This window comes from Mizuhopecten yessoensis, unplaced genomic scaffold (genome assembly GCF_002113885.1).
Source record: "Mizuhopecten yessoensis strain PY_sf001 unplaced genomic scaffold, ASM211388v2 scaffold4245, whole genome shotgun sequence".
NCBI classification, from domain to species: Eukaryota; Metazoa; Mollusca; class Bivalvia; order Pectinida; family Pectinidae; genus Mizuhopecten; species Mizuhopecten yessoensis.
This window is the reverse complement of record NW_018405448.1, coordinates 1,962-122,407: the sequence shown is the minus strand read 5'-3', so window position 1 is coordinate 122,407 and position 120,446 is coordinate 1,962. Positions and strand designations below refer to the sequence as shown.

Below are 120,446 nucleotides of genomic sequence, written 5' to 3'. Positions count from 1 at the left end.
TTGGTGATTTCAACCGATGTGCATTTTGTACGATATTGCAGACCTTGGTCTTGTTTTCGTTGTAATAAAAGTGTTTTTTATTTTATTTTTTATTTTGCACATCAATTTACAATGACATTATCAAATCTCACAATGCCCAGCGATATTTCAGCAGCCGTCATGTTTATTTACATTGGATATTGTAGTTCCGGTCAGTGTTGTAATTAATACGCTAAGAATTGTGTCTCGTGCGGCATGGTAATTATGGCTCGTGCGTCATGGTAATTAAAGTCCCATCAACGACACAGCTCTCAAAAAGGCTATATAGTGACAATGCCATGCAAATGTAAATATGTATATGTAAGAGTCCAGATTCTATATTCATAAGGTTTGCTGATAAGTTGCCACCTACTCGATGATTTTAGCTTATGAGACAAGGAACAGTACTCAAAGACAAGTTTTTATGATAGAATAAAACTATTCCTGGATGCCACCAGAAACTGATTAAACTGATGTAATTTTAACTCATTCACCCCTAGTCACCCCTGAATGTTCATACAAGACTTAAAAATTCATAGATGTTGGAAAAGTCTTAAATATAACTGTAGGGGTCAGTTGGTTTATGATGAATGAATAAATATGAATAATAATATGACTATTTAGATTCGTACATGTTTCATGTATCCTTTCTTATTCTCTGATAATTAACGCACGGTGACAAGCCATCAACGAAGACAAGTTTTACGAGCTTCTACAAATAATCAACCTTTTAGGATACTTATTTCATAAGACTATACACATGTTTGTTTTTTTAAATTACACGAGTATTTAATTAGATTAGGAATAAGGTAGTGTACTAAGCTGTGTTTTCGCTACCTTTGTACTCTGAATCAACAAAGCAACGGATAGCAGACAAACATATACTGTATATAGATCTACGAAGAAGAAACATATATATCACTGTGCTATACAAGTGTTTCCGTTTTTTAAATTAAGTTACGCAGGGAACATGTAATGTTTGTTTCACTTACCTGAAAAGCACGGCTTGTGTATAAATCGACTTCCGGGTTCGACAACTGTTCGTGTTTCTACCAAGAACTGATTTAATATTTAAATACGTAGCTTACTATGCATGAATGGATATATAACAAACATGAACTGCTGTGCTTGTGTTACTCACCTACACACGCTTACAAATTTTCGTAGTATTTAATGTGTGGTGAATAAGTGGAACAAACACATTTTCGAGATTAACATCATTTGATATACATTTACCAACCATTGTTACATATACACGTACTGCATAACATATGTTTCTTTTCAGCTTTACACGTTGCAGATACTATAAAACTAAATAAAACAAGTAGGGGTAAAATACCGCCGCCACATCCCCTTTTTAAAGGGGATTAAAAGGGGATTATATTTGACCTACGGTGATGACGTAATGTGACCTTTGACCTTAATCCCCTGTAAAAAGGGGATGTGACGTCGGTATTTAGGTCAGATGATGCAATAGGGCCGGAATGTATAGCCTAGGGGGATAACCTTGGAAAGACCACCCACATGCAGGAGGATCTAACCCCGGTAAACGTCATTGGAATGTAATAGCCTAGCGGCAAATCCCCTCTTTGGAATGTAAGGCAGATCCCCTTTTTGGAATGTAAGGCAGATCCCCTCTTTGGAATGTAAAAGTTGCAAAATCGAGGTCATAGAGTCAGTCCCTCATCCCTCACTCTATATTTATAGTTAACAGTGTCTCATTTCCTATTTGGATTGATGCCATCACGTTTATTTATAGATAGAAACAAGTTATGACAGGTTCACAAACAAGATTGGACACGTCCACCAACGCTGTGTATATATTAGTTCTTAAAATAAACAAGTCGCAACAGGTAATACCTTTTTTGCAAGATCGAACATGTCCACAGCGAGGGTAACATTGTGTATATATACCAAGCAAACATTTGTAGTCACCACTAATGGCTCAAGCGATCATCAATCGGATAGTCACAGACGACCTCACACTGACAAACATATCGCACAGTAAAGTAGACTGTCGTCTAGGTATCACACAAGAAATCATCGTGAAAAAGGACAAAGGAGAGCTGAGAATAACTTTAAAAGAAGACGGAAAATGCATACAAATAACAGGAGACTATTTTAAAAAGATACTGTTTCTGTTAGAGAGTTTACAGTGTGTTTGCACCTTAATACACTAACATGTCAGATATTACAACAGATTGTATCCGTCATTATCAGATTCAACCGAAATATCTGTCTATGATGAAATGTGAGGATCGATTACAAACGTTCCAAAACTGGCCCCAACAAATGCGTCAGACTCCAAACGAACTCGCCCGTAACGTTTTTTTTTTATTCAGGACATAGCGATAAAGTCCTGCGATTCTGTCGAAATCGAGCATAAAAAGTGGTCGACCGATTGTGTGAATTTACAAATGGTCATACCCCTACACCTCTATGGCTACACAGCATCGTACTAATAGATAATGGAAATATTTGAGGAGAGACTTTATTCCTATATGAGAAATCGTATCGAGGAAAAAGCTTATAAGAGAATTGTAAAAAAACTTGTTATGCTTAGCCTACGCTATGAGTGTGAAAAACGTCATATCGAAATTGTTTGTATGTGGTGGATGTGTGGAGGGTCAAGCTAACCAGCAAGGACACGACTGCGTCATGCTTGATAGTGAAGACATAGTAGATAGATATTTCGAAGAAGCCCTGTCAACCGTCAACCATTGAGAAGTGGAGAAACAGTGGCGTCAATTTACTATTCAGTCCTGTATTCCTTCACACGTGTTACAACCTTTAATGGAAGAGGAGTGTTTCTGTTCTGAAGACTATGTGAAACAACATTTCAGTAGGAACATTCTAAAGTTTGTGAAGAAAATAGACATTGTCAGACTGAGACTCTAACATGGCAAATGAAAGAACTGTGACAAAGAAAAAAAAATGATGAAATCATTCAATCTATGTTAGAGAGTCGCTTTATAAAACCATAACGTTTATTATTTTTATTCATTTATGTGGAGACTTCTGAGACATCAACTTGAGTATGTATTAAAATCTTTACCATCATTTTGTTTTTGTTATATAATTGTAAACGCGAACATTAATATGTATATTTAAATCATTATATTATGTGTTAACGAACATACTTTTTATCATAAGTATTATATTTTAACAAAATGTTGTTCTCTTTCATATATTCTGAATGACATAGATGTTCACGTTTACAATATATTACGTTACAGAAAATGTTGACGCAGCAAGAAAAACAGAGAGTGGATGACATTTATTATCATTTTAATAACGGTGGAACATTCTTAAATCCAACAAAAGTTCATCAAATACTGAAATCACAAGGACATAACTCTCCAGGTTTACATAAAATCAGACGATACATTCAAAGTCTCGACGATTACAGTCTACAAAAACCTGTCAAACGGTCATTTAAACGCGCACGTGTAGAAGTAGGAGAACCTTTCGAACAATACGACACCGATTTATTAGACATGGCGTCACTTGCCAAACATAACTCGGGTGTGAAATATCTGTTGATGGTTATCGATGTGTTCAGCCGCTTTCTCTGGGTAGAACCTATCAAAACAAAAACAGCAAAAGAGGTATTAGAAGCATTCAAGAAAATAATCGAGAGAGGTAGAGTCCCAAAGAAAATTCATTCAGACTTGGGTAAAGAATATGTTAATCGCTGGTTTAAAAAATATTGTCTCGATAACGACATTCATCATTTCACCACACAAAACGAAATTCATGCCCTCATGGTAGAGCGTGTTAATAGAACATTTAAAACCATGATATTTCGCTACTTCACCAAATTTAGGACCTATAAGTACATCGACAAGTTACAGAAATTTGTCGATTCGTATAATGCTACACCCCAACGCTCCCTCAATGGAACAGCTCCAAAGGATGTAAATGACAACAATCAAGCAGATCTTTTTGCTTACATGTACTTGAGGAAAAAGAAACTTAAATATCAGAAAAAGACATTTAAAACGAAAAAACCCAATCCCTACAAATTCAAGATAGGAAGTTTGGTTCGTATATCACATACGAAACAGCTCTTTAAGCGTGCCTATCAGCAGCAATGGTCATCAGAAATATTCAAGATACACAAAAGAGCTCTTATTCAGGGAATACCCCTATATCGATTGATAGACTTTCTAGGAGATACCGTACAGGGAAATTTTTATCAGTCAGAATTACAACGAGTCGAAAAAGATGAACAAACATTATGGTTTATCGAAAAAAAATACGCAAACGTAAGAGGGGAGGTCAAATCGAGTGGTTTGTCCAGTTTGAGGGGTGGCCCTCTAAATATAACCAATGGATCTCCGAGAAAGATATCAAAGACGTCACAGACAGCTAACATGTCACACTACGTAATCATCAACAGTAACAAGAATCTCGACTACTTTCCTAACAACAAACCATACCATTTCCGCTGTCAACTGAAATCACCCATTACTCTGAACGATATATGGAACGTAGCACTCGTTGACATCTGTATAACAACGAGTAATACAAAAACGAGAGAAAATCTATACATACATTGCGATCTCGTTGGAGAATCCGTAATTGATGGTGAGAAGCAGAATCTACTTCGAATGGTGAAAGCTCAAAAAGTTGCAAACTGGAGCCAAACACTTGACACTCCTCAGTACATTCCTGTAAAAAAGTCAGAAATCAGAGATATAGAAATATCTATAAAAGACAGTGACGGGAACTTTGCTTCATTCTTAAAAAATCCAGCAACGATTACACTTCAGTTTAAAGCCTACCCTTTTTACAGATGAATGTTTCTAACTTATACGTACCCAATGTGGGTAAGTGGCTACAGTATTATCGAAAGGTTACCGATGGTAAGATTAATCCTTATACAGATATACAAGATGTAAATCAAAGGGGTCGAGGTATATCGGACAACACAACCGAATTCATCATTCCCATTGACAAGTTTAGCAGTGACGGAGAAAAAGCCTTACCCGCACATAATCTCGACATCAACATGATATCACCGTCACAACAAATAATAGATCAGGCCAAATCAGAGTTAAAAAGAAAGAGAAAATTGACACCGTCTCAAGCAAGCAGGAAACATCGAAGGGTACAGACCGCTCAGAGAAAACCAACAAGTAACTCGGGGAAAAAGACAAAACAGGTTAAGAAACGTAAGCCTGTACAAAAACGTAAGCTTACACAAAAACGTAAACCTATACAAAAACGTAAGCCTACACAGAAGCGTAAGAAGTCTATTAAAAACGATTTATTATCATCATGGCTACAATAAACAAGGACTTATTCAGAGAAGCTCAACCTTCACAACTTGAATTTTTTGAATTACCACCAACACAGACAGCCGTCGAAAATGTATACTATCAAGACGTACTACCGATATCACAAATGACTGGTGATTCACCCATAGAATTTATCGTTTCCGGTCAAAATGGTATGGAATACATCGACATGAAAAATTCCTTAGTGTATGCTAAAATAAAGATAAAAAAGGCGGACGGATCAAATATCAGCTCTACAGAGGACATAGGCCCCGTCGATTTTTTGCTACCTGCTCTGTTTTCACAAGTAGATGTCACACTTCAAGGAAGAACCGTAACATCTACAACTGCTAACTATGCATACAAGGCATACATTCAGACATTATTGAAGTATGGAAACGGCGCTAAAACATCACAGTTAACGACACAGTTATGGCATAAAGATACCATCGGAGAAATGGATGATACAGATGTGAGGACGGGTAATAATTTAGCTTTACTAGAAAGAGCCGAATTATTCGAAGGTGGTAAAAGTGTCGATTTGGAAGGTCCCAAATTTCACGATCTATTCAGAATGGATAGATATTTACTCAATCAAGTCAACGTAAATGTGAAGATGTCCAGATCAAAACCAGAATTTTGCTTACTTTCCGGTGAACAAACTCCCAACTACAAAATTGAGTTTGAAGATGTTAGACTACGCATCGCTAAAGTCAAAGTGAACCCTGCCGTCATCTATGCCCAAAGTCAAGCCTTGACAACAACTACTGCACAATATCCATTTACAGAAAGTGTACTGAAAAATGTCACTCTTGCTGCTGGTGGGACTAGTTTTGCGTATGACAACATATTTCAAGGAATGAGACCCAATTTTATTACGGTAGGCTTTGTGAATGCATCCGCCATCACGGGGGCATACAATCAAAACCCGTGGTTCTTCCAACCATTCAATGTTACATCCATAGGTCTCTACGGAGGTAACACCATAAAATTGGATTATGATACAACCACTGGCCAAACCACCATTCCAGTCCTCAGGAACGTGTTCAAAACAACTGGGAGATGGCTATCTGATTGTGGATTAGATATCGACAGGGAGAGCATTTCCAGCGGTTATTCGTTATACACATTTAATTTGGAGCCCATTTTTCAAGGGAATCAGTATCCCACCTTATTAAAACAAGGAAACGTCAGACTGGAAGTCGCATTTGGAAGTACACTATCCAAAGCCATCAGCTGCATCGTCTACGCCGAGTATCCAGGCTATTTCGAAATCAACGCTGCAAGAGACATTTTAAAACCATGAACACCAAACAACTTCGTTGCGCCATCGATTGTGATCCCATCATGAAAGAACTAAACATAGGTGTATATGCGAGGGATCACATACCGAAAAACATAGAACAATTTCAAACTGGATATATTGTAAATACTGACAAAAGTCATCAACCCGGTCGACATTGGGTGGCTTATTTTATGGAATCGGCAACAAAAAATGTTTTTTTTGATAGCTATGGTCATCCACCACAATACTTTTCGCTCCCAAACTGTACATCTTTTAATGTAACACGATTACAGAGTGTCAGATCTAACGTGTGTGGACGTTACTGTTTGTTTTATTTACTCAATCGATGTAGAAATGTACCACTTAGCACTATTGTTAATGTATTTAGTGATGATTATAAACATAATGATGAATTTGTGAATGATTATATCAATCATTCTTTTTCTTGTTGTTTTCAAACTGGTGGCAGGTATCAATCATGTTGTCAAGAATATCAATAAAATATACATACATCACTCACCCATGTGTAGTGTTAATCATGTCACAGACAAGTCTGGTCCCCATCGTCTGTCCCACCACGATACAGTTAGCAGGAAGCTCTGGAAGCGGTAAAACATTTCTGATGAAACAAATGTTAGAGCAGGCCGATGGTTTGTTTAGTCAACCTACAGCTAAGATCATGATCTGTTACGATACTTGGCAACCCATGTTTGACGATCTTAAACGAAATATTAATGAAATCACGTTTGTGAAGGGAATCTAAGACGAAACACAATTTGAAGAGTGGACTTCCGTTACAGACAAACATAAGATAATAGTACTAGACGCCTGTTTGATAGAAGGATCCAATTCCCTGCAGCTCATGAAAATGTTTTGCATAGGGTCACATCACCGAAATGTGACTGTCATATTTTTAGTACAGAACGCATTCCAGAAGGGGAAGGTCATGCGCACTTTAAGTTTAAACACTCATTACTTTATCCTATTTAGAAACTATAGAGACCAAACACAAATCGAAACATTAGGGAGACAGATGTTTCCTAGAAGGTTAGAATATTTCAGACAAAGTTACCTTTCTGCCGTTTCAAAAAGATATGGATATCTTTTTGTCGATGTCAGCACTCACAGCCCACAGTTGAATATCGTCGCCGGTCCGACAGAACTCCCCCCACTTCGTACTAGGATATTGCCGGGACAGGATCCAATCATCTACGAGCCGAAAAAATGAAACGTTTTCTCGACTTTTTGTTATCTGCACCACGACATCAACAGGTTGTTATCATAAACACACTAACAAGAGAACAATTGAAACTAATGATAGAAATAATCTATAATACGGTCATGGATAACGTTCCCATGTCAGACGAGGATAAAAAGATTGTATCTAAACAGAAACTTGCCATTCGTGAAGTGTTAGTCAGAAATATAACACCTAAGGAGAGGAGAAGAAGATTACAAGCTGTAATTAAAACTTTACCGATATTCATCAATAACTATCAACGATGGCAAGAGAACTCGCCCTCATGACGAAAACTAAATATGATAGATTAATCGCTGAAACAGACAAACCCAATGAAATAGATACTATAAACAAACTTGATGAAATAGACATTGAGAAACCTGATAAAACCGGTGAACAAAACAAAAATGGCATGAACCAGCCTGATGAGACTAAAAATGAAGACAAACAAACAAAGCAGAAAGGAAGACGATTAGCAGTAGAAGAGACACCGGAACGTTTTATGAATAGTTTACATAAATCAGTCAAGCGTAAGTGGTTATCTTTTAAGATCTAGTTTCCCCTTCTATTTTGTATCGCCATGTATAATCACATATCCAATATCCTCCTAGACATTCCATACATACCCTCTACACTACCACTGTGTATATAAATACAACTCACAACGATATCAGCTTATAGTGAAATCGACCACCATGGACGAACTACCTTCTATCGAACAGCCGCTGCGAGACTACTCAGATGGTGCCGTAGCGGAACAACTGCGAGAATTAAAAAGAGCGCTCGGAGAAGACAAGGAAAATCAACCCCCTACCAAATAACTAAGGTTGGCTGACTCTGAAAGTTACCAATGTCACGTCTGTGATAAACGAATCAGAAGATTGCATAACTTCAGAAGACATTTGGTAGGTCACGAACGACCGTTCTCGTGTACTCAATGTCGTGTTTCATTTACCAGGAAATAGCATTTGAATCGACACATGACGACCAAGCATCAAGATGGTGGAAACGTTTCAGCTCTACCTAGACCCACTCGCATACCCATACCTGGGCTCTCTCGTATACCCACACCAGAACCACCTCACATACAGTCTCCCACGCCTGATCCGTCTCAGTCTCCGACACCTGGATCATCTCAGTCTCCCAAACCTGAACCCTCCCACGCAAGGTCTCCCATAGTCGAACCTGTAAATACACATAAGTTTTCGGATGAAAGCAGCTTAAATGGCTCCGCTAATGTAAGATCCATCTACCCTAACGAAGCTGACAATGCTGACTTACTTACCTTCTTTAGCAACACCAAAGAAGAAGTTGTGAAACATATCACAAAGCAGTGTCATTCTTTACACGGGATCAAGTGGTACCTCTGTGTACAGGTGGAGCTAGAAAAGGAAGATAAAGAAGGCAACAAACAACAATCCTACCCTCATTTCCGGAGTAAAAATTACATGTATTTACCCGATGAAACATTTTCCCTCCATAATTTAAATGAAGCATTTCAGAAAATGTTTGTTTCATTCCAAGACTACATGAGAGAGGGATCTAATTGGAGACTGAAGAAAATAGTGAAACTGGAAATTAGTACTGCAAACTACTCGTCCTTGAGTGGTTCTTCCTACCTACCAACACCAGCCACTTTCCGATATTCAAGCATCATCAACATCGTCAACAAAGACGAAAAGTGTTTCCTGTGGTTCATCTTGGCTTCTCTCCATCCCGATCATCAGGTTCCGGAACGAGTGACAAACTACATACCATACGAAGCAGAACTGAACATGTCTAGGATACATTACCCCGTGACAATATCGCAAGTGGAAAAAGTTTGAAAGACAAAATGACATGTCCGTGAATGTGTTTGGATATGAGGATACGGATGTATTCCCCCTGTATGTTACGAAATTACGACAAGTACGTCATCATGTCAATTTGTTGTATTTCAAACAAGGTGAGAAAAGTCATTATTGTCTCATTAGGGATCTCGATAAGTTTTTATTTAGAACGAAATCGGCACAGCATAAGACTTATTTTTGCCATTATTGTCTTCAAGGGTTCATTAAAAATGACCTATTAGACAATCACATTCAGTACTGTTCTAAACATGATCCACAACACGTAGAACTTCCAAAAGAAGGTGAAGACATGTTAGAATTTAAAGATTTTGTGAAACCGTTGAAAGTTCCGTTTGTCATCTATGCAGATTTTGAAACTTTCGCTCGGAGAATGGATACATGTCTACCCAATCCAAAACAATCGAGTACGACTTTAAATACAAAATTCGAACCCTGTGGGTTTGGCTATCAAGTGGTTAGCATAGATAAAAAGTATACAAAACCTCCCGTCATTTATCGCGGTTCAAACGTGAGTAAAACTTTTCTGGAACATGTACTAGAAGAAGAAAAGGAAATCCAAGACATTTTAAAACATGTAGAACCTTTAGTCATGTCTCTAGAAAATGAGCGAGAGTTTCAAACTAGCACAAAATGTCACATATGTAGTCAATATTTTACGCAAAATGTTGTCAAAGTCAGAGACCATTGCCATTTGACGGGTGAATTTAGAGGGGCGAGTTGTCAGGGTTGCAATCTCAATTTTCAATATCCCTCTTTTATTCCCATCATATTTCACAATCTTAAAGGGTTCGACGGTCACATCATCTGTGAAAGTATGGGCTTATTTAAAGACTCTGACATTAAGTGTATTCCCAGTAATATGGAAAAATACATTTCATTTAGTTTGGGAAATCTCCGATTTATAGATTCGTTTCAATTCATGTCTCAGAGTCTAGAATCGTTAGTCAAAAACTTAGCTTCAGAGGGATTGGGATCATTTAAACATCTATCCAGTGAATTTTCTGTAGAGCATGCAAATTTGTTGTTGAGAAAAGGGGTTTACCCTTACGAATACGTGGGCAATGTAGACAGATTTGACGAAACGACATTACCTCCAAAGTCGGCTTTTTACAGTCAACTGAGCAAATCAAACATTAGTAAAGCAGATTATGAGCATGCACAGAGTGTTTGGAATACATTGAACATTCAAAATTTGGGAGAGTATCACGATCTTTATTTAAAGACGGACGTTCTACTCTTAGCAGACGTGTTTGAAAATTTTAGAACCATGTGTATGAATTATTACAAGCTAGACCCGGCTCATTTTTATACAAGTCCCGGACTTGCATGGAGTGCTGCACTCAAAATGACTGGAGTTTGTTTAGAATTGTTGACAGATCCTGACATGTATCTGTTTTTCGAGAGCGGGGTGCGGGGTGGAGTGTCCATGATATCAAATAAATACTCAAAGGCTAACAATTCCTACATACCAGAGACGTACGATTCCTCAAAACCTGACAAATACATTCTCTATACAGATTGTAACAATCTGTATGGTAAGGCCATGGCCGAGCCGTTACCCATGGGAGATTTCCAGTGGATTGACAATGTGGAACATTTCAATGTCAAAAACATACCCATAGACGGTGACATGGGATACGTCTTAGAAGTAGATTTAGAATACCCACCAGAACTACACAATCTCCATTCGGACTATCCGCTCGCTCCGGAAACCAACGTCATTTCTGACGAAATGTCATCTCCCCATAGTAAAGAATTATGGAAAATATTACACCCCAGTCTCAAACAAACCGACAACAAACTGTGGGGACGTGTTGCCACTCCTAAATTCGTACCCTCGCTAGAAAACAAGACGAAATATATCTGTCATTATAGAAACTTGCAGCTTTACTTAGAGTTGGGAATGAAACTGACCAAGATTCACCGAGTATTAGAGTTTAGACAGCATCCATGGTTGAAGAAATATAATGATTTTAACAGTCAAAAAAGAAGGGAAACTTCCTCCGAATTTGAAAAAGATTTCTTTAAATTGATGAACAATTCTGTCTTTGGTAAAACCATGGAAAACGTACGCAATAGGGTCGACATAAAACTGTCTCACACGGAGAAAAAAATGAAAAAATATGTGGCGAAACCGTCATTTCAAAGATTCAAGATATTCAACGAGGATTTAGTGGGAATAGAAAACAGCAAAATTAAACTCGTACTCAACAAACCCGTGTTCGTGGGCCAATGTATTTTGGATCTCTCTAAATGCATCATGTATGATTTCCACTACAACCACATGCTATCTAAATACGACAACATACGTCTGTTAATGACCGACACCGACAGTTTGATGTATGAAATATCGGACGTGACAGACTTATACGAAACACTACAAGAGGACAGACACTTGTTCGATTTATCAAATTACCCTACCGATCATCCAATCTATGACATCACCAACAAAAAAATACCGGGAAGTTTAAAGATGAATTAGGTGGGACGATTTTACAAGAATTTGTTGGACTCAGACCTAAAATGTATTCCTATACATATAGCGCTGATAAATCAAAGCAAATAGCTAAGGGTATTAATAGGAGTACCATCGTACACGACTTACGTCACGATATGTATCTAGAATGCCTGTTTGAATCTAAAACCCTGATGTGTGACATGAATTCTATCAGAAGTGATAGACACGACCTACATGTATACACCATTAGAAAAGCCGGTCTCTGTAGTTTTGACGACAAACGCTACGTAAAACAAAATGATGAAACGTGGGCACACGGTCACTACAGAATAAAAAACGACATGCATTGACTACAATTTATTACATAAGTAATACAAGAAAAGGCTTGTCGAAATGTCGAAATATATATTGTATATCTTATAAGTTTACTGTTTACATATTGTTGTGCTTGCCGAAATGCCCAAATACAAGCTTTTTAATTATATGTTGTACATACTTTTAATTTTATGTATATATACGTAAGCTTATAGACTATATGTAGTTTTTTCATAATTATTGGTGCTTGTCTAAACGTTGAAATACCAGCTTGTGTAGGTTTGTATCATTTACCACTTAGAAATGTTTTACAATATTGAATTCTATGCTATAACTGTTAAAAGTTTTATATACATGTTTCACATCTCAAAGATTTACCTCATACGTATCTGTATGTAACTAAATATCTTTTTTTAAGTTTTTTAAACTAATGTTTTATAATGTGTGTTATAAAGTTGTCATTTACTGTATTCCATCTCAGAGCTGTTAAAGGTTGTATGTACATCTTTAAAACATACTCAAAAACAATCTGTATAAAAAAGCACTGTTGTACATAACTCACTTTGGTTGATTATAAATATTATTATTAGATATACTGTGTTTGTTGTCTCTTTTCATGTTGTGTGATGTTTAATCAAGAAGACTTTTCTAGTCAGTATATTTTGCCTTTAGCTAGTTTTGGGTCAGTATGTTCTCTTACAGATGTAATGACCTTGGTAAAATCAGATTATATATAGCCTATAGTGCTGGTGTGACCGACATTTTTCACACTGTTGAGATCAAAAGTGTTGATGGAAATGATTGGGTATGCTATAGTCATTTGTTACCTGAACATGTGATGTCCTGAGGTTGACTGGTTACTGCTCGAATGAATGACATACGTTTGAATTTTATTTTCTGAAATCATTTACATTATGATCTCTCGAGTCAATAGTGGTGACTTCAAATGCCTGTCTGGTATATATACAATTTCTGTCTTGTAAAAAGGGTATTACCTGTTGTGGCTTGTTTATTTTAAGAACTAATATACACACAACGTTGGTAGACGTGTCCAATCTTGTTTTTATCTATAAATAAACGTGATGACATCAATCCAAATAGGAAATGAGACACTGTTAACTATAAATGTACAGTGAGGGATGAGGGACTGACTCTATGACCTCGATTTAGCAACTTTTTACATTCCAAAGAGGGGATCTGCCTTACATTCCAAAAAGGGGATATGCCTTACATTCCAAAGAGGGGATCTGCCGCTAGGCTATTACATTCCAATGACGTTTACCGGGGTCAGATCCTCGTGCATGTGGGTGGTCGTTCCAAGGTTATCCCCCGAGGCTATACATTCCGGCCCTATTGCATCATCTGACCTAAATACCGACGTCACATCCCCTTTTTAAAGGGGATTAAGGTCAAAGGTCACATTACGTCATCACCCTAGGTCAAATATAATCCCCTTTTAATCCCCTTTAAAAAGGGGATGTGGCGGCGGTATTTTACCCCTACTAATACATTACTGTAAGACTAAATGTTTGTGGTTTTGGAAAGCTCAATACTTTGAACTAAACACGTTTGCTTTTTTTTCGCGATACTCCTACATTCTAACTGTTTCTAAAGATAACTCTCCGTCAATCTGAACCTTATTAGTGTGGCTCGTTTGTTTCTCTTTTACCCGGAACTGCAGCTATAAATAGCGTTCGGTCAGTCCCATATACCGTGAGCGCTATATATTTATAGCATTGTTTCGTATTTACACTGAAATGTATCGATGAACAGTTTCAATCGTCACGATCACTTCGATTATTTAATTCACTCACATGGTGTGTTTGTATGTTCACCTTTCTCTCAAAGTATTTATGACACACGAGTTCGAATAAGATATATTTAGTAGTCATACATATATAAACCAAATGTTCTCTTAATAAGAGAGAAAGTACATCCTGGTATTAATGTAAGTTTTGCTGATAAAACGCCATTCACTCTATTGAAGTTATGATGATAAGAGGCCAGCTACTATATTGTGTTAGCTATGATGATACGAGGCCAGCTACTATACTTTGTTAGCTATGATGATAAAAGGCCAGCTGCTATATTGATATTAGCTATGAAGATACATATATGTGAGAGGCCAGCTACTCTATTAATAGTAGCTATGCCAATAAGAGGCAAGCTACAATATTGATATTAGCTATGATGATACATATATGTGAGAGGTCAGCTACTATATTAATATTAGCTATGCCAATAAGAGGTCAGCTACTATATTGATATTAGCTATGCCGATAAGAGGCCAGCTACAATATTGATATTAGCTATGATGATGCATATATGTGAGAGGTCAGCTACTATATTGATATTAGCTATGCCAATAAGAGGTCAGCTACTATAATGATATTAGCTATGCCGATAATCGGTGTGTGCTATTACACTCCGTCACAACATATAGTTGGGAACTGCTCTCAGGTCCCAAAAGATCTCGTGTCGGCGCGGTCCACGGTCCAAGGGAGATGATTCTCCCGAATTTCACCACTATGTATATATTCCTGGGACGAGGTGAATACAACTAGGCATGACTTCTAATTTATGTTGAATATTCATCGATAGTCCTTACAAACTCATTGTATTAAAAATTGAAACAATAATTAGCCCATTGCTTGTTCTAGACGTACTGCCAGGTGCTTGACGCAGAGCTGGTCGAAATAGGCACTGAATCTGAAGACGCGTTCCTTTGGTATGTTACAACACTATGCCTGGTACGTAGCAGGGAACCTGTAAAAGGAGAGAACCGATTAATATCTACAGTTTTTATATCAAAGATGCATTGACAATAGCTTCAGTTTGAGTAACCGGAGAAACCGCATGTGATCAGGTCAAAGTCGAGTTCGCTATTCTCTGTGCCAGCCAACCAACCAAGAATCATTATATGAATAACTTAAACAAACCCATATACATTTATGGTTGCAAATTATTTAGGGGCATAACCTGTTTAAATCACAATAATAGCCAGAATAAATATACAGAAGATTAAATGATGAGAATAATCGAGTGTTTGTTTAACACACTTTTGCTCAGTTGTGTGGCAAGCTTTTCAAGCAGACTGTAGGCATTCCGATGGGAACAAACTGTGCCTCTCTTTTAGCCGATTTCGTTGTTGCTGAATTGCTGATGTGCCATCGTTGAAAGCTAGTTCAAGCTTGTGGTGATGCATCATTGTTATTTCTTTCACTTGCGACTTACGTTTCCGGTTGCGCACTTATTATTTCCATAATCATAGAAGTATAGCAATGTCTATAGTAATAATGTGATTTAATTATTTTTTTTCATATAAAGCTGGGTTTATTGATGCGCGTACGCGGACCGGTAATAAAAACCCGAGTTCTTCAACTTTCATTCATTATCGACGATTTTATTTTTTTCGAATACTGATAAATGTATTGACCACATCGATCGGATATACCCACATGAGCTTGACATCAAAGACACTACAGACTCTTCCTCTTCAACCTTTTCCCTCTTAACTCACAACATAACAGGAACAGTTCGTTACTAAATGGTACAATAAACGACGAAGTTGACTTTCCTATCGTATTTTCCCTTTCTTGATGGTAGAAATGGACAGACAGAGTGATTACTATAGGGCAACCGTATCTCCGATACGGGCCCTTATTAAAAGAGTAGCTATCCTTACATATCACTATTATACAATCTGCTATAGATGAGTTATTTCCCCTATATGCATTTACAATGTAAGTGTCTTTAATATATGTAAACAATGCGCTAAACACTGGATGGAGCTGTACGGAGAGGACTTAATAGAGAAATACCTGATGTCCAATCCTGTTGACTTTTTTTTTTCAATAAAATATGTTGAACTTGAAATTGACCATTTGATATACATTCATGAATGAAACTGATTAGGGAATTTTAACAGATATAACCATTTTTATGATGCGTAATCATGTTTTTTTTACATATATGATTTACAAATTCGTGCACGAGAAATTTCATGTACTTCTCCGTCTTTACTGAACCTTTTAGTAGGTTATAAATTCACAAATTTAAATACCGTACTATCAGCTGTCACCTTTATGAGGTTAGAGATATATTTTAACAGATGAAGCGTTGTTCGACATTGTGCAGCAATATTTGAAAGTGAATTTAAGTTTAGCTTTAACACAAAGAATCCCTTCCTCAATGCTAGCACATTCATCGATGAAAACATAGGATATTGTAAATATACTTTTGAAATAATGTATTCGACAAGGGATTGCCAACGCCAACGAATAGCATAAATTGCCAGGCAAGTATGAAAAGATTGATACGTTTCATTCAAAATTAATATAGTATAGCTTTGCTTTTCTGTTTTCATTGCACCATTAATTTTCACGGCATTCAGTTAATAACACATTAGTGAACCCAAGGCAATTTTCATTCGAACAGAGATCATGCAATGAATTGAAATAGCAAGTGGTACAAAGAATATTCGCCGTAATACATGATATAAACATGATACATAAGTCTGTCAGACGATTATTACATAGCAAATATCAACACTCAAAACAGCTGAAATAAAGCTATATAAACGCTTAAAATATGAGTTTATTAAAATGAATATGTAATGTCACATGACCGTTTGAGAGAACTTCCTGAATGCACACGGACTAAACATATTGAGGATGATATATGTTCCAACGATTATTAAGAAGGATGAAAGTAAGACATACACATTTGTATATGATCATAATTTCAAGAGAAATGAAGGTTTTATTGATCTATTTATGTATTGAGGAGCTCTTTATTTCCGCGAAACAAATACCAAACAAATCCATCACCATTGCCATAGCATGTTACGCCATGGCAAATATAGATGTAAGCTGCCAACCAATGGATCTCCTGAAAATGACCATATTAGCAAATCTGCGAAACTTCAGAAAAGGTAATGTTTTAACACTTAATAAACTCCTCACATGTGCCTCATACATGTAGTAATTGTGTATACCAATTCATTATACTCGTAATGTGGATAAAGAAAGCCATATCTTAAGCAATCAGTTTTAGTATATGATTTGACTTAAATATATCGCGGCGGAGTTAATAGTGAATACATATGTAGGCGAATTAAGTGCGAATTAGTATGTTTCCATAATAACAATTTGTGGACACAAAGCGTTATATAATGATAAAGATATTTCACAGTATATCAGTTTTTAAATGTGTCAATATTTTATGCAATCTATCATTACTTGCTCCTCTTCCTTGGAAATCTTGGGAAGCAAATTACCCATTTTGGTATTGTATGCTTCTGGCATTGCACAGAATTGTAGCGCGGTGCGGTGAAAGGTGTAAGAGATATAAAACAGTATATATATGGGGGAAAAACAGAATTGTACGTAAAGAACCATTAACGAATTTTCTACTAAACTTAAATACTATTCACAGCTACAATTAAGCAGTTTTCTGGTAATGGGTCTTAGCATTATAAACATTTCTTATCTTGACTGAGTCATCGTCCTCCAATGTATGTTTCAATACTTATATTGATTTAGTTATGCAATCGTTACATGAATTGACACTTTTCAAACTATGGTCTGATTATCAACGGAGGCATCAAAGGGAAATACAGCCGAAATAAAGTCACGAAAAAATAGAGGAACGATAATGATTCAAAGCATTGTAGTACCGACAGAAGATCAATACGGACCAATCTCCTTTCTATGAAACAGATTAAGGTAGAAATTAAACAAATACTACTGCAGGAAATAAGGGGATAGAAAAAATGCTAAATTGTACTATCATATTAAAACATAAAGTTATGAAGTAGCTTATTTCCAAACTGAACGAACTGAAAGGAATTTCTTCATTTTGCGGGAATGCATGGCTAGAGATGACGTTGATTGCAGTCATCGATGCACGTGCAGTTGAGGTTTATTACTATTAAGATATTTCATTAGACACGCCAAAACCTACTACATTTGTTGAACCGCACAACGCACCAAATATAGCGTGCGCACATCGTCCACACATAATGTGCACAACTGTGAGATTTGATAATCGTTCGCCCCGTTGTGCGCTTCTCCCGCACAAATGTGCGATTTGGTTCAATTGGTTGCTCAATATTACAGAATTAAAACAACTGAATGTTCGTAAAGAATAAGGTTCACTGTATATATCATTTTCTCATCATATTAACTAAGATAATGTTCGCTTTTTCAATCCGTGTTACACAGTTTTACAGTGACCGTTAGACTGTCACAAATGGGTTTGGCTCCCATGTAACAGAACGGGTAAAACATTTCGATAATTTAACCCGGTATGTGCCCGACACAGAGAGCTGATAACACAACTGGACTTAAAGTATTTATTTGTATTTGTTTTCTCTATACATTCACGTCACTTTGATTTTCACACCTTAACGAGTTACGTAAGTGCCACGGGTAGGGAAATCTATGTTCCAGGTACACGTACAAGGTGGCTATGTTTACATATATACTGTATGGTACAGTGTCTATGTGTGTTATAATTTCACATATGTCGATTATGATCGTTTAAACACCATTTCTAAATTTAAGAAAATATAGACAGAAAGATAACCTCATAGATTTGATCCTTCCATGAGTACTAGCAATGACCGCATAACGCTGATTTACACAATATACATTGCGACATTTTATTTGATAAAGAATTACACCCGCGATAGATATTTCAGATTTATTTGAAAGATTTACACGTGTTTGATATGTAATAAATGATGGTGATTCAACAGTTCTCGCCGTTCCTGTAGTGCATAACGTCGGTCCTGTAGTGCAACACGCCGTCCCTGTAGTGCATAACGCCGTTCCTGTCGTGCAAAACGCCGTCCCTGTTAGTGCATAACGCAACAACTAAGAAACACATGTTGTGACTCTCCTCTGCATTGAAGACATGAGTGCTTAGGCATGGAAAGATAATATTAAAGACTTTCAGAGCTACAGTTGTGGGATCGCACAACGTTACACGATGTGCGGTGTGCGCACGATGTGTACACGGTGTGTGAACGATGTGTGTACGAAGTGTGAACGATAAAAAATTGGACGATCATCCCTTGCACACATTTGAGTGGACGATCGACGAACGTTGGGCGATAACAATCGTGGTTGGTGTAATTTGAGGAATGCCTTGACAATATGTACGGTTTCGTGTTTGAACATAACAATATTTTTTAGTATGTTTCTATACTATAGCTACATCTATAAGCTTATCTTTCTGTCTATACTTTCTTCAATTTAGTGTTTTGTGGGTTTTTTAAACGACCTTAATCGACACGTGTAAATTTACAACACAGTCTCGGCTACACAGGTAAACATTGCCACTTTGTACCTGGACCGTAGTTTACACCGCCCGGGGAACTTACGTAACTCGTCAAGGTGTGAAAACCAAATGAAGGGGAGCTATAGACCAAAACGAATGCAAATAATGAAACGTCCATGGTCATATGGTATCATATATCAGCTCTATGTGTCAAGTAAAGGCCAGGTAAAACTTCGGTCACTCATCAAATTGTTATTTACCTATTCTGTAACAGAGGCGCCAAGCCCATTATTGACAGTCTAACGGTCACTGTATATTGTATTACACGCATTGTAAATTTTTCATACTCTATATTATAGCAGAGACGTATACGTCTCTGATTATAGTGATGAGAAATTACAGTGATATATACAGTGTAAATTATTGCATACGAACATTCCGTATTTTTTCCATTCCGTAATATTGATCAACAAATTGTACCATATCGCACAGATGTGCGGAGAGAAGCGCACAACGGGGCGAACGATTGTTAAATCGCACAGTTGTGCGCACCATGTGTGGATGATGTGCGGACGATATGTGAACGATGTATGCAGGGTGTGCGCACGGTATTTTTGGTGCGTTGTGCGTTCCCACAACTGTAATTATGAAATGCTATTATATTTATGACTGTTTTGGATTTTTAGGGAAATGTCGATTTTGTTGAATGAGTCATTTTGGCCAGATATTCACTTATCCTAGACTAAAAACACTTTATAAATTTTCATGATATAAAGGTAGCTATGCAATTCGATATGTCAACCATCCCTTTTGTTTTTTTTATTCCTATTTAGTTCCATATCCACTTTCTATCAATTTAACAAAACCATTTTTGTTTACCTAACTCCTTCGTATGTAACGCTTATCAGAAAAAGTTATTGATAGTTGTCATTATCCTGATTTAATTTGGAGGATAAGGTTACACAAAATATGCTGAAACTCTCTGCCATTGCTTCGTCAATTTTGAGTTTGAACTACACTATGACATTTATTTCGACCTGTGAATGATCTGGACAATGCTACTCAAGTATGTAGATGCTGTGTTGACTCATATCGATGATGTATATTACAAAGTACATGCAATAGCTAGTCCGGTCAAATACGATAAAATACATTCAAACAGGTACGGATTATTTTTGCTTTTACTCTGACATATTTGAGTAAAGAAATGATTATATGAAGAAAGTGTCGTCTTTAGTAGGTCAGATATGTAATCCTGCTGCGTCACACTGTCGTAAAAGGTGACTTTAAACCCCCTCCCCTTGGCCAAAGTAGAATAGTATTGTTTTCACAGGATATGGGACAAAGAAGAAACCCAAATTGACATGGTGCCCCATTGCAGCACGTGAGATTTATCAATTTACTTATTTTCTCTTTCCTACTTTATGATTTTACTGCACATAGCTGTAACGTGGACGTTATAAACCAAAACAAATAATAATGAAAAAGAGTAAATTGAACCGTTGTTTACAAAATGATAAAGAATATGAGTATCGACGTGACATTTGCGTCATCGTGAAACGTTTACATAGTGTTATCTAACCACAGTATTGAACAGCCTTTCGGTAAGTCAGATCAATGAAGAAAAACATTAAGTGAGTATTCGAGGTTTCGCGATTCTATACGGACAGAGTAAAAGAGTTCTGTTGTAACAAAGCTTATAAAAATGACCCATGGTATGTAGTTAGAGGTCGAGATGTCAAAATACCAGGTCGTACTGCCAGGTGGTACTGCAAAGTTTTGTTTATATATAGTTGATAAAGGGATTTTTGAAAGGTTTTTGTTTGTTTGTTTGTATTTGTTTTAAACGCGGTCTCAATAGCTAAAGTCATATGAAGAGGGGTCCGAGGAGTCCTAATGGAATAATTAGGGCTTTTTAAAAGTAAAAATATCAAATATGGAAGCCATGACATCGAATGACAAAATCTCCAAGCGACCATGACTTAAAAACCGTTCATTATACAGCATTGAAGCAATTAAATAGATTAAAGATATCGTTCGGGGCCAACTTTTTTTATTTTTAAATTTTAGAAAGGTCTCTATACTGTTCACGCATCACTTTTCTTAACCAAAACAATTTATTGTATAAACACCAGTAACGTTTTAGAGGAAATCATTCCACGGACACAGCTGTGATAAATTTATTTATTTTTCTAAAGGTTTCTTGTATGAAATGCTATTACTTGATTAACAAAAGGCATTTGGCACTGTTTACCACGAATTGTATGTACAAAACTCAAGCCAATCAAATTGGAAAGTGTGTCCTTCTTAAGAGAGTATTTGTAAACATGTGAACAAATTGTAAATATCAAGGAATTTTTTTCAAAACCAAAAAGCAGGTTACATGTGGTGTTCCCCAGGGCAGTTTTTTAGGACCGCTTTTATTTTATGATACGTCATCGAACTGGATTAAAGTATAAGTAGCGACTGTAAATCATGTTAGTTCATGCAGACGACAGCGCTATTTTGTTTGCTTATATAGATCCAGTCGAAATAAAAAAAAAAAAAAAAAATCACGAGAATTAGCAAACTCTTAAATTTGGTTTATCATTGTCAACGTATTTGTACGCCTTGGAAAACAGAATATATATTATTTCAGTACCAGACAAAAAGTAAAGTAAGGTGGACATTTTAAAATATATTGTTTTATTCAATTTCGATTACTGCTGCTCGGCCTGTTATCATAAAAAATGAGATTAAAAAAACCCATTTAGTTAAAATGTATGTTAAGACATACATTTATTATATACGTTTTATCAAAATAATTTGCATTGTAATAGTTTGCGGTTTAAAAGTTATTTTTAAAGTTAAATGTTTCAATTTAAAAACTGTTCACTTCTCTGAGATTAATCTAAAAATATAGTGTAAAATTGTGTTTATGATGATATGGCACTTTGAGTTGAGTTTCCAAGTTATCTACTATCAATGTTAACTTCAAAATTATCTTCAATGCTATCATTCTACAATTTGTACTGATACTGTTAGTTTCCAATCATGGCTGATTAATATATTTTTGTATTTCTTTCAGAACTTACTGGAGATGCACCATTTAACAACTGTTACGATCAATACCCGCAACACAATATCGTAGTAGGAGTCGGACGACATCCACACGATCACCCGGGAGATCACGCTAGTGTCGTTGCTAAGAAAATCATGAACTGCATTACCAACCGCTACCAGAAGAAAATAGTCAAATTTCTGCAAACTACAATGAGGAACTAGTGACGACGAATCGGATAATGAGGCAAGAACTGTTGTGGAGAAGATACCCATTTTCAACACTTTAAAATCAAAACTGTACAGAGCTAGAAGCAAACTAACACACAAGCTACCAACCACAACCAGGGACATCGAACTCGAGGGAAGAAGGACAGAAACCACTGCTGGAGAGCGGTTCTTGCACACTGACGATGGTGACCAATGCAGAATCTCGTCTTCGACACATCAGAGGACTTAGCTGCTCTTGCTACAGCTCACTGAAATAGTATAATAACTATAGACCATAATAACCTGTTGGATCATTAGCACATGCACCGAAAGGGATCTAGGTGTGACTATAGACACTAATCTAAAGTTAAGTGAACATGTAAACCATGTAGGACCTTTAGCTGTGTAAACAAGGAAATGTTCATAGCCCTATATAAGTCTCTTCTAGGACCATATCTAGAGACCTCTATTGTAGTCTGGACACCCATGCTTGTAAAGGATAAAATATATATTGAAAATGTCCAAAGAAGAGCAACTAAACTGGTCCTTGGTATCAAAGACCTATCCTATCCTGAAATAATTAAGGCTATTGGGCTACCCCCAATGGAGTGTTATTCAGAAAGAATTGTTGACAGATTTTAACATATTTGACCCCTGTGACCTTGTAAATGGGCAAAGGTCATTTCTTCGAACAGACTTGGTAGCCCTTCATCCCAGCATGCTACTGGCCAAATATCATCAGCCTGGGCCTCTTGGTTATTCAGAAGAAGTTGTTTTAAGTAAAAAGTTGACGCCGGACGGACACAGACGGACCACGGACGCCGCACCATGTCATAAGTTCACTTGGCCCTTTGGGCAATGTGAGCTAACAAGAAAAACCAGAGGTCACAACCAGAAACTGGAATAACTAATGTGTAGAAGTAATCTAAGTGGCCACTCGTTCAAATTGAAGAATTGTAAATAACTGGAGTGGTCTCTCTGATCAAGTGGTAAATGCACCATCCCTGTTTTCTTTTATGATCATGTTAAACAAACACTGGAAAATTCACCCCCTTAGGTTGGAACCAAGCTTCTAATAATAGCTGGGGTAATACATACATATGTCCAATTATGTTTTTAAGTATTTGTTAACCCATGAAACCTTTTAATATACTACCAGGTATAATTCATTGACAGGTCTGTAACTAATTAATCACAATGTGTGTATTCATACTAAATAATAAAATAAACTCTCATTTTTGAGACTTATACAGGTCCATTTTTATAACTGAAAACCCTTATTTCAAATGAAACAAGGGTGCAACGTTTTTACCACCCACTGCACATGTACATTATTTTCACTAGATTTGAGAAATAAAGTCTTCTTAATGCCTCCAAATGCAACCGGAAGTGGAGTGGACAGTATTTAGAAGCACCTTAAGAAGCGACTAGATGCTTACAACGGTGTCATCTGCAATGAACCAATGAACCGATATACATTTATTGGTGGTTTAAGGTTGATAATACTTTGTCGCCAATACATAATCACCATTTAAGTTCCTTTTATAGTTATAACAGTTTAATGTCTACATAAAATATATAGATATATCGTTATATTAATTTGTACATGATAGTGAACCATATACGTATGTTTCTGAATATTCATTTTGGTGGATGTATTTTCTATTAAACAATCATCATGTACAGGTACCGGACGTGCATACATAGATAACAAAGAAATAAATTCAGACTAACTAATAGGTTTTCTTAGGTTTTACTATATGAAGGAAATTTTGGATTAACGAACTTATATGAATGCACATCTTTAGCTGAGCTTTAACTTTTATGCATATATATATTGTCGTGCCATGATATAAAAAAATTCTGGTATTTCATCTTTCATTAAAAAGTATAAATTTATCGAAAAACTTACAACATCATCACATAACAGATTCTGATCCCCTATTCTGACACTACACCATTGATATGAAATGGGATGTGTATTTTTAAACATTTCCTTCTGAAATAATACAGCTATCTATATATGTTCTATAATCACCAGAGAGAGTGTAAAAATTCTATTTGAACTTTGAAACAATTAAAAAACAAAAAATATGGGTATCGATTTCATGAAATATTCGGCTGAATGATTCTATCCTTTCTCTTTCAATTTGCATATCACAAAGGAACCCATTTCGTTATAAACAATTATTGAAATATGTACTTCAGTCTTTTAAACTTTGGTAAACACAGTAGTGCACTTCAGTTCACACCGTTGTGTAATGAAGTTAACATCGTAGTGGACTGGAATTAACACTGAAGTGAACTGGAGTGCACTTCAATGTTTTGTCAAGTGCATTTCCTTGCTCACTACATGTGCACTACGATGTTCACAATATATCAAGTTAAGTTTGCTCCCAACTGTATCTATGGATTGTATGAATTAAGAAATTATCTTTATTTAACCTGTACTAAATTGAGATTTACAATTAGTTAGATACCTGTATACACTTTATCATTATTAATAATTAGCTAAGTACCCGTATGCTCATGACCATGTTTTACGATTACCTAGGTACCCGCATTTACTTACTTATGGCAAATGGTGTGATGGCCATATGCACCTTATTGTGATTTACAATTACATGAAGAACGGTACGTAATTATGACCATTAAAAAGCTAGGTACCCATATATGCTTTATTATTATCTAGTACAATTTAAGCACTGAACTGTGCTGATATTGAATTTACGTTTGTTTGCCTGTAAAGCTGTGTCATTCATAAAGACAGTAACGTCTATATAAACATAACTTCATGCTTATAGTTACTAGTTTTGGAGCATTTTCATAACACATAGCTCTAAGTATGCCCCTTGAAATTCTGCATTTTGCAAAAAATATTGTATTATCTTGTAGGCTTGAGGCATTCATAGAACATACATCTGTCAAGGGAGAATCAATGATATCCAACATTACAATAATGACGTCATAATTACGATGATGTCAATATGTTGGACATGACATTAACATATACACCCGGCTATTCTGTCTCAAACCAGATTCATTATGATACTCATGGGTTGGTTTCCCCATCTAGTGGAATAATAAATAAAGTAAACTAGAAAAGCATATTGCAAACATATTCATAGATGTGCGAGTAATTGTAACTGAATCAATACAAACAATAAATACTTTATGGTGTATCATCAACGTTTAACGATTAAAGGGTCTTTCGATTGCACTGTGCATGTTTGATCCAGGGGCTGAAATCTTTGGTAAATCCGAGTTACTACAGCCTTTGTTATTTCTTGCAGTCAGTGCATCGTGAACGATCAATCCACAAGTATAGGTGTACACATTACCCCTTAAGTTTTCACGACTATCACGTAACAGGAGTTTTACAAAATAAATTACAGTCGGGAATAAATCACAGGGTGCCCCATTGTTCCTGGCTGGGTTAAGGCAATGCAATGTTTGATTTAACCCTGTAATAAAACTTTAAAACACCGCATGGGGACGCATTGCATGTAACACTGAAGCCTAATGTTACCTGTACTAATTTTAATACGAAATATCCTACCTGTTACTTATTTGTATATCATCTATAATATTATAAGAGAATGAAATGTACTGACAATATTCTAGAAAATATATTTATCACTTAAAGAGTATTCTTTACTAACGGTAACATAATATAACTTGTCTTTATTCATTTACATAAAAATATAATGTACCATCAGGTCCTATTTGATTAGTACGTGTGCTCACCTTTATGTCTCGCTACTCACAATATTAATTTCCACATTAAGGGTTTTCTGATTAACCGTTATTAACACACCATACATATCATTAACACGATAAAAGATGTTTTGAAATAGAATTGAACACAGATCACGATTCTCGTTAAAACACTTTGATGTGTAAAACTGTGTTCAAACTGATAATTAGGAAAAATTGTAACAATCGATAATCTGAAACTCTATGTAGTGAAATCATCGAAGGAACTTTACAGTAATGTTACTTGAAATACAGTTAGTAATTGAATGCAGTTTGTTACTAACGATATCGTCAAGTCTGTTAAAATATGTGTATGAAGTCGCGCCAATATCTTTTATCTGATCGATGACCATGTCTGTGTACGTCACACATGCATGAATAAGGTTTATTTAAGCGACAAACAAAACTCCAAATTAGTATATCCAAGAACATATACGGACAAAGAACTACTAAATATATTTAAGACAACCATATATATCAAACGCACACGATGACGAAATTCATCAAACAATTTTATTGAACAATATTACATTAATTTTATTATCATTTCAGGGTGACATATTAACTAAAACAAAGTGACACTACATCACATAAAACATAAATTTCTTAACAAATATTTTCTCGTCGCACCATCTTCATAGGTTCTATGTAAGATTGATATGTTTTTCTTTTTTATCTGTAATCATTGGGAGTGAATCATGTAAATAGAAAAAAAAGCTTAGAGTCACTTTTCATCAAATCTTCATACTTCTGTGTATGTCACTGTTCTTTCAAAGAGTGGTTGTCATTGGTTTCTGGGAACCACTGTTTTCCCGGATCAACCTAAGAATTAAATGTGAACATTTAGGACCTATGAGAATCGACATACTTCGATTATAATTCAATGACTGCTGTCTGGTGGTCATTCAGCCATTCGAATAGGTATGATAACAAAACATGACCATTGAAAAAATACATTTTAAACTTGAAAAAGAATCCTCCGGTGCCTCCTGATCAATAACGGTAATACCTTTTAATTATCAAATTTCAACATTATCGCCTGTCGGCCATTTTGGTTTTCCGATCGATTTGTAAATTCTATATGCACATCTATGTACCATAGAAAATCTACCTTCGAAATTTGGGAACGATTTCTCAATCAGTTTACAAGAGATAACACACTTTAAATCCCTTAATTCAAAATATTTCTTGTCAGTCCCAAAATTATATATGAATAACTAGAGGCGATGGGAAACCTACAAGTCCCAGTAGTACGTCCTGAGGAATAGCTCAAACAAACTTTAACTTTTCAAATTTAACACGGTTTCTTATAATGTATTCTTGTATTCAATAAAATCAATTTGTTTTTACTGGAGACTGGAGCACTCATATATGCCTTCAGAGCTGAAAAGAGCAACAGCATGATTCTCAGAGTCGTTGCGCTATGCACTACACGAACGTCGAGAACTGCTGAATCACAATCATTTATAATGTATTGTAAATCTTCAAATAGGTCTTTAGCAAATAAAATATCGCATTGTATATTGTGTGAATCATCGCTATGCGGTCATAGAACGAAAAGAAATCAAGGGGTCCACAAAAGGAGGCGTGTTGAACCCTTGGATAGTCATAGATTGTTAAAGCCCGACATTTGTAACGGATTGTTTACGCCTTGTTGGAGCCAAATGCTGCTATTTCTGTTATTTTCCTTTCTTTTGTACTGCCTATAAGAGACATGTTTTCATACTGGTCAACTGTCTCCCGTTCACAGCAGTTTCTTCAAATATAAAATTAAATTAAATCTTTAAAAACCTGTCCTGTACGCTACGGCCCATTTTCATTTATATGTATTTCTACCCTCAGTTCGCCTTTCTGCCTCTCCTTAACTTGACTTACTTCCTCGCACAAGTCAGTATTTGTCCGCAAATATTATTTGCATGAACTATGTATCTGCCAAACTGAACCCAGCCTCCTTACGTGGTTGATTAATAACCCTGTTATCTGTCCCAAACCTAACCCTTTACGAATAGATTCTGACGTGTCTAATGTGTTATCTGAATGACAATAATAATCACCTGCAATAGCATCGTTGACTGCCACCTAAAGCCATGCATTCCCATAACGGGAAATCAATTCCTTTCAATTCGTCTAATTTCCTGCAGTATTGTGAGCTTTATTTTTTTTCTTTTCATAGAAAGGATATCGGTACTTATCTTCTGTCGCTATTACAATACGTGGAATCTCTATCGTTCCTCTATTTGGCCACATTGTATCTAGATTGTATCACCCTTTGCTACCTCTTTTTATGATAAGACCATAGTTTGATTACTGTGGAGATTCATGTTACGATTGCAATACTAAATCAATATAAGTATTTAGACATTTCATGGAAGTCAGATGACGCAGTCAAGATAAGAAAGTTTAGTAATGTTAAGACCCATAAATAGAAAAATCGTTCACGACTGTGGTGAATGTTATATTTTGTTAGAAAACAAATCGTTGATTGGTCTTAACATGGAGTACTAGCTTTTCTTCCCCTGTATATACGTTTGTTTCTATAGCACTTACAGCGGATAAAGCTGGTGACACTTCATCTTACCTGACTTATACAATATCGAAATGGGTGGCTCGCAGTCAAAGAATGAAGAGTAAGTAATTATAATATTTCATTACATAATTTAGATAAGAAATCTGCTTAAATATATTTATTATAACTTTCTTGTTATAGTGGGGAAAATACTAATATGCATTGCATTTTTGTTTGAACTTTTCATGAAAAGCGAAGATTACGCAGCCGTGGGAAATAATCTTAAAATTAGAATCTTTCAAATTAACATGTCTTACCTTATTTGTGGATAAAGTCAGTATTTAGTTGTAAGTCAAAGGATACACTATTACTGACCACTAAAGACGTGCGGTTGTTTAAAGGTGACAGAAAGATTTGAAAATAAAATAAGTTATCAGGTTTATATATATTTTTCAATGTGGGTCCCTTTAATTCCTGTTGTCTTTTTGTATTTGTTTTTAATTTAGGCGTTTAATTATGTCCTTGTGTATTAATGATTTGGCAGTCATATCGTAAACATTTTATGCTAATTAGATTGCCTGGTGGTTTTACTCCAGTCTCAATGTGAGGACGTGACATTACATGTACTTGCATTTGTCTTTGATCTACATGGCAAGTGTTGTCGATGAACAAGGGCGCTTACCTTTTCGCAACATCTGGTCTGAAGGTACTTAATCTTATTCACCTGGGTTTCAATGTAAAACTTTTCTTTGTTAGTTTTTTTGCCCTAGTTTTGCCGCTAATAGAGACGTCCCATAGCCAAAAGCAAACTAAAAGTGTAATTTAGATGGATCTAGATATCTAGGGGCCTGAGGGGCAGAGCCGAAGTGGTCAAATTAGCTTATATTTCAAGAATCGTCTTAGAATCTAGATACATATATGCTAGATTCAAATACCTTTCTTGGACGGAAATACCTTAGGTGCTTCATCAAAATAGGAACGTTCATTATACCATGGTCAACAATTCCCCCCTAGGGAGTGAGGAAAGTTTACTTTAGTTCGAAAATAGGAATAACACCTTCGGGGATTTTTTTGTTTTATTTTCAGTTGGGAGACTATTTTGAATATTTGTTATTGTAACGTCATCAATTTCACTTTCAAGACTAAATTTGCTGTTCAAATAACTGTTGGAAATAACTACAAAATGCTGAACGACTCTATCTAAATGTAAATATAAACAATGAATATTTGAAAAAAATATTGAGTGTTTTATCAAGTTTGTCATCAATAGCAATATGTGTTACAGGACCATAACAACATTTGCTAAAACATCCTTTGCATTAATGTACTTTTCACTTTACTTGAAGCCTTTATAATATATCTTTAACTGAAGGCTTCACCTTTTGACAAATCTGTACATTTTTTATGTAAAACGTACACGTATATGCATACTTGTAACAATCTCTTTGGCATAGTTTATAGTTAGCAAACCGCTTATTGCTCTCAAAATCATTATAAAATCAATATGAAAAATGATTTACTGTACATATATATACAATAATATACAATTATGGACTTTTGTGCTGGTGAATATGATATGCTATGATAAGCATATAATAAAACAGTTATGGGCTTTTGTTCTGGTAAATATGATGTGATATGAGCCTGAAAAAGTGATATTGACCTCGGCTTCGCCTTGGTTAATCACACTTTCAGATTCATATCACATCATTTTTACCAGCACAAAAGCCCATAACTGTTTTATTATATGCTTCAACAATAAAATAAAATAAAACAAAACTCAAGGTTCTGATTTTTGTACGCGAGCCTCCGAGTAAAATTTAGCCAGGTTTGAATTCAACAGTTCAGCATAAGTGACAGTACCCAAATCGGATCAACCAACCATCGTTTTATTAATTCATTGACAATTTTGAGGATGAATTATACTCATTTATGGTTGTATGAAAGGAAGAATATCGATGGGTGTTCTTACAAAAAAAATAGTACATGGGGCTCACGTGAAATATTTTTAGAACGCTCTGACATCACCTATCAGCGGTTCCGGTTTTTTGCGAATGTCAAGACCCAAATCGGATCAAGGCTTGAATTTTGCATTATCTTACGCTTCCAATGAATATTGTTTTGTCAGCATATTAGCATGTTATGATGGCCTTTGGAACTAATATGAAAACAATTATTTATATAGCGTGAATTTATTTCTATAGTCCAAAACAAAATGGATAATCGTCGTACGCGCCATTTTCTAAAAATGTAAACAAAACACCGACATTTGAGTTTGAATTACGTTTTCTAGTGCTATTAGAACTTAACAAATAATCATCTGTAGACAAAAAATGGTGTATGACTATCTATTCTAAAGTTACATCATTGTTATAACTGATACGTGGACACATTCATTGATTTAAAACAGTTTTTACAAAAAGTGAACTAATTTGGATACTGATCCGATATGGGTCCTGCCTCCTTAGTTGTAGCTTTCGAAGGCATCGTCTAGGTTCTTTTTCTTTAGATATGCATTGAGGACATGCACTGCGTTTTCAATGGCCTTCTATATGTTAACAGCATCTTTATCCTCGAATAGTTTTGGTAATTTTCTGATGTAACGGAGGAGAAACGATCGCCAGCAGCCATCTTCTAATGTTGTCTGACAGATCGCGTTCTGGTCTAACTGTGCATGCGCTACGATAGGTTCCAGTGAATTTCCATATAGGCTATATTTAGAAATCGATATTCACCGGATAACCAGTCTACTTGAGTTTTTGAGGACTGGTCACCTGTATATACATTATCCGACCAATGTGATTGCGAGAAATTGTCATGCATATAATAAATACAATAAGCATATATATTAATCAATTCAATTTTGAGGAATTTGCAGGGGCTGCCTTATCAGGCGCTAACTACTAGTCCTTTGCCTCCTGGCTAATATCTCCCTATGTGTGTATGCCTGCGTGTTTGCTGGAGATGTAATGCGTTCTCTTTGCAGTGGGACCATGCTGCCAACGGCATCATTTATAGTGCCACCTCACTTGAACGCTACAGCACATATACCGCAACATCCATCCCAGACTAATTTATACTCCACCTGGGTTGTTAGAGTTGTGTGGGCAGGAGAAACACATTTTCTCTGAATATCTATGCGTACAAAGACTTCGGGGATCGAACCCCGGTCGCCTGGGTGGAAAACCGGAGTGTTAACCACTCGACCAATCCGCCCATAATTAGATCAATAAAGATTTCTTAAACACTTTTAATTCCCTAACTTACTTATTATTTTACAGTACTACATGTACTACAACGAATTATAACGAAACACTCTCTTCTTATCATACAAAAGAGGGGGTTTGCAAATGTTAGATTTGACATCGCACATTCTAATTATTCAGTGTGGGTGGGTTCAAAAATTAATAAAGGATGATAATGAGTCAATGGACAGCTATACAAAAGCATTTCCTAAATCAATATGGGCATACTATCTTGATATTCTCAGATATTATAGATAATATAAATCATTTGGACGGTTATACACAATTACCATTGTTTTACCAGGATATCTTCAAATCCTGGTTAGATAAAGGTTGATATAAAATCTACTTCCTAAAAGTATTACAGATATTGCAAATTAATTGATATGGGGAGGGGGGTTATCAATATAGAAAGAAAGTTCTGATTGTATTTAACTGGATAAACAACAGCAACATCCTTAGAATAGCAGAACTGCTAGACCATCAAGGCAAAATTAATGAAAACCTTGTCTGATTACACTAGACATAAAAATGGATTTCAGAAGTATCCATCATGAAAAATTCCATACCAAAAAATGGTAATAAAAGTAAGTAACTCTGATAAAGCATGATAAAGTGTAGAGAACGATTACACTGTGTCTTCAATGAAATGAAATTATGCAGAAGAAGCTGTTAATTAATATTTTTTATCAATGTACATTTTGTAGCAAAAAGTTGTGTAGATTTGTCGACAGGTAAAGCTTTCAGTTAAAAATATAATAAAAAGGCTTCAGGTAAAGTGGAAAATACATCGAACAATGAATGTCATTCCAAGTTCAAACTATGTGGTATTCAAAGATTATCACACTGTGGTTTTAGGTTTTGTCGTGAGAACAAGTTTCTCATCGCGAACACGGGGATAAAATTGAAGCTCTCACGGTAACACCCGTTGGTATTGTCTTGTAATCAGTGAATCCAATAACCATCAACTTCGAAAATTTGTGCCAGCGGGAAATGCCTTGCGCCTCCATGCGGGCCACCATTTTGGAAACACTAAATCTTAATAATGTCTTAAGGATGTATCTTCTCTGGAACATTCATGAAAAGTTACTGTAGCTTTACATTATTGCTATTATTCATATCTCTAGTATATGCATGTTGACGTTGATAGGAAGAGGCAAAAACACATGCTATCATTATTCATTGAAACGCTGAATTTCAAATCAGCGTCTGATCCAAGTGCGGCTAAGATTGCTTGTATAGGCGTGACTACGGCGGTACCATGAGTCGTGCGCCCGATCGCTAACCCTATACAGTGTAAAGATGTTCCTTCCAACATAAACACTGCTGATCCAGAGTCACCTGGCTGGAAAATGTTAATTCCTGATTTGTCTCCTATAACTTCATACTGGTTTTTCATACAGAGTTTGGTCGCCATGGAGGGCAGTCCTAAGGCAGTGGACAGGGGCCGCACTTGTGCACCGTCCACTCTCAAGTAACCGTTGGGTTTCACTTCCGAATTTGACAACCAAGTTGCTTCTTCCAATTTGTTTAATGTCTGGTAATATAGCTCCGTTGTTGTATTCCGGTAAATCATCAAATCCTGACAGAATGTGATTCACAAACTCAATAAGGCATCTTTGTTTTGTTTGAATTTGTGTTGCATACCGAGAAGGTAAACTTTTAATATGATACGAAGGAGGTTTATGTGAGTTTGAATTGACAACATTACGAACAAGCTACAATATTCAAGAACAAGATAGTCGGATGTTTAATGCACAACAGGTAACCCAATGTTTAACTGATATGACGTACAATTATCCATCGATGAAATGTAGGTCATCTAAAAGATGTCCTAAGCGCGTTCTAAAGGCTGGACATTTTTAAAAGGGGGCCAATTTGGTAAATGTTAACTTTACGCTTTTACTGACGATATGTTTCAAAAGAGCAAACACTTAAATTAAATATGTGAATCACTAGAAAAGCACCATGAGTGAGTATGTCAACCAAATAACGTTTTCTGAACCACAGTCTTACTTTGTGTAATTTCGAGAAGTACTAATTTCTTATGACTTCCATTTTGCTCTCTATATACAATTGATACACGGGTGTAAACAACAAATGGAGGACAAAAGAGCGACAAATATCTTAGCTTGAACAACACCGTAATTTCAATTATAAATTGTGGAAATAAAGCGCAATTTGAACAAACAAAGATTTGTCCCGGTAGGGTAAGCGTCGTCTGCTTCATCAACGACACCCGCCATGTGCATCGAAGTCACATTCAAGCCATGTTTTGCTCTTAAAGAGACATATGTGGTAATGACAACAAAGCAGTAATGATAACTGATGTGTATTAGCAAACACGTTGATATTGCTATCACACGACGATATTGAACATTTCCTAAAGAGATCACCATGGCGATTGAAACATGTACCCATGGTCTTCATCAACCTGTAACTCTCAAATTCTGAGTTTTATTGTTGTCAGTTTTCGACATTTATAAAGGCACATATAGAATCTATAACAATCCTCTCAGTACCGAATCAACTGTGCCAGTGACATGTAATGTAAGTACCTAAATTCTGACAGTTTTTGAGGTAATGTTATGGTTGAATTATTGTTTAATTACTGGTTATGTATTTTCAGCGCCAGATGATTGATTTATGAATTTTAGGTATTGAACAACCTACAAAATGTATGCATTTTCATTACCTTGGGATCGATAATATATTAAAATGTATGAATGATAATCTGATGGAGAACACATGCAAAACCATAATTCCCAAAAAATGTACCTACCTGCTTCTCTGTACTTGTAACTGTGATCATTAGCAAATCTGCCTTTAGTGGGTCGCCGTGTTTCATCTGATATGGTCACCACGGCAACATCAATGCTGATATCCATACTTGGGTTAAAAAATACCCTGTGTACAAATCCACATTGGTAACCACTTAGGGAGGAAGCATCTTTAGCGGGTTTTACGACGAGAAATTGATTGGATCCATTATCGGTGAAGTCCACACTGTGTTGGTGAGTGACATCAAACAACACATGAGCGCATGTCAGGAAACCCATTGTACCTTTATACTGCACAAACGGACCAAGTGTTCCTCCACCGTTTTGTGATGGCAGCGCACCTATGTTACATCCCATTTTGAGCTATTCATGGTGATTTGTGCTTGGTTTTGTCGGATATCCACCAAATTCAGAATATTCTTCGCGGACATCAATGTCAATAGAATCGTCTTCTTCCAAGGCTAATGTCGAAGGAAACTCTTTTCCCCCAAGTGGTACAACTCCTTTTGTACTACAGTATAGCACAACACAGACACTTCTCCAGTATGTCTCCCTTACGTTTAGATCGCACGGTGCAAACACTGATAATATTGAGATTGCTGTAATTACACCACAGTGTCTTGCTGTGCGATTCAATGGCTTTTTTGTCCTTTCCATGTCCTGTTTGGAAATATCACCGTCTACTCCCTTGCTGTTTGACACGGTCATGGCTTCATCATCAACCCTGTAAGAGTTTCTAATCATCACAAATCATATCCCGTCCTTTATGTGATTGGTCACGTGCACTTTTGGAGAATAAACAATAATTACTCTGGCCAATCTACCGTTTACCTCTCTCTGATGACCAGGTACAACAGCAGGTTTCAATTCTCGATATTCCTTTTTCAGGCGTTCCCCAACCTCTGCCATGAAGAAAATCTCCATCGGGTTGATGAGTTGTATATTGTTCATACAGTAGGCAATGTTCTGTTCGTCTGAATACTTAATCAGGGATTCCACGATCACTGGTTTCTTCAGAAATGTTGCAACATACAACGGTGTAGCTTTTCTGTCTTTCATTTCGTCCAATAAAACTTCAAACAATCCCACTGGGATTTATAGTTGATCGTTCCAGTTAAATGTATTAGAACTCCAACTCTGTACATGCTCAACTGCTTTTGGTGAACCAACGACTGCTATAATAATCAGTGGATTCACTGGAAAGTGTTCAAAGTTGAAACCTTTGCTCTTGAAAAATGCTTCGAATTCCTGTAAAACTGCAAGATTACCTTCTTGGACAGCTTTAATGAACTTGGCAGAACCTACAATGTATGTATATGATACTTTTTAACATTACGGTGACAATTACAAAATTATTTACCCTGAACCAAATATGTAGATGACATCTAATTTTTCATTGAACAGAAAACTAGTCCATTAGGTGTTGATAATACTTTCATAACACCTTCTGGTCAGTTGTAGACACTTACTAAAATAAACAAGGCTTCAATATTTATTGGAAGAAACAAAACAAAAAAAAATAAAAAAAAATGGATCACTGATATATTTTGATATCCCAATATGGCATAATATTGATTGACATTCTCAGATATATGACAAAATAACCTTTACACACACACACATATACGAATTATTAATTTAAAAAAGGATTTGGACTTTAGATATGTCAATATTACCTTCTTTGTCCTCATAGGCCAGTTCTGGTAACAGGGCCATGCCTGCTTCTGCTTCTCCAGAAGTGTTTGACATCGATTGGGCATTTCCTGTTGTATGTCCAATTTCCTTGTCAACCTGGTCATTTAATAATAAGTCCATGTTTAAAATAATATGTTTACATTTGTGCTGCAATGTTACTATGGTTTTGGGTCATCAGACCATGGACGGGACGGATCAGTTAAATTGACGTGACCAAATCGTTACTATTGGAAACACGAAAGTCACGTTTGACTTTCGTTTTGAATATTTTGGCGATACTTTTTCTATGCTACCATAAAACAATGTTCTAATAAAATAGTATTTACTATGATCTATCACTTGTAGAAGGAAATGAAATGATATTTTCATAAATCACAATGAATCTTGTCTTCGACCACACCACAGCTGGTCAATGCGCATAATCCGGCACGTGCGTTGCACTTCTTTTTGAATGAAATAAATTTTCAGCATCGAAACAATCGTTCTTAAACAAACGATTTTAATCATCATACTAATAAACAATATTTTTATGTTTTCAATATACTATTATGATTGATATGGTTCATATCACTTCCCTGTTATCCAGTGGGCATTCATATACACATGAACCGCATATGAAAGCAGTTAAATGCTTCAACAGTAATCGTATGATTTCTGCTTATTTTTTATTACGTCATTATATTTCTGATACACATAGACACCCTTCTTTATGATATATCATCACCTTTCAGGTGTGTTTGTTTCTAGTACTCAAAGGTATCGATCATTATGATACGGTTTACAGGTTTACTTACAAGATAATCAAGAGGTTTGCCATTTTGATCCTCTTTGCTACACCCACTCACTCGAATACCAACAAGCATGTGCTTCTCATGCACTTTGGTAGTCTGTTTTTGGTACGGTCTCGGTGTGAGAGCAGGATATGGCTCATACGGCAGCATTTTATCTTTCAGGTCAGATAGATTCAAGTACTCCAAGGCTTCAATCATTACGCTACGGCTTACAGGTCTAATGCCAAGATAAGCAAGGAGTCTGTTATTTTGATCCTCTTTACTGTACCAATTCGCTCTTTTTTCTACCCTTGCAAATCTATAATTCCGTTTTCAAACAGTATGAATATGAGCTCACGAGGTTTTAGATCCCTTAAAAGTTCGGTATAGTTTGCTTGAATGATCGACGCCATACTGACAATATCGGAGGCAGTGTTTTGCTTGGTTATTCCCACTACGATTTCCTTCAATGCTTTGTAACCTGCATACATTTTGTCGTGTTGTTTTTTCTCGACATTCTTCAACTGGGAAATAGTTTTTTCCAAATGGTCCATCTTGCTGTTGATCTCACTCAACATATCATTAGAACCGTGCATAGTAGTACCTAAAGGCAGGAGTGATGTCTCTGTCTCTGCCTATCAAACACATGATGGCAGTCGGATTGGACACTTTCAGTTTGGCTGTGTGTTTGTTTGTTCCCTCAAATTCAACATGTTCACCAGTGACTTCATGGAACTTAGAAGGTTGATCTATAAAAGATAGCTAAAACAACAATGAGTTATGTTACAGTGAAAGGCTTCAAGAAAAAGAGTAAGCTGAAAACTTAAATAAATGATAACCGCGGCAAATTACAAGGCTAACAATATAACGTTACGTCTATTTCGTTAAGAAGGAATAAACATTATCTAAGTACAGACATGGACCAGAGGTATTTTCCTCACCCATTGTTGTTTTTTATATATATTATGCGTTTCTGCATATTTTACAGAATTGTGTAGAGTCGTTTAAACAATATAATACATCATCAAAGAGGTTTTTCTTCTAAATTATCATTTGACTATACTGACATATAACCATATAGCCTTTTACCTGGTTTTCAAAGTATAATATTTTATACAGCAAAATCGAATGACCATGCCACTTTTTTATCTTACCAAATTAGTGTAGGTAATTAAGCTTCGGAGATATTTTTTTTATATTAAATATGTTATCAAAAGCAAAATAGAACTTTTAATTAAATCTGTTTATTTTTGTCTTGGTAGCATTGCAACAGACTTATAATGAACCACACACACACACACACATACACACACACACAGAGACACACACTCACGCACGCACGCACGCAGTTGATTTCACCTTTAACATTTGGTAACATACTTTTTGCCAAAAATGAAAAAAAAAATACATTCCACTGTAACATATTGTAGTTTCCTCCTTCTAGGACTCGTACACAAAAATGTTGAAATACATGAGATCAATAAATCACAAAACTTGGAAAAGCCTTTTGCCTTTGACTTTATATGTTGTATATCATTAATGATATAAAACATTGTGACTTATTGTGTATCTGTAATTGATTTTGAAATAGTTAGAAAGTCTTCATAGCATTTTCATAGATATTTCCTCATTTTACTTATTTCGGTGATTTATTACATAATTAATATGTTCAATTGTGTATTCATTGTTAGTACCACAATAAGAAATGTTTAGATGTACTTACCGATGTTGACTATGGCATTCCCAAGTTTGATACAAACAACGAGCCATACATCCTGCTTGGAATCAATGGACACTCCAAAAGTCTTGTCACCGTAAGTAGAAACAACCTTGTTGCCAAGGTTTTGAACAAACGCCTTACACGTCTTCTTATGAACTCTGATGTTTTTGATGATGTTACACCTGTCGCTTAGATACAGTTGCCGCACTTGTTCTGGGCCACGGAACGAGTTGGGGTCAGTTTGGGTGACACCGATATCAACATGGCTACTACCATCTAGTTGTAGCCGAAGCTTAGGATCAGAAGGACGTAAAGGTTGGTCACTGAAAAAATGACCCCAGAGTATCGCTGATCCGGGGATGCTTCATATCCCCCTTCAAAAATACGGACATTTTCTCCGCAAATATGGGAAAATCCCGTACATCTCTCCATAATCAATCTGCAATTTTAAAATTCAAGCCTAATGTTATTACGTGTTAGTATGACCGATTATTCTGTTTCACTGATACTTTGCCTTAGTTATATTTACTTTACGTTCGAATTGCAATTTTGTAAATTCGAAATTATCTTATCGTCTCTGGCACCATGACTAAATGCATATACAAATATTGTTGTTTCTGGCATAATGACTAAATACATGTACAGTTATTATTGTTTCTAGCATAATGACTGAATACATTTACCAATACTTATGTTTCTAGAACAATGTCTAAATACATATACAATTATTTTTATGACTGGCACCATGACCTTAAATATTAAAAACAAAAATATCTCTTGCACAAGGACTGAAGGTATAGACATTTCTGTTCTCTTCGACCATTACCAAATATATATACACCCGCCTGAAGAAGGCAGAATGGCCTAGCGGTAGATAGGACAGATTTATTTATGTTCTTTATATGAACATATATTTACATTTTTTTTTCTCTGGAACCATAGCTTAAAATATAAACAAATATTATTTTCTTGACTTCATGACTAAATATAAAGATAAATCCCTATATCTCTGGAACCATGACTAAGTATACATATACAAATTCTAATTTATTTTTTAAACTTAAAACAAATTACAGATACAATTTAATGTTATTATATCTATCTTGCCAAATAATTAGTGATAAATTACCACACTGTCACAACTCAATGCAAAAATAACCATACCGTCAATACTCAATGGCAAAAGTACCAGCCCCTCAAAACCCATATGCAAAATCACCCCTCTTTCATACTGCAATATCAATATTACACAACAAAGCCAATTCTCAACGATAAAATTACACCAACAAAGTCAATTATCAATGACAAACTTACACCACACCGTGGATATTTAATGACAGAATTACCAAACCCTGAATACTCAATTACAAACTAACCACACCGTTAACACTCAATGACAAAATTATCAACCCTCAATAACCCTTCATAACAAAATACACAACATCGTAAATGCAGGGGCATAATTACTACACCATCAAAACTCCTTAACAAAATACACAATACCATCCACACAGGGGCATTATTACCACACCGTCAATACTCTCTAATAAAATACACAACACCGTCCACACAGGTGCATAATTACAACACCGTCAATATTCTCTAACAAAATACACAACACCGTCCACACAGGGGCATAATAGCCACACCATCAATTATCATTAACAAAATACACAACACCGTCCACAGAGCGGCATTATTACCACACCGTCAATACTCATTAACAAAATATACAATACCATCCACACAGGGGCATAGTTACCACACCGTCAAAACTCACTAAAAAAATACACAACACTGTCCACACAGGGGCATGATTACCACATCGTCAATACTCAGTAACAAAATACACAACACAGTCGAAACACGAGGGAAAATTACCACCACATTGCAATACTTAATAAAAAAAATACACGATACCTTTTACACAGCGGCAACATTAACACATCACATATATACAACACCCCACACACAAAATATACAACGGCACAAACGTAAAGGGATAACATTAACTACACTGACCACTTACTTTGGCAAAACATACCACCACCACGACAGTTATGCTGGTATTGTAACTACTGCTAACTTCTACCGTTACTCCTACTACATGTACTACTGCTTATAATGATGATATTAACATTATGTTCACCATTACTATATCATCCTATACAAGTATTAACATACGTCATACCTATAGTGTTCACCAGTCAGTTATAACGTTCAATATACATATATTATTGAACGTGAGTAAGGCCAAATACAAGTATAGGTGTGTTTCATCTTCCATACGATTTTTAGTGCAGGTAGGTAGGTATTCAAAAGATGTTGTTTTATCATTAACAACATAAAATAGTTATTGATAAGGTGTATTTAATTTGTAATAAAATTCGACTCTAAACGTTTCAAATTATTAAGGAATTTCTTTGAATACACTTCAATGCTTCAAGTTTGTGGATTCTACTAAATGGATATATTTAAAAGCTATTTCTTAATTTTGGCTTTTGATTTTTTTCAGGTAGGGAGGCTATTTGCCGGGTCGGTAGGGGGATAAGAAATACGCGTTTCCTTCGTTTTGGCCTCATTCAGACACTGCGAATTTAATCCATGTGCAACAATGCAATTGTTTAACACCTTGAACTTAAAACGCTACAGTGCGTAGGATCATTATTCAGTTCACTACAATACTGGAATGACGTTTTTAGCATTACGCATGCGTATGACCTTCTGTTTGTATGCACAATCACTTCCTGATTGTCAATGAAGACGTAACCATAAATATCAGTTATGTATTAATATTTCACTTTTATATTGATTTATTTATTCCAGTGTGTATGACAGTGCTGGAACAAGATGTTTTGTTATATTACCATAAAGCTATGCTTTTTTTACTCCGTTACTGTCATTATTTTATTTGGTATAGCTGTGTAATTATATGTGTAGACATATTATTCAAAGCTTAATATTTACGTTTGTATAGACAGAATACGCGTGACTTAGTTAACTACAAAACCATATCTGTTATAGTCACACTTACTAAGAAGTACAAATACATGTTTGTTTTTAACCCGGCTGACTTATTTAATGTCTGGTGACTAAGCATTCATATATGTTTACGTAATGTGACGTAAGAGTTTTCACGATATATAAAAATATACTTAATAAAATGTAATATTAAATCAATCTGTTGTTTGTACGTACGTAGGAATACTTAGCCCATGCATTACTGATGATGTATGCTGCGCAGAGTATTATTTTTTGTAATTAAATGTGAAACAAACGTTTGGTTTAACTGTTCAAATGATATATCAATTGACCAAACACACATACACACACATACGTAAGTATTACTGTACTCATTGCCCAAATACACGTAATACAGTATAACATGTTTAGAATACAACAGAACATATGGCAATGTAGCATATTTCACCTTAATCCTCAACCACATACATCTTCTGTATCTTGAAACACTGAACAGTTACAGAAATCCAGGAAGTAATTCTACAAACATTATGAAGACTTGGAATTCTACCCGGTTATACTACACCTAAAAATAGATTTACAGTGGTGTCATACCGTAGTCCTGTCATAGAATATGTGTGGTTATCTGCTGTACGGTGAACACTCGCGACATTATATCAAAGTACACAGCACATGACGCGTACCCTTCCAGAGCTTAACAGACATTGAGTATTGGTACGACTGTCTGTAGCTGTTCTCTTACATAAAACTATTTTGTTTAGTGTATGTACAAATGTATAGCAATCAACTGCATGTAAACACTCCACTTACACCGTGGTGAATGGAACAACGGATTAGGAAAGCCGAATCAGTACCTTTAACAGATAGTGTGTAAACCTGTTTCAATGGCCTAGTAATCAAATCTCATAATTTATCACAGCGTCAACACAAAAGGATAAAAGAAATAATAGCTTCAACACCTAGATACACTGTAGATTATTAGACCGCATAGCCTACACACAAGGTGAAGTTATACACAGCTGGTTGATGGTCAACAAGAGTACAAGTCCCAGGGTGTTACAACTAGCTAAGATATCGCTATCGTCAATCTATTGTTCGAATTTCAAACTTTCCGAAAATATCATGGATTAAAGTTTGTTGTTTAGATATCGTTAAGCTAACCAGAACGAACAATCGCTACCCTCCAAATGTCCTTATAACCTGTTCATAACGCTTCCGCATGTCCCTTGTAAATCATTCTCATGTATTGCTGTACAGAAATAAATCCTCACATTCTATTTTTTTAATTCTCAAGGCATACCGTATGCTAATCGATTATATGTATTGTTTCATTAAACAATTACTCACCTTCTTATATTTTGAATAATCAACGCATGTTCCTTTTGAATAATCCATGTGTAATGGACTTTTTTTCGAAATTATTTCGCACCTTTTTATATATTCACTATTCGTTAGACTGAATGGAACTTTAAACGTAAATTATGTTAAATAATTAAATTAATAATTAAACATTAACGTCAACATACTTTTATCACAAATTCGGTGACCAATACGACAAAAGAAACTGATGAAGTACCAAACAAAACAAAAATGTGACATTAAACTCGACAAATTTCGGAAGGAGGGACCACGTGATCCATATGTGTAACCAATTTCTAATGCAATGTCGACATAATGAAACCAAGTCAAAATATTTCACAGTGTTATTCTGTATCTGTCTTTTCTTTGTTTACTTCACTGGCTGCTTGACTGAGTAAATCTATTATGGCATTAATATGTTTTAATTTACTTTTATATCGCCAAAGCATCCACGTTGTTTGAGATTATTTATTTAAAATAAATATCAGGGCTTCGATTCTTTTTGTGTATATTTGAATGCCTTTCTGCACACCAATGCTCCCCCTTTGTAATTATTGATGTGTTTTGTTGTATAAGAGCCTAGCCTATATATATTTTAATGGTCGACGCATATATATTGTAAATCATTCACATGTATTGTTGTATAACAATAAATCCTCACCTTTATATCACATGTATTGTATGAAAATACATGCTTATCTTCTCATATATTTATTCTCAACGCATACCGCAGATTAATCAAATCATGTATTGTTGCATTAAAACAATCCTCCCCTTTTCATATTTTGAATACTCAACGCATGTCTCTTTTGCATCATCTACATTTATTGTTTTATAAAAATGTTTCCTCATCTTTTTATATATTAATATTCAACGTATATCCCTTGTAAATCAGTCATATGTATCGTATAAAAATGATTCCAGACTTTTTATAAATTAAAAATCAACACATGTATTGTTGCATAAACAAATGGAAAACATGGGTATTTTGTCCTACAATCTTTTAATGTAGTTACATTTAGTTAATAAATATAGATAATGATACATAATAAACATATAGATACAAAGTTTATATATACAAGACACAGGTAATCTCCCTATTTCTTTTTTCTATAATGTCTCTTAATTTAGTTCCCTCCTGTAAGGCTATTGTTGCTAAAACCGATGCTTCGGTCAGTTTGATTAGGTATGAACAAATTGGCGAAGTAAACATGATAAACATAATGACATTATGAATGCAATCGAAAGACATAATCATATTTCTAAACTTTTCATATAATCTATTAATTATCAAAATCGATAAGAAATTACTGATGTATGGGACAATTGTTTTTTACAATTATGAAACACTTGTTTCAGTATATTTGGTTGATATTTGATTTCACAATATTTACACTGTTTACAATATTCATATATTGATAGAATTATTCTTGTATCACAATATTAAAAATTGATAAAAGTAGAGTTGTTTTTCAATATCACACATTCATAGAGGTATCTGTGTTTTACCATATTCACTATGGTGGCATATCTCTGCTATCGTGCGAGTTACTTATGTCGACATATTTTTTTTTAAAGATGTCAACATCATCTAAGGATATGTTGCAATAACGTTGAAATTATGTCGACACATTTTTACATTTTTCGAGATAATTTTGCTGCGATAATTATCACGTAAGTAGGTAACTCGGCTTTTTATCGTGTTGATGCTCAGATGTAACATCGCCTTGCCATTTATTTATGCAAAACAAAACGAGTGGTTAACCAATTATTTTCCAAAACGTGGTGTACTATAATAGCTTATAATTTGGTTTAAGATCGATTCAGCCTTAATTTAGGTTTTAGTCACGTGATAATTTCTTCCAGAACGATTGGTTAACTTGTCGTTTTGTTTTGCATAAATAGGTGGCTAGTCTATGTCACATCTGATCATTAACACGATAATATGCCACCATAATTCACACATTGATAGAAGCATTTTTGTTTTATAATATTCACACATTAATACAAGTACTACAATATTGATAGCTATACCCTTCACGTATTTGCAAGCCAAGCGACTGCTCATCACAGTTGCATATTCTCCATTCAATCTCCATCGAAAGAGAAGAAATGTTGTCGGGTCTTAAGAAGTACAACCATGCTTGTGAAAGTCAGGTTTAGGAAACCTTTCATCATATAACCAGGTACATCTGTGTAACTGTGTACATATTTGTATACTGTACATATGTTGGTAGGTAATAGAGTTATCTTTCCTCACACAGACGAGTGTTGCGTGGCGCTCTGCTGTTATTGCCATTGATCTGGGGCCCTAAAAAAGATTCAAGAAGATAATTAAGCAGAAACTTTTTTCCACCATATACTGTGCCAATTGAAATAGATATTGGACAAACAGTTTGTTATAATCGATACATTTTTACTTATAACAATAACGTTGATGAACAAACTCAAAAGAAATCCAAAGCTGTTGTAAAACAGCAAAGCTCACCTAATCTAAGAATACTACAAAATTGATCAATGAATTTCGAAAACACAAATGGAACATTTCGACTGGTATACAACACTGTTTGATCTGTCAGGCGTCTCAATACCAAACTCATCCTCCCTTTAGGAATACTGATTGTTATATGTATGGTTAATTTCCGTATACAAATTGAATATTGGAGTCTTGATAACACAATAAAGTTCAAAACCAGGTTAAGGTAAAAACAAAAAATGTAAAATTAGGATAAATGTTAAGACTTATGTTCAAAACTGTTTGTGTCCTTTTGAACGTTTATATCAAATATCGCCAAAAAAAAATATTTTCCAGTATGTCTTCCTGAAACTTTTACCTAGAGATTTTCATATGAAAAAGTCCAAAATATGAAGAGCCTTTGAATTGAAGTAGTCCAACCTGACTTTCCTGTATTAATTGATCACCCCCTATGGAACCTAAATGCTATAAATATTAGCAATCTATAAAAATATTGCCTGTATTTGTTAGTAAATTCCAAAAGCTTCAATCTGGAATAGTTTGGCAAAAACGCTCACATGGGGAACAGGGTCAAAACGGTTTTCTTGGTTTTTTCCGACTGTATTGCATAAATGATTTACCTTTTGGAGCCTTAATGTCATATAACAGCGTTCTAGTACAAAATATTGAGTGTCGTTTCTCGCATGAGACCTTTACTACAGATTTTGATAAAATAGTAAAATAAAATAGGCAATAAGGAATCTGAGATTTTTAATGTTTAAATTACACTTAGTCAAAAAACATGTAACTGCAAGTATTGAAGGAAGTACTGCACTAGTAAAATATAAGACGGAAGTATTGAACTTGTAGATTATTAAACGGAAGTTTTGTACTTGTAAAATATTAGAAGGAAGTATTGAACTTGTAAATTATTAGACGGAAAAATGGTACTTGCAGACTATTAAACGGAAGTATTGTACTTGTAGAATATTAGACGGAAGTATTGTACATACAGATTGTTAGACGGAAATATTGTTCTAGTAGATTATTATATGGAAGTATTGTACTTGCAGAATATAAGACGGAAGTATTGATCTTATATATTATAAGACGGAAGTATTTTACTCTTGCAGATTATAAGACGGAAGTAATGTACTTGCAGATTATTAGACGGAAGTATTGTACTTGTAGAATATTAGACGGAAGTATTAATCTTATATATTATAAGACGGAAGTAATGTACTTGGAGATTATAAGACGGAAGTAATGTACTGGCAGATTATTAGACGGAGGTATTGTACTTGTAGAATATTAGACGGAAGTATTGATCTTATATATTATAAGACGGAAGTAATGTACTTGGAGATTATAAGACGGAAGTAATGTACTGGCAGATTATTACACGGAAGTATTGTACTTGTAGATTATTATACGGAAGTATGGTACTTGTAGACAATTAAATTTAATGATTCAACGTTAATCATAATTATTAGTACTATTATTTTGTTTTGTTTTTTTTCTTTCATGCAAATTATTACAAATATATTGTTTATCATTCATTATTGGATATGTTATATATATATTATATTGTGAAAACAGTAGAAAAAGAAAAACTGCAAAGCATACCTTAGCTGACAAGCAAAGCCATTCTTTATATCGCAGCTGACGACCTCCCAAAAATCTATTTTAAGTGTACTTCCAAGTTCACCCGTCTTGTTATACATCAGGCCCATACACAAATTAAGTCTGCTTGTCGCTGCTGACGTTAAGGTTATCCATTCTGGCAAGGAAGCTGAATACGGTATACCTGTCCAGATATAACCGGCTACAGTAGACGACCCGACTGTGTAACAATAAACAGAGTTTAACGTATGTAGTACAAATAGCCTCAACATGTTTTGATTCTACTACGTCCGCTGTCACAACGACGTTATTTATCACTTTTTACAACGACATTTAGGTTAGATTTTTGACAATTAAACACACTTGTTTTTGTACAAAAATGAACAAACCGATAAATCAATGCTCAAGCATGGATTCTGTGCTCAAACCAGCTTTCTTGTAACTCACTCAATTCAGGTAAAACAATCAAAACGTAAAATGTAAACATTGGCAACAGTATTACGCTCTTTGTCTTTGTTTTTTCTTTCATTGAAAAAATAAGATTGTTTTAACTGAAAAACCGAATTAGGCGTGACTGCAAATTCATGCTCTCACGATTTTATGATAACATGCCCAATACTTGTAATTGTATATGATGAGGAGGAAAGTTGAAGTAATGATAAGTGACGGAAGGATATCTGTAGTGATTGTATATGAAGAAGACACTATTTATAGCTGTAATATAAGTAGGCGTGTACAATCAAAATCGTTACGGCGTCAACAAGCCATGTTCAAAAAGAACACGCCCACAGACCGAATGGTTGTTTCAGCGTGTCACTCACTGCATTTGGGCACGTCGATTGGTCGATAGAACGTTTGAGGCTAGTGTCGTCCTTGATTTCAGAAGAAGTGTACAACATTGTATCTTTTTCGGAGACTTGTTGTTTGTGCGCATTGTCAACTTGAGATAACGCATACACGTATATGGAAATGTACAATGTACATTGCATGTACATGTTTCAAACCATGTGTCATGACTTGAGTGTTTCATAAAATGTATACCTATCCACATTTTCGTGAACTGTAATGGTATTTATGATTACAAGAGGGCGAAAGGAAGAATATTACACATGCTGGAAAGCTGTCCATACAGGCCGCTGCACTGAAAAGTAATACAGAACGGTGCAAGATTCGACAACTCGTTCACTTAAATAACTTACATACCTGTTTAAATATATTTGTAAATTATATAATAACAATGATGTGCACGAAAACGATGACGTTTTATTTTATAATAAAAGTAAGTGTACAATCGGCTCAAGAAACTGTCATTCAATGCAAATAAGTACTTGTATGTATACAGTTTTCATGACAATTAAACTGTATAAAGCTTTATCGGCTGCTGATTATCGTTACATGAACAATTTAAAGGTAAAAATAATTACCAAAAAGTCTTTCCTGATTTACGTACCGTGCATCGCTATTTATTTGGATATCATTTTCAAAAGTCTATTTTATCAAAACTAATGAGAGTTTGGAGAAGAAATTTAATCAGAACCCTCGTTGACTCTAACGTATTTCAACTATGCATATTTCCTGCCGATATTTATCGTTTATCCCCAAATATTCGCTAAAATACCGGAAGTGGCCCTTCCAGGGTATAGTAACGCCGGTTCAACGGCCTACGTAACTCTGATGGTATTTCGCGTTCTTTTTATAGAATCACGCGCCCGAAATATCAAATTGTGATAAAAATGAAAAGTGCATAGCATCTATTTATGAAAAATGAACAAACATTTTTGGAACTGATAGTATAGTATTGTATAAAGAACATTGATATTTATCTAAAAAGTGTCCCGATTTGGGTACAGTGACGTTAGATAACCTGTGTGCCGATAGTACATTGTGTACCCACGAATGTCAGCTGCAGTGTTACTCTCGATGGAGCGTATCCATGGAGATAATTCCCCGGAGGTTTATACCTAATTGTTTTCGTTTTTATTAAGTTTTTGTTCAATATTGAATAAATATTGCAATTACAATTGAACTAGGTTTTATCAAGACAGGAAATACTTATACCGGCAAATATATGCTGCCGGTATAAAAAAAAATCATGCATTTTTTGCATATTCTTACACTTTCGTATGGTTGTATATGTTGTGAATACATATACGCAATCACAGGGATTCGACACGTTCCTATGACCCAGCATGAAAGGTATTTTTTTCATTCTGGGTTACAGGAACGTGTCAAGTCCCTGTGTACGCAATAGCATGTGGATATGCTCAACGAAACCGTCTAATATGGCAATTAATTGATATAGATATATATGTATGTAGCTTGAAACATTTACAAATATATTTAACACGTATACATTTGCATGTAAACGTTACAAAATTCAAGCGAATGAGTTGTTATTTTTTCAGTGCAGCGGCCAGTATGGACAGCTTTCCAGCATTTGTAATATTCTTCATTTTGCCCTCTTGTAATCATAAATACCAGTATAGTTCACGAAAATGTGGATAGGGATACATTTAACGAAACATTCAAGTCATGACACATGGTTTGAAACATGTACATGCAATGTAAATTTTACATTTCCATATACGTGTATGCGTAATCTTAAGTTGACATTGCGTGCAAACAACAAGTCTCCGAAAAAGATACAATGTTGTACACTGCTTCTGAAATCAAGGACGACATCGACCTCAAACGTTCTATCGACCAATCGACGAGACAGATACAGTGAGTGACACGCTGCAACAACCGTTCGGTTTGTTGGCGTGTTCTTTTTGAACATGGCTTGTTGACGCCGTAACGATTTTGATTGTATATTTATATTGATGGTATGTGAAGGAACAAATAATTAGTAGAGATGGTATGTGAGAAAAGAGGACATTACTAGTGATGGTATATGAAGGAGAGGTAATTTATAGTATTGATGGTTTGTGCGGAAGACATCATTTGTAGTGATAATTTGTAGATTGAACGTCATTTGCAGCGATGGTATGTGAAGGAGGGTCATTATAAGTGATGGTTCTCTGCTTCATGAACGTAAACAGATGACATTTGCAGCAATGAAAAGGTGATTTGAAGTATTTGCTTCTCATAGAGGGAATATCTATAGTAATGGGATATCTCGATTGTTCTTTACAGGAGGCAACAAAATAGTCAGATATGTATCTCAAGAAAAATTCAATGACAATTCTGCTTTTGCTTACTTGTGTCTGAAAGAAAATATGAACGAGATTCATTGACATAGACGTACATGAAAACTCGTGGCACACGATTTTTATGATTTATATTTTGGTTCGTACCGTCATCTTGTATTTTGAAATTAATCCATCTTCTATGATAACGATATTCACTCCATGACTCCATCATCAACAGTTCGCCTCCAATGCTGACGCAGTAGTCCTAAAGTAATAACAAGATCAAATCTCAATCAAATACAAACCTATCATATCATGATCAGTTACTATTTCAGTCTATTTCATCACCTTATATAGGTATTTAAAAATGTTAACAATGGACCATGCTTACTATCTAAATGTTATTGATCTTAAACATGTGGTCCGAAAGTAAGAACAAGAAAAAACTAGGATTTACATTAGTGTTAACAGTTGTCCACTTGGAAAGGACATCAAAAAGTAGAGTTTAACCCCAAAGTTTTGGTTTCAATAGCAATGATTCTTCCAAAACACTTTAAGTTCGCCTGTCCCTGCAGGTAGGGCGTAAGAATTGAACCTGCTGCCCCCATTGCATGATCGTAAGAGGCGACTAAATTTGGGATCTTATCTTTTCTCTTCTTTTTAATGTCTTGCTTGACAATGCCTCACTTTTGGCCTTTAGTGGAGCATTCGCCCCTGTGAGGAAGGCTTCGTGTTCTATCCCTTGGCCGAGACATACCAGAGTCTGTAAAAATGGCAATTTCTACTCCTGCTTGACACTCAGCAATTTAGGAGTGGGACGACTGGTTCGCCCGTTGTCAGTATAATGTGACCGATTGGGGTGTCCTGCTGGGTGTCTTCGGCAGTAATTTTCAGTGAGGTAGCACTTTAACGTTGGCATCAGTTCCGCGCTATCACATACAGACAAACACGACCATATCGCAGCCTCACAAAACATACACGTGTACACTACACGCATGCATTTTGCACACAGGGGAGGCCGTCCTTAAATGACCATAGCTGTCAATAGAACGTTTAACAATACTAAACCAAACCAAACCAAACCAAATCCAGTTAGCCTAATACCCATACATGCCAAAATTCAGCTAAATAGTTATCTAAATGTTCACCATTCAGAGGCCACCAGTCGGTTATCAAGACAATCAAAATTTTGCAGTGTACCCAATAACCACTACAAAACATTTTTTAACAAAATCCGACTGCATCTGAATTTCGACGAATTAGAAGCTTGGACTGTGGCCCTTTCTATGGCCCCGGATACTTGATTTGAAGAAACTTGAATTAACATTTCCCAGGCATCATGCATGCAAAACAAGAAACCTGTGTACTTCTGGCTTTTGAGAAGAAGATTTCTTTTTAAATTGACCTTTTTTTTTATCATTTCGGGACCCTTCGTACCCTTAGCCCTTCCATTTGAACAAATCTAAATCCTAATCACGTGTGCTGCATAACACCTGACCCAGCAATGTTTTAGAAGACCTCGAAATTGTAAAATGTTAATGAACGACGGACGACGCACGACGCCGGACGAAGACGGATTACAATAGGTCACCATGAAAAATGGTCAGGTGACCTAAACATAAACCGTTATTGCATATCTATATATCATATTGTACATCCATGTCAAACTTTAGAATGATTGGTCATTCGGATTTCAATTTAATTTCCGGAAACGAAAATGTAGATGGACAGACAGATGGACAGGCAGACGGACACAGTGATAGCTAGAGGACACTCTCATCTCCGACGCGGGTTAAATTCATGAAAAAATGGTCATTCTGTAAAACAACTCGTAACCGTAGGAAATAAAAACTATTCCCTATATTAACAGTCATATCTGAACATGAGTCATGAAAATAGTGTTCAGTATTTTGCAGAACTTATTAATGTATGATCGGTTCATTAAGAGTAATAGCCTGAACTTGCAGAAGGCATGATCACTTCCGCCCAAAATTTACTGTTGATGACGTAACTAAATTGCGTCTCGTTCGCGGCACATTTGCATAGCTCCGCCCACAATAATTGCTGTCGAAGTCATGGAAATGTGTCATGTTCTATAATCAGGTTATAGGATAATATCTCTAGTTTTCGGAAACAATGATTATAGAGTGAATGTAAGTACAGTCTAAATATTTTCTAGTTATGCAAAACAAGCAAATGTATAAACGCAGAATAGAAACATTGCATACGATACCTTTGCTTCTGACCATGTCTTTTTCTGAAAGAAAACCTGGTAACAGATATCTCGTATGTGTCCCCAAGTTTCTTGGCATTTCACGGTACTGAAGTCTGCAGAGTTAAAAATAGACATGCGTTACTCCATAAAGGAGCGTATTTTATACATGTATAACTATCTGATATGGACGATGTTTTAGATCGTTTCACAAACTTTAACTATCACCCTTTCATTGTGTTGATATACGTGTCCTGATCTTCAAAGAAAGGCTGGATTGTTTTACTTATTTTTTTTTCGATATCAAAGAGCGCAAATTTTACGAAGAAATATGGTTCAAAATGATGTAAGAGATATACTGCACTGTTAAGATTTAATTAGAAAACATATCATTTTAAAAACGTTTGCTACGCTACTTAATTATTTACAATGTAAATTTGCTTAGACTACTCCATGTATAAATATTCTCCCTTTTACAAGCAACCACTTCAAAACACACCTACAAAAGACCACTCCTTCAACAACAATTACTTCTCGTTTTAAAATAATTGTCTGAGGCAATTTATCTCATTTGGCACGAGGTACAAGCTTATATCCTGGTCGCCCATAATATTTTACACTTCAATGCTACTCCTTCTTATAATCGCAACAGATAAGGCCATGTTCAGACGAGTGCCTATGAATGCGCCATCGGAGATATCCCAAGTGTTACAAATTGGGCAGCAGATTACATTTTGGTCTTTTAATGTCGAGTAAGAAGATGACTCAAAATGAAAATCCAAGATTCTGCAAGGTGGCCCGTATCCTTATTATGGTTTGCTTGGTAACTTCCGCTGCAGTTTACTTTTTGGCTTTTTGTCGTCCGACGTAATGAGGGCGGTTTATCATTACAACTAACGTAAGTAAACATCATTAGTTATTGAATGTGAAGGGCAAAATCAACAATGGGCGAACATTGATTATTGTAGCGAAATGCGAAAGATTGATGGGACAATTTTTTCTCTGTATACAGAATTTTTATATATACATATGCATATATATACGACAAATTAGGATACAAAAAAAAATCATTTTTTCCCCGAACATGCACAGACGTGTAGAGTCATTATTTGACTTTTAAATACTGTTTAAGATTTATTATAAGAAAGTGTATATTACCATGCCTAACACAGGTATACGTCAGTCCAGCCTGCATACACATTTCATCAATAGCACAGGTGTGTCCTCTGCAGGAACCGCCGATATCCTACAAAATTATCTTAGTTAATGTGATGTTTGTCATTGTTACATATAAACCAGAAAGTCCAGAAGCGATTGGGGCCATGACCTTTATCACATACACGAATGCTTATACATTTATAATGATTAAACTAACATTAATAATTCTTAAAATTATAAATAACTGGAGATGTTATCGTCGTATTATATATATATATATTGTATTTAACAAATACCTGTCTTTTGGACCCAGTGCACTAATTCTCATATGAATAGTACTTACGCGATTGAGGACACAACACTGATATTTAAGGTCGGAGATAAGAAAAAATATTCACAAGTGAATTTGTTAAAATCTTATTTTCAATTGGTATCAACCTTTATACACACATATGCATGCTATAGTCGATATAATTGTTTCAAATAGCACGTTCAAAACAGCAGATTCAAATCATTACATCAACACCAAAGTCTTTTTCATTCTTGGTTCTAATAAACGATTTGAAATTTTAATTACACCATCAATATAAAGGTTTCGTTTGTTTGTTTTGATTCCTCGTCCAATCGGGGATTTGAAATATTAATAATAAAACAGGCTGTTGTAGTTTTTATTCCTGGTTCCCCTTAGTGATTTATAATGGCTGTCATTGTCACGGACAATTCGAGACATTGTTAGTGTTTTGTTGCTCTCAGAAACGAAAAACAGGTGAGCAATGTAAGCTTGATGGTTTTGTTTAGCATTGTTTAATAATCCGTTTTTGTCGCGTAGGCTCCGGAGGGTAAAGGGAACTCAATAAATCAATACCGCTAACCAATGACCAATATGCAATACAGAAGGTTTAAAATGTTTCAATTGTCTTTTCTGTTTCGTTTTTTAAAGTTCACGATAGAAATGTTTGTTCGATAATACTTGTTAAATAGAAATTAAATTACCTTCTTTAATAATGTATGTATATATAAAAGTAAGAGAGTAATCTAAAGGTTATAATGAAATATTAAAGTCTTGACACACTATTTGTTGACGTGTTTATATCATTACAATTGACTAAATTAATTCGTTTCAATTTTATTAATAACCCTGTAATAAATAAATAAAAAATGAATAAATGAACACAAAATGAATAAAAAATGAATAAATAATTAAAATAAGAAATAAATAAGAAAAATCCATATATGAAGTAAATAAATACATTCACTTAAGTAGATTATAAATATATAAAAAAAGAAAAAACAAAGAAAGAACATAAATAAAAGAATTCATTAATAACAAAAAATAAATAAAAAATTGAATAAATTAATTAATATAAATATTCACCGGTGGTATATTAATCTTGCTCATTGTCGTATACTCGTAACCAGATTTCCAACTCGATTGTCTGTCGTAGTCCTCTGATAGTAACTCACATTTACCTCTTTTTCTGTCGTAGCTGAGATTTCGGCACAATTTGTAGACAACACACAGCTCTATACACTGATAAATAGTCGGCAGCTTTGTTTTGAGGAATTGATGCGTAAATAGCGGAAACTTTCCTAGAAATGGTACTTGGAATAAACTTTCAGCAAGTTGTATCTGAGTGATAAACTGCAGGAAAAGTAACATATTCAATGGCAACAGTATATACATGATATCCATAGAAATTGAACGCTTTACCCGGTCTGAGTTCCACCTACTATGTCACAGCGTAACACAGCTATAGGAGATTGGTATACGGGTGGAAAACTGAAACAAACCAAAATATATATCTACTTGTGTTTAGCAAATACAATCCGGTTACGTAACCGCATGGGCCTATCAACCAATAAGACTGTAGGTTATGGTTGTCAATGTCAAATACCGAGATACATGTATTATAGATCAATGTTACAAGCCAAGAAGCCAAACCAGACATTACCGTGATGTTATCGTGTCTATCGGCACTTTTCTGAACAGCCAATAGAATATGGTTAAGTGAAATCCTGAGCATATAGACCAATACGACTCTAGGTTATGGATATCAATATCGGCACCAAATGCTTTATCTATAAGAGATCAGTGTTGCAAATCAGTGATTGCAGTCAAGGCTACCATTATCAGTGATCCATGACGGGGTAATACTCTTATGTGTCACGAGGTTATACACAGTAGATGAATCACTACACTGAAGTCAGATTCACAAATATAAATAAGAGCTGACATTGTAAGATTGCAGGTAAGGATTCTATATGTATCCAGTGAACTTTTTCCTGTAGATCAAAGTTACAAACAGAATAATTTCGCAAACTTGACACTTATTTCAATTTACCACGCTTTGTCTAAGTTAGGCCAGGCTGACGATACGCAAATTTCTTATGGACACTTTCTAATATCCAGGCTGTTCAGTGATGTAGAATCTGCCTTCTTTGGGAAATTACGAATCCTTGTTAATATCTTGTGGAAAATTCTCTCACATCAATTAAACGGCACTGTATGCTCCAATGTTTGCTGTTTCCAACATAGTGTATATCTATGACATTAAACAAAGTGTACTTGTGAAATTAAACAAAACAAATATCGTGACATTAACAGGACGAAATGGAATAATATTCATTCTAACTATGCAACTTAACATATCATATCGAATGTATATTTAACCATCAGATAAACGTAATGAACAACGGGAGACGGAAAGCAACCAGGGTTATTTGCTAACGCTTTACCCAAGTCAACGTTCAGGCTACCTGTTCACATAGCATGCCACAACCCTTAAGTACATATTTTCAGTGAAAGTCTCTTGAGAGACAGATTAAACGCAGATTAGAACTCGTTAACTGTCGTTAGAAAACAATATTCAGCAGTAGTTTGACTCTGCAAAAACATGAACAAATAGAACGTTTGATATCAACGACCGCAGCATTACACGGGATATATTTTCTATATTGGGGAAACAGGTGAGATGAGTTATGACGTCACAATCAAGTTGCTGAGTACACCATGTACTTGTATGTGTGTGTAAGTGTGTATGAGGTGTGTGAGATGTTTCTTTTATGAGTTACTTCCCTATGGTCTTGTGTTAATAGGAATTATTTTGTGTTAAATTTTACGTTTATAACATGTGCAAAATAATATGTCTCATTGATTATTCCACCTTGGCCATTTGACGGAGAAAATTTATAAAGGCTTTGCCTGTTATTCTATCCAATTGACTATGCAATCTTGTCAATAAAATTTGATGAAATAAAAATGACGATGGCATTACTGCCTGTCTTGATGCATGGGAGCGACGTAGTATCACACACCCATCGACTGATAATCTTGGGGATTTACTTGTCCTCACTCATAATTATTTCACGGTTAATGAGGAAAACTACAAACAAGTGAACGGTACAGCTATGGACACAAAAGATGGCCCCATCATATGCTAATGTAATTATGGGGCATCTTGAATTTTAATCATAACATCTGCCCCTACTAAGCCATTCAGCAGGCTTAGATTTATCGATGACGTCTAAATCAAATGGACATTGGACCAGGAATAACTTGACGAATTTATTGAGTACGCGAACAAGTTCCAGCCAAATGCTCTACTGCGTAAACAAACACATTTCTAGACACAAGTTTTATTGACGTAGAAATCAGTACGGACCTGCACTGCAGGCTTCCTTCGTCTGCCTCTGCTGCAGAAAGGCTCTTTCGAAATATGCAACAAAAACTTGTAAACTGTGTCCACACACACACTCCACAGAATCATTTAAATGTGAAATGAAAGACAAAGTTTATCACATATAACAAGCACTGACATGCACATCAGTCAATGCAGTATACCTTATTTCCTGCAAATATTGAAAATGCCCACTTAGGCTCTCTGCACCCCTTAAATATGTCATAGCAAAATCGACGGCGAAGTGTGCGCCACCTTGTTGATTAGACGAAAAGACAAGATCGATCCTTTAATCTACATCAGAAGAATCTCCCGGTCACGTAACGGTAAAATATTGACAGTTTTTTAAGTCGGGTGTCGCTTCTTTGCAATATTCAAATGACAGGTATCAGCCTGGCGGTTGGTCAGGTTTAATAACCTGAAACCAATCAAATAGCTTGCCGCGTGCCTTTAATTTTGCTATGACGTGGCTGTGGCTCCTTTGGGTACAGAGGGGCGGGATTCAAATCCTTCTTTTTCTGTGCCATTGGAGGGATTTTATTCAAATTCGACCTGGATATCCTTTGTCAAAGAGGACTGAAAATTGTAAATACGGAGGCGGTTGCTCCTCTGGTTATAGAGGGGCGGAGCCCAAAAGGGAATTTGAGGATTAAGTCTTCACAATCCTGCTTCATCTGTACCATTGGAGGGATGTTATCAAAATTTGGCCTGGGTCGTCCGTACGCAATGTGTATAAACGGAGGGTGTGGCCTTCCTGGGTAAAGAATTACAGGGCCCAATAGGGGAGGTTTAGGTTCAAATCTTTATAATCCGTCTTCTTCTGTACCATTGGAGGGATTGTATGTAATGAAATTTATTTTACATTGATGCTTTCTTATCCAGGTGAGCGATACAGGGCCTTTGGGCCTCTTGTTATATCATTTAATTGTTTTGAGTTTTTTTTCTATGTCTCGATAAAGGAAAACTTTGACAACATCATATTGTATGCACGGTAAGAACTGTAGATGTGTTTTTTTTATATTGTAAATCGCTCTAGAGCTGATATCGTTAGCAGGATATGGTGCTAAATAAATGCCATTATTATCATTATTATTTTCATCTTATATTTTTCTTCTTTCCTACTCCATCTTTTTTGCGTTGTCTCTAAAAGCACCCTGCAATATAACAGGTTAACAAGGAAATTATGCAAATTAGTAGTAAGTATCAGTAACGTAAAAAAAGGCGAAAAGAGTTATTTGATCAATGCCAAGACCGATCACCTGAGGTTGCGACCCAAGAGAGGGAGTGTGCTATTATTCCGACTAGTAAACTGAATATTTCATTCGGTTGTTCATATTTGGAAACACAAACCCATAAAGGTAAGATGTTATCAACAATGACGTAACCTTTTCAGATGATGTTTATATTTTATGGATATGATTCGTCATGGTAAAGCGTTATCGACTAGTACATTAGCGTCAATGTATGTATGGTTAGCTCTTTGACGCACCTTAATATAACCTCCTAGTTTTTACAACTAAAACCAAACATTGTAATTTTTAAACATTATCAATTAGTGACGACACATTTCATATTGTTCCTTATGGGCAGATGGGTGGAGCGCATGGGGAAATAGAGGAAAACATTTAAGATCCTTCTTCTTCCATACCGATGAAGATATTTTAACCAAACTTGCTCTAGAGCATCATTGGGCAAAGGAAATTCATTTTTTTATAAATGGAGGATGTGGTTAAAAATTGATGACTGGTGATAAAAAAATCATGACTTTCTTCCGTAAATTGTTTTACGTCTCAACTTATATTTGAATCAAGGATAAACACAATGAATAAGCATTTGAATTGTCGAGAATGCCTGCGTTTTAACTGAAACATACATAGTAAACAAAGTACTTTACCACTTTCGAAAGTATAAAGTATAAATCAAGACCTTAAGTTTAACCTTAAGTTCGACAGCAAATAAAGAACTCTATTATATATGAGAAATACTTTTCAGATGAAAAGGGTATTGATACTGGAGTCCGCGCTTATGTCGGTTTTATCAAGGTAGGACAATTTAGCAACGAAACGTACACGTCACAATGTCAAAGAAAAATCATACAAAATATATTATGATAATTAAATGACTGTTCAAGCCCTTTGAAGTCCATTAAACATTTGATTAAATATAACAACTTGCGGCTAAACAATGGTAGTAAGATTTGCAAAAATCAAAAGTACAGCGAAAGTGCATGCACGTTCATAATATCTTATTGTTGAAGTAGTTTTTGGCTGTGACTTGTGGTGACTTGTTTCTGGAAAATGCATAGTCACCAATTTCAAGTGACATTATATTTGAGACGTTCTGACAGGGAAATATTTGAAAATGTCAGGATGACGTCACAAACTTTTATTACGCTGATGGTTTTTATTTAATGTAATTGCTTGGCATTTTCGGACTCCTACATCCAACACATTCTGATTATATTTGTGGTGATCTCTGATCATTGTAAACATTTATAATGGTACTGACATACCCCCTTGTCTCAAAGACTAACTTAGTCGTGGTTTTGATTTTAAGGATTAACGAATTAATATTTAAATGACCCTGAAAAGAAACAATGTCGACAACGTTACATTGAACCTGATGGAAACCTACAGAAGATTATTCCTGCAGCACTACTTTCGAGCTTACATTTATTCTAACTCAAGGTCCACGTTTTTGAGTTATTTGCATCCTATGAGCTTCAGGATCAAATATAACGATATGAACATTGTTTCTGACAAATATACTTTCGCAGTACTTTAAAAAGAGCCCCCTTCAAAAACAAATAGCCTCGTACAGGGTATTGGTAAGCAAGGATACCCGACATAGAAGCGTCAAAATTGTTGATGCAGACTAAAAAATTTACAAACACAAAGAAAAATATAAAATCACAGAAAAAAGCATTATTTTGCTTTGGATAACACATTCAAACTATAACAGTATTTAAAACAAAAACTGCCTCAGTACTATAGAATCTATTTTGTGCCACATGTTAAATTTCAGAATATTGTAAAACATTTGGTAAATCCATTTTGAACTTATAATTACTTCATATAGTCATTTTTATGCATCTTACTATCGCTTCCCTCTTTTTTTCCGAACCAGAACAACGATAAAGCGGAGAACATTTCCTCGTGAATAAACAATGTTTGGGTGATTTCACATAAAAATCGTTCAAGTTGCTATTGGAGACCCCATGAACGGGGTCATTTTCAATAATGCCATCTTGGTGTGGTATCGTTTTCCAATTTCCTTTGCAAAGAGATGTGCTCCATTGCTCTACCTATTCATTTACAGGAGAATTCCATCCAGTTCCCTACATTGACACAATTCCCTTACATGGAAAGAAATCGTCCACGAATCTGTATGAGTAAAACTACGCTCGTGACACGTCACTAAATAATCGGGTCCATGGGTTGACACTTATGTAACTGTGTTGAGTTTTGTCAGGTACCTTTATTAGGAGTCAACACCGGGACATATGAATTCTTTAGTGCTCCAACGAAAGAGCTAAGGGCGGCGCATCCCTTCAGAGATTATCTCGAGATTCATAAAGAATTCACACACTGTAGTAAGTAATTTAGCTGTGTTTTTATCGGGTTTTTGTACACTAGAAAACGAAAACAAAACAAAATGTTATCAACATGATTTCAGCCAGTACAATCCGGATACGTGACAGCATAAGCATACAAACTAATAGAACTGTTGTTAATTGTTGTCACTATCCTAACCCATTATACATGTGTTATAGATTAATATAACGAAATATTCACTGCAGTCATGACTATACATATCAGCATCCAGTGGTCCATTGATTCCAGGTCAGAGTTATTTCGTGATCTTTAAGCTGTATATCAAGGAAACAAATCAGGTTATCTAGCAATCGTAAAATGGTAGGCTAATCTTACAAATACTAGTAATTTGCTATCCATCTCAAGTATCACACGTTAAAAAAATCAATCGTTTAGACGTCTTGATGGATGAATTATGCATTGGAGGCACGGCAGTCTAGTGGTAGGACGCCGGGCTCGTGACCGAATTGTGGCGGATTCGGGTCACGTCACGGCACTGTGTTGTATCCTTGAGCAAAATACTTGTTCCAGTCTACTCAGCTCTATATGAGTACGTGGTTGGGCAGTGCTAGAATTGTTGAATGCTAACTGTGACCGCCGACATTGCAGCACCGGCTGTATGCTCCTCAGGGTGTTAAGGAAGATATCGGCTGGTTGCAAAGGCCCTATAACCACGGATAATAATATGTGAACCGCTTTGAGCCGACCTACAAACTAGGTTGTGATAAAGCGGTATATAATAACCTCTAATTATTATTATTATTATTATTATTATGCATCCGTGATTATCTCTTGTGTGAAATTGTTCTTGCAATCCAATGACACTGTATATGACAATCTTTGTGTTTACATTATTTTGATGTTGCTGTTACTTAAACCGGAGTGTATTTGGGACCTTCACTGAATACAGTGTAACAATGTATGCTTTGTTTACGACTATGACGAAAACATGTCACAGCAAAGCGAGATCTGGTACAATTGATTAGTTAATCAAACTATAAGAAGCCTTTCGATATGTTTAATTTGTTACTGATTAACCAAAACCTATTAACAAATCACCTGTTTACTTGCCAATCTTCGAACAGTTGTATGGAATAACAATTCCGACGACTGTCTCCTAAACAAAAAGTTAAATATTAACAAACGCTTTCTAATGCCGTTGAACCACCATTAAGAGGAAGTTTGACTTATACATTATTAACAGAGAAAAGGTAGAATTAACGAAGCGCTACCATCCCAAATGTATTTTACAAGTGATATTTTATACAAGATGTATTTTGTACATAAACAGCCTGATTTCTGCTAAAAGTATCATTGCAAATGTTTAGGGTTTGCCATCAAAGTACTTAAAAAAGACGTTTTTTTTCTATGTAAGTAACTGTTTTACTTCATGCGTATATATGTATGTATGTATGTATGTATAGGTTTATTACAGATGCGTTTATGCAGTCAGGTATCCACACAGTCAAATACATGCCGCAAGGTAGTATCATATTCACAACCTTATATTTACATGCAGGGTTTGTAAATATCTTTTTAATGCCACGCTTAATTTTGGGCATGAATTGCTGTCTATTGAACATGAAGAACGATAGTATATTATCAATACCTATTATAAATTGTTCCTAAAAACATTATTGTACTATTAATTTTCTGGTGTCATATTGACATATGAACTAGTTAATAAAATGTAACATAATAATTCATTACAGAAAATGTATAATTTAATGATCGGTAGCTTCACACTCCGATGCAATTCATAATATCAATTATCTGTACCATTCGATCAAATGTGTAAATTGGAAGAATACCGCCTGATCCGTGTAACTGACCACTGAGTTCGTGAAAATGTATGCGATGTTATGTAGGATGGTTCTACTCTCAACAGGTAACGTCAGGGCTATTGTATATAGCGAGGTCGCCAGCTCTATCGTGTGGATCCTAAAGGTTAATATAAATAATGTTTATGTTTATCATCTATTTTTATATTTTCTTCTCATTTGTCAATGTGTTTACTACGCCAAGGCATATTGTGTTTTCAGAATATAAACAGTTATACATGTCAATCTTGTTTACAAAACTTAAATATTGTTATATCCAGTTTATTTTCCCTAAAACTCATCTGTGTCATTCTCTGCTCTTACTCTGCTAGTATGTATTTTCTACATATGCGTTTCATTTTTGACAATGGATAAAACAACAAACTATCTTGGTGCTTTAACGGCAGGGAATGACTCACTACTTTAAAAATGTTTATGTATCGCTAGTGTCTCTCTGAATCTATTCTCTCTGAATTTGCACTACATTTTTATTATATTACATATATTATCCATATGCGGTGATATTTACCCGAACCCCGGTCCACCCAACTCCCACATCCACCTAGATTTTATTTCTATTTGTCATATCAATATTTGTTCGTTAAGGAACAAAACTCATATTCTTGATGCTGAGTTTTCCGAATACGATATAATGTGCGTCTCTGAAACTCATCATGATAATTCAATACCTGATAGTGCTGTATCTTTGGAAAACTTTGGTAATATTTTTAGAAAGGTTAGAGATAATTATGGTGCCGGAGTTCTGATTTATACTAATCATAATATTAATATTAAACGTAGACCTGACCTTGAGACAGAAGCTCTTGAATTAATATGGACTGAAGTAACTACCCATAATAAACATATTCTTTTTGGCTGTATATATAGACCCCCTAACTCTCTCGTTGGTTACAGGGACAGGCTAGATATTAACCTAAATAATATTATTGATCTGCAAAGGGAGTGGTCCTGGTAGGGGATATAAATCAAGACATGTTACATCTAAATCCAAACTCACATCTACATAGAATTTATTGAAATATAGGATAGAAAACACTGTTACTGAACCTACCAGGATTACTTCCCAGACCTCAACATCACTTGACACTATACTGGCAAATGAGTATCTTAAGTCCATTGACTGGATTTCTTTTTATTACAAGGTGACATTGAAAATATGAACTGTCTTTTAACTGATAAAATCCGAACTGCTATCGACCTATTCGTGCCACATAAAACAGTAACTATTAGACCTAATGATAAAATTTGGATGACTAATGGTATCAGACTCAAAATTAGACAAAGAAATCGCCAGCATTCCAAAGATAAGCTACATAATACTCCAGCTACAAAATTTAGGTCTATTCGTAATGAAGTTATTTCTTTAGTCCGTGAAGCTAAAGAAAAATATTTATCTAAACTTCAATTTTCTTGAATTGATAAAACCATACCCCCCGGAAAATTGTGGCGTATTGCAAAATCGGTTATGAATCTCAAAAACAAAAACAAAAAATGACTCCATTGATTATCAACGGCGAACTGAAAATCCACCCCATAGATAAAGCGGAATCTTTTAACGATTATTTCACTTCGATTTCCGTAACTGAAAAGAATGCTGACGATTTACCCCCCGACTTCCCCCGACCCCGACATAACTTTTCAACAATAGACATAAGCGAACAGGACATTTATGATCAGCTTGATCTACTCAATACTAATAAACATTCAGGCCCTGATAGTATCCCTCCAAAATTCATAAAAGGGGTTTCCCAATCTCTTGTAAAACCACTCTATCTCTTATTCAACAAATCTATTTCTACCGGAAAGCTACCAAATACATGGAAAAATGTTCATGTTACCCCAATTTATAAGGGCAAGGGAGATAAAAGTGATCCACCCAACTATAGACCACTATCTGTTACCCTTATATTTAGCAAGCTATTTGAAAAAATCGTTTTTAAGTATATGTTCAATTACCTCTCAAGATATAACGTTATTTCTAAGAATCAGTCAGGCTTTTTACCTAAGGATTACACAGTGTATCAACTACTAATTATATACGATGAAATTGTAAAACATTTAGACAAAGGCAAAGAGGCCAGAATGATTTTCTGTGATATTAGCAAAGCCTTTGACACAGTTTGGCATGGCGGTCTAATTTATAAACTAAAACAATATGGTATATGTAATAATATGTTAAAATGGTTCACATCAAACCTTCATGGTAGGCAACAGAGAGTGGTCATAGATTGGTATAAGTCTAATTGGAAAACATTACAGGCAATTATTAAAGTTTCTAATCATAAACACCTAGGTTTGTCTTTCAACAGCAAGGCTAATTGGTCTAACCACATAAACTATATATACGAAAAAACTTATAAAAAGAATTATTATGCTTAGAATGTTGAAATACAGAATTGATAGAAAATCACTTGAAACTATATATATCACATTTATATATCCAATTCTGGAATATGCAAATAGTATATGGTCAAACTGCACGCAGAATGAATGCAGTGTCTTGGAGTCTATCCAACTAGAAGCAGCACGTATCATTTCAGGGTTAAAACATGAAACAAGTCATGCTATCTTGTATAGAGAATCTGGTTTTATAACACTTAATAGAAGAAGACATTTCCATCAAAATATTACTTATTATAAAATATATAATAAGAAATACAAATGCCCCTCTCATGTCTATGATATAATTCAACCGTACATTAATAATAATACTGACAATTATCATCTTCGCCACAATAGAATTGTTGATGTTCCGATGCCAAGAACTCAGTTATATAATGTCAGGTTTTTCCCGAAACTGATATCTGAATGGAACAATCCAACTTGCCTGTATCCCACAATGACATCCATTGGAGCTATAAAAAGATTTTTTTTACACTCAGTTAAAATGGATTCTCAACCCCAATGTACTGATATTTTTAAATACCATGGTGATCGAAAATTTAATATTACCTTTTGTCAACTTAGAAACTGTGCCAGTAACCTGAATTTAGATTTATTTGAATCTCACCTAATTGATACAACTGCCTGCTTATGTAGTTCTCCTGTTGAGGATTGTGATCACTTCTTCTTCCATTGTATACTAATCAAAGGCAAATTCTCTTGAACTCCATTTCCGCTCTTAATGACATTATTCCATTAAATACTCAGACTTTTCTTTATGAATGTCGAAGACTCGATATCAATATGAATATAAGTATTTTGGAGATGGTTCAGAGATTCATTAAAGATACTAGACGCTTTTACTAGATTACACTTACTTGTTAATCGTTTTTCACATGACTTTGCTGTGTGGAATGATACCAGTACATAATTGTACTATGTGCTGTCCACAAGCATCATTTTAATTGACATTTTTTGTAAAATCTAGTTTTTGTACAACAATTATCAAAAAATTAATAATGACATGCAAATATCAATATACATGTACATAATATACATATTTTATCATTACTTCGGTTCAATATGATGTTTGTAAACTGTTTATAACTGTAAGGAGAGGGCGCTCATATGCTTTGCCTGTTGCCCAATTCCTTTGTATCTAAGATCTGAACAATAAATATTCTGAAATGAAAAATGTATGTTACAGATACAAGTGGTAACATATAGCTTCTCCGACGTGTGCTGGTTGGTTACTTATGTCAACTTACCACAAGTTAGTAGACACTAAGTAAACCGATCAATATTTACCAATATTTACCAAAAATATCACTCACGAGAGTTAGATAAATCTGATAACAGCCACCTAGAGTTTTTTCTTCAATGACCTACATGTTTTATTCAGAAAACAAATAGTGTCCCTTGGTAATACATTCCGATCAGAAGAAACAATAGTTATAACCCGCACCCATTTAGCAATACCTCGGTTTTGGTCTTGTTATTGATTGTTTGTCCAAAATTATGGGTTCATTTCCTTGAATGAGAAAAACTAAAATCGTTGAAATTTATATTTGTTTTTCTTTGTTTGAGGCTCAGCTTTAAATGGGTATCGGTAAGGACAGGTTTACCAGTTGTCAGTATGATTTGACCGGATGGAATATTGGGCGTGTTGCCTTCAGTATGGCGTTTCAGTGAGGTAGCACTTTAATGTCGGCATCAGATCTGCAACATCTCCATTTATTAAACACATGATGCCACGTCCTTTAATGACGACTGTTGTAAATAATAATAATACTAATAATTCTAGGTTCTTATATACCGCATTTAACAACCTAGTTCGTAGGTCGTCTCAAAGTGGTTCACAAATTATTATCCGTGGTTATAGGGCCTTTGCAACCAGCCAATATTTTTTTCAACTCCCTGGGGAGCATACAGCCGGTGCTGCCATTTCGGCGCTCACAGCTAGCACACAACAATTCTAGCAATGCCCAACCACGTACCCATTTACAGCTGACACAGTGTCGTGCCCTGACTCGAACCCGCGACCCTTCGATGACGAGCCCGGCATCCTACCACTATCTTGCCTACGTAATAGTGGGTACGTAGTCTGTCCCCTTATTTGTTGATTACCTTCGCTGTCAAATAGAAGCTTTAAGTATACATGTATTTATAGAATTGTATGTAAACGTTTTAATAACACTGTAAAGTCATAGGTAGTGATAGGTTCGTCTAGTAGCAGACTATAAAAGGCTGACAGCTGACTTTCAGCAGCCCATTTTGTTCGATAGTTCGCAGAGACCAAAACATGTGGTATGTGGTAAATATACCGGAAACAATATAGACGTGCCCAAACCACGCAAGGTTTGATCTGTATCACAATCCACTTATATGGGGTAGTGGAGAAAAATCCCTATATAATGACTATATGCTTAAAATAACTAAAATGAATGAGTCACTTAGTAGGAGGTGTGGGTGATGACATCGGTCCTCGATTTAGAAAATTTTAAATATTTTACAATTAATATAAAATTGAGAATTGTCAACACCAGGAGAGGGCTTGAATAGACATTACGCCTGTTGCCTAATTCCTTTTTAATTTGTATACACATTCAATAAGAATCTGTGTGAAATAAAAAGGCATGGACGGTTTGCACACAGTAATTTTGTAGTGTTGTAAGATCACACGACCAACTGATGTACAATGAATTATGTATTACTAATAACAACTAGTACTGCTTTCGAATATTGAATGAAATACGGCTTGAGTGGGATTCGAACGTAATTTTTTTTTATTCATTTGAAAACTTTTAAAAACGACATGCTGTATGAATTGTGCATTCAAGTGTGTTCGGAAATTGTTAGTTTTTTGTTAAACTTACTTTTTATTAATTAGTACTCTAGTAATTAACAAAAATGTAAGTTTTACGGTCTATATTTAGTAACAAGAGGAACAAGAACATGTATTACAACATATGTCGTCTGCTAGATGGGACTGGTGGGGTTGTTGAAATATTTTGAAATTCAGCAGCTCGATCTTGGAGTCGAGTAGGTAATGCAATCTGCATTTACTCGAGAGTTTATCTTTTTTTCACTGATCACAGTACCGTGTGTATTTTGAGGAAAATAAGAGACCCGTTTCAGGTTTAGTATCGAGCACAGGCTGGCAATGAACATAACAAAGCCGATATCACGAGTCAGAATGAAACAGTATCGAAAACCAAAACTAATGAACCTCAATGCTGTCCAGCAAAACGACAAAAAGTTAACATTGGTTCACAAATCGTAAGCGTCTTGCTAAAGACAGGAATTGGTCGATGTCAGAAGGTTTGGTTTGGTTTTATTTTGTTTAACGTCCTAACAATAGCTAAGGTCATCTAAGGACGTGCCGCCATGTGTGTAGTGTATGCGTGTATGTGTGGGCAGGAGACAGGGTATGTTTGTGTATTTGCCTACTTATGATAATGCGGATCTGATGCCGACGTTTAGTGCTACCGTACCTCGCTGAAATATCATGCCGAAGTCACCCAGCACAGCATTCCGCCTGGTCATATTATACTGACAATGGGTAAATCAATCATTGACATTACCCTGAATGCTGGACGGTATGCAGGGAATGACAACTACCATTTTTAGTGACTTAGGTATGTCCCGGCCTTGGAATATATTTTGGTTAAATGTTATTTCCAAGCATAGGGAACAAAAGCAATTCTCCAATTCTGCAGAGGGTTTCGACATTTTTCGCCTCTCACGATACATGCAATGCTAAACTGCAGATGTGTTCTTTTCTTGATCACCGACCTGCAGGGGTGCAGGTCAGAGGGAAGTGAATTCTTTTACTTTTACCTTTTGACCTGTTGTGTTACTGGTTGTTTAACCGAAACGAACCCTTCTTCTGGTAAGTACTGTTAACAATGGGGAATTGCAATAGCGGTATAGATCAATGCTACGACAGACTTGATGGAGACATGCCAAGGACACGTGGGAGAACGGGTGAGCACTGAAGAACTACCCAAATGAATATTTCATTCTGCTTATCCTATTTGGAAACACATAACTATATATGAACAATGGGGGATTGCAATGGAGGTATAGATCAATGCTACGACAAACTTGCCGGAGACATGCCATGGACACAGGGGAGAACGTGTGATTACTGCAGAACTACCCAAATGAATATTTAATTCTGCTTATCTTATTTGGAAACACATAACTATAGATGACCAGATGGTATCACTTATCAACAAGACCGACACACTTTTATCTATTTATTTATATGTAGCCGGGATATTCGTCATGGTGAAATATTAGTCTCTTAGGAATAGTCTATCGGCGTAAAACATGTGTGACGAATCACAGGATACTGACATTTGTAGCCTTGACTACTGTGACACAGTAGCCGTAAACACACGTAATAGTTTGTAACAGCCATCGTTTATACATTTGAAGTACTTGTACAGGTGGTAACATCAGCTCATCTACGTGCAGTAATATGTAATCATTACTTCTTCGCGTTGTGTCTCAAATCTTCCAGCTAAGTAAGCTGTATCAAACCCATATCCCTCAAACCTCTAAGACATAGACACTCTCCCTGGCATCTAATATCTATTCCTTATGCCGGCCAAAAACCATACCCTCCTCCCTCGGTCTGTTCCGCGCTACCCCGTTCTGCCCTATTGAACCGTACTGTGTCGTATTTATCTCCAATGTCCACGTAACCCCATGCTCCAATTCAGCTTAGGTGTGCATCTCTGTTCTGGTCAACACCAAACATGTCAGTCAATTGTAGCTATCTCTAATTACAGGTTTGTGCAGATGTAGACTGTTGTATTTCTGTATCCAACATCCAGATAACCCCATACACTAACATTAGATTAGAAATGGATTTCTGTTCTCTATACCGTGAACCCATTATTCTATGAATGCCTGGGCTCACTGTCTGTGGGCTAATTACCCAAAGGCCAGGCCTTAAGTACCGAACTTATTTAATCAGATAACAAATCTTTCATCGACACAGCACCTTCGCTATACTCCCCTGCTGGTAAGCCTACCGTGCTGCATTCGTCCCTATATCATATCAACATGTTTTATTTAAGATTTAAGTTAGGAAGAGCTAGCTTTGTCACACTACATTCAATGATTTGTAACATTGATCTATAATACATGTATTTTGGGATATGATAATGACAACCATAACCTACAATCCTATTGGTTGAAATGTCACGTAACCGGAATTTATTGGCTGAATTAATGTGGATATACATTTTGGTTTTGTTTCAGTTTTCCACCCGTGTACAAATCTCCGATAGCTGTGTTATGATATGACTAAGTGGTACTAGGGCCGGTTAAAACATTCAACAGTCATGGGTACCATGTTTCTTCTGTTTCCGTTGGATATTTTACTTTTCCTTCAGTTTCTTTCTCAGATACATTATGCTGAAAGCATATTTGAGGTACAACTTAAAGGTCTGCGTCCGCTATTATTTCAAGAGTTCGTCTACACAAACCTGCCGTCACTTTATCAGTGTGTGTAGCTGTGTGTGGCCTACACATTGTGCCGGAATCTTAGCTTTGGCAATTGGAGATGTGTTTTGAATTCAGACGATTACGACAGACAATCTTATTGGAATATGTATAACATTAAAACAACAATAAGGAAGGAAAACATTCCGCAGGAAAATATTATATATATTTATCACACAATGTACTGTGTTGTCCAGTGATTATATCCATGCCAATTTTTTTGCGTATTAGCCAAATATGTAATATGACCTATCAGCCCTGTAATTGGCTGAAAGTTTCAATTGTTTCAATTGTGACGTCACGCCTAGGACAAGTACATGATGTCACAGACTTACGCACTGGAGTCAAAATGGCGTATTTTTTACTTTTCAATATTGCATGACAATTGACGTTTTACACGAATAAATGCCACAAATCTTGATTATGTGATTAAAAAAGATTTTACACTCGTTTTGATTGCATATGAAATTTTTGGATCTCGTCACAAATATTTCATTTTAGCTCGCCAGAGGCTCCCTACATTGAACAATCTTAGACTCGTTTCATAAATCTCATATGAAATGGAAACTTATGTAAGATCCTATAGGTATATTTGATCAACTGTATAGATATAGTCAGGAACACAAATATTTTATCAAAAACTTAAAGGTGACAACGATATTGAGAATATTTTATATTCAAAACGAAAATCATAAAAGCTTCCGTGTTGTTGAAAACAAAAAAACTACGTACTTAAAAATAATAACAATGTAAAATTAGATAAATTAGCTTGGTAGATGATAATAAGACCAGGGTATTAAATGTTACCCACAATTATCAACAACTGAATCATTGAAGAATATATTAAAATGCAGCGTATCACACTCCGCCTGTCTTGATCAATAGTAAGCTTCATTTTCACCTGCAACAGCACAGTACATTTCAACCTCTTCTTTTACTTTTAGCTTGTATATAGATAAAATGGTCTGTGTTACGCAAAAAGGAACTCTTGTTTTCCTCCGTTCAATTTATTTGCTTATTGAAGGTTTTCAGAAAGGTATTTCCAATGGACTGAGCATCCCGGGTTTCCCCTGTTCCAAATAAGCTTGAAGCATAATAATTGACAAACTATGTATTCGCTATATCGAGATTAATTGGTTTAAAGTTACTACTCAAAATAGCCAAACAGAGATAACAGAAGGAACGGTAAGGTAGAAATAGGTGTGTTGCCTCGGTGTATTTTTTATGAAGCATTCTTAAAATCATCCCCGATAATCCAGGGGTTACGCCTACTTACGTTCTCTGCACACCTAGGTTATGTCTTTGTGAAATCGAACGCTCAATATGCACCACCTTGTGGATGAAACGAAAAGACTTGTTTGAACCTTTGATGTACATCAAAAGAATATGTCGGTCGCGTAACGTTAAACAAATTGACTGGCTTTGAAGTCAGGTGTCGCTCCTCTGTAATCTTCAATGAACAGGTATCAGCATTAGCAATCGGTCACAGTTTTTTTTTGTACCTCAGACCAAATGTATGAAGAATTGGGAGTTATTTCATTTATATATGCAAAAAGTCAGTCCAAAATGTGATGGAAAGTGTTTACCAAAAAAAGGTGAGGGCCTAAGAGACCTCCCCAACGTCCACCAGAAAGTTATGCACCTGATTGCAGGTAGTTGGTAATGCAATGCGTTGCAAGCCTACAACAAACCTTTCAATGCATGCTAGGTCACTAAAAAGTATAAATTCAGATTTGCTTCATCACGTGGCGTGATTGATAAAGTTTTTGTCAACAATACATTTTGAGATCAAATGTAATACCCTTGTCACTTTTTAGAATTGTTCTGATACATTTTGTTATAATTTTTCTACTTTTTGTTATGACAGTTTTGCTTTTACATTACAGGGAATATTTCGTATTTGTTTATTAACATTCATCTGATGATAAAGAGTAAATATATTGTAGAAGGTTGCCATCGTTTCTTCGAGAAATCTCATAATTGTAAAGGTACAAGAAATTTAAAAAAATCACAATATAAATGACTTTTTATAACCGACTAAAAAGGCATAGCTCAAATGAAAATGCAAGTATTTGTTTGAAGAGGTACATGAGGTATCTGCACAAAAGATAATCTGAAACAGAACATAGGAAGATGGAACTACTGGTAGTGTTCCTCCCTTAACAATCAAGGACCTGTTTCGCGGGTCCTGATCGCAAATTGTCTTTTTCTTAACCATTTTAAATCGAAGGGAAACAAATCCAAGCTTCCAAAACATGCCAGGCATAAGTTATTTTTTTAAGTTAAGTTTAATATTTTGTGTCATCACGTGTATGCTCATTTCATCCTATTGGCAATGACCTTAACCCATGTACACAGGTTATGTTACAAGGAAGAGAGCATTTGGATTATCAATTTATTAAGTAGGTCGTCAGAAATAATTGATGACCTTTTAGAAGTGCCGTACATCTTATCAAAGAATCAATCACATTTCACTCTTATTTTTTCTTTCTTGGAAATTCTGACTCGGCAAAGCTTGGACAAGTTGGTCCAAAGAACAGTTTTTCAAAATCAATTCGCAATTTGTCCCATTTCTTTCTTCTTCAGCATGTACCAAAACCTCACTAAATGCTCTTTACTATTTTGGGTTAAAATGAAAACTGATATCTCCTGGAATCGGTGTTCCGCTCTTTTTGCCATTTCCCTGTCTAGTATTTCAAAAACGTTTCATTCTGTAGTACAAGCTTTAAATAAATCAATAGTTCCAGTGTTCCTTAGTCATGACTATTTGAGTAGATAACATATACTTTCATACAATACTGTATTCTCAGAAACATTCTTTTGGGATAGAGTGACTGCCATACTTGATGGTACATATATTTATGTTCAAAAAGGTGCTGACTATAAGCTTCAGACAATGTCATACTGTGGCCAGAGGGAGCGTAATTATCTTAATTTCATAAGCATAGCGCTATCTAATGGCTTTAATTTGGAAACAGTAGGACCAGTCTATGGAAGCCCAAATGATGCTAGCATTGCAAAAACATCATAGACAACCTCACATGGTTGGAGCAAGACGACAATGTAGTCGTTGATCGTGTGGTTTTAGAGTGTCCTGCCATTGATAGAGGCATCTGGTTTTAGTACCAGTATGCCCTCATATTATAAGCCTGGTCAGAGCCAACACTTTGATATATAGGCCAACATTGACAGGACAGTTACTAAACCCCGATGGATTGTAGAGTCTTATCATGGCCGTCTTATACATTTGACTTTTTTTGGAACTCAACTAATATAAAATTGCTTCATTGATACAATTGAGGATGTAAAAAATATTGTGACTGTATTTCTTAATGAGATACGGGAACCAAGTTATCAAAGATTACCGGAAACTGACAGAAAAGACTAAGAACAACAAATGGAGTTTCGATTTTCCAAAAGAAAACCAGTTTGGCTCAGAAAATGAAAACAAAACCAGCTCTCTCCAAAAGAACAAAGTCAGAATTTGTATAGATGGTTGCATATTCACTTACCTTTCCAGAGCTCAATTAGAACATTTGAACACTATAACGTGCGACACCTACTAGTTATCATTAGCTCCAGGCTATATCAGTGAACGTCTTAGTGATGATGGAGATTATGAAATATGGGTGTATCAGCACTCTCAAGACCTCATCCGGATTTGTTCCAGACACAGGAGTCAGTCTTAATATAATGTGTGGATTCAGTACAGCATGACACCAAATAATAGTAATCCAATGAAAGTATACTTTTTTTTATTATTTCTCAGACAGAAACATACATATACATTTTACATAGTAATATGAATATACATAAACACACACACATATACATAGCATATATACATACATACATACATACATATATGATATATATATATAATACATAATATATGTCACATAAATATGTACATATACATCATATTACAAGAAAATGGAACTGATATACTATAATTGAAAATATAGCTATTATATAAAACCAATAGTCCCCTCGTCTAAAGAGAGTCGAAGGCAGCAATTAAGCTGAGAGCATCGCGAACAAGGAACGCTGATGTAGATGACCTATTCTTGCGCAAGATGCATTATCACATAAAGTGAGTCACACATAAAGTGAGTCAACGAGAGATATCAAAAACGTGGAACATGTGCATGTGGAAATCTGGCCCGGTAAATGTAAAAAATCTCAATTTGCTACGAAATGTCTCATAAGTCGCCTCTCGATTCTGCGGTGGATCTTACAGTCACAGCAGGGGGTCCACACTTAGTCGCCTCTTTTCGTTTGCAGGAATAATGCATGTAATTATCAAATAAGTGAGTGCAGGAGGAATAAGTAGATGAACTGGCTAAGATACTGTATAAATCTGCAAAATTAATCTGACAACGGCTGATGGTCATACACACTGACATGAAGAAGCAGGCAGGCGAGATAGCCGACCAACTGTGCAGTAATGCACCATTAAGTCAAATGCCCCCTAGAAGGAAAACGAGCGGATGGCAACCGCCTATCGTTCGTTCATACCTCGAGGGTAGCGGGTTTGTAGATTGGTTATTCAAAACCGTTCTCTCGTACGTTGTCTCGTTTCATCCCATGTAGTGCAATGATCTATGGCAACAACCTGCATGTCTTTCCAACTGTGGATAGGCATATTAAAATGCCTTGCCACAGGGAAGTCTGGTTTGTTCTGCTTGATGGAGCAGCGGTGGTTGTTGATCCTGACATTGAGCTGGGTGCAGGTCTCGCCCACGTACTGTAAATTGCATTTATTGCAGGTAATAAGGGACACCACATTGACTGATGTGCATGTCAGTGTTTGTAGTATGTGATACACTTTGCCGTTGATTGTACATTGAAATGTATCTGTGGAGCGCGTGTATGGACACAGTTTGCACACCTTCTTGTTACAGGTATTGACAGAGCCTTTTGCCGCAGCAGGGTTAGGTGTAGGTAGCTTGCTGCTAACCACAAGATCTATAATGTGTTTAGGTCTACGATATGCCAGTATAGGAGACTCTGGAAAGATCTGCCTAAGTTTCGCTGAAGATTCGATGATGCGCAAGTGCTTTTTCAAGATAGATGGAAGTGGCGGCATGTCTGGGTGGAACATGACTACACAAGGTACCCTTTGTATTTGGGGTCTGACTTTGTATACAAGCAGACTTGCCCTGTCCAGTATCCTCACTTTGTCTATTTCCCGATCTATCAAAGTTCAATGATGATGTCATCCGAAATAATACGCCTGATGCGCAGAGCTTGGGAGTAGGGTAATACATACATACATACATAGCATACATACAGCGGTGTCAGCGTTTCAGTTGACACACGGAACGGACTGGAAACGCAATGAAAACGCAACGAGAACGGAATGAAAACGGAACGAAACAATGCCTTAACGGAACGGAACGAAAATTGTTTCAGTTTGGAAATAGTTTCGAACCAGTATATAGAACGGAAGGAAACATGCTTTTCTCACAGGAACGGAATGGATTGAAAGTAGGCGAAACGAAACGCGAGGAATGATTGAAAACGAAATGGAATTAAACGATCTTAGAAGATAAACTATTCTAATCGAGATTTCCGTTGTAATCTATAGAGATTAGCTACGATAAATCAGCAGTAGATAATAATGTTAAGTAACCGTAAATAAATACACATTTACATATTTGTTTACCGAGTATACGTATGTATTCCATATCTATGGTTTCTAGCCCATATCAGAGACGAATTGTGAATTAATTCTCTGTGAATTGTTTCGCCAAGTGATCTCGGTAGGCTGTTTGTTGTTGAAATAATAATGGACATACCTCCACTTGACGATTTCACAAAGCATCCAATACATATTAGGGTTGTACATATTATTATATCAATGTTCTTTAATGAATTCGGTACATAGCCAAGATTCTCATTTATTATTCATAGTGTACGGACGATGACCGGGCCCCGGGATTATCAAACGGACTTAAGTCTAATTCTGGACTTAAGTTCAAAGTCTTTTTTACTTAAGTCGAAAAACAGACTTAGCTTTGGGATCATGAAGAAAAACTTAAGTCTTAAGTCTAAATTTCTGTCTTTAATCCTAAGACTGAGACAGGGCAGACTTAAGTCTGAATTTGATCTTAAATATGGCGGACATATCGTACGCTTCAGGTGCCCGTCTGCTTAATTGAGAAAAAGGAATACATTTACTTTTAAAATCCTCCAGTTAAATGAGGACGGATGGAGAGTTTTACAAACGTGCTATTGATTCAAATGACCATCTTGAGGCGGGCCACATAGTAATTCAACAAGATCATCGAAATCTACACTCGTTTGCTCAGCTCGTTTGACAATCCGTCCTGCCGCTGCATCAATCACATTCACAGGAAGACATGCTGAAATGTTAATATTGCGTCTCATTTTATTGTAGACGTGTACCTCCCTTTTAAAAAAATACTTATAATATGTAATAGACCTAGTTCTACTGCAAACAGACGTTCGCTTGAACTTCAACCGTTCCGGTGTTGTAAACAATACGACTGCAGCGCCGCATTATTGACGGCCGTAATATACAACTAATAAACGCTCTCGAAATGTATCCAGCATTTGCGAAATCACAATGCTCACCGTACTGCGATTGAAACGAAGACGTAATCATGTATTGTTCCTTCTAGCCTAAATTATTCTTTATTTTAATAATCATACATTGCTTGGAGAATAATTACCTTCTTGCCGTTGTTTTTATCAAGTTGTATTATTACTTGTTATTTAACCTGAATTTGCAATATATTATTTGAATATAGTCAGTCAGCATGTCCTGACAGGATTAAGATTAATGAAAGAATTGTAAGACATTCAGTTTTACAATATTTGAGGAAACTGATCAACCGTGTCTGGCCTTCAACTTTTATGAATAGTTTCTTGTCTATGGACTATAAACAAATATGATGTGTTGATTAATAATAGAAAATATTCCCCTACCTGGAGAGTAAGACACAGAAATCTCCAACCAAATAGGCAATTTGTTTTAGTTGTCAAACCGTTACTAAGACAACCAAATAATCACACCGAGGCTCAGACAATCAAATAATCACACCCAGGGCCTAACCTTGCTGAAGTCAATATACATGTATTAACTGTAAAAACTGAGAGAAAGAAAAATATCATAAAGACTGATAGAACAACCATGATCTCATAGATATTCATAATCTTTCAAGATATATCATAGCACACTATTCCATGGATATCTGAGAAAATATTCTTTTAAAGCAACAAGTATATTTCCATAATTATAATTTCTATGTAATACCAGCCGCAACAAGCTTGCTCAAAAGGCGTACATGTCATAATTCTTGGAGATCATCGGGAGATTTAAACAAATATTATTATTTACCCCAATACACGTACTTATATAGGGATGGTTTGCTAGCAACATAATTAGATCAACATTTGAAAAAAAAAATCAATTGATCTGTTACAGTTCTAATTGAAAAACACATACATCTTATTATTGATATTGCAATAAGAAGAATACCAAAATAAACAGCCAAGTTTCAATCCAAGAATGAATTGACCAAGACCTTTGAAAGGGATTTTGGAAAGATATCGGGTGTTTAAGTAAAAGGCACTGAAGGAATGGCACTCAATTAGAAAATGAAACTCTTGCTAATGTCGGCTTAATAGTGTGAATCAATTGACGGTGTCATAAAAACATTTTCCACAACTCCTCAACATAATTTGCTTCTTTATCTCAATAGATATCAGCTCATTGTCTTTTTGATAAAAATGAATATCAATAACTGCAGTTATAGACAAACATGATAAACAATGTGGAACTATTTAATTGAATAGAAAATTAACATAATTTGAGAGGATAATTCAACATTGTATTGGTCAAAACAAGCACAACATAAGTTACAAGAGTTTGGCTAAATATGGCACTATATTAATACATGTACATAACAACTGAACATCATCATGGGACTACTCAAAATATGAAATCACCATATATTTCAAACAGATTTTCAGCACATTTATAGTACTAATGATATTGGTATACAGGTGAAATCAGTTTTTATTAAAAAAAAATCATAATATTCCCCGTATCCACCGATAAAAAACGATATTGACCTGGAGCGTGTGATTTTTGTTGAAGGACTGTTTAAACACAGAATTATGACGTGTCTCCAAACGAATGCACTGCGTCCTCGGTTAATATATCTTTTCTCAGGTCAATAAATTCAGGTGTCGACTTCAACCAAAGGCCATAATTGAATAGCCACTTGACGAGTATAGCGTCTGACACGCGTCTGACACGCGTCTGGATATATACAAGAGTAAAATAAATTATGTACCATTGCTGTAGCAAACAAGATCTGTTGGAGAACAGCATCGCTCGCCTAGGTATGCTTTTATAACAAACTACAGGCCCAATATCAGTACCCAGAACCTTTTAGTTATTTAGAAGAAGTCTTTTGGTTATTGAGGAGAAGCTGTTTGACGATTTGAAGACATTTGACCCATGTGACCTTGAAAGTAGGTCAAGGTCATTCATTTGAACAAACCTGGTAGCTCTTCATCCCAGCACGCTACAATACCAGTACCCTGGGTCTTTTGATTATTGAAAAGAAGTTGTTTAAAGTAAAATATTGACGCCGGACGGACGGACGACGGACGCCGAGTCATGGCATAAGCTCACTTGCCCTTCGGGCAGGTGAGCTAAAAATGAAATTATGGCTTAGAGTCTGTAACAACTCAATGAAAAATATGCGATATCCTTATGGTATGAATTTATTTTTAGAAAGATTACACATTTGTAAGGAAATTTGAGCCAAAATATTACGTAACAATGTGACTAAAGATATATATATATATACTTAAGGAATAGTAAAAAAATCTAAAATATCAAAACATGAATGCTTAAATACAGGTACATAGTCACTTTGAATAACTTAATTAGTCTACCTACTGGTTAAATACATAATTTGCAAAGAGATTTATTCACTTTATTCACAAACAAGAGGCCCAGGGTCCTTGATAGCTCACTTGAAATTTTATTTTGAATTTTTCAAGCTGTTGGAAAAAATAAATGTGTATCAAAAAGAGTATAAGAAAGTTAAATCAGACTATGCATGTTTGGGGGCTTTTTGGCAGATCTTATTGCTCTACACCTTTTTTATCTTTGTGAAACTTTGTTGGAAGACTTGAACATTTTTTTTTTATCTGAACTAAGATGGTTGTTATAGCCATTTATTCACTTCAAGCACATCGTATTGATTTAAACCTTTAACCTACATCAGAAAATGTCATGAACTTCAGCCAGCCTCTTTTATTACTTAGAAGTCAATTAAATGTTTAACAAATTTAAACATACGGTCCTGAAATTGGGTCAAGATCATTCATTTGAACAAACTAGACAGTCCATTATCATAGCATGCGAGTGCCTAGATGCAATCACCCTAGGTTTCTTGATTATTCAGAAGATGATTTACAATTTTAACATATTGTCACTCTAAAATTGAGTCAAGGTCATTCAAGTTCATTTGAATATTTTTATAACCTTTCATCGCAGTATGTTATTGGCTAAATATCATCACCCAAGGTTTCTTTGATATTCAGATATAGTAATTTATTTTAAAGGATTTTACACATTTGACCTGTGACCTTGAAGGCTAGTCAGTGTCATTCATTTCCACATACATCATATCCCCTCGTTCTAGCATGTTAATTGCTTAATATCCCCACCCTAGGCACTCCTGTGTTTTGCAACCTTGAATATAAGCCAAGGTCATTCATCTCAACATCTCACCACCAAAATATCAACATCCTTGGCCTTTTGGTAATTCGAAAGAAGTTGTCTAACGTATAACGTTGACACCAGACAGATGGATAACAGAGGTAAGCAAAAATTCTCGTGAATTTTCATCTGGAAAGGGTTTTGAGAGGGTATACTGCGCTTTAAACTATCCAGTTATATAATTTTAAATACTGCTCATCAATGCATATATTCCTACCAAACTCACTAGCCACTAAAACGACAAATTATGATCAATATTATTCTGGTGTTCTGCAAGGTAACATGTTAACCTTTCATTATTTGCTGAGTATACACCACAGCTTAGTAACCATAGAAGAGTATTCTATTTGAAGGAATTTAGGAGATGTATACAATTTTCACTTGTTTGACACACTCCGGGATGAGATTCCATGGATCCTAATTTATGCTGAAAATGTCCTCTGACAACTGACTGTCTTAAAGATATTATGACTGCTTCCTCTTTGATGTCCTACACGTCTGGTGAAGCTGTTGCTGCAATGTGGCCCCAAATATGATAGCAGACTGGTAACACTGGGACAATTTTAGCTGAAATATGAACTGAAAATACAAAAGTAATATTTTTGTGTAAACTGGTATGGTTGAGGATAGGTTTGCATGATACTGGCATTCATATATTGACTGTGAAATTCATAAACATCATATGAGATAAAGATGCAAGTTTAACTTTTTTTTGTCAATTTCAATTAAATATATATCTCAAATGTAAAAAGATCATTTTGTCCTTGCCATTGACTCATGACTTCATCTCATCACTAATTGAAACATTTATATTATCCGAAAGTGATGTCTGTGGTTTTTTTCATTATTTCCCTTAAACCATAATATAAGAAATAAGAATTATCAAAATTAAGAAGAGCCTTTTATATAAAATTAAAAGAAAAATTTCACATGGAAGGGTCGATTTCATTTTTGAAGGGTCAGTGGCCCCATATGGCCCCCTCCAGGATTATTCCTGTGTACTAAATGTTTTACCTGCAAATTGTATCGTATCTCAATATTTATAATATATTATGGTTATACACCAACATTTGTTACTCAAAATAAGGGTAGGGGAGAAGACGAATTTTATGAACCCTATTCCTCACTCTTCAAATAATTCCTAACTTGTTATCTAGAGTGTCTAAAACAAGCAAATATTAACTCCTGTTTATAAAAATACCTTTTAACACAGTCTTCTTTAATTATAAAAAATGTACATGTATGATGTACATGTAATGACATGTTTCGGCAAACATTTATGATCTAAGTCTGACAGACAGGGAATTTCAATATCTGATGTACATCATCACCATTATCCTTCTAGTATACTGTAGGCTGTATGATTCCCTCTTCCACTTAGATTAAGTGTAGAAATATAAATTTCTTCAATAGGAGTCTGTTCCTCTGATCTTGATTTTCAAACATTTGAGAATTATATGAATTCTTGAGACAAAAATAATTCTTGTACGAAAAAGGTCAAATACGTTGTAGTACTGTAAATGTGATTAGTGCATTGATTATGATAAAGATGTTAAAGCTACGAAATTTAAACCTCTTGGGGTTTCAGGTCGTTTGGCCTTTGGTAACATCATGAAAGAAGTTTCGGGACTTATATTCGCCAGGTAGACTATTAAACAGATAGATAGTACAGTTCTCAAAGTGTAACACGTGCACAAACTTACTCGAGACTTTATACAAACTAAATCAACGACACAATAATTTGATAAACGTGTGCAAAAGGGTATTGTGATGGGAATTTTGCATTGTAAATTTTGTCAACACATCGGGGAACTTTCGAGTAGTCAGGCTGTTCGCAACACTGCATTTCTTTTTCGACTGTGTCATCCAGCCTTTGGAACAGTAGTCTTTAATTGTTGACCATTTCTTGCTCCAAAAACAACTTCGTAATCCGAAATCCAGTAAATTCGCCCAATATCCTCTGTAGTCTTCCTCTTAGCCATTTTGTTTTATGTTTACCGACAACAACGTAGTTTCCCGCGTTGAAGAGTTCCTATAAATACCGTAAATACGCAATTCGGCGCACGTTTCATGATCCACTTACGATTGTGATCTTAGCTAGGTCAAAACTTCAAACTTAAGTTCAAATTTTGTCATAGACTTAAGTCTGTTTCATAATCCCGGTTTCATCATCTTCAGTGAGGTACGAGCAAAGATATATCGGCGAGGTGCTGGCAAATAAAACGTTTCAATATAAGCTTGTGCACTATACAGCACATATCAATACGTATCATTTTAAGCTGAAACAATCTAATAGTATAGTTCGATACTCACTCTAAATACTGCCAGCGCAGCTTTCACAATTTAAAATGCGGTACAGATATTGAAGCCATAAGATCAAAATAATGTTTGTTGATATTAATATTTTGATGTATGTCAGTCAGTCAGAAAATGTGCTTTGTCCTTTATTGCAATATCAAATAATATAGCACAAGCCGAAATTATCGGTTAACCATTCATTTTTTCTCTGTCCAGTTAATACGCAGTCTTGTTAAATGCCAATTCATAACCAGCGAGTTTTTAAGGATTCGGCCAGACTGTCAGTTTTATTTTATTTTTACTTCAGAATGAATAAGATAAATTTTTAGTTTTACAAATGTGTCACCATCACGCGTTATCAAACTTAGTGTATAGTGTTTGTAAGTTTTGATAACTAATAAAATATTTCTGAATAAAAAATGCTCCAACTGAGTAGACCTTTAGTAGATGACAGTGATATCATACAAGGCAATTTTAAACCAGAAGGTTTGAAACGGAATACGAAACCTGAAGCTTCTCATCGATGAATACTTCAAAAGTGCAAAATATTATGTTAGGGCATGTGGACACGTGAAAAATTATGTTACACTGAATCAATTATGTGGTGTATGTTAAGACTTAACCTGAGAAAAACTGGTTTTAAATTTTACATTTAAATTCTCTATCGTGTTTCTAATTTTTATTTTTATTTTGCATTATACGACGTTGTTTAATTTCCCTTGTGATTCCTTAAAAAAATATCTTCAATTGCATATACAGCAAACATTACATTCAGCCAGTGTCGTCTCTGATTATGCCACTTCCTTACGATCTTGAAACATTCAACCAAATAGAAATGTATCTATCCATATGCATTTTATTGTTTTGTATACACAATGCATTACAGTAGTCGTGAGAGCATCGTAATATCTGTCAATATCCAAGTTCGAAGACTAATAAAGTTTCATGTCCAAAACTAAACAGACATTTACTAAGAGACATAGATATATGTCTCTGATTTATACTGTAAGAAATATCTCTGGGCGAGTATAACTATATGCACGGAACTAGATTGCTAGAACAGTTAAAATGTTACATATAGCACGGACTTAGATAGCAATCTAGTTCAGTGCATATAGTTATACTCGCCCAGTGATATTTCTTAAAGTATAAATCAGTAAGACTTCTTTAAGAAATTAATGTGAAGAATTGTGCAAATTCGGCGGAAAACGCCCAATAAAAACTATTTTCGTAGATTACTGAATTATAAATACTGCTATAAGACTAATCTATATTTTCATACGTATATTTGCCAATTTTCAAACAGTTTTCCTGTATACAATCTGAATTACAAATACTGCTGTGATATAGTGAGCTCATGGAATAGGGTCCGTTTTAAATCTCCACTACAATAAGACTTATTTCAGAAATTTTCTGGTATAAACCACGACAATGAATTAAACATTCAAGACAAATTAATGTGAAGATATAGTGATTATGTAATGAATCCATCCACCAATTTCTGACCTAAGAGTTCGGACATTTCACAATATTCGGAATTACACACTAATCCGACTTGACTAGTATAGATACATGTGTATAAAAATAACACGTTTTGCCATTATATTGAAGTGAATTATCTATATTTATCGTCGTGTACATTGCCAACATCAAACATAAGCTCTGTAGAGCTTTTATTACGACGCCGCTCATGCAGGGAACAAATGCTGTTTTCGTGGTGGAGGAAAACCCATGGAGGGGTAGGGAGTGACTCCTATCTGACATCACTCTCTTTTTCTATCACCGCTGGGGCTCGAAACTAAAGTCTGGGGATAGCGAGTGGTCTGAAGGTCACGCTTCGTTGCACACAGTAGTAATGACTGTAAGCGTTAGCGATCATGGCTACCGAGGCAACCGAGGGTAGGTCTCGACCGTCCACTCTACAAATAACAGATCACACATATCGGCATACTGGGTGGCTCGGACTAGTAACTAATTAGGGCGAGGCAGGGGATAGGGGCCATCGTCTGCTGGATATCGAACTACTCGGTAGTGAAACGGACGTAAAACCTATCAATCAATCAATCAATCAGGCAGGGGCCAGGTGTGTCAGTGGGTGTGGGTATATGGTTAATGTCCAGCCGATTCGGCTAACGAGACACTATCTATCATTATTACAATGTACATGTAATATTATGTATAATTATTAAAATAATATTAAAAGTATTAAGTATGCAAAAACTGACGCCAGTGTCTGAGAATTGCATATACAGTTTCCGCTAGTTTGAATGGGATATCCATATACAGAATTTAAAACCAGTGTCAGTTCTGAATATCAAAGTTTTACTTTATACTCAAATAATGCACTATTAAACTCCTCTAAATGCCTAAATTTTTGGACTATGGCCTGTCCGTAGTTCATTTTAACATCTTCAATTTACCGATGTAAGGTTCATCAGTTTTGAAATGTATGTGTAATATCAAAGTTTTACTTAATAAAGGTAAAAATAGTAATTTATATGTAAAAGTAAAACTTTGATATCATATATTTCCAAACTGATGGATCTTATTGAAGATATCTGAATCCGTTCTTGTCAGCGCTATCCAAGTCCGTGTTAACAATCAGATGAAATGAATATAATTTGCAGCCATATCACCATTATATTCACCATAAAGTATGTGGCAATGTATACTAGTACGTCATCTACGTAATAATAGAGAGGGGATGCATCAGGTATAATTGATATGACATGATGAGTGATATCATTTTGATGAACAACCCTTAAAACGTCTAGTGATACACTCTGCGCATCACTAGAATTTTCGGGTGCCTGTTGCAGGATGGAGCAATTATTTAAATGAACACTAAATTAAGTACAACCCTAACAAATAACACGTCCACCGTCATTGCCCGCGGGCATTATCCTAGTCTTCTCGCCCGTGTCCCCAATGTTAACTAAAAGGAGAGGCTGCAACTGTGCCAGGGACATCTATATTCCTAATGCAAGTAATGTCAAATTTGCAAGGTCTATACAAAATAATATATAAATCAAACTTGTTATCATGAACTTTACTATAATTGACTTTACAAGTTTTAACTGCTTAACGTTTTGTCCGTGAAGGAATCACATATATATATGATCTTACATGAGTTTCCATTTCATATGAGATTTATGAAACGAGTTTCTGGCGAGCTAAAATGAAAAATTGTTACGAGTTTCATAAATCTCATATGAAATGGAAACACTCATGCAAGATCCTTTTTATCACATAATCAAGATTTGTGGCATTTATTCGTGTAAAACAACATTTTTTATGAAACCTTGAAATGTAAAAAGCCGCCATTTTAACTCCAGTGTGTAAGTCTGTGACGTCATGTACTTGTCCTAGGCGTGACGTCACAATTAAAACTTACAACCAATCACAGGGCTGATAGGTCATTTTACATAGGTTAATACGCAAAAATATATGACATGGGTATATTCACTGGATAAATATATATGTAAGGTATTCACTTTTCTTATATGCTAAACCATGTAATATATACATATTTCAATTTATTCAAGCTTAAAATTGTGTTTTGTTGGCTGTAGCTTTCCTGTTTCATTCACATTGCTCATGAAAAACAATCATGTTTTCATCTGCTTCCACTTAGTAAAAATATATAGATATAGTATATAAATGTTTTGGTGCAAATGCAAAATGGAGCAATGGTGTAGGAAAATGGTATTTTGGCAGGGTGCTTGGGCATTTCTCCCACCAACTCGAGGCTTTTGGGTTCAATAAAAGAATTAAACATTAAATTCATAATGTTCATTTTCCTAGCATCCAGTATCCATTTGGGTTAACTGTAGTATGTATGCCGTCTAATAATGTATAATATTATAAGTTTGTTTAGTTTATAATAATTATATGAATTTCTTTCTGCCTAGCCGCTCAAAAAATGACTTTAAAAATGTATATATCTAAAGTGATGCTTAAAAATATTAAAAAAACGTTCATGTATGCTTTAATATATTATAAATATAAAGAGTGATAACCTGTGAAATTATTAGTACATGTCCATATACTTCATAAGTTCCATCATAGGAACATATATGTTGTACTAAAATAGATACATCACTGTGCAAAAATTATTTTACTTACTTGATTCTTTTATAGACACCTTTTTATAAAGTCTAAAAAAGTTACATGCTTTTAGGAAAAATTAGAAAAGAAAGAAAAACATAACTTACACTTTGATTTCTTTTTATACAAATATTACCCCTTCCCCGCCCAAACACAAATTTCACGGTTGGGTATAAACACCTGTGGGTAAAATGGTATACAAATGAAATACATTATGATTAACCAATGCAATTGAACATCTTATTCTCGTACACCATTATAAACAATAATTTCAGGGAACTGCAAGTATACTAGGGCAATGTGACCACCCACCGACTTATGTTCTTTTCAATTTATTATCTACCCGAAAATATGGGCTTTGACTATTCACCTCTGGGCACATGGGATTCTGATAGCTGTACCTAATCGTATTCACCTTGTGTAAGGGTAATTAATCCTGCCTTTTCCCTCATCTGTCCAGCAGGTATTCAGGTAAATTAATACACAGAACTCACCTACAAGTAAGATACTGTGGCTGTCCCTTGGTCAGGAGATGTTAGCTCCCAGGCACAAGTCTATTTCACAGCTGTGCCAAACTCCATTCAGGTAAATTAATTTCTGCTTGAAGTTTCCTCAAGTGCAAAAATAGTGTTCTTACTCTGTGAATATAAAATGATATTTAAACTCTTACTTTGGTGATGTTTTCATTTCTTTATGAATAATCTATTCATAATGAGTTGTGCAATACGTGATTCTGTTTGAGCTTCCATCAACCTTCTTACCGATAACACACTTCTCAATATCAGATTGTTTATAATCAGGATATCTTTCAATAATAATTATTAAAGCAAGAGGCTTATATGGCCTGTATCACTCACCTGGAAAATTATTCCTATTACATATAACAACTATTTCCAAATATTGACTCTGTCTCTCATTAGGTTCCTTCTTTATGACCCCTAAAAGCAACCCTCTATTTACATAAAATTAAGTCCCGTTTGCCCAAGGATGTTCTTAGTTTGTTTGAAATCTCTCAAATCATACAAAAGGAGAAGATTTTTAATGATTTATTAATGTGTCCCCCTATTGGGCCTTGCCCCTCTGCCCCAAGGGAGAGAGGGGCACATTCTCACTTTAAATTGGATCCCCCTTGCCAAAAGGTGTTCCATGTCAGATTTAGATAAAATCCCTCAAATGGTACAGAAGAAAGATTTTAAATATGTAAACCTCAAATATCCCTATTGGGCCCCATGCCTCTACACCAAGAGGGGCCACACCCTCGGTTTATACAAAATTGAGTCCCCTTTACCAAAGGATGTTCCAGGCCAAACTTAAATAAAATCCCTCAAATAGTACAGAAGAAAAAGGATTTTAAAGATTTAAACCTCAAATTGCCCTATCGGGCCCTACTCTTCTTCACCAAGAGGGCCCACACCCTCTGTTTATACAAAATTGAGTCCCCTTTGCCCAAGGATGCTTCTGGCCAAATTTTTAGAAAATTACCTAAAATAGTACAGAAGAAGGATTTTGAAGTTTTAAACCTCAAATTCCCTATTGGGTCCAACCCTCTGCACCCAGAGGGACCATACCCTCCATTTATACAATAGTTAGTCCCCTTTGCCTAAGGATGCTCCTGATCAAATTTAGTCAAATCCATAAAGCTGTTCAGGACTAGTAGTGATTTAGAGGAAAATGGCGGACAGACAGACAACGAACGCTGCGGTACAGCATAAGCTAGCTCACCATAGTCTTCGGACCAGATGAGCTCAAAATCATAATGAAGATAATTTTATTTTTGTCATCAAATTGTTAGAGCAAACGTAAATATATAACAATGAATGTTATTCCAAGTTCTCTAAAGTGAATTGACGATTGATAGGTAGTATATAACATTTATCACTCATGTATTATATTAAACCACCTACTGGTAGCATGGACAATTCATTATCATGGGTTGTATGATAATACACTTGTAGAAGTTAAAAAGACTTCAGAACAACTTAAGAATGTATTTACCCATTCTAGAATGTATTTACCCATTCTAGAATGTATTTTCCCATTCTACAATGTATTTTCCCATTCTACAATATATTTTCCCATTCTACAATGGATTTTCCCATTCAAGAATGTATTTTCCCATTCTAGAATGTATTTTTCTCAAAACAAGAATGTCTGCTTGCGCCAAGTGACGTCCTGAACAGGTTATCACATCTACAAAAAGGTATTGCGCGTAAGAAAATAGTCAGCACCTTTGCTATAAATCTACAAAACATTCGGACACTCCAGACAGTGTTAATCTTTTGTCATTTGTATTGCAAATAAGTCGTAAAGGGACAAAATGACAACATTTTGCAGTACAAAGGCTATGTACTGGTTTTTTTTTTAATTCAGAACTTCATATTTCTGGTGATTATTTTAAATCATTATTGGAAATTGGCGACTTAAATGGAAATTTATAGCTAAAGAGTTTGCTTAGGAGATGAGATGAACTATGTTACTATTCACAAAATTAAACAACGTTCAAGAATTCCCTCACCCAATATTTTGTTAATGAAAACAAAATAGCGATCATACATTTCTAACTATGCTAACACGGTGACAATCTGAAATATTTTAATACAATTGTATGTCTTCACTTTATGTAACAATCGCCTTGACGAAACCCTTCCCTTAACTGGCGTCTTCCAAACATATAAATGTTGTTTTTTTCCCTTTTAGCCCACCATCATCTGATGGTGGCTAATCAAACCACCCTGCGTCCGTGGTCCGTGGTCTGTCCTTAAACAATTCTTGTTATCGGTATTTCTTACAAAGTACCAGAAGGATCTTTCTCAAATTGTATATGTAGGTTTCCCTTGGTCCTTAGTTATGCAAAGCATTTTTATGGACTGATCTGATAAACAACATGGCCGACAGGCAGCCATCTTGGATGTTGACAGTGAGGGTTTGTTATCGCTATTTCTCAAAAAGAGGTAGTGGAGAGATATTTCTCAAATTTTATATGTTGGTTTCCCTTGGTCCCTAGTTGTGCAGGGCAACTTTTGAGACTATTCAGGTAAACAGCCTGGGCGACAGGCAGCCATCTTGGGTTTTGACAGTGAAGGTTTGTTATCGCTATTTCTCAAGAAGAGGTAGTGGAGAGATCTTTCTCAAATGTTATATGTTGGTTTCCCTTGGTCCCTAGTTGTGTAGGGCAACTTTTGAGACTGTTCAGATAAACAACATGGCCGACAAGCAGCCATCTTGGATTTTGACAATGAAGGTTTGATATTGCTATTTCTCAGGAAGTACTGGAGAGATCTTTTCCACATCTGATATGTAGGTTCCCCTTGGTCCTTACGTGTGTATATATACTTTTAAGACTGATCAGATAAACAAAATGGCAGACAGGCAGCCCTAGACGATTTTTGACATTAAAGGTTTGTTAGTACTATTTCTCAGGAATAACTTGAGGGATCTTTCCTCAAATTATATATGTAGGTTCCCCTTGGTCCCTCGGTGTGCATGTTGTATTTTGAGACTGATCATAAAAAACAACTGGCTAAAGGAAGAACTAAACAGATCTTTCTAATATTGCAATAATCGATTCTATTTCTTTCCCATTAAGTACTGTACTAGTTAATATGTGAAATGACAAACTCACTTTGAAGGTAGTCTTTCATACACATCAGTATTAAGTTTAGATCAAAAGTTACCTCAGGGTGCATTTACTGTTAACATGACTCGATCAAACAGATTAGAGAAAAGAAGAGAAAAGATTGATCTGACAAAAAAAGTAATGAAGATGGTACAGTGTTGGGCGCCAAATTCCCTCTGGGATCTCTTGTTTAATATTAACGTTTCTTTCATCTTGTTTAGAGTTCCAATATCCAACTTGTGTTATGGATTTAATTTTGGATCTCGTTTGTTTGTTTGTTTGTTCGGTTAGTCTTTATTAATCTGTTAAATATATTATTAAAATATTGTTAGAAAAAAATTCGTACTGTTTAAGTGGATATTGCGTAACGATTTTTGTTTTTATATTACAGGTCAGCTTATGCTACAATATATTACCGTGCACCACTGAAGACAGTGCCCGCCATTAAAAGTGTTTGCGAACCATTAAAAAGGACTTCCGTCGTGTTTAATATGTGTGTCGTGTCAATAAAAAATATGAGTGTTTAATACAGTTTTTAATTATTATATACACATTTATACCTTGTGTATATCCAATCACGTATGCTATATATTCGACACATTATAATAGCGACAGGTAATTTATATCTCTTGATCGATGTACACTAGTGAGTATGAAGCATTGTGTTCTAATTTGATATAAAAAAAGAATCAGAAAATTCTGTAATATTCTTAACATTACATTAATAAATGTGTCCAAACATTAAATGTTTACTTAACCATCAAGACGTCAAGATTCATTTCTAGCACATCAATACACGTCAAATGGTACTTCTGATACTTTCACCTGATTATATTTTAACAACTTATGAATTAACAATGACAAAGTGGCAGCAATTGGGAGTATATGAAGTATGTGTAGTATACAGACTACATATCCATGTCCAACGTTCTCATTATGGTTTTATATGGGACATATTAGGGATTGTTCCAAATATACTTACTAGTATCGATTGTAATGCACACTGTTTAAATTAAGCAAGTATACCAATGATAATAAACACACTGACTGAGATGAAGCGTTGGGTCAGCACACAAGGACAACATTAAAGCTTAATCCTTTTAAAAGCGACTAAAAGAACAAGGGATACATTGCAATCAAACGGTAAAATATAACCATGAATTTCCGTACTTGTCGGAGACTTCACAAGACAACTGGTCTTTGATTCCCTTTGAATGACCGTTAGTGATGACAACTATACGATCCTTCTCTAAATTCGGGGGTTTTCGTCGTGCTTTCTTCTTAGAGGACAAAATTGCAGTGAAATTAACCAATATTCTAGGTTCTGTTTATGCATAGGCACACAAATGGGATATCAAATTTAATTCGCTGATAACTGAATCTGTTATTTTCTCAAGGAAAGGGAACCAAGTCATCCGGATGTCTTGTTTGGTAATGCTGAATAACAAAGTCATAAGCACTTTAGCTCACCTTTTTGTAGTGATGATAACTGGACATATCACATGAACAATATTTATGACCTAGCCAATACAAGAATAAATATATTGAGAAATACTAATTGGATAGACAAAACGTCTTACAATAATATATTCCTTTTTTATAAAACCAATAATCTACTTGGATATGGGGATTTATTAGGGACAACTTTAGTAACCCAAATAAAAATATTCTAGAATCAATCCAGCTAGAGGTATTACGAATTATCACAGGATTGCATAACACGCTTTATGCAGAAATTGGACTTGAAGTACTTTGTTGTAGGCGAAAACATAAACAACTAGTACTTATGTACAAAATTCAAAAGTACTTCGAAGACATCATTAAACCATACCTTTACAATGATGTAAATGTACGATATCTACTAATAATAGCTGTATTTTCATTCACCAACTTTGCAGAACCGAAAATTATTTCAATAACCTTCCCTCGGCAGAAACTTTAAATGCTACAACAATTTAAAATCAATTCTGATAAAGTAAATAACACAAAATAATTCTCAACCTCATTTAGATACTATGGGACAAGACATTTTGATATTATACTTTGTCAGCTAAAATCATGCTGTCAACCGGATTAGTATTTTGTATATGAATCATCTGAATGACACACCAGCATGTAGATGTGGAAATGGAAATGAAAATTAAATGCGTTTTATATCATATTTGATATATCCACGCTATAATAACAGTAGGACGACTGCTAATCATGATCATTTTAACCTAAAATACTCTATCAAATGGACGTATAGTATTCAGCACTGATATCAACATATAAATCTTATATAAATATATCCGACTATATTCGTCAAACTAATTGATTTGACATGTAATACATGTAGCACTCACGACCAAACTTTTACATTGAAAGTGATGCTTATATTTATATTGTCACTGTGCAGATAATTTTGTATTTATCTTCACAACATCTCTAGTACCCTAACCCTAACCCTAACCCTAACCCTGGAATGTATGATTACTACTGTAAGTCCTGTTCAAATTATTATATAGTATCATGATTTTTAAGAGAATCAACACCAATAAAAAGATAGTAATAACTATATGTTCCCCAACGTTTCTATATCATTTATCTGAAATTTTACAAAATGTGTATTTCTTGGTAATTTATCCAATATATCCACTGGGTTGATGGTCAATGTGTTTATATGCAGTGACTTTTGAGCCTGTATCCCTTGGATTCTACATAGGATGGGTTGTCAAAAAATAAAAATTCGTTATAGAATATATCATATTTTCTCCCACCTCTGCTTATGAAAGATACACGTGTTCCACGTGAATGACCATGTGGGATAAGTGTTTCCCATATGGGTGCACTTAGTGACCTGTATTATAATAACGTTGAAATAAGATGACACTTATGATTATTATTTTTGCGATTTTCGCGGAAACAATTTTTCGGCAAAGAAAACAACCACTGTAGTTAAAATCAATGTAGTCCCTTTTTATCGTAAATCGTGAAATCTTAGGGTAAACAATATCACGCGAAATGACAATTTTAGCAAATCCGTGATACCAAATAATGTAATATGATTGGTAAACTGCTGAATATATAGAAATATATAATAAAAAAGATTAAATTCCATGTTTAGAGAGTAAGTATAGAAAAAAAACAAGATAAAAAGACCGACTTCAAAATGAGTAGAGTTAACCCTTTACAGGACGGTTCGACTTTATATATATAAATATATTATATATTAAGTCTTACCGTAAATTAAAGTCACATTAAAATTCTGATGCTCTATCCTGTTTGAAATTTCACATTATGCATCGTATTTTTATACTTATTTACCATAATCAGGATTAAGCAATTGCATGACATTTGTTGTCATGTATCTTTCGACAGCCCAACTAAATACAGTATTCACAAGAACACAAAAGAGACTAGATTGCGAAATACATGTACCTGGTAGCCATGGCTGTGTTATTCGCGAATTTTATAAGTTAATGTACTACCAACTCTATGTGAAAAAAAATGTTTTCCCACAACCACATCATCTACTGTCTATAACGTGTACTTATCTTGACATTGTAAATAATTACACTCTATATGTATTAAATGAATTTATTATTTTTAATTGTAACAGTTGTTGGTAGCAGTGACCTGTGCAATATATGCACATGGACTTTTGGTCTAAGCCTGCCATTATCTGTCTAGGATAGTGTATATAAATGCTGAAATAAATGTATTTGTACATGTACTTGTATGTGTGTGTAAGTGTGCATGAGGTGTGTGAGATGTTTCCTTCATGAGTTACTTCCCCTTAGCCGTGTGTTAATATGAATTATTTTGTGTTAATTTTTTCATTTGCAACATGTCTAAAATATTATGTCTCATTGTTTATTCCACTTTGGCCATTTGACGGAGAGAATTTATATAGGCTTTGCCTGTTATTCAATCCAATTGACTACGACATGTTGTCAATAAAATTTGATGAAATGAAATGAACCACATCATCACTTTGTAAAATCAACATTTGTTGTAGTGCCTTCAGCGTTGTCAAGTGTATACAGAAGGCATAAAAGCTAGCCATATATGATAAGAACCATCGATGAGTTTTCCTTAATCATAGAAACATACAAATTAGCTCTACCTGTAAAGATTAAGGATTAGTTTATCATATTGCGAACAAGTCACTTTAGTGCTGATAAATATTTACGTACATTTTATTATTCCTAGAAAAGAAAAGAATTTCTTATCTCTTATAGGTCAGATACATTCTTTGTCATACAAAGGGCCGGTTTCCAAAACGGCCCCTTCTCTGATTCAAATTTCCTGTTGGTGGTGCATTGCCCATGCCGTTGTGGTCACAAATCTATAAAGTATAAAGATTTAGGTCACTTGGTTTGTTTTTTATGGCTCCTCAAAGTTGTACCTTTCAGAAGCTGTCTAAGTGTTGATAAAATTTGCATGTTATGTCAAATATTAATGAAAATCTAATCAAATGATGGTCACTGTAAAGAATACATTCATGGCATGATTGTGACAAAAAATCATGTTTCCATCGCGCCATTTGGCTGTTTTATGGAAGAAACAATCTCAAAAATGCCATTTTCGATGATAACATTTTAACCACAAAAACTGTGTTTTTTAGAAAATACACCCTTTTATGGGCGTTGGATGCAAACCATTTTTTTATCCTATTAAATAGTACGTAATATGCTATTGATGAGAGGAAAAATCATCAAAATGTAAGTGGTGGAACATTTTCAAATGCTGGATTGAGTTAGCCTACAGTTGAATTGCCGATTTTCGACTTTCTTTAGATAATTAACAAAAAAACGAGAGTATCTGCTCGGTATGTTGAGAATATGTACACAGATATCAAAAAAAAATTGAGAGAAACACTTTTTCATAATAAAAATCCAAGATGGCTACTTCACAAGTCCCCGTGGTTGAAGACATTGGCTGACAAATAGACAGAACAACAAACAAAACGTGTTCCTTATGATTTTGGTTGGTTTTCGCATTTACGGGAGTGTTCATAGCTACGGGCGATTGTATAATACCTATATTTATAAGTTTGGTTAGTCACATGGTAACGGGGATCTTTCATATCGAGCCCCAAACATACTTTCGACATATGCACTCCGTTGCCGCATGGAAAACTATTTCAAGTTTTGTCGGAATTTCTTTACCTGTGGTTGTAATGGTCGAGGGTTTTCCAGCGTCCTGTAATACCCAAGGTAGTACAAGATACTGGAGATGTGCGCACACATTCCCATCGTTCTCTCTCCAACTGGGCACTGGCAGTAGTAGTCCTTTATTGGGGCCTCAACATCGGGTGAAACGGTGAACCGTATCCAAACGTTATATTTCGTTTGGCTTTTGTGTCGAGAATGTATTTGACATCGGAGAAGGTCTGGGGAGTGCTGGTAAAGCCACACCTCATAGTCTCCGTCATCACTTAAATGTTCGGCGATGTAACCAGGAGCCAGAGATATCTGATACGTTCCACACGTAATGGTTCTCAAGTAATCAAGATCGAGACGGGGAAACAGTACGGAAGATGCATCCATCTTGACAAACTCGGACCTTGCCCGTCTAGATAGATCCGGATCTGTCTTGACTCTCTGAGCTAAACCATTCGGTGTTGTCAAACGGTCCTTCATACGTTCAGCCATTAGCCTATCTTTGGCATCTCTCTCTGGAGATCTCTGGTAGATCGGTCCTCTAATACCATTCAGACAGGCTGTGACGGTTCGAAGCAAAGCCTCGATGACATTGATAAAGCTGTTAGACACCAATTGCGTTCGGAAGAACGTCCAGTGTTTCAGACGACCATGATAGGATTCCACAATCCACCTCGATTTGGTGATAGTTCTGTCAAGATTTGCTTGGACGTCAGAATGTTGACTTTGACCGGGTTTCAGGTATGACGGCATGCTAGCATTGAGGCCAGAGGCTTCGAGAACTGGTAGGACATCTCTAAAACCTCGGTCAACGACAACGTTGTCGTCTGGTTGTAGCCAAGTAACTAGCTTGTCCATGACTTTTTTTGTAATTGTAGCATCATTTTCGCTGCCAGTGAATGGTCCTACTGTGTCCAGAATGTAGCCATCTGGTAAGGCGATGCTCATGAATTTGAGATAGTTTCTCTTCTTCTGGCCACAGTAGGACATTCTCTGGAGCTTGTGGTCGGAGCTTTTCTGGATATAAATATAGGTGCCATCTAATATGGCAGTGGCTTTATCTCCAAAAAATGCTTCTGAAAAGACAGTATTGTGCCCGAGCAACTGTTCTCTTGTCAAGTGATCCGGACCTAGAAATTGTGGGACTATCGATGTGTCTAATGCCTGTACTATGGAGTGGAAAGTTTTGGACACACTTGACTTGGAAATTCCAAAAAGAGAAGAACACTGACTCCAGGAAATGTCGGTTTTCAGTTTTACCCAGAACAGTAATAGAGCATCGTGTGTAGTCTTGGTATATATACCAGATGAAAGATATGGGGAACAGTGCGAGTGGATTTCGAGGAACTGATCTTTGGACCAACCTGTCCAGGCCATGCATGCCGAGTCATCAAGAGAAGAAAAGCTTATTGTAAACGCAGACTGGTTCTGTGAAAGGACGTGCGACACCTCTAGGAGGTCATTAATGATTTCGGACGATTTTGATGGTAACTGAGATTCCAAGGAACCTCTACCATCAAGGACAACCTCTGTAGACGGATCTAAGTCGTTACCAATAAGGTGAATGGAGCAGACGCGGGATGAGGTGGGACACCACAGTTTGTGTGAATAGATCAGGTGATGTCTTGCACGTTTTGGTAAGACTGATGATTTTGTTCCATTTCTTGCAAAGGTAACAAGACAGAGACAGCATTTTTTGTGTGAAGATGATCCATTCAAAAGATCATGAAGGGTCAGCAACGGCAGGATATGGGACGGGGAGTCGTCTTCTTCCTCTATTTCCTGGTTCTGCTCGGGTTCAGGTTCAGGCTGATTTTTGTTCCGAAGATACTTCATGTAGCACTTCTGGCAAATAAGTGCTTGTTCCTTTGCTGACATCAATCCTTGTTGCACCAGCGTATCTAGGAGCCATTTATATTGTGGACTATTTACATTGCGTGCACTTCTGTTCTTATTGCCACTACGTTTCTTGAAGTATACTTGACACCCTTCTCCAACACATTTACCCTCCATCTTGAAACAATAACGATTGGTTTATGAAGCGTCGATAAAGTAACAAAATAGCAAGCCACCGATGATTGCTGTAAACAGCTAATACTTAGTAGTTTGGTACAATTATGCGAAAATGTGTGATAAATAACGAACAACTAATTACACAAAATAACAAGACAATATAATAAATCACATTCAATACCTCCAAGAAGCGCAGAATTGATTGATTACTTAGAACAAAATAAAGTATTTCATATGGATAATCTATCTATTCGATGTGGCGTGGTCGGCAGGCACAAAGAAAGTGAGACAAGTCAGGGTCCCAACCCTGACAGAGCCACAACGCTTTGGAGATGGGACAATAAAACAAGGAAAGTGAGACAAGAATAGCTAGCGTCGAGTCAATGATTCCGTAAACGTATAGACAAAGACAAGAAGATACGGATAAATGTACAAGGCCACACGATCAGAAAATTCAGAAGAGGACAACTTGAGATAGAACAGTATTCATGTATCAGGGTGTCCTCAGTGTAAATCTTTATATCGATACTGTTTATTTAGTCGTTACACATCATAAAACTGTCATGAAAATATCCGCTCTGATATTCAATATAAAAGTTTGTATATAATAAGCTATATAATAGGGTTTCAGACAAGGTTGTTACTCATTTCCCCTTTTCTTTCAATTTACAACCACATTCAGGCGGCGATATGAGAACGTTCCACCACATGGAATTAGCTGATTTTTGGTACACATATGAAACAAGTAAAGCTCTATCCGATTTTCTGATGGAAATTTGCATCCAAAACTATATAACGGGAGAAAATTGCAATTTTATGGCATTTTTCTTCATAATTGTGTCTCTGCAAGTGCATTTTCATCCGAGAATATTTTTTTTTTTATGTTTTATGAATAAGCACGATGTTTTGGAAATATTTATCAAAAGAAATTTATACTATGTTGCGAATTACAATTTCGAGATAACCTTCTTTTATTTACGAACTTATGTCTTTGATGCTGAAATTGACAACTTTATAAAAATACATTTTCACTGAAATTATGAAATCTGGGTGTCGGAAAGGTGTAAAATTATTCTTCGGAAAAGAAAAAAACAGTAGTTGAGCTAGATAAGAAATTATACGGGGGCAGGCTCCTATGGAGAATTAACATTACTGGAAACAGGCCCTTTGGGACTTTTGGAAACTTATCATTCAGAATATGTTGATAGGCGTGGTGTGTGCTCCCTACTGCAACTGTCGTATAATGTTTTCTAACTTCGGTAGTAAACAGTTTGGCTTACGGAGGACTTTTGATATACCAACGTGATGTTTTTACCCGTGAGACTGCTATGTTTTGCGATATGGTAAAAGAGTTAAGGAACCCTGTTTCTCTGCATAGTGGTTTTTCATATATAATGCCCCATTTGCTTTCATTTTGGATATAGCTGAAGCACATTTTGGCCCGAACACCCCTGTTGACAAGCTAGCGCAGTCGGTTAGAGCAATTGTATAATATTTTAAGGTCCATGGTTCGAATCCGGTATAACGCTGCTTTTCACTCAGAACACTATTGTTGATTATATTTGGTTTATTTCATCAGAATTATAATTTTCATGAAAGTAAAAGTACTGCAAAGAATGGTTTTCTTTTCAGGGATGATTTATTAAAACTTATGTCATGCTGAAAAACAGATTTTGGAAGTGGTAAGAGATTTGGTGTCTATCAACAGTGTACCGTTGCTGAAGTTGTGAAGGATGGTGAAGCACGTGGTTCATGGAAACTTACATAATGTGGTAGCTATTGTCCACAGTGTTAGAATGAACTTTGATTGACGACACAATATCTGTATATGGTACATGTTTAGGAACAATATAACAACTGATACTAACTTTGTTAAAAAGATTGAAAATAAAAAAAAAATGTGACGATAACGGCGTGTCATGCGATATCGTTTGTGCTGTGATTCCATATGATACATCCTTACATTGAAATGTGTGCTGGAAACGACGACAAGAACATTTACACTTGATACACATTGAAAGCGGAAATCGTCGTGTATTGACTGGTTTAAAGTCGATTGACAAAAGGTAAACGGGTGATTCGTGCCAATAGCAATGTTCATATAGTTCTTAGCGGTACACTAGGTATGGATCCTTGTCCAAGTGTTTTCGGCTTTACATGGTGGTAATAATTGTTTTAGTTGGTATAGACTATACACTAGATTTTTAGGTCACCTGAGACAAAGTCTCAAGTGACCTATTGCGTTCGCCTTTTGTTCGGCGTTGTCCGTCGTCCGTCGTGCGTCCGTAAACAATTTACATTTTCGACTTCTTCTCCAAAACCCCTGAACCAATTTCAATGAAATTTTGCAGAAACCTTCCATGGCCAATAGTCAACAAAAATAGTGGCCGGTTTGGCCAAAAGGGGTCAAATTGACTAAAATTGGAAGTAATTCAATTTAGGTTAGCATTATCGGTATTAGGTAGCAGTTTGATAGTATGCACATATGAGCCCTGACTGACACCCAGGGGCTGGGTGGGGCCAAAAAGGGTCGAATTGACTGAAATTTCAAAAATCTTCTGTTCAAGACCCAGATATGGTAGAATCAAATAATCTTCATAGTGGAAGGGTCTTCAGGTGCTTTACCAAAATTGTGAATTTCTTGACCCTGGGGCCTCACGTTTCCCCCTGGGGAGGGGGTAAACTTTACTATAGTTTGTATAGGGAAATCACATTTTGGACTAACATTTGTTTAATTGCCATTGGAGGTAATTCAAACTAGGTTAGCATTATCAGTATTTGGTAGCAGTTTGATGGTATGCACATATGAACCCTGACTGACCCCCCGGGGCTGATGGGTGGGGCCAAAAAGGGTCAAATTGACTGAAATTTCAAATATTCTCTTCTCAAGACCCAGGTATGGTAGAATCAAATACTCTTCATAGATGGAAGGGTCTTAAGGTTCTTTACCAAAATTGTGAATTTCATGACCCTGGTGTCTCACTTTTACCCCTGGGGAGGGGGTAAACTTTACTATAGTTTATACAGAGAAATCACATTTTGGACCAACATTCGTTTAATTTCCATTGGAAGTAATTCAATTTGGGTTAGCATTATCAGTATTAGGTAGCAGTTTGACGGTATGCACATATCAGCCCTGAATGACCCCCCGGGGCTGATGGGTGGGGCCAAAAAAGGTTGAAATGACTGAAATTTTAAAAATCTTCTTCTTAAAGAACCAGATATGGTAGAATCAAACACTCTTCATAGATGGAAGGGTTTTAAGATGCTTTACCAAAGTTGTGAATTTCATGACCCTTGGGTCTCACGTTTTCCCTGGGGAGGGGGTAAACTTTACTATAGTTTATATAGGGAAATCACATTTCGGACTAACATTTGTTTAATTGCCATTGGAGGTAATTCAAACTAGGTTAGCATTATCAGTATTTGGTAGCAGTTTTATGGTATGCACATATGAGCCCTGACTGACTCCCCGGGGTTGATGGGTGGGGCCAAAAAGGGTTGAATTGACTGAAATTTCAAAAATCTTCTTCTCAAAGAACCAGATATGGTAGAATCAAACACTCTTCATAGATGGAAGGGTCTTAAGTTGTATGACACTAGGGTCTCACGTTTACCCCCTGGGGAAGGAGGGGGGCAAAGTTTATTATGGTTTATAATGGCAAATGATACTTTGAATATTACATGTTAATAACTTGATTGGAATCATAACCCTGAGTTGACAGTTTGATACTTTGAACATTTTGAGCTAGCCCTACCCCCAATGGCTGTAGGATGGGGCCCAAAGGAGTCAGTGTGCTACAATTTCTTTATTTTCCTTGTATAGAATCAGAGGTGCTAGTTTCAAATACTTTTTAGTCTTAAATCTGAATGCTAGATATTGAATAGGGTGACAATCGTTGACAAAGTGATTTTCGGAACTGGAGAGTTTACTTGCTAAAGCTATTTATGTGTCTCCCAATCGTGCAACATAATTGAATACCTGGCCCTATGATTTACGCACCTGTCCCTATATTTCAAAACGAGTTTAGACCAGTTGTCGGATTTCGAACGTTTTAGCCCCTAGCATCACCGATAAGTCGTGAAGTACGCTGTATGATACAGAGTAGTGCATAGTGTATCTATTATCACATGTTAAAGGTACACTCACCCGTATGTGTTGGGGGAGGGGTTATGTGTGTGTTACGTTCTTCATTCAAGCCATGGTAGTTTGAAAAGGGTATATTTAATCATAGGCAGAAATACGCTAGCAGAAGTCGTTATTTATTTTCGCGACCTAAACAACGGAATTAATCTGAGAGAACTGGTGCAATAGGGGGTTTGATGGTCACTCGAATAGTGATTAATTATGATATTTGAGCAGCGGTTACTCTATTTCACGTTTTTGTTTCTCCTTTGTAGAGAACTGCGTTATAAAGTATTGGGTGCATTTAGCAGTTTTATTAAAGCTTTGGATGTATATGTACACAGAGGAGATGTTTTAATATCTATACAGTTTGTTTTTATAATCTCGATATTTATTATCTGGTTTAGGATATATCATAGAGCCTGTCTGTTGATATGAAAACAAGGGAAAAGTAGAAGTTTACTAATTGTGGGAATTGCTAGACAAGCGTAATTGTGCAAGTTTGAAACAGCCGGAATGTTACATTATTATTATTAGACAACGACACGGTTTGGTGTAATTATAAACAAAATTGTCAAAGCCATTAATAAATGGACGTAGTGCTACACTGAATTGCGACATTCCAACTTCAGCACTGACGTCATCGCATTCGCCATCACCAACGCGCTACATTTTTAAAATGTAAAGGATATCGGCTAGGCCCGGCAGCTTCAGCATTGCTGATCCCTTGACGATATACATGTACAATGTCAAAATTATGTGTTTCCATCTCCTCGATAGTTTGCATCTGATGCTATTACACGTATATGATGTAAGCCAGTAGAACGCTTCGGGTAGCATGTCTACGGATGATGTATTTCCCTGACTGGTCTCTCTCTCTCTCTCTCTCTCTCTCTCTCTCTCTCTCTCTCTCTCTCTCTCTCTCTCTCTCTCTCTCTCTCTCTCTCTCTCTCTCTCTCTCTCTCTCTCTCTCTCTCTCTCTCTCTCTCTCTCTCTCTCTCTCTCTCTCTCTCTCTCTCTCTCTCTCTCTCTCTCTCTCTCTCTCTCTCTCTCTCTCTCTCTCTCTCTCTCTCTCTCTCTCTCTCTCTCTCTCTCTCTCTCTCTCTCTCTCTCTCTCTCTCTCTCTCTCTCTCTCTCTCTCTCTCTCTCTCTCTCTCTCTCTCTCTCTCTCTCTCTCTCTCTCTCTCTCTCTCTCTCTCTCTCTCTCTCTCTCTCTCTCTCTCTCTCTCTCTCTCTCTCTCTCTCTCTCTCTCTCTCTCTCTCTCTCTCTCTCTCTCTCTCTCTCTCTCTCTCTCTCTCTCTCTCTCTCTCTCTCTCTCTCTCTCTCTCTCTCTCTCTCTCTCTCTCTCTCTCTCTCTCTCTCTCTCTCTCATGAACACGAATAAAGGTACATGTATCACATTTATTTAAAAACATTTTCAGCATTACGGAATACAGAGTTGGTGTAATTGTAAGAAACATATCATTTTTTTGTTCTTAAAAATGTTCACCTTAAAAACCACAAACGAAACTCAATCACATAACGACAATTTAATGAACAACTGAAAATATATTTAGTCAAATTTCTTTACAAGTTGTTGATGTCATTGACTGGTCATCGCTCACTGTGGTGTTGTTTACTCCATCAGTGCCACAGTACTGACCGGTCGGTTCAGTCATCGACATAAGTCCTATGGTTTCCATATTGGATTGTCTCCATCTGGTTATCCTGGAATTTAACGCGCCGGCCTGAAGCAGAATACACATACCACTGAGTTAATATAGTAATGGTTGATCCCCATGGCGTTGCAAATGTCCGTCGCCAGTGACCTTAATATATTACAACCAATATAACAGAAATATTTTCCTTTTTTATGTAACTTAACGGTTTTCCTTATAGCAACATGTATTGTAGAACATAATAGAAAAGGAAGACAAGAAAACACAGCTGTAATCCAAACTGTAAAATATGAACAAAGGAGGGGCTAACAGGGGAATGCATTGAAAGTTACAAGGGTGAAAAAGTCGGATGATTAGAAAGTGTAAAGGCCTTCAGAGATCTGCATTATCGACGACACCCGCCATGTTGATGTAGGTTTGATCACGTAATGTCATGTTAATGAAGAGAGAACCGGGGAAGTGGAGAAGCAAACCACAATGAACAGTAATAAGCATTAATACCCGTCAATTTTATATTCCACAAGGAGGTACAACATTTCCTTATGTGATAATAATAGTGACCATAAAACTTGCCATATTTTCACGGAACAGTTTATAGATAATTATCATTGTATTTGATACCAAAGTATCAATTCCAAAAAAAGAAATGTTCATTTTTCAGTTGTAATACAACTTGATATTCCCGATACGTGGTTCTATAAATAGAACGCAAAATGCTATTAGGCTCACGAAAGCCCTTGAATATATTTTACTGTACCTAGAAAGGGACACTTTGATATTTTGGCTAATATCGGGAGGTACACAACCAATTTAAGCGGACAATTACAAACTGAAAATTATATCCAAATAAAAACCGTCGCGCGGCACATAAAGAAAGCTTTGTTCTCGTTATTAATTTTAATTTCAAAATGTCCGCGTAACCATAATCAGCAGCCAGTAAAGCTGTTATACTGATTAACTGACATAAAAGCATCATGAAGTGAAAATTGGAAATTAGAACGCCTCCTTAAGAGATAGAGATTCTTCACGAACAGAAAATCGAAATGTAACTTTATCATAGAGCTAAGCAGTACGTAGCCCGTAATGGTCCATTATACTGTAGTAGATATCGAGGTAAGCAACTGATGTAAAACATTTCCACAGATCTAGAGAAGAAGACTCTTAAATAGAGTCTAAACAACTTTATGTGACGTAAGGCAAACACACAGAACGAACACCGATGGTATCTTCGCTCCTGAACATGTTAACTAAGGACATGTATAATTCTGACTTCATAAGAGAACGCGTCGATGTTCGAGGATATACTTCCCTGCTTGTACATGAATATACATAATGTAGGGATATGCTACGCTATGTAGTGGGATTATAAATGACAAAGTGAGATGATACATGATATAGTGTGATGATACATGATGTAGTGATATGATACAAGATGTAGTGTGATGATACATACCTATTGTGATGATACATGATGTAGTGAGATGATACATGATGTAGTAAGATGCTACATGATGTAGTGAGATGATGCATGATGTAGTGAGATGATACATGATGTAGTGAGATGCTACATGATGTAGTAAGACGATACATGATGTAGTGAGATGCTACATGATGTACTGTAATGATATATGATATAGTGCGATGATACATGATGTAGTAAGATGATACATGGTGTAGTGAGATGATACATGATGTAGTAAGATGCTACATGATGTAATGAGATAATGCATGATGTAGTGATATTATATATGATATAGTGTGATGATACATGGTGTATTGAGATTATACATGATGTAGTAAGATGATACACGATGTAGTAAGATGATACATGATGTAGTGAGATGATATATGATATAGTGTGATGATACATGATGTAGTAAGATGATACATGATGTAGTGTGATGGTACATGATGTAGTGAAATGATACATGATGTAGTAAGAGAGTACATGATGGAGTGATAACGCTGAAAAACAATCCTTGCTTGTACGAATTACCTTTGAAGTATCCAGTATATTCATCAATGCTCCACAGAGTACCCCAATGGACGACATAATCACCAACATAAGGAAGAAATGGTTGTAACCGTCCAGTTCGACTTCTACGTCCGTCCTACAGGTATATGAATCAACAGTGGTACGCTACATTAGTTAACGCAATGGATGTATTAGTCAAACGGATCAGTTAAACAGCTACAATATTGATCATACCTACATCAAAATGCTGATTAAGTCCTTTACAATGCGAACTGCTATTTCACTGAGATATCAAAGTTACATCATAATGATGATGAGATAGAAAATACATGATAATATTATGAAATATCTTATCTTCTTCTCAATTTATTCCGGCAGAAGATACGTCAAGGTTAACAATGAAATAGCTAAAGTCGCTTTGACATTTAGTTCGATAGACAATCAGCAAATGATTTCAATTGAAGTTTACGTTTTTTGTCTCTGCAGTATATATCCCGAGACAACAAAGGTTAGCGCTATAACTGTGTTCCTCACTAGGTGCATCAGTCCGCCAAGAGTTCCTATGTGTGCGGCGGGACAGAGGTCCATGAGCACCTTCCATACCAGTACCTACAAACAACATTATTACATTAAAGTAGCACACTTAAAAAGTAGTCTGTGAGGTGGTTAAGGTATTATTCCCCAACCTCGTAAAATATGAGGACTCTGAAAACACCGGGAGTGAACAATTAAATACAGAATAACTTATTTTTTGTTTCATTCCGTTTATTGAAACCCATGTTGGTGATACTAAAACACACATTGGAGTGAGGTAATATTTCTTACTGGTAGTGTGATGTATACTCCATATTTCTACTGACAGCAAAATATCAATACTTCGGTTTACTTATGAACGATACTATTCCAACATTNACAAATTGTTCCCTTATCATTCACTTTGATTGGTCACATGATATTTACAGATGTTTCCATTTAAAAAAAGCCGAGAGCCGAAACTATAGCTTGTGAATGTCAAAAATATAATATATTCCTCTAAGCGACTTCTGTTAGTTGGAATTAACCCCCCACCCCCGAATACGTGATGCAATTGTTCTTTCACCAGAAAAAAATACTACAAGGAAGGAACTGTTTGTATTGGATGATATTCTGGATACATAACATGTTATGGATATTCGATTGTTGGTCTGCCGATATAAAGTGTCCTTATATATTTGAAGATATAGTTAAGTTTCCCAACAACTGTGGCATAGAATATCAGCATCCACGATTGAAATAAAGTAGTCATAATTCCGTCACAGTCGATCTTCGCCTGCAATCAAAGGTAAGTACCGGATTTAATGGCACGCCAATGACGTCGGTACATAATCGTTTTCGAGGTTTTATCCCGACAAATGTAATATCTTGCTTACAACTTACTTGTTATATTGACGAACAGCATAAAAACACTATAAAAAAATGACAAAAGCCAACATGTGAAAGAGTTTTATTTGGGAATGGAAGCTCTCCTGAAGTAGACTGTGCAACAACATTTAATGAGTATGTGATAACAGTTGAACTGCGTATATCAGCAAGTACTGGAGTAGGGAAGAGATCTGAACAATTGATATAAATAAAATCATCGTGAACGCACTGGATCATTGACCAACGAAATATGAATGAATATTAAGACATTATCAACACACAGAATGACAGTTAAAGGAAAAGAGGAGAAGCCAGGTCAACAAGAAAATATAAGCATAAAACGGACAAGTAGCCATGTTCTGCAATACACGATGAACTTGTCTTGTTGTGCTCTGTTCATATGCTAGAAGAGTTAATTAGAAATTGTTTCTAGATCAATATCATATTAACCGACCTTTCTCGAAAATTTTCTATCATAAGAGGTTTTTATGAATTTGAACATGCGAACGAAGACATTCACAAAAGGTTTACAATAGTAAGTGTATGAGATAAATGGTAATATTACTGTTGATACCTACCAGTAAGAAACATACAACAGGGCTCAGTAAGACACCGAACGGGGATATACCAGTAATTTGGCTTGCCTCTGTCATCGTATACCCATGTCGTAACTTCAAAAAGTCTCTGTAATGAATAATGATAAATCAATAAAATAAGTTTTAGTATCAATGTTGTTTTGGAAATTGTGTTGTATCTGACTTTGCTAAATCTTAATGCGTTCACGTGTATAAATGGTGAAAATGTAAACCAGAAACCGCCTGATATTTTTTTTATATAAGTAAGTGATATTAAGTCTAAATTGAACGTTTATAAGTAAGTGATGTAAACTTTTAGCACACATCAGCAAGAAGGAAATTGTACATATAAACCACATATAATGACGATAATTGGACAAGGGTATGGATTTGTTTATATTTTTTCTTACGGTAAATTTGCCTGTTTAACCAGCCAACAGACAATTGAGAACCCTATAGACGGTAAAAACAACCAGTAAGATCCCGGCAGCGCCTGTAATTCTCTCACTGTCTGCAAGGGAATATTACAAATCATAAATGTTTGATTTATAACACGTTTCTGGAATACTAGTTCCATATTTCAACCAAAACGAGGACATTTCTTAATTGGTTTGTTTTGTTTGGTTTGGTTGGTTTGGTTTAGTATTGTTTAACGTTCTATCAACAGCTATGTGACATTTAATAACGGCCTGTCCTGTTTGCAAGATGAATGCGTGTAGTGTATGCGGGTGTGTTTTGGGAGGCTGCGATATGTTAGTGTTTGTCTCCTTGTGATAGCACGGAAAAGATGCTTAATCGGGTAAATAGTGTAATACAACAGTCTGAATCGTCGTTTGTCTTACTGCTAAAGACGCGAATACTGTATCAATCTGTATCTCAATAAAAAAGAGGTATTTGCAACCATGATGGTTGTGTTTAGGTGTATAAGAATTTCGTGATGTGGTGAATGTTACGGAATAGAAACAAAAATATCAGATATGTGATACCTGACTATGAAAATTACGGTTTACACTACCTCGACAATAAATGTAAGTTACCATTATCTTGTTGTTTTGATTGTCTACAGCTACCTGGGAAGTCTTTAGTTGAAGAAGAAACGCTAAAACAATTGCAAACATCACTCCAAATCCACAGGCAACAGCGGCTGTTATAAAGAGAATAAACTACAAGTTACATGACAGTATATGTGTTTCAACATTGAAAGTTGATTATTACTTTGACATGAAAAACATGAAAAAAAGCGATGCGTAAACAAAGCCATAATTCAAACTCAAAATGTGAAGGTGAAATATGCACATAGAAAAGACTTACATGGAAACCATAGGAAAAGTACAAAAAGAAGCACCAGGAAATGCATTTGAGTACGGACATTCTGTACCATCGACAACACCTATTATCTAAAGTAGAAGATAAACCCAGGAAATAAAATTGGGTAAGGATAGTTTGCATCACCAACAGCATCTGCTATATAAGGTAAAACTTAGAGGGATGCAAAGTTCTCATTGCAAGAATCGGTTAGTGACAAGGAAACAGTGCACACAAATTAGCATTATTAGAGCACAATGAAAAAATACCTACCTTCCTATAACACAGATATAGGCATTTCCCCGATTAGATCAAGTTGGCGACTATGTCTTGCCGTTAGCCTTTATCGACATGAATCTTTAGAAACCTTGTGTTGTACATGTAAGTGTGTCCGTCAGGAGTCGACATCTATGGCAGACATCATTATATTTCGAGTAAAATCTTGAATACCGAATGTTCAATATATTCTTGCTATTTATAGCTGTAAAATCGCATGTTTTGTCCACCTACTATCCTGGTATTAAGAGAGAGGGTTAGTCACATTTTGTGGGATCGACGTGTAGTTCAGTTCAAAACCTGATTTTTTTAATTTCGTGTGTATGGTAAAACATTGTTTACCTCAGGGTTTTAAGGGGCTTTTTGCATAGTAACACTTTCGAACTTGAAATTTTGACAGAGATACTTCGCAAAAACTTCAAACGAACACTGATTATGAAATGATATATCCATCAATAGAGTCGCCATACCTGAGGGATTTGAAATACAGAAGCTAAATAATAGGTCTAATACTGTTGCTACCTTACGTAGTCATGTGGTGGACCATCCGCCATATACTATGGTAATCATACCTAGCCATACGGAAGGTATGAACCCTACAGTCGTGGCGACGTAAGGCGTAACAAACAGGCTCAAACCCTGTCCGCAATATCCAAATGAACTGAACGTCAGGGCGATAAACGTGGCTTCCGGCAAACAATGGGAGATCACTCTGGTCTGCACAACTGACGATCAAAATACAAAAAATAAAGACAATAAAATTATCATAAATTAATAACAATGTTAAACAATCATATCAACCTTTAAAGGTAGACTTTCTGTTTACATAGACGTCATAGGATACAAGGTACAGGACAAATAGATGTTAATCTGATCAAATGTTAAGGGAAATGATGAGAATGTCCAAAGATTGGGAAAAGTAGACACTGCGAGACTTCATTTCAAATTGATTTTATTACTTCAAAGATACCATTGTATTTGGCACAGTCAGTGCCAATTAAAGCCCTTCCCAGAAGAAAATACACACATTTCAAACATTCATATATACATATATAGAAAGAGTATTATAGAGAAGCTGAATAGGAGAATACTAGAACAAATTAAAACATGGTCACAGAAAATGATAATTAAAATATCATAGATTTCAACGGAGTACTATAGTTTGGTGTTTTGTAGAAGCACATCAAAGTCACTGTCACTATACACAGTGTCTTCCTACCCAATTACCTTAGAGTTATATTAAGATAATGTGAAGTATAGTACATGTATATGTAGTAACCAGTTAAAATCTTACAGATTTTGTAAGATTTTCCAGGCCACCATTAGATAATCAATTTCTTTGTTTCAATACTAAGGTTCATATCACCCCTTGTGAAGGTATAGGATCTAAGATGATATCAATGCTCTCGTTATAACTAGATAATGCATAAAATAAAACTTGTCTTTCATCAATATATCTGGGACAATTCAGGAAAATATCTTCAATAGTATCACTACATTCACAATTAGGGCTACCTGTAAGATGGTCATTATGTAAGTATGAGACTGCGAGAACGTTCATTCATGATCGTGTCTAGGCTACCGGACTGGCTGCCTTTAAAGCATCAAGACCACCTACATGTCTGATGTTTCTCTTTGAGATTTGACCCAAAGCATCTACGATGAGATCAGGAAGGACGAACAGCTTTCGTTCATCTGTGTTTCAGTGAAAATTACATCTGTTTAACACAATCGCGTCGTTAAAATTGACATTTTTAGTAAGCATTTACATCGACTATGCATGCGAATTGGAAGCAGTTCAATGCTTAACTAAAGAAGTTGTAATGTATTGAAATATACACACCTCACTGCACTGGTGTAATGTTATATGTTATTAAAATGTGCTAAGAGGCCACACAGTGATGAACACATAATATACGTACATATATTCTAGTACATGCTGATAAAAGTGTTGATAGTCACAACTCTTAGATACATACAACGAAGAGCTCCGTCCCCAAACGCAAGTAGGCTATACCCAGCCACCATTAGTCTGTACTTAGGCGTAGTCACAGGGGCTTGTGAAGTTGCTCCCACGGCGAACATCACTGATCCAATCAGTGGCAGTATGCTAAACAAAATTACAGAACCTAGAACAAACAAGACAAATCTTAAAGTAGGGCGTTACTTCATGGGATTCATCGAACTGTCTAGTCAGGTCATACAGGTATAGACAAAGCTTAAAGAACGGCGGCTCTTCATTAAACTATGTAGTCAGGTTATAAAGGTATAGACAAAACTTAAAAAAAAACGGCGGTCATTCATCGGGCTTATTGAACTGTCTAGTCAGATCAAGCAGGTATAGACAAAGCTTAAAGAACGGCGATCGTTCATCGGGCTTATCGCACTGTCAGGTCAGATCAAACAGGTATAGACAAAGCTAAAAGCACGGCGGTCCTTTATTGAACTGTCTAGTCATGTCATACAGGTATAGACAAAGCTTAAAAAACGGCGATCGTTCATCGGGCTTATCGAACTGTCTAGTCAGGTCATACAGGTATAGACAAAACTTAAAAAACGGCGGTCGTTCATCGGGCTTATCGAACTGTCTAGTCAGATCAAACAGGTATAGACAAAGCTAAAAGAACGGCGGTCCTTTATTGAACTGTCTAGTCAGGTCATACAGGTATAGACAAAACTTAAAAAACGGCGGTCGTTCATCGGACTTTTCGAACTGTCTAGTCAGGTCATACAGGTATAGACAAAGCTTAAAGAACAGCGGTCCTTCATGGGTCTTATCGAACTGTCTAGTCAGGTCATACAGGTATAGACAAAGCTTACAGAACAACGTGTCTTCATCGAACTGTCTAGTCATGTCATACAGGTATAGACAAAGCTTAAAGAACGGCGGCCCTTCATTGAACTGTCTAGTCAGGTCATAAAGGTATAGACAAAACTTAAAAGACAGCGGTCCTACATTGGACTTATCGAACTGTCTAGTCGGGTTGTACAGGTATAAACAAAACTTTAACGGCGGTCGTTCATCGGACTTATCGAACTGTCTAGTCAGGTCAAACAGGTATAGATAAAGCTTACAGAACGGCGTTATTCCATGGGACTTATCGAACTGTCTTGTTAGGTATAACATGTATAGACAATGCTTTAAAAACAACGGTACTTCATGGGACTTATCGAACTGTCTAGTCGGGTTATACAGGTATAGACAAAGCTTAAAGAACGGCGGTCCTTTATGAGACTTATCGCACTGTATATGTCATAAGGGTGTACATGTTCATATGTGAGGTGAGCAATTAAGCATTAAAAGGGCATATGACAATGAGATATGTGCAAAGGTGTGGTAATTGTTTTGTTTTCTCCACCTTTCACATGGGCCTGTTGTGAATAGATAAAGCTATCTTCACCTTCCTAGGGGGAAACAACTCTCTCATTTGTGATTTCATCATTGTGTCTTCACTTTATGGAGCGTGACACGAAAAGCAGCTTCCCACACATTTCCCATGTGCCATTGATGACGGCAAGATGCATTAATGTCACCATTTCAACTTACTATATTGCAGGAAACTAAAGGAGAAAACTAAACAGTCACTCCTGTGTTTTGTAAACCTCGTTCCAAACTTCAAAACCCCTAATCCCGGGTTGTTATCCTCTGTGTAAGCCACACATGAACAATACATTAGTCGTTGTATTATTGACAATGTAACCATGAACATGTTCTAGACAAGGTTAATGAGCATATGGCGTCACACAATCAGTTATACCCATTAACCGATACAGCACGGGTAAACGTTTATGCGTGGGACAGACATGATTTCGTATATTTATAATCTATTATGACATGCATAACATGTTCTTTAATGTATATGAATGAAATATACATTTAACTTGACAAGGACACTTCGGTTGGTTTGGTTGGTTCTGGCTATGATCAACTCCTTCATCTTCATTTTCGACAACAGCAGTTTCAAATCGCCAGTCATGTTTTACTTTCGCCATTGGCGTCAGTGACTCATAAATGTATAAGGACGAGTCATGTTTTGGTTCTGGAGAAAAACTAGAGAACCCCAGAACCTGGCGACTGCCCCACATAGGTCTCGAACCTCGACCCAGTGGTGGACATCCTCGATATTATTAATAATAATATACAACATTTATATAGCGCCCTATATAATTTGTAAAATTACTCTAAAGCGCTTTACAACATATGGATACGTGTAATGGTTATTATTGTGAAAACAAAAAACAAAAGTTTACAATCACTTTTATTCATTTAAGCAATCAATGTGCACATTATTGAACAAATAAAGGAATAGTACTTACATGACGTCTTTGCAAGGTTTCTAAAATGCAGACGTGAAGAAGTGAATTTTGATGTCCCTCTGGAACTTGGCCAGGGTATTTTACTTTCTAATAGCAGATGGTAAGCTATTCCACAACGTAGCCGAAACCCTCCCAAAACATCTGTTTCCGTAGGTCACAGTACGATATTTTGGGACAAACAACACAGATTCTCACTCCGACCGCAGTGATCGTGACAGCTGGTTCAGGGTAACAAGCTAATCTAGGTACTGAGCAGCTGTTCCATACAGTGCATTGTATCTGTACACCAGAATTTTGTACTGCGACCTGTATCGTACAGGTTACCAGTGCAACGAATACGAGTAACTAGCCGTGCTGCAGTGTTCTGGACCCTCTGCAGACGACTAGTTTGTTTGTCAGATATACCACAGAGCAGGACGCTACCATAACCCAACCGAGAGATCGAGGTAGCAAGTGTACAGTTATAAACTGCCGAATACAGCCGATGTTCCTGATCGGATAGTAACAGGATTTGGCAATAGCGTTCCCTTGTTTCTCCGTGTTCAGTAAACTATCAAAGTATACCACCTAGGTTTTAACAGTTGGAACAGTCTCAATAGTTCTGGCACCGACCTTGAGCTAGATAGTCATTGTTTGCTGACGCTTTAGGGTAAAGACGATTAGTTCCGTCTTTTCCTGATTAAGCTTAAGCATGTTGGCGTTCATCCAGATACTGATATCTGTCAGACAACCTTCCAGACTTTCTGAGACTATTCCAACTGTCCTGTGTTTTGATGACCATGTGCATTTGTGTGTCATCGGCATAGCAATGATAGCGAAGGCTATGGCGACGGCAAACCTGTCAAATCGGTTTGGAGTACAAAAAACATTATCGTGGCCCTAACACCGACCCTTGAGGAACCCCGAAATCTAGTACTTTATCATGTGAGGTGGAAGATCCGATGACAACACAATGTCGTCGTTCACTCAGATAAGACTGTATCCAGCATAGTGCGGTATCAGTCACTCCTTACGAGTATTCCAGACGTTTATATAGTATGCCACGGTCGATGACGTCAAATGCAGCTGACAAGTCCAGCATGACAAGCACCGCTCTGCACTTGTTATCCAATGCAGAAGCTATATCATTATGTACACGTAGAAGGGCTGTCTCAGTAGAGTGTCCCATGCGGTGGGCCAATTGCATGTTGTCATGGAGACTGTTTGCATGGAGATGAACCTCTAAACGCCGGGACACACCTTTCTCCAAGATCTTAGACAGAAAAGGCAGATTTGAAAATGGGCGGTAGTTTTTCAACTCCTCCTTGTCCATTCCACGCTTCTTTAACAATGGTCTGACATATGCGTTCTTGAAACATAATTAACATTTGGTTCAACCAATGATTTGTTCAAGATTGGGGTAATCAAAGGAAGCAGTCCTTCAAGACATTGCTTTAGAAGGTCTGTAGGCAGTGGATCAAGCTCACAGGACCGCGATTGCGAGGTCATGATAATGTTGCGCAACTCGTCCTGGGTTGTTTGTGAGAGCTGTGCCAATGGTTCCCCATCACATGCAATGTCAGCAGTCATGACATAGATGTCAATTTCAGCAGAGGAGTTCACTTCGTCAATATTTGTCCTGATTGAGCTGATTTTATTCAGAAAGTAATCAATGAACTTGCTTGCGAAGTCTTTTTCAGAATTACAGCTTTGTAGAATAATTTCACCTTTCTGTCCCATTAGGTTTATGGTGAGTCTAAAAAACTGTCTACTATTCTTACCGCATTTTTCGATTCTTTCCTAATAATAAGCATGTTTTAACTGAAAGAGTAGTAAACCAACTAGCCAACATTGCTCCCTATAAATCTGTTGGTGAACGGTTAATTTGGTCCGTCGCCACTGTCTCTCTGCTTTTCTACGGTTCTGTTTTTCTACGCGGAGATTTTCATTATACCACGGGGCATTTGGCCTCACAGTAATCACCTTAGTGTGCAGAAGTGCGTGTTTCTATATAAGGGTTTCTATACCAGATGTGTATGCTTCAACACGATCATCAACCTCGCCTTCAGTAGATTGAGGGCGGAACAAGACTGAATGTCATTGTTGAAATCTGGTATTGGAATTTGGCGAATTTCCGGAATCTCCCTTCTTTCCTTGCACGATTTGGCTTACTACAATTTAGTGTTGTGTGGACAGCAAGATGATAACCGGATTTGTTCCCCTTTACATCACTAATACATGGATCAATCACTGAAATAGCTCCATGAATGACCGAGTTATCTTCCCTCGTTATGATCACATCCAGTGTGTGGCTATAGGTGTGGGTAGCCTCTGTCACATGCTGAATCATACCCCTGTAATCTAGTAGGCCAGCAAACTGGCGAGCATCAACATTAACTAGACCGTCTAAGTAGAAATTAAGATCATCCGTGATAATTATCTCTTGTGGTACAACAACTTTGTGGTCTAAAAAGGTAGACCATTCATAAAAAACACTGTATTTCGGAAAGCATTCTGTTAAGATGGAGGTGCCTGTAAATGAAACACAATCTAAATTGTTTATCACCAGCAATGACATAACAAGTCATGTGCTCAAAGTGTGTGTATAGATAATCATGGCTGGAAGAGAGATGTTTCATACTTAGGCATTTCTTAAACAGAATAGCCACCCCACCACCACGTTTGCCGAGTCTAGCATTGTGGAGAAATCCATAGCCTGTTGGTATTAGCTCAGCTAGGACCTAGTGATCGATATCTGAACCTAACCAGGTTTCTGTCAATGCAAGAATGTCAATGTCCTGGGATGTTACAAAATCACCGATGGACAATGACTTATTCTTCACCAAGCGACAGTTTAAGGACAATAAATTCAGAGTTATAATTGACTTAAAGTGACCAGCTGTTGTTGATTTGAAGACATGTAAATCCTCGTACGATACTGATGATGTCGGAATCCATGTGGAAGTATCGTTACAAGAATGCACAATAGTATTGATGACTCATACTTCTGTAAGTGCAGTGTAGCCCTGCAAGAAAGTGTGTGAGGCGGACAGACCATTTGTAGTGACCAAATGGATGAGGTTACCAGTGTTCATGCCCGAATGGGATAGGGCTCGTGATCGTAGACAGTCAAATTGACCGAGGCCCCGGACAACGAATTAATAGTACGACAACAAATATGGGATTTTTCATTAATACTTACGGCCATTCCCAAGTCTGTCGATCACCAATCCTGAGGGCAGACACACGACGACTGAGCTGTAAACGATAATCAAATTATCAGTAACCTAACATGTCATACGAACGTTAAGGCAGTTTTGATTTTAGTGGGACTATTATACAAAGTTTGCAACCGCACACAGTTCCGCCATTTGCTTCATAGTTACTTCATTTAGGGAATCAGTATTTTATTTTGTTATGAAATAATTTTAAGAAATATATCGAACCCCTCCCCCTCCAAAAAAATAAAACATAGTAAAGTATTTGTTTACATTTGTCAACATGTTAATAAATTGGCTTACGCATGTTAATAATCTGCGTGTTAAATGTTCAATGACTTACATCCATATTGTCAGTCATCATAGTACATTCAAAAAGCACAGTAATTAAAACGTCATTAGGAGCTGTTACACGTTGAAAAATAATTGACATGATCCTATAATGATAAGTGTCCTATCTCTGTAATGTGAAATACTACACTAAACAGTTATGGAATTTAGGTGAAATATCATTTGCACAATCGACATCATCTATAGCATTACACAGTTCAGAATTTGATGAGAATTCAGTGGTGTGATTTGTAATATATTTACAGACTGCCTGGGAAATTACCTAAGCTTATTTTTAGTGGGGGTCTGTTACAGACTCACCACATGACGTCGCTCCTCCAATCAGTGTTGGGGATTAAGACCAGGCATATACTAAAATATAATTATGGGCTTATTTGAAAATGCTGTAACCTCTGTTACACATGAGTTAAAAGATATTAAGAAAATTTCACCTTTTGAGCAATAAGAGGATGTTTACTTGGAGCTCGTCATATGTAAACAAGAACATCACACTTACGTCCAACTTATCACGGAGAATAACAAGTTATAACGGACCTCTCCGAGACCAAGACACACTTTACAGCCGGTCTGGTTACCTGTGTTATTTGTTCCGGTGTCGGAATACTGTAAACAGAAACAATTAAATACGGATTAAATTGACCATGAAGGTATGTCGGCAATCCGTCGGTGACACTGTATGTTTTGTGCTTTGTTTTTAATAGTCGGGTACAAATTGTACAAGTTCATATTGCGTCCATTTCTACTTTCATTTTGCATCGTGTCATGTAAAGGCACATATATATTCGTGGCCCGGTTGAATTGTTTATATGTCTAGGTTTAATTCATACTTTTTACTTTATTGACTAAATTGCCTGAGTAATCACTTGATATGCGATATACGTATGTCTCCTTTCCCACGCGCTGTACTTTTTTTCTCTATTTCATACCTTAGACAAACATTACCTATCCGGCAAAATATCATAATTTTTCACATAATCGGCCTGTTGTCCAGTGAATACGCCCGTGTAATATTTTAACATGTCACTTGTGTAACATACCCTGGAGCTTTTTTCATTAGCTGTGCCAGTCAGAAATCGATTGTGACGTCAAAATATCGACAACTACGTGAATGGCGCAACAAAATGTCTGTCTCCGTTTGATTAAGCCCTCTACATTTTGGCTTTAAAACCTGTCAAAAGGTAAGTTTTCTGAGTTATGTGATAAAAAGAATCTTAAATCAGTTTTCATTTCATATGAGCTTTTATGAAACGTCTCGAAGTTTTAATATTTGCTCGCCAGGGCTCGCAAAATTAAAAAACTTAAAAAACTTAATAAATCTCATATGAAATGAACACTCATTTAAGATGCTTTATGTATCATATGAATACCGCGTTATGCAGTGTGAAAAAGCCATCACATAAATTATGTTTATACATATAACGTAAGCATTATCACTCCGGAAAAAACGTCACAATCGAATAGGAACAATCAATTTGACGTCACGTCATTGTGAAGCGGACGCAATTTTCATTGTTTCAGAGGTGGCCAAGTGCAAAATATTCGTTTTAGATCACAAGTATACAGTTTACATGTATTTTGAATTGGGGATTAGCACTAGTTATGTAATAAAGTATAATCATGTGCCTGTTCGAAAATGTTGTAACCTCTGTTACACAGGAGTTCAAATATATTAAGGAAATTCCATTTTTTGAGCAATAGGAGTATGTTTACTTGGTGCGCGTCATAATTAAACAAAAACATCACACTTACGTCCATCTAGTCACGGAGAATAATAAATTATAACGGACTCAGAGGCGCCCAAGCGCAAAATATTCGTTGCAGATCACAATTATACAGTTTACTTTGTATTATATGATAACAAGGATCTGTCATTCCTTTCCATTCGTATTACATTTATGATACTCGGTTTGATTTTTTCATATTTGCATTTTTTTCATTTTGCTCGCCAAACTAACACTTGTATCAAAAATCGAATATGAAGGGAAACTTATGACATATCCTCCTTATATCTAACTTCACTTCAACTATTTATTCGCAGGTAATTTCCTCAGTACCCCGTGCAGTGTCGCTACAATGATTAATCATTTAAACATCTGTAAGGGTAAACGAACTAAACTCTCTGCAGTCGAATATTTACGATAAAGACAATAGACTGTACCAATTGATATCTGGTTTAATAGTGTCGATAATGTAATGGAATTCGTTTGATTGTTTTAGGGAATTTAATTAAACCGCACCTGTATTAGAATAAATAAGCACGGACAAGTGTTGATACATCTGTTTACTACCCAACTCCTGAACTCTCCGAAAAACATACACAGTGCTATGTAGAAAGACAGTCAACAAAAAGTAAAACCAGTACAAAAAAAAACTATACAGACATCAACATTCTTGTGTAATATGCAGTAACAATAATACACTTTCAGTCTTTATTCCTGTCTGTGTATTACATGGAGTAATATGATCACCACCATCTGAGTGGTTTTGTGTGTACTTGACGTACAGTTATCAAACATATAAATGGTGCATTGTTACAGGCTAGGCACTTACTGATTGACGGGCTACATTTTAAAAGACAAAATAGTTACTACTTGTGCATTAAACGTACACTGTTGGTTGTCTATGTATTTAAAGGTGTGTTCGAGTACAAGTCATACGGTTTCCTGATCTAGAGATGTTTGGTGACTATGAGTGCAATTGTGTCTCGCTCTATGCTATTTTGCGTATTAGACGTGATCATCATTATTCAAGTAGTCATAGTTAAAATACTAGACATGGACAGGTGTACTGTGTACCAAACATGTAGCGATCATTCAGTGAGTAATGCGTTGTGTACCAGACATGTCGTCATGACTCCGTGAATGCTGTGTTGTGTATCATACATGTAGTCATCACACGGTGAGTGTTGTGTACCAGACATGTAGTCATCAA

General features: G+C 35.9%; 1 protein-coding gene and 4 long non-coding RNA genes across 5 annotated transcripts in view; 1 reads left to right on the top strand and 4 right to left on the bottom strand.

The window, feature by feature from the left end:
• Nucleotides 1–1,112, bottom strand: part of LOC110448751 — a 28,271-nt gene extending 27,159 nt beyond the window's left edge. The window contains exon 1 of the long non-coding RNA XR_002462769.1: nt 1,011–1,112. This is a non-coding gene — a long non-coding RNA (uncharacterized LOC110448751). The remainder of the gene's footprint in view (nt 1–1,010) is intronic.
• Nucleotides 1,113–3,479: 2,367 nt separating this feature from the next.
• On the bottom strand, nt 3,480–6,574 carry LOC110448756. Its single transcript, XR_002462772.1, has 3 exons — nt 6,471–6,574; nt 4,576–4,692; nt 3,480–3,600 (listed from the first exon to the last, which is right to left on the bottom strand). It is a non-coding gene; the product is annotated as an uncharacterized LOC110448756 (long non-coding RNA).
• Nucleotides 6,575–29,304: 22,730 nt separating this feature from the next.
• Nucleotides 29,305–91,687, top strand: LOC110448753. The gene is made up of 3 exons (XR_002462770.1): nt 29,305–29,364; nt 88,018–88,142; nt 91,565–91,687. It is a non-coding gene; the product is annotated as an uncharacterized LOC110448753 (long non-coding RNA).
• LOC110448752 lies at nt 34,018–38,082 on the bottom strand. The gene is made up of 4 exons (XM_021495174.1): nt 37,758–38,082; nt 36,945–37,059; nt 35,271–36,569; nt 34,018–34,070 (listed from the first exon to the last, which is right to left on the bottom strand). Exons 1-3 carry the CDS (start codon nt 37,950–37,952, stop codon nt 36,364–36,366), a joined length of 516 nt encoding a protein of 171 aa, XP_021350849.1. The 5' UTR covers nt 37,953–38,082; the 3' UTR covers nt 34,018–34,070; nt 35,271–36,363.
• Nucleotides 38,086–42,954, bottom strand: LOC110448755. The gene is made up of 3 exons (XR_002462771.1): nt 42,884–42,954; nt 39,457–39,892; nt 38,086–38,482 (listed from the first exon to the last, which is right to left on the bottom strand). It is a non-coding gene; the product is annotated as an uncharacterized LOC110448755 (long non-coding RNA).
• Nucleotides 91,688–120,446: the final 28,759 nt, after the last annotated feature.

Coding starts and splice junctions, on each gene's coding strand:
- LOC110448752 (XM_021495174.1), bottom strand. CDS start 37,952: ATGATTGAAGCCTTGGAGTACTTGAATCTATCTGACCTGAAAGATAAA. Junction 37,060..37,757: donor GCAAACCTCTTGATTATCTT/GTAAGTAAACCT, acceptor TTAAATGACCAG/GTTGACAAGGAAATTGGACA. Junction 36,570..36,944: donor GGCCTATGAGGACAAAGAAG/GTAATATTGACA, acceptor CATACATTGTAG/GTTCTGCCAAGTTCATTAAA.